The sequence below is a fragment of the Xiphophorus couchianus genome, chromosome 3 (genome assembly GCF_001444195.1).
Source record: "Xiphophorus couchianus chromosome 3, X_couchianus-1.0, whole genome shotgun sequence".
Classification (NCBI taxonomy): Eukaryota; Metazoa; Chordata; class Actinopteri; order Cyprinodontiformes; family Poeciliidae; genus Xiphophorus; species Xiphophorus couchianus.
In genome coordinates this window covers 6809038-6953216 of record NC_040230.1, presented here as the reverse complement: position 1 = coordinate 6953216, position 144179 = coordinate 6809038, and the positions used below count along the sequence as shown (strand labels likewise).

At 38.8% G+C, this 144179-nt stretch overlaps 1 protein-coding gene and 1 long non-coding RNA gene across 8 annotated transcripts; one reads left to right on the top strand and one right to left on the bottom strand.

Annotated features, from left to right (window-relative positions):
• Positions 1 to 37087: 37087 nt before the first annotated feature.
• On the bottom strand, positions 37088 to 120128 carry satb1b (SATB homeobox 1b). Of its 7 annotated transcripts, XM_028013044.1 has the most exons (14): positions 119770 to 120128; positions 118366 to 118399; positions 102454 to 102695; positions 97048 to 97224; positions 95338 to 95464; positions 90127 to 90250; positions 80583 to 80694; positions 78805 to 78882; positions 73672 to 74165; positions 72132 to 72344; positions 66815 to 66937; positions 65193 to 65348; positions 43939 to 44145; positions 38897 to 39517 (listed from the first exon to the last, which is right to left on the bottom strand). In XM_028013044.1, exons 3-14 carry the CDS (start codon positions 102668 to 102670, stop codon positions 38897 to 38899), a joined length of 2649 nt encoding a protein of 882 aa, XP_027868845.1. In that variant the 5' UTR covers positions 102671 to 102695; positions 118366 to 118399; positions 119770 to 120128. The 7 variants fall into 7 exon arrangements, with proteins under 7 accessions (XP_027868843.1, XP_027868848.1, XP_027868849.1 ...); XM_028013042.1 differs by lacking the exon at positions 118366 to 118399 and having other exon boundaries at positions 37088 to 39517; positions 119770 to 120127; XM_028013047.1 differs by lacking the exon at positions 118366 to 118399 and having other exon boundaries at positions 37088 to 39517; positions 66866 to 66937; positions 119770 to 120127.
• LOC114142031 (uncharacterized) lies at positions 85772 to 98367 on the top strand. The gene is made up of 3 exons (XR_003594942.1): positions 85772 to 85826; positions 88503 to 88506; positions 98352 to 98367. It is a non-coding gene; the product is annotated as an uncharacterized LOC114142031 (long non-coding RNA).
• Positions 120129 to 144179: the final 24051 nt, after the last annotated feature.

The window sequence follows — 144179 nt, the reverse complement described above, 5'->3', positions numbered from 1 at the left end:
AGACAGGTGAGTTTGAGTCGGACAGTTTGGTGTCTGCAGGGCCGGTTCACCAGGACCAGCGATGGCTCGAGTAGCAGAGGGCGAGCAGAGAGCATGAAGGATGAAAGATGGAGCCTAATCCTCCACATGTGGTGTCTTTCCACCCCCCACCCCTCTGTTTTTAAAGGCAAAGCCAACTGGAGACATTCTTTGGACTGCAGGCCAGGGGCTCCAGGAAAGCACTGCCTCTAGCCAAAGCACATAGTGTGAAATGAGAAGCTAAAGCTTGAATGTGCTTTTGTTTATCAGAAAACTGCACTCTAAGTGGGATTGGCAGTGGAGGGGCCCAAACTCCATAAGTCATATAGACTGGCTCAGGCCGAAGTGGGGATGGCAACGCCACGGCTTCAGGCTTGAAAAGGCAGCTCGTCCGTTAGCCACTTGGCAGCGCCTCTTCCTCCATAATCTCACTTCCAGCACAAAGGCCGGTATCAAAGAGGTCAATCTACAGTAGGGAAATTTGGTCACGGGCTGTGCAAATAAATTTGAGGAAGCATTTCTTATCCACAGGTCTGCTCTGAGCGTCGCAAAGAGAACTTAAGATATGAGACCTAAGCTGAGAGAATTGGGGACAGAGATTTCTGGGAGACAGGACAGGAGCAGGAAGCCAAAAACCGATCAGTTATAGAGATGGATTGTGAGAGGAGAGCCGTGACCATGAGGCTGATGGCTTCAGAGTGGCTCAAAGTAAGCAGAAAGTTATGAAGGAGCTTAACACACTTCTCAGGGAACTCTGACTTCTGCTAATTAACTCCTAAGTCCACACAAGCCTTTAATTCGTCTCTCCCTGTACAAATAATTACTAAAACCCCCCAAAAAAGTATCAAAAGAGAGAAAAATATGATTTAATTTCCTTAAATGCACCAACAGAGAGTATTCTGTCGCTGAATAAAGTCTTAATATACAATATCTTTACGCATTTCAGCTTGATAACAACCTCTAAACGTTCATTTTCACTTTTAAAACACCTGAGAGTATAAAAACAATTTATGTTTCCAAACCCAAACGTAAATGCGAACTTTTTAGCTTGCAGAAGACTTCTAGAAACCAAAATAACTTTCTCCCCTTTTAACCCTTTCCTATGGTAAATAAATCTGATCATGTTAATCGATAAACTCATTTTGATTCAATGTTGAGATCAATAGGTGTTGAGTTTGAACTGAATTCTTCCACAACTCAAAGTGCTTTAAAGGACAGTCACTCCATTTCAAACAAACAAATTCTGGTCATCCTACAAACCGAGGTTTCGGCTCGGTTGAAATGAAGGAAGCGGACTGTAGCGCATGGCATTCTGGGTAAAGACCATCAAATGTGCTTGTCTAGAGCTAATGGGAGAAACAAAAGAGACATTTTACAACTAAAAACGCCAGTCAAAGTTCGATAGTAACTAGTTACATTTACGTGGTTAAATGTAACTTTTTGGAAAAAATTTACTTTTAAAAGTATTTATGCTTCTCTGTGCTTCTTATTTTTATTTGAGTAATTTTATTATGAAGTATTTATAATAAAATTACTAGAGTACAATTTCTGGATTTTCAAGTCATGAATGAAAAACAAACATGTTTCAACCAAAAATTCACCAGACACAGACACACACCTGCAGATTTTTCAATAGTTTCATAAGTTTTCTATTGAAAGAAACTGATTTGGCAAAATTGGATTTTGCCTGATTTCGCCTTTTTTTTGTACTTTTGTGAAATAGTTAAATTTTTGGCTTTAAAATACCAACATTTCCACGTAACTTCATATTTTGATCCGTCTGATGATGTAATTTTTAAATATTAAATGATTGATAATGTGATCAGTTGCTCAGTACTTGATTGACTTTTTACCAAATACTTTTTCACTCTTATTTCAGGAATTTCTCAGAAGGATACTTTTTATTTTTACTTCAGTAAAAATATGTTGAAGTAGTGCTACTTTTACTTGAGTACAATTTTTGGGAACTCCTGTAATATCTGACATTCTCCATTTTTGCTTACATTTTGCCAGGAAGTTGCCCTCATGTTTTACTCTGAGGTTTTTGTGTTGTTTCCTTCAGTAGTTTTTGGTGCAGCGCCCCCACAGGCGACGAGGGGAACAGCTTTTTGAAAGAATTTGGTTTGTTTTACACAGAGCAGAGTAAAAGCGAACCGCGGCAGCTGAAAATGTGACAAACTGTCTGGTTTTCAAACTCCAGTCAATAGGCTGCTAAGCATCATTGCACTTAGGTATTTCAGTTTCCCATTTCTTTCATATTTTTGATATGCTTGACAGAGAAATTTATGAACATGTGGGTAAAACTCAGTTTTAATCTCATCCAATCAAAACAGGTGATTCAATTCAAAGTTGCAGCACAATTTAGCTTATTCTACAGATTTACGTTTGTTACGGAAAGACAGGAAAAGCTTTTTCCAAACATCCAGTGGTTGTTATGGAAACAACTCCTTGATGCAGTAAGTTAAACTTTGAGAATATAACCAGTCAATGGTCGTGGTTTTGGACGGGGGAAGTCAAAGTTCCTGGACAGAACCAGAACATGAATGGGGACTTTATGCAAACCAGGAAAGTTATGCAAACGAACACCTGTTACCCACGACACAACCGTGCCACCAGCATTTCATAGCTGTACCGAAACTTGAAAATTAATGTCTCGATTTAAACACCTTCATTCCAACAATTTATTTTGGTTTTCTTTTTTCTTTCTTTTATTCCAACAACTGATTTAGATCTTAGCATCCAAAATCAGAAAGCTCAGGGTGAATGTGAGGACATTATGATGGAAAAAAAAAAGAAAGCAGAAAGGAAAATGTGGAATAACCATGATCATGTCATTATTGCAATATCACTGCAAGGTTAAACCTTTTTTAAAAGTGTGGAGCCCCATGTAAAACGTATACTGCTTTAGGTTTTCACCAGAACACCAATTCTCACATCTGTAGCTGGAAAACTGCAAAAACAGAAAATATTACCAAGTATTTTTGCTCTCTATCTTCTCACACTTGAAATAAGACAAAGTTAACTTAGAGATAACATTTTAGCAAGATATACAAGCTTGTTTTAAGTCAATAATTCCTTAAAACTTCCTTAAAAATGAAAAAGTTGTACTTTCACCGGCAGATTATTTCACTTATAACATAGTAAAAACAACTTGTTATAAGTGAAATAACCTTTCAGTGGAACTTTTTCTCAAATATTGAGGAATTATTGACTTAAAATAAGCTCATATGTCTTGCTGAAAAGTTACTTCTTGGTTAGTTTTTTCTCAGTTTAAGTGTACTAAGCTAGAAACTAAACTAAAAATGCTTGATGAAAATTTGTGAAACTGTTCCCAGTGTTGTTCTAAATTAGTATTGAAGGGTTGCAAACAGAGCAGGGGGGTTTAAAAACATGCATGTTGCCATAAAAGCAACTCACTAGTTTAACCTGCTTCACTCAAATAAACAAAAACGATATTTAATGATGCATTTCAGCCTTTGTGCTTCTTTTATCCAGAAATGAGTCACCTTCAGGACTGGGTTAAATGTTTTAACACAATTTAAATACAACCACGCATTTAAAAAGGCCAACATTAATTCACAAGAAATCTGCACGCTCACTGATATCTGCCACACTTTGTGGCCGGTTGAACAACCATGCTGCACGCAGAAGCGGCGGATCATGGCAGAGCATTTACTTCAGTGCAGAAACCCTGCCGAACTCCCTCGCTGTGAAGGCTGAACCACTTTCAGTCACTCGAGGACAGACACAAAGAGCAGGCGCTTTTCAAAGGGCTCATTGTGGAGCCTGGTGAAATTATTCAATTAGTGAATTTAGCACCTGATCTGGTTAGTCAGGAGCCCTGAGGACGCTACAGCTGCATTAGAGAGAGGGAGAGAGTTGGAGACATAAAAGATGCCGGGCCAGACGGTGTAATATTCATTACTTTCCACTCCCCCCTGTTTTATGACTGCAAAATTACCCACTATACTGTAAAATATTGCTTCTAATAACAGACATAGCTCTTTACAGTCTGGGACATGAACTCAATTTTTTGGCAAAAATACATCTTCTAAAACTGATCTTAGACTTTATATTCGTTTTGATTTCTCCACACATCCAGCTTTCAGAAAGATGCTGATTCTGGTTGGTGGCTAAAACTAAAACAAAAAGCTCAAAAAAACTCTCAATTTGCACTTGTAGTTTTTCCAACTGAAACGTTCACTCCACCGCGGATCGACTCACGGCTTCAGGATCTTGATCTAATGTAAATGTGTCGTTGATGTAAGGGTTTATTAAGAAAAGTGTTGCACGCTGTGCACTATATCAAATTTATTGCTATGGCAAAATCAGTATTGATTCATTCATGTTCTGTGAGCCAGCAATATATATGGTGATATATATGTGGAAAATATTGCTTTGCTAAAGTCATTAAGAAACTGTACTGGACTCCATCCATCCATCCATATATTGTTTTCTGTTTGTCTGGGAAACCCAAACATGCAAAACCCTCCAGCTCACTGCTGATGATCAAATGTTTGACCAAAATCAGCAAATTGGCAAAGTTTATTGTTTTCTAACTAGAAATACAAAATAATTGCATTGTGAACTTTTTGCTAAACCAGCTGAAATCCAAGTGAACTTTATCATTAACAAAACTTGTCTGCAGGCTGTGAATATTGGGGGTTTTGGTATTGTTTTGTTTGTTTTCATAATTATTAAAATCACTTAATATATGGTACCAATGTATGGAAGTCTGTGTTTTACCATTGATCTTTCCGTATCACTGCATATATTTAATGTATACGCTGCTCAGAAATAGCTGAACATGCAATATTGTAGTGATACAAAGTAGAACAAGGGTCCAAGAAAAGTGTCTCAACCATTAAAAAGATAAAAAAAAAATTATATTTGAACAGTTTTCAAACAAAAACAGAAACTTCCTTCGTAAAACACTACTGGATTTTGCCAGGTTTAATAAAGGAGTTTGACCAAGTTTGGTTTAAATAAAAAGTGATAAAAAAATATGACTAACAAGTGAAATACTTTGTGCTGTACTCAACGTTTCTTCATTAAAAATCTAATCCTAAAAAAGCAATTACATTAAGTGTCCATCTGCATCAGCTCCATTCAATCGAGGGCCACTCTTTAATCATTTGGAGCCAAATAAAATTATTTCTAGGGCCACAGATGGCCCCCGGACCTCACTTTGGACACCTCTGCTCCAACTCATTCTCAGTTTGCCCTGGATATCATTTTATGCACATCAAAAGAATGCGATTTCACAAAACATTCAAGTTTTGCCCAACTTACTATGCAAAAGGAAGAGAAGTTGTGTTATTGTAGATTAAATTAATGATTTATTTTTTTATCTTATGCAGCCTTTCTTTTATACCAGATTTAAACAACTCGCCCAATGGCATTTTCAATGTGGGCATTTTGGGCTGTTGCCCAGGGTGTCATCAAAAAGGGGTTGGAACCAGATTATTACATCTCTGCTGTGCTGTAAATTAGTTAATGTTGCTGAGGAAGCAGTTCATCAGCAGTCCTGTGAACTTCTATTCAAAAGGTAAATAAGTAGATTTATTTGGAAGTAGCGCTTTAAAGATGTACTTGTTCCACAAATTTATGGTTGGGCCTTTCGGTTGTTAATGTTTACATACTGAACGAAATTAGCATTTCATTTCCTCACCAGGTGAAAAGTTTTTGTGCCAATTTCCACACCATAGATTTTTATCCTGCATGTAGATTTCTGTGTTTTCCTAATAAAATCACACAGAAAACATGGACAACAGAGTTGGGAACCAAACTGTTAAAGTATTGCAGGTAACCCATAGTACAGGTACAAAAATTATGTTAGCATACCTACAACTGTTTTGATTTTTCTGGGATTTAAGTTGTTTTAATTCTCAAAAACATTCGCTATAGAAGTCCTCCTTTAAACTGTTCAGCAAGCTTTATATTCACAACAAATCAGAAGTATCCTAACATCAGCAGCCATCTGGATCACCAAAACTCAAGTTTCAGCCTTCGGAGAAAAACTGCTTTGGGAAAAAAAAAACTCTAGAAATCTGAGCGACTATGGAAACAGATGGCTCACAAGGTCAGAGGTGTCCAACACGCAGAGATTCCCAAACAGATGAACATACATTACAGTAACATGCCATGTCGTCTGTTTGAGTCTTGCACCGCTGTGATCGTTTTCTCCAAATGAATCTAATAAGAGTTTTTTTCCTAATATGTATGGAAGATTTCTTGATCACTATAATTAGGACAACTCTAATGAGCCAATTATAGACAGCTGATGAAAGCAGTTGATGAGTTGTACGCACACACACACACACACACAAAAAGAGGGAATATCTGAAAAATTGCAGCGATAAATGTAAGTTTGAACTGACCCAAGTAATTAAAGGCCATGTAAGTACTTCCTTCCAAAGCTGCTACATTAAATATTAATCATGCAGGTGGTGGCCAAACACTCCCCAGAAGAAACTTTAGAAAAGAAAAAGAAGTGCTAAAACAGAAATTTGATTTCAAAGTTAGAAAAATAGCGCATTCAGCAGCCAATGGTTTCACTCCGAGTATTTTCTCCATGTCTGCCCACAAAGCTGTAATCCACTCAGAAATGTGAGCGTCGGTAAAGACAGGAGCGTCGGTAAAATTGTTTAGGCTTGGATACCTAATTTAGACTTACAGCAGTGCAGAAAACACAGTCACTGCTCAGAGCAAAGAGAGAACTGGGAGATTTACTATCAAAGATCTGTCCAAGAAACAAAACACGAGTTTGAAAGTTTAGATAGCAGGTTTTTGGTTTGTTTTTTAATGAAAACTGCATTTTAGATACATCAAAGATTCCCTAAACCAAGGGATTTACAGAATTGATAAAACTCCTGTACTAAAAGAAACATTTTAAACTTTTCCAAATTAAAAGCTCATACCAGAATGCTATGTAAAAACAGGACATTTGATCAATTAAAGATAAAATAAATGTTTTATTTTAAACAGAAAGATTAAAAAAATGTACATGACACAACCATGCCATATTTACTAATGAGAAAAATGGATACTAAAGCTATAAAGTAAAAGTTTCTCAGGAGCTCAGGAGAAGCACAACAGAAGATTTGAAATAGGAGTGACTGAACTAAGGATCGTTTATGTTGGTGAGTTTTATCACTTAAATGTTACAAAGGTAAATAAATAAGTAGATAAGAAACAGCTGTGAGAGAGAAGAAGGCCGAGGCACTGAGTGAAAGTACAGAGGAAGCCAAGAAAAAGTCCAAATACAGCTGCATTTCCATTATATTAATGTAGAAAAAACACAATTTTGCAATCCCGGTGTTTCCATTAAATAAGAAAGGCAGGTAAAATCACAAGTAAATAAGTTTGTTCTCGTTATAAGTTATTAAAAACAAGCTGCGCCATCATCCTACAACTACTTCCTGTCGTCTTCTTCTTCCTGGTTTCCGCCAGTGGCAACATCCGGTTGTTGATCTTGTGAAAAATATTATTTCATTTTCCCACAATGGGGAAATTTCTGTGCAATAGCAGTAAATAGAATCACACAAAGTAAGAATATAAAATATTTGTAAAAAACGGAATAAAGAATAAAATAATGTACAGTAAGGGTAAAAATAAATCACCTGATTTGAACTGATGGCTGATTAGCTATCAGCCATCAGTTGATATCAGAAACAAAGTTAATAACAAATGTGTATTTTTCCCATTTTGCTCAGTGGAAGCCCACACTTTTCCACCCTTACTTTTGAGAGTTCAACATTACTATTAAGAAAAGAGGCTTGTGATAGCGATGAGTCCCACATTGGGGTATTTTTTTGTTTTGTTTTGTTTTGTTTTTTGTTAATCTTTTGCAGTTTAGGTTGCACCAAACTGCAATCTTCTGAATCAACATTTTCTTAAAGACCAGACTTGGAAAATACTGATTTAAGGAGTAAAACAAAGTTCTGTTTGCAGTTTGTTTGTAAAAAATAAATAACTAAAATAAATTTACTCTTTTTTCAAAGAAAAAAGCAAGAATAAAAACCTATGTGAACATTTCTTGACAAAAAAAAAATTAAATTGGGTGTTTGTATTTTTTCTTCCTATTCTTGCCGACATAATCACTAAAAGTGACTTGAGGTCGATTTATTTCTTAACACTTGAATCCATGTAAAAATAAAAAAAATATTTTTAGATCAACAAACATCTGTGACTTGATACCAAATAGCAGCTTAAAGAATCATAGTTCTGATAATCTTTGATTATTGATTAATTCATGGGAGTTTTATAGTTCTAAAAGTATCCCCCTGTTGGCCTTTAATCATTTATAAAGTTCATTTATAAAGTGAATCATCAGAGGAATACAAATTAAAAACCTCTAAGAATCCACATTTAACCTCAGAAGGCAACACGGAAATAATCCAGTTGGGATTTGAAAGTTGGACCATCTTTCTGTGAGGTTTTTGTTTTAAGCACAGATACACCAGGCTGAAACGTCCAGATCTACAAGGTAAAAGAAAGAAAAAAAGCAGCTGCACTAAAACTATTTCAGGCGGATGATGGATTTGTAGCGAACACAGAAAAGTCTGAAGGAAAGACAACGTGCAGTGACTGGGTGGGAGCCACTGAAGTTGAGGATAATTGGACATAAAAACTGACTTCTTGTTCTTGTCTAATCTAAAGTGATGTATTGGGGATCAATCCCCCAGCAGTGATTTGAAGTAATGAACTCTTGTACTGACTGAGGACCTGTAAAACAGTACACTTACACAAACAGTCCCATTTGGAGTCCAGGATGGTTCCTAAACCAGCAATTTAAATCTGGAAAACTCCACTTTGCAATAATGAAACTGCCATTTGGAATAAGAGCAGAATGTTCAGTATTTAATATGCAATAATATCTCTAAGTAGCCAAATCTTAATGTTGCATAAGTATTATTAAGAGATAAAAAAATATTTTTTATAAGACCCTACTTTCATCATTTTGCACCCACTGTGGGTCTGTTTAGCTTCTTTATGAGGATGAAACCAAAATCAGTGGGATAAATCACAAAATTTGCTACCAATAATGGCTTCTGTCACATTTATTAGGAAACTGCAACATTTTTAAATATATATTCTTTAAAAGTAACACTCATACACTGCAAAAACATAAAATCTTACAAAGTATATTTGGTATAGTTTCTAGTGCAAATGAAACTGAAACAAAAATGACTTGCAAGTAACTTCTCAGGAAAACATAGGAGCTTGTTTTAAGTCAACAATTCTTAATACAAGATTTAAAAAGTGACAGACTGTTTCACTTACGTATAACAAGATATTTTTCATGTTATAAGTGAAGTAATCTGCCAGAGGAACAAATAGAAATAGTTTTTCATAAATATAAAGGAATTATTGGCTTAAAACAAACTCATATCTTGTTTAAAAGTTTAATAAGATATTTGTACTAGAAACTTGACAAAATACTTCATGAAATTGTGTATTTTTGCACTGCAACCTTTTTAGCAAACTTTAAATGTATCTAATTTTTGTTTAACTCCTTACAGAAATGTAAGAAATAATGCTGGAAGATAAAAAATTGGCTTCTAATATAAAGCGAAGATCAACGCACAGTGGATTCATTTAGACAGTGTTTGTAGTTGAAATGGCTACAAAAATAGAAACTATTGTTGCATCGGATTAATACCTTATGAACCACAGGAATTTATGTAATCTGGTGATTTGTTCATGAGTAAAAGTCTTGTTATAAGTCTTGATTACGGTGCAAATAAGTTTAAAGGTGAACAGGTTAGGATAGGTCTATGGCCTATACAAAACATGTTCACAGAAAAACATTCTAAGAAAATGAGATTTCATTCTGATCAGTTCTGTCTATTTTGAATTCCCTTCATAATGATCTGTTTTTGGGCATCTGTCACTTTAAATCCAAATTAGCTGCTGTTGGCCACGCCCCCCCAACTCAACATTTAAACTCGCAAAGTGGCTGCAAAAAGATGTGAAAATATACAACTGTACATCTTTGAAAAACAGAAGTAGATTCTCCTGTGCAGCTAAGAAGAATACAGCAGGATGGTAAGTCAACAATAAAACACTTGTCTTTTCCAGCAGTCATTGTGCAGCACAGCAGTAAAACTAGCTGTCCACATGTGCTGGAACTCTGCTTTGGCTGCTAGGTGAGGAGGCTGGGTGTGGCTGGGGTTGCTAGGTAACAGGGCAGTGCCTGTCAGTTGTGACTTCTTAATCATTTTTGGGCCTCTTGTCACTTTAAATTCACGTAATCTTCTGCTGGCCACGCCCCCCAAACTCAACATTTACACTTGCAAAATGGCTGCAAACAGATGTGAAAATATACAACCATACATCTTTGAAAAGCAGAAGTAGAGCCTCCAGCACAACTGATAAAAATTCAGCAAGTGGTTTCTGGATGATGAACGGTCAGCGGTAAAACCAGCTGACCAAACGTGCTGGAGCTCTGCTTGGGTTGCTAAGTAACTGCGCAGTGCCTGCCAATAGGGACTTAATAACATGAAAATTTTTTTAAATGGCTCGCTTTCCAGACACCAAAAACCATTAACTTATTTGTTAAAAACTGGCTAGGTGGTTTTTTTTACAGACTTAGTCTTTTTCTAGAAGCAGTTGAGTCCCAAATGGAAGTACAAAAACATCCAAAATATACATTTTTGCATAATTGTTTCCCTTTAAATATCCTAATAAAACATGAGACCGGTCCCAGAAGAACATGAGTTGATCTGATCTCCTTTTTGCTTTTTTTAATTCTGACCTGGGCGTGTCGGCAGCGCTGTCCGGACGCTTGGCCGGTTTCAGGGCCGTCTCCGCAGCAGGCTCGGCGTGCCAGCCACACGCAGCAGGAGCGTGGCCGAGGAGAAAGCAGGAGGCCCGGGGGCAGACTCTGTGTCAGCTGATAGTGCAGAGGGTGGGCAGGTCCGGGGGGAGGGCGGCGCGCCTGGGCTCGGAAAGGCTCGCCAAGACCCACACTCTCTTGGCATTTTGGCAAGGGCAAGCGGCGAAATAAAATGATCCAATTTAAGCGGGTTTAGGAGTGCCGAAGAATATTCAAATATTTATTTTTGCAGGGCATTCGGGGAGGCTGTGCTTGCTCCACAGATTAGCAAGAAAACCAAGTTTTCATCTAGAAAGCCTTAACGGCGGCAGCGGCTCCATCTTGATAGCCAGTTGGCCTGCAGTGGTGGAAAATAGATCCAACGGTGGAGTTGCCGATGCTCCGCTGTCTCCTAAATCCTCCTTCTACACTCACTGGCTTCGTTCTGACACAACCTTTCCTTTTTATGTGTCAGTCTTATGTGTGTCTCTCTTTATTATCTGATCTGGAGCGAATTTAAAAGCTAATTGACAACCTAATGACACAAAACTCAGTGTTGTTTCTACTCTGCTGAGTTTTTGTCATTTATCCACCAGTATTGTCCAGCATACTTCTGTATTTTCTGTTGGAGGCCGACATTGACAGCAGGACCATTCAAATGATTGCTTTTTAATGCCATTATTGTGATTATGGTTATTATTACTGCTAATGAGGGAAATACAGCCCTGGTTTTCCTCAGCATGAATTTCACCATGGAAATAAATGAGTAAAAAAGCCTTTATTGAATTACACTAAAAGCAATCTCAAATAAATGGGCCTTGAATCTGCCTCCATGAGACGACGCTCGCAACTGTATAATTTCATTGTGCCGGGAATGAGAACAGCGGGGCCAAAGACGCAAACAGACCCCTGATATGGAGGCTTCGGGATCGTCCTGGAAACGGTCGCCTGTGCACGCCTGCGTCTGTGCGCATGTGAGAGATTTAAGATCATATTATCCATCCCTGCCTGTGTGTTTTCCCCTCTGCTTTGAGAGACAATAAAGGGGCATCCTTGTTGTTGATGCAAATTTACTCTGAAATGGAACAAATATACAATGATGGTAACGCTGACGGTGTTTGGCTTCGTACTTTCTGAACTTTCTGCTGCCACATCATGAGAATGGCTTCATTATGGCAGCAGATTTTAACCCTGCAAGACCCAGGAAAAAGGTTCAACCTGGTAGGTGGATTCGTAGGAGTGAAAATATGAAGTTTTTAGATTTATTTTGCTTGTTTTTGTAAGGTTTATAAACATTTAATATTAAATTTAAACATATTTAGTACAAGTGTTGCTCAAAAGTTACATTTACACACATGTTCTAGAGCCTAGAACATGTGTGCAAGTAAAATCATCATTAAAATGTCTAGAATCAAGACATTTTAATGATAATTTTACTTCTTTTTTTGAATAATCTGGTCCGTGAATCACAAAGATTGCTTATAACAATGGGGTTCAATCTCTAAGTTTAGATTAAAAAAAAAAACAAAAACAAAAGAAAACTTAACATTTGTACTTTTTTGTTTGGCATAAGGACATTGTAATGTCACAACGCTGAGTTACAAGGTCAAGGGTTTTTGCTTCAAAGTTGACTCCTTTTTATTCACCAGTTCAGATAATGACTGTGGTCTGAAAACACTAATTTGTCTCCAAGAAATTGCTGTAATCATTTTACTATATTAATAAAAATGATTTATCTGTATTACAGTTACATCAATAAAAGGTGCAGGCTTCTAAACAGGACAGGCTCTGGTGATGTCTGGTTGTGTCTTTTCATATTTGTTATTAATCAAAATCATCTCCCAGAAATTTAAATCTGTAATCTGTATGACTGCAGCTCAGCATCTGAGTCATATAAGATTCTGCAAACTGGATAGTTTTGCAACAATAAACACATGAAAGTGGTTTTTAAAAAGGGTAAGGTCCAAATTTGATACAAAAACATATAAACTGATCGTTATTAAAGGCTGTTACTATAGACGATGTTCGTGCTGCTGAATGAATCTCTAAGAATCATTTCTACTATCAGACGTAAACATTTGATGGCCTGTGGATCAGATGTCTAGTGACATCTTTGTCAACATAAGCATTCTTCTGTGTGCACCAATGATGAACTTTACTTGGCTACTTTTATAAACTGCAGTATTTATTACTTTAGCACAACATTTATCTTTATACTTTTAATATCGGAGTTAGACCTGAACAAACTCCTGTTAGTTTACAAATCTAGAACAAACTTAGAAAGTACCATCTACTTACCAACCCGGAACAAGAATCAAACTTGGAGAACCAACATTTTACTTTATATTGTACAAATCTAGAACTCAACCCAGAACAACTGGAACCAACATTTAGTTTTATCAGAAGAAGAACCTAAAGGAAAACCTGCTAGTTTATAAATTATAGACTACTTATTCTTATTAAACACAGAGGACCAATATGTAGTTTGATACTTTTACCTTTTTGTCTTTCTTTTGGCTTGTTGTTTCGTTTGCATTTCCTTCTAATTCATGTAAAGCACTTTGAACTGCCTTGCTGCTGAAAATGAGCTGTATAAATAAAATTACCTTACTAAAAAATGCAAAGTTTCACTGAAACGTGCATTAAAAGTCCATTAACAATGTCAGCTTTGCATCAAAAATGTAATTATTTACTTGAATAATTTCAGGTAAATAATTAGGACGTTATTTGCAACTTTTAAAGTTGCATCTTTTCATTAAAAGTGCCATTATTTACTAAATGACACTTCATGACAACAGTCAGAAATATTCCTAAAGTCTTATTCATGTTTATTACAGGTGTTATGTCAGGTTTGTGTGTCATGTCAGTCTTATGCACAGCCAATATTCCAGGCCATGATTTTCCAACTACTTCCTTTTGTCTTCTTCTTCATGGTTTGAGCCAGTGGCAACATCTGATTGTTGATCATGTGACTAATTTTGACACGGAAAAAAACTTTTTATTGAGAAACGAGTTTTTCCAGAATTGCCATGTTTCCATTTAGCAAATTTATTTTCAAAACTGTGCATTTATATGCAGCTACAAACTTCTTGTTTCTTCCAGTGAAATTAAACTCTGTACATTTTATTTTCTGTCTGGGATAAATTTTTACGCAGTTAGCTTCGTAAGGTAAAAAGACATTTCTGAGAAAAGCTAAATCTGCATTATTTCTCTCCATTCACAGCAGTTTATCAACCAATTACATCAGCTGCCACTCTATGGTCTATGTGAGCGATGAAGTCTCATGGGATATTTATTGTGAGTGCATCAATAGACTTTGTTGTGGGTTTGGAGATCATGACCTCTGTCACATAAACCCTCCATTGTAAGGCTTAGCAGGCAGAGTCACTGGAGCTGAAGGCTGCAAAACACCACGATTGTGGCTGTGACATATCACACTGATAATCAAGCGTTATTTTCTGTTTTAGTCATGTTTGGGAAGCTGAAGGTTGGAGGAAGAAATGACTGCAGAGTCAGATAGAAAAAAAAAAACTGTTTAAAAGGACCTGCACATGCAAACACTCACAATAAATAATGGAAGTGATACAAAAAGAATCAGTTCGATTCAACAAACTTTATCTGTAACAAACAAATCAATGTTTAAACATCTTGTTTGATGGCATTAAAACTTGTAACATCCATCACAGCATATATATTTATACATGTTATCATAAATATATACATATAACATGTATGCCTCTCAGAGTATCCAACAATGTACTTATTTTTGTACATATATTTACTCAAATAAAAGTAAAAAGTCGCCATCCAAGAAATTATTCAAAAAGTATTTGGTAAACTCTTTTAATCATTTAATATTTATAAATGACATCATTAGATGGACTAAAATGTAAAACTTTGTTAAAGAGTTGGTCATTTTGTAATTGCAAAATAATAAAAACATGCCAAAAAAAATTCCAAATCATTTTCTTCCAATATAAACTTATGAAACTTTTACAAAAGTGCAGATGTGTTTTTATGTGCTTGGTGAAATTTTTGTTTAAACAATTTTGTTCTTCATTCAGCAGGTAGAAAATCCAGAAATCTTACACAAGCAATAATTCATAGCAAAATTACTCAAGTAAAAAGTACAGCTAAAAATAGTCTTAAAAGTAATTGTTTTCCAAATCATTTCTTAAATAAATGTAATTAGTTACTACCAAACTCTGTTCATCCGTCATTGTAAAGGGGTTATCCTGAGCCGTTTCTGTAGTTATGCTGCTACAGGCTCAGGCTGCCAGAGCTTTTCCACTTTTCCTCACCTTCTTCTTCTTTTACTCTCCAACTTGCATCATTTGCTCTTACTTCAACTGCTAACTTTTCTCTCAGTTTTTCCAGCCCTCTGCCTTTCTTCTTCTCTATTTTTTTGAAAAATAAAATGTTGATCATTATTTCTGGGAGAGTAAAGAGAAATAAAAGTTAATAATTTGTTCACAGCACTTCCCGATCTGTCTCATTTTCTTTCTGAGAGTTTCTGAACAATGAAACACCCAGAACTTATCGTTTGTTTTTCATCGTCTAGTGATCAGAATGATGTTGAGGTTCATATTTCACATATTTAACAGTTTAAACCAGATATTTATATACAACTTAACCAGAGAACGCACAAATTCATTCTTGCTGTAAGACCGTAACAGTAGCCTTAAATTATCATTTAAAACTGTAATGAGGTCATCTTTGATTTTAAACTGTGATTGATTATCTGAGACAAATATGAAGTGCATGTTCATATTTAAACTCGCATTTTGGAACAAAACAAGAATTAACATAAGGACATGTTTCTTTAACCAAAACTTTATCTTCATCTTTAATGCCATTACTCTCTTTCTTTGAAGAAAACAATTTAATTATTCGAAAGTTTAACAATTAACATGCTTATTTCCTTTGTCACTAAAAATAATGAGTGGCTTCTGTACTATTTATTCACACACATACAGAGATATATTCGTTACATTCAAGCACACATAAACACACCGAAACCCACTAATAGATTTCACCGTTGTCGTCAAAAACCTAATCAGCAGTCGAGGCGCTGCAGCAGAAGAGTCACATTCACCCACAACTTAAAGTCACTGTGATTAATTGAAATTATCTGACAGAAACAGAAAAGGAAAAACAGGTCACAGCAGCGGCAGCGTAAAAATAGTGGAGCGCCACTCAAACACTCGTAACAAGAGGATGAACGCTCCTGTTTGCAGCCGTTTAAGCACGTAGGAAAACCCACTTATTTACTCTCTGCTGACTTTTAAACCTCTGAGCGCGCATCAATCTACTTATTAATTGACCACGGATCCTCAATGTAAACACTGGTGAAATGAATATTTACATTAATGTCGAGATGTCTTACTTAATTGTGCATTTTCATCGTCAACGTGAAATTTAACTGTAAATCTGTTTTATGAGCGCTGCTCTTAGTGTCACTTCTGTGCAGATCTGCAGAGGAACACTGCTGTCTTTTCCCAGCATTCCTTGCTCTCATGTTGTTGTTTTTGTTCAATTTAAAGCGGAAAGGTGTTTTCATGTTGTGATCTGACTTTTGAACTTCTTGTTTCTTTCTTGGTTTGCATAAAAGTGAACTTGCATCAACCCGCCATTGGCACTCCTTTCTTTATGAGCTTGCCAACATTTGTTTAATCAAACAAAAATTTTATCTTTTAGAGGAAAAAAATTGTTACGTTTTTAGATCACAGACAACAGACTGAATCGTCTACTTTATGGAGAGCCAAAAGGGACACAATTAAACAAATAAACCACTAAATATGTGAAATGTGAGTTAAACAGATCAATGTTAACTTCGCCGCTCGACTTTGATGGAGTTTGACAGACAAAATGTGGCACTGCAGGAACAGGAAACATAAAATAATTAAATACGTATTTAATTAATTGTCTTCATCAGCTATTAAAAGTTTGCATTTTAATGATTTAATGGCATATTTAATAAATTATTTCTCTATTAAATAAATTATTTAAACATTTAATTAAACATTTATTTATGTCATGGTACATTTAATTAACGATTTAATGATGCATTAATTTATTTAGTGGCTCTCTATGTTATAACTCAAGCTATAAAACATTTTTTATTACTTATCTTTTCAGAAAAGAATGCAAAACGGTCAACAAAAGACGAAAATAAAACATGTTTTTCTCAATTTTGGCCCTAAAAAATAAGGGTATAAGTTACCTAACACTAAAAAAAACATAATAATAATTTGCCTTAAAAATACTTCTCCGTCCAGAAAAGAAAGTAGAATTTTTACCAAAAGTTTAAAATAAAAAAAAGAATAAGTTTGTTCACGCGATAAATCATTAAACAAAACATTCAACGCCATCATCCTTCTTTAACTTCCTGTTGTTTTCTTCCTTGTGGTTTACGCCACTGGCAACGTCCAGTTATTAATCATGTGACTCTTGTGATGCGAAAACAAGTGTTTCAGTTGCCGTTTTGGGGGAAAAAATTCTTTTGATGCAAACCAAAAAAAGAAAAGAAAAAAAACCTGAAAATAAGTACCTTATCCTATTGGCAATTTCTTTTTTTTAATCCAAAAACAAGTTTGTTTGTTTTATTTCCCCTGAAATTGACGTGTTTTCATTTAACAAATGTATTTTCAAAAAAAATTTATTATGCAATTATACGGTCAATGGAAATGCAGCTATTGTGTTGTGTTGACAGTATGGTGTAAGACGTCCTCTGTCTTTAACCAGTGCTATCTAAAAACAACCAATCAGAGCCAGGAGGTGTGTCTTAGCGTTGTCAATCACCCTATGTGTGGCTACCCTCCAGCTAGCAGAGCCTGCTGTGAATGCTAATGTGCTCGTTAAGCACAGAAAATGACAGATAATCAGTTTTCCTGTAAATGTAAGTTGTTTTTCTGCCATTAGCACATTCAGCAGCACGTACATGAGAGTGATTGACAGCAATAAGCCTCTCCTCCTAGCTCTGATTGGTTGTTTTGGTCAGAAGTGAAGCATTTCTTCGGACAGCAACAGTAGCTCAGGGAGAAAGTGGAAGAGATCTATGCTTTCACAGATTATCCGTCTCACATTATACTGTCACAACATGGTGACAGTTTTAATAAATACATTAAAAAAACAGATTTTTTTTTTTTTTTTTAGAAAAGTTACATTCTTCAGCTTTAAGGCCCGAGGGCAAAGCCATGAATGAAACATCAGATTTCTCTTTCAGGCTGTCTTTCATAAACACCAAGCGAAAAGTAAAAAAAAAAACATCCACAAATCTCCATTAATGGCGCTCTTAGCATCCATTTGCTACCTGCAAATGAGACACACTGAGACACCTGCGTGTTCTCCTGAAACAAGAGGCCTCCGCGCCCTCCTCCCATTTACACTGGCAAAGATAACAGCAAGTAGTGAGTTGCGGGCGAATAGGGGAGGTGAGACCGTTAACTATGAGGGATGATGTCGATTTATCATGATATTACAGCTCTGACAGGGAAACACACCTGTACTTTTTGATGTAATTTATTGACTGGTTTGTGGATGCTGAGCGAGAGGGGGGAAAAAATTAGTGCAGCTTTAATTACTGCTGCTGCTGGTTAAAATATTAATGGGGCACAGAGTGTTGCATGCTCATTTCTGTTGATTTTTAATTAGCAGTAATTCATTTCGCACAAAGCATGTTGATGCCTCTGCCGCAGACATTAGCGAAGAAGCTGAATAAAGATGTTTTTCAGCGAGGGAGAGAGGGAAGCGGCGTGCATACTGAGCGGGGCGATGGGCACGGCGTCTCAGACGCTCTCCAGGCCGGAGAAGAGGCAAGGACAGGCGTCTGTGGATAAAGGTGGAAGGAGTGGGGGGAGGAAGACCCTCCATCAATGCTGACAAACCCAAATCAGCATCTTCAACTGCTGCTTCAGGGATGAGAGCTCCGAGTCGCAGGCAGAGGAGAGGACGAACCGCGGCGTGAAGGGAAATGGATATAAGCTGACTGAGTGGGGATGAATGGTTTCCGTTTTATCACAACTCCAATCATTAGACAGCTTAATATGTGTTGTTTTCAGATGAAGAATATAAAAAAGAAAAAAAATCAAATTAAATCACAATGACCTCAGAGTCCGCATCCTCCCCCATCCCCACCCCTTCATCCGCCTTTGTGTAACCAATCTTTTTCAAGATTGGATGCATTCTGTGCACAGTTTTTTTTTTTTTGTCTTTAAATGAAGCAATTTGCTTGTAAGTGACAGATGCGCACAGGCCTATTAGTGCAGCGGCGATTAGGAATCTTCCGAAGGATGGAGAAAAAGAAAATAACAGGAAGAAAAAAAAACACCCTCATCAGGTATATTTGAGATTTGTGGTTGGCACGCGACCAAACCTTTTTCCTCAGACGTTTCTGTCGAAGCTGTGATTCACCCTGTGACCCTTTTACAAGGAAGAACGCAGCAGCCCCCTCCTCCTCTTCCTCCTCCTCCTCCCCTTAGAGTGTGCGTGCCATGCCAGAGTCCGGGCTGGCATCTGGGAGGTTGTGATTGAGAAGTGTAAATAAATAATAATCCCTGGAAAGGAGACCGGCACATCAGCATCTGTCGACTCCCCAGCTAATAGTTTTTATTGTGGTGCCATCAATTTAGCACTCTTTGTTTCCTCGATCCCCCCTCCACCCGCCGCCGCCACCAACACCGCCGCCCGCACCGGAGCAGACAGCTCCCTGTATTTTTAATTGATCTGAACAGATTTTTGTTTAAGGGTCTCTTCCTGCTCTCCATGGCGTCTTGGAGATGACAGCGTACGGTTGAAGACGAGATCAAGTGCCGCATGTTCACCACACGTGTCAGGCGGTACAAACCAAACTAATTGGTAATCTTGAGCTTTCATCGATCAAGGTGAAAGGTCATCTTCATTTATGTTACACAAAGCAAAACATCACAAAGGTGAATTTTTATATTTCATAATCATTGTTAAATTTCTAGAAGTAAAAATTTCTAAAAGTTAACGCACATCTTTATAGTAACTTACATATCATGTTTAGTTAGAATACAATAATTTGGTTTATAAATTCACATCTGTGAATCTCTATGATGTCACAGAGGAAAACTCTTTTGATTGGATAATTTCTGACACCCTTTTCCTCATTGGCTGGATTAAAAGAGTCTCACAATGCCACCAGTTTGAGAAAAGATAAAACAAAAATATTCAGTTAACAAGAACAAGACAAGAAAGGATTTTTGAAACCCTGCTTTTCTGTGTGTTTAGTTGCAAAAATAATTCTTACTTCTTGTCATTCCGCTCAGATCCTTAGCTAGTTCTAATGTTGGAAATGTAGCAATAATGCTTTTACCATTGATAAAACAGGCAGACTACATTTCTGAAACAGTGCAGAAAAACGACGTCATCTTTCACAACTTCTTCTGTTCGCCTGGTAGAAATTCTACAGGAAGAATCCAAGTGAATGGGAGAAAGCACCGATGGAGCAACAAAGGGAGATGAAATTGCACAGTTTACCTTCGTGGTAAACTACTGAAAAGGAATTTGACTTCCCATCATAGCTGTATTTGACACCTTGAAATTAACCTCTGTCTCTTTAAGAACCTCCCACCCTTTCTGACACTGTGCCTTCTGTACATCATCACAACAGTGCTCTACATATTGTCCATTGATGCCATTTGCAGTGGCTCTTAGGACTGAGAAGTGGTTTGTATGATGAGCTCAGCAGGCTTGCAGTTCCACCAGGTGTTTGCTAATTGCTGCTGCCGCTAGTCTGGAGGAGCTGTGAGACAAAAACCCAGCCTGCAGACTGAAGCTCCAAGGCATAGTGTAAGTGTGAAAATTGGAGTTGTGAAAATGTTAAGTGTTTTGGAAATGTTTTATTTTGAAAGGCTCTCCAGATGGGGAGAAGAGCGAACATTCGGGGACAGCTGAGCGCGGGACAGCTGATTGAGTAGCGGAAAAGAAATGAAATGTTCGACACTGAGAAAGAGCTCAATTGTTTCTGTGGATTATTCTACAAAGGAGAATCACAGTATCTGGACACCCACAAGTTTTACAATTTATTTGTTTAACTAGGCAGTTCATCGTATGAAGAGACATTAAGGCATTTTTAAACATACAAAATTGAGTCAAAGCAAAACACCGGGTTTGGTTTTGATACGTGAATTATGTTATAACTTGATAAACAGCTCAAAAAAGTCAATTTTTGCATAATCACCCCTAACCAACTCTTGAATATTTTACATTCTTGAACAAAAGCAAATCCTTCTTTAAAAACAGAAATAGTACTTCAGTGCAGAGAGAGGCGAGAAAGCTGTGAATCAAAACCGGCGATTGCGTCGCTACCAGGTAGCGGTTAGCTAGTTGTGCTATTCGCAGGACGCTTCTTATCTTGCCTGTCACTTTATTATCCCCAAAAACAACTGATTTTGAACACTTGGGGTTAGCAAACTCCACTGACACAATGATAGCAGGACTAACAAACTAAAGTCACTTCCCTTCACATCCACGGCTTCCAATATTCACTTAAACTTCCTCCACCAGCCAAAACAACATAATGGCAGCAGATGAAAGTGCTTAGAAAGACAAAGTTCACTTTAACAAGAAATATCGTGGCATGAGACATCGTCACATCCGTAAGAGCATTTAAATAGTTTTTGTCAAACCGTTTTAGCTTCATGTTTTCAACAACTTTATTAAGTTGTTCTTAAATTAGCTTCCAAATTAGAGGAAAATATTAAACGTAACAAGGTGGAAATCTTGATAATGTGCCTTTTTTTTAATAAAATGAAGTACATTAATACATGATGGTTTGTAGATGGAGAAGTTTAATTGTCATTTTCTTTTCTTTTCATGATCACAGAGGAGTTACACAGCACCAAACCTTTACTTTTGGTTTTGCTCCATTTGTTGCATTTGGGTACTCAGACGTTTGTATTTGTCTGAGTATTTAAGGTTGTGCATAAATGGGCCTTTACTGGCTAATTTGTTTAAGCTAACATGTTGTTCAAAAGTCCACTTCTATTTGTTTAGTCAAACTGATTGAAGTTGACCAGAAAGCAAGTTTATGCAACAACCTAATTATCTGAAAGCTTCAGTGAAAATCATTTCTGAATCGAATTGTGATTCTAAAAATCAGAATCGAATCACCAGACACATAAAAGATTAGCATCTCTAGTGGACACACAAAACACGGCCCTGCTGATTGTGTCCTACAGACATTAGGGTATCTTTAGTTGTTTTTTTTGTGGGTTTTCTTGTAAGATGCGATAAACACACACAAAACACAAACACACACTCCTGTTGGTACAACGTGTTTACACATCCATCATCTCGCGCAAACAGAAGAACTCCGTTTCCATCTCGTTAAACTTCAACTGCAGCCAAATCAGGAATGTTCGCAGATTGTCCCACAATTCCAGATGACAGACACACACTCTGCACATACAGTGAAAATCACCCACTCTTTCAGCTGTGGGTGTGTGTGTGTGTTTAAAAGGTAAAAATATGCTGGTGTTTTGTGGACATGGGAAGCAGGCTGATGGGTGCATAAATAAGGCATGTTGGAACATCTGGTCTTTGTTGTGCGTTCAGCTTTTTAATGTCTTCAAAGAGCAACTCTGACGCATCGCTGACTACCGCTCCTTGCTCCTGCTTCATTTTACCATGGAATAATAAACCATCTTTGGGGAATTGAGTCCCTAAGTCTCTCTCGCTCTCTTCATTTGGATATGCCGGTGCGACCCTCCTCTTCCCCCACACTCTTCCTTTCTTCCCTCGCTTCCAACTCCTAGCACCCCCATTTAAGGCAACTTTCCTTTTTACTTAGTTGATTTTAAATTTTTTATACCTCAGGGAACACTGGTGTGTGTCACTGCAGTCACCGGCTGTGTTGCTACGAGCACAATTAAAATTCACGCACACTTTCCTCGTCCCCCATTCCCCCGGCATGCTCAGACGCTTCCTCTCCGGACGACGGCAGACATGGAAAGTTGTACATTTCTGATTATATGCAGAGTAGATTTAGTCTGGAAGGCCCTGCACTCAACACGATTAGGCACCCAGAGCCATAAATTAAACACACGCAGGACTTCATAACTGAGTGATAATCCTGTTGACCACGAGAGCCGTGTTTAGCTTGTACTTTCATTACGAAGCACAAGTTTCGGGCCGTGTTCAACCAGTGCTGCTGCTGCTTGAAATCAACCAGTTACATGACACATTAGGAAATGTTTCCAGCGCGACACGGAAAAGCTCCAAAGACACAGCAACACGCTCTCACAGTGCGTCTCGCTGCTATTTTGAGAGAACTCATTCACTTTGCACATGGTAATTGAAAGATGACGGCAGACTGTATTCCCTGAGAAAAAGATCATTCACAAGTGGATTCAATGGGAGGAAGTGTCGAAGAACAAAGGGCATTTTCTGGGGGCTTCAGCGCGCTGGTGTTGTGGCATCTGAATGCTGTGAAAATTGGCGTGTGTGTTGAGGTCAGGCCGGTTTTATTTAGTCTCATGAGTGACACATGACTCACTGGTGATATAGATTTACCGAGTTCAGCTGAAGAATTAAAATATCCGAAGACTGAGCAGCTGGGGACCAGCAGATTCATGGCTCTTAATGTTTTTGACATGAAAATCTGCTAAAATAGTTTTAACTTTGGCAGAACTATTGACTTTAATGAAATCGAAAAGGGTTAAGACTTCTTTTCTTAAAAGTGCTTAAAGTTATACTGAATGTTTTCCTTCCTAATTTGTCTACTTTGAGTGTCTAACATTTAAATTGTATTGTAAATAAGTTTTTCATCACGTGATTGCAAAACTAACCACTTCTAAAACATTTCCAAACGTACATATTTTTTATGAATTATTAATGTATTTATTTTTTTTTTTAAACGTCCTTTATGGTTTAATGATTGCACCATTTGTGCATCAGTTTCTCTGCTTTCACTGCAAAAACAAAATTAAACCGAAGTATTTTGGTCTATTTTTTAGTGTAAACATATTTACACACTTGAATTAAGACAATACTAACTTACAAGTAACTTTTCTGCAAGATATGGGAGCTTAGTTTAAGTAAATAATTCCTTAACATTGACAAAAAGTACTTTTTCTGGCAGATTATTTCACATATAGCATGGAAAAAATGTCTTATTATATCAATATCAAGGAGTTATTGCCAAAACCAAGCTCCTAATTCTACATTTAAGTTTGATTTATTTTAATTCAAGTGTACTAAGATATTGTCACTAGAAACTGGATCAAAAATACTTGGCAGGATTTTGTGTTTTTGCAGTGTTCTTTCTCAAGGAAAAAGTTTAATTGATTTTAGTTTTTTTGGAAGAATGGTCCAGAATGGTGAGCAATGGGAGAAGTTCATGATCACAGTGAGTGCAGTTCTCATTACCAGCTTACAAATAATTAAAAAGGCCTTAAAATAAGTATCTATGAGTAGATTCTTTCTACCTTTTTTGTATCCAAACATAATTTCTCTGAAAAAAGGCAAATATTTGACATATTCTGGGTGAAGATGTCAAGAGAATTACAAAATCAACCATAAAAAACAAAACCAAAAAAAAAAAACATTCAACATTAAACATCATGGGCTGAAAAGCCGCTCAGAGAGGAAGAAGCCATTATCCAAAACCAGCAAAAATCACAACAAATAAACAGAAATAGACAAGAGAACACATGAAATATTTAGGCAACATGCCAAGATGTCAGCCAGGAGGTTAAAGATGCAACGGAAATGAAGCAACACTTTAGTTTCAAAGCGGGTTAAGGAAAACAAAGTCAGTGTTTTAGATTTGCCGTAAAAAAGCTGTGATTTTGGCACAATGGAAGTTTAAAGACAGAGCTGAAAAGATTTGTGAAAGTAAACAGGAAGCTTTAGAAATATAACCCAGTCTGTCAGGAGGAATGGGCCAAAACATCAGCAAACTACTGTGGAAAACAAATGGAAGGATAACCTAAAACACGTCAAACTAAAGGCCCAGGGACCAAGCACGGCCCGCCACAACTTTTTATGTGGCCCTCTAGACTCCAGAGCCACATAAAGAGAACTTCAAGATAACAGATGTATGCTTAAATATCATTTTATCTGTGAAATCAAAGCACTTTATTACATTATTGTGAAAGGATATTCAACATAATTTCATTTAAAGAAGTGATCATGGATTGCTGAGACAAAAATGTATATTCTGTTATATATAATGATTAAGATGGCTTTATATCAAACAATATATATATATGATATATTTAAATCCATCAGCCTTTCATACATAAATCCCAGGACCCATCTAAACAATCTTTCCTAATTTTTGAATCTGTTTGCAGTAAAATAAACTGATCCTCTCTCATAAAGTTGAGTTTTTCTGCTCTAGCAGATGTTGATGCTCATTTCTTTGTTTAAACCAAAATGAAGAAAAGAGGTATGACACCAGAAAATGTAACTTATTTTCCCAGGAAATCAGCCATTAATTAACAATAAACAATTTCTCCACACCATCTACTTGGCACCACATTTGCCAAGGATAGAGTTAAAGAGACTGCTTAATTAATTAAACATGAAATAGCACCTTTGCAGAGTGTTTGAGAATACAGATGTAAAAGTGAAATTTTTCTTTCTCTGCGCACCAACACCTCAACCCCAACCTCTAAGAAAAAAAAAAATCCAGCACCAGATTTGATAAGATTTGTTCTCTTTATCACTTTAATTAGCACCTCCCTCCTGTCCCCTTTGCAAATGAGGGTTAGGTGAGGGGGTTCGGGATTTGATGACTTAAAATGCACACAGCTAACGAGTTATTCATACCCTGCACAGCTGTTAAGGCAATTTAACGGCTTCTTCTCCATTCTCTTGATGCTTACTTGTCAAGGAGGGAAAGGTGGCGAGAGGCCTCAACAACTGCTCCATTATCCTGCCAGAGATACTCTTGGATTCAAAAATGGTCACAAATTTTTATCATTCACCTGAAGCGGGAACGATTTACGGCTATTCAAAACTCAGGCTCCCACCTTTCCTGGAACTTCTCTCCGTTTTTATGCAACTTTTTCCTAATTCTGAAGATGGAGGGGTTTTGTTGGGAAATCTTGCTGCTGCTTTAAAGCCGTTTCTGTTCACAACTAGAGTATGAGCACATTTCCATGCATGAAGTATGCTTGCACTCCACCGTCGCCCATCTGTCACCGTGCACTCTTGATCAGGGGAAAGAAACGCACTTCCATTTCCATGCAGATAGGAACAGTTAGCATCAAAGTGATTGGAGGTTCACTATGCATGTCTGCAAATGCTGAGAGATGCAAATACTTTATGTAAATTCATTAAGTTAAAAAAAAAAAAATTCTAATCGTCCAGGTTTTTTTGTTTTGAATTTTAGATATGCACCTCCAAATATATATAATTACAGTTAGAAACTTTTACTTCCAAAACTCTACTCTTGATCCATTTGTTGTTAAACTGGTTCATTTTAATAATTGTCAAAAAATTATTGCAAGCCTTTAATTGAAAGTAATTATGAAGAGTTTCAGCTGGTTTAAGAACTGAGCGCACAAAAACAAACTGGGAAAAGTTACTAAAATAATGTTCTCATTCATTTAGATAACTGGCCTCATGTGTGTTGGTGTAACTATCTGGCTAGTCACAAACTTTGGATGGCATTAGCTTGTTTTTATTTCACCAAGGCTTGCTTTAAATCCACTGCAACAAGTTTTCACAACTGCTTGTTTTTATTAATATAATTTGAAATGTCCTTTACAATATTGACAAAGGAAAGTAAAGATCTTGTTTTACTTTGACGCTGGAGTATTGCGATTCTTTCTTTACTATTGTGATATTTAAAGGGGGAGAAGTATTACAAAGCTTTTTGCTGATTCATAATTTTGACAAATTTGGTTGTCTTGCTAGGTAACGGGCTGGGCTTCACTGGGGTTGCTAGGTAACGGGCTGGCTTCTCTGGGGTTGCTAGGTGACTGGCAGTGCCTGCTGATTTGGTTACATTCTGGAGGTTTTTGAAACAGATAATTTTCCAGACACCAAAAAAACATTAATTTATTGCCAAAAATTGACTTTTTAAAAATTATTTTAATCGCTTGTGCTCTTTTTAGAAGCAGTAGAAACCCAAATGTAAGTACAAAAACAAGCAAAGCAGGTAGTTCACCAATCCCCTGATTAAAGATGCTTTTCCATGTCGCCTCTCAATGTGTTATTGCTCTGATTAAAACGTCTGTCTCATCAGGCTAACGGTTTTTAACAAGCTGTTGTGGCACTTCTTTTAATAAAAACCTCGACCAGACTGCAGTGTGGATTCCAGTTTGAACCAGGAAAGGTGCATTTTCCTGGCTCATACTGGGCCATTGCTGTTTGGTGCTGCTGGGGTTTATGTTTAGGAGGCACAGCATAGTTTTTCATTGTGTTGTCCATGTCGTTCAGGCCTGTTAGCTAGTTAAGCTAAGCGGCAGTAATACTCTGACACCTTTTATTGAACGACTCCACTAAGGAATTAGGGTGTTATTTCGGACAGTTCTTTTAAGTTGGTTAAACAGATAAGCGCAGTTATTAAGTCAAGCTGTTTCCAACTCGACTTATTGCTGAAATTAAGTTTTAGTTTTTTAAGGATCTCGAAAAGGTTCATCACCTCTCATCTCGATTACAGTGATTCTTTATTTTATCTCCTTCTAGATCAATCACCCTTATAACATTTATAAATAGTTCAAAAACATGACAGTAAACGTCATATTAGTCGTTGTTGCTGATATTGGCTTTATTTTGATGTGAAGGAACAATTACTAAACTATTTTTTTTTCTAAATTCAGTTGTTTATCTATTGACATGTTGTTAGCTCTTTAGTTTTGGGGGGAAAAAAACCAAGAATACATTAAACATAATTCAGACTCATAAGTGGTGGCGAGCCACTTGGACCTGCAAACGGCCTAAAAATCTGTGACGCAACTTTCGCTGTCGAGTCTGTTTTGGTCAATGCATAAGTGGAACCGCTGTGACAAGAGCCTCCAGACGAGTGGTGTTGTTCATTGATGAGTTATTGTTTTTAAAATAAAAGAGGTATGGCAGGTTTGGGGAATAAAACATGAGTTCAATTAGTACTTCATCCTGCAAGAGGACACTTGAGTTAAAATCAGACAAGAGGCTACAGAATTAGTAAATAAACATGAGTTGATTGTTCGTGAAATTTGAGGAAAAACTACTAACCAGACTTTAAAAAATTCATCACATTCATCCAAATTCTCACCTAAAATAATGATAGGGAAACCCGTTTTAGCTTCTTTAAACCTTCATCTGGCTGAACGGACTGCAGTCTTTGACACAAACTTCGAGGAAGCTGAAGTGTTAAGTAGATCCATCTGTCCGTTTCCACACATTTCTGCTTGAGATGCTCAGATTGTAAACAGAGGTGGAAGGTCTGAGCTCTGTGGAGCCACAGCTCTGCTTGTTGTGTCTGCCTCTAAACTTCAAACAAAAGCTGTTGTGTCTGAAGCCACAGAGATGAAGAAAAGGGCTGCTAGAGGTGTCGGCCTCAGACGTAAATAAAAATTTTGTAATGCCGATGCCAACGGCTGAAACGAAAAGATGAAGCACGTTTACAAATGTGCCGTCATGGTCATTATTTCACTTACAACATGGGGGAAAAGCTATGTCTTGTTAAAAGTGAAATAATCTGCCAGTGGAGCTAGTACTTTTTATTTATGCAAAACAAACTCCTATGCGGTTCTGAAAAGTTACTTGTAAGCAGAGGTGGGCAAAGTACCGAAGAAATTTTTACGCAAGTAAGAGTAGCACTACTTAAACATATTTTTACTCAAGTAAAAGTAAAAAGTAGTTGTCTAAAAATTACTCAAGTAGGAGTAAAAAAGTATTTGGTAGAAAGACTACGCAAGTATTGAATAACCGAACAAATTATCAATCATTTAATATTTTAAAAAGGACTCATTAGAGGAACCAAGACATAAAGTAAAATGGAAATGTTGGTATTTTAAAGAAAAAAATAACAAAATCGGGCGATTTTTTCTTCAAATCAGTTTCTTTCAATAAAAAAAAAAAACCTGATGAAACTTTAACAAAAATTTCAGGTGTGTGTCTGCGTCTGGTGATTTTTTCTTTAAAACACGTTTGTTTTTCATTCAGTGGGTAGAAAATCCAGAAATTTTACTCAAGAGCGAGCAGAAATACTTCATAATAAAATGACTCAAGTAGAAGTAAAAAGCACAGCGTTTTCAAAAAAGTAAATATAATTTAGTGTTGTCTTATTTTAAGTGTTCAACCATATACTAGATCAGTGGTTCTCAAACTTTTTTCAGTGATGTACCCCCTTAAAAATATATTTTTAGTCAAGTACCCCCTGACACGGGCAAAACATTTTTGGAATTAAAAAGAGGTACAGTGCTGTAAAATCACTGTCTGATTTATTAAAGCCAAACAACTTATATCAGTGAACCTGACAAATACATCCAAATTGCAAACATTGCATGGTTAAACAAAAAAGAAAAACAGAAGACGGTGACCACCAGGAAGGTATAAAACCAGCCAAACCGTTTTATTTTAAAGGATATTGAAACTAAATACTGAATATAAAATTCGGTGCATGAACACACATTTATATTTTATCGAACTTTTTACAAAATAATTTTTCCCAAGACTTATTATGAGGAGCCTACTGATTTTTTAAAGATATTTTGAAAAGCTTCACGTACCCCCTGCAGTACCTCCACGTACCCCCAGGGGTACACCTACCCCCATTTGAGAACCACTGTACTAGATACTAGAGAGGTTTTCTGTTTCTGCGGAGCACTTCCCAGACGCAGTGTAGAGAAAACGAATACCAAAGTGACAAAGGAACATTTTTGTCGAGCTGTTGTAATAGATTTAATACAGCTAGATAACAGTGATGTTTTTTAATAAAAACAGACCAGGTAAGGAATGTGGTTGGGCTTAATTTTCCATAAATCAGAACATGGATCCAAACTGGTGTCATGCCGCTGAACTAATGTGATCAGCAGGACAGTTTCAACCTGCCGCATTGGTTCGTGTTTAATCTAGCCTCCAAAGACCTGGAAGGCAAACAGTGAGAGAGGAGAGCAGAAAGCAACTCTGTGATTAAAGTTATTAATTCCCAAAGCTCTAACCTTCCACTTCGCTGCATTCAGGAAACCAAGTGCTGTTGACTCCTAATGTTCAGCAGCTCAATGTGACGGAAAGAGTCACAGTTATAGGCGAGATTCGAGTTTATGGCGTTGCCTCTGAGATTGCCATTAAAATAACTTTATTAGGCTTTCTGCTGCATTTCCTGTCTGATTTACTGCACAGTCCCAGGAGCTCGCCGGTAGGCGCAGAGGACTCACCGACACGAGGAGCCAGACCTGCCAATGTTCTGCCGCGGCAACCTGAGCATAACGTCCCTATTAATCTGTAGATAAACGTGGCAGAAAGGCAGCAGAGACGCTGCCCAGTAAAACGGGCTGCAGACCTGTTAATGCAGCATGTGTTCATGTTGGTGTGTCCATGTTGACAGAGATAACAACCAGATGATTCCAGGAAAACAACCTGTTTAGGGACACTAATCCGATGTGTTTGACTTGCTGTCAAATGTTCTGTAAGGTTACCAAAATGCAAGGATTACACAGAAGAAACAGTCAAGTTTTGCTGCTTTGTCATCTGGAGTTCTGTGCCAAAGGAATAAATAATCCTTTATTTCTTCTTACTTTCCTTTTCAATTCCATTGAAATGCATACATCTTACACACCACTCATGCAGGTGAAAAATGCTGCAAGTTTTCATATATTCATGAGTCCAAAAAGCCAATTTATTTTGAAAGAGAATAAGAGTCACTAAGGGCTGCACAGTGGCGCAGTTGGTAGCACTGTTGCCTTGCAGCAAGAAGGTCCTGGGTTCGATTCCCGGCCGGGGTCTTTCTGCATGGAGTTTGCATGTTCTCCCTGTGCATGCGTGGGTTCTCTCCGGGTACTCCGGCTTCCTCCCACAGTCCAAAAACATGACTGTCAGGTCAATTGGTTTCTCTAAATTCTCCCTAGGTGTGAGTGTGTGTGTGCATGGTTGTTTGTCCTGTATGTCTCTGTGTTGCCCTGCGACAGACTGGCGACCTGTCCAGGGTGTACCCCGCCTCCCGCCTGGAACGTAGCTGGAGATGGGCACCAGCAACCCTCCCGACCCCATTAGGGACAAGGGTGAACAGAAAATGGATGGATGGATGGATAAGAGTCACTGCAGTTACAAAAGGCCTTGGCAGAAATTTCTAATTATTCTACAGCAGCTGCATTTTCATTGACTTTATAATTGCACAAAATTGTAATAACAAAAATCAATGGATATACGACAATTTAAAAAAAAAAAAAAGTTTTTGCACAAAGAGATCGTTTTTCGGCTGTCTCAAAATTTGTGTATTTCACAAAAGTGCAATGGCAACAGTTTTTTATGCATCATGTGACCAACAACCAGATGTTACTAGTGGCGGAAAAGACAGAGATGGCGTGGCATGTTTTTTAATGACTTACCACGTCAACAAACGTTTTCACGTGATTTTATTTGTGTTTTTTATTTAATGGAAACATCGCAATTCCAAAATTGTGTTTTTTCAACATTAGCGGGATATTAAAAGTTTTGCACACATTTATAATAGAAAAACAGCTAGTGTGAAAGACCAGTCACAAGTGGAAAAAATGTAAAAGGGCTGATCGACAAGTTTTCCTTTATCTACAAACTTGTTGAATTTTATGATGGGACCAAAAATGAGCAAACACCACACCAATGGCACACAAAAGTGGTGGAGAGTTAATAATTTGGGCTTGTTTGGGAAGCCATACAGGCCCAAATTCAGAGTCAAAAACAGCCGTCAATGGAAACTGACAATGATCCCAAACTACAAAACAAAAACACTGACAAAAGATCAAAATGTTTCAATGGCCCGATCAAAGTCCACACCTCCACCTGATTTAAATTCACTGGAAAAAATTACCAGAATTCCTCCACAATATTTTTGAGTGACTGTTGAAGTCAGATGGAAAAGAAAAAAGGACAACTGCAAGTTATTGTTGCCAACAGTTCACCAAGCTGTTAAATCACAAGTTGTATTTAAGTTTTCACACTCAGCTTTTACATTTTAACTGCATCTTTATTTTAAAAATAACAATAGTGCAGAATCTTTTGTGCATTTTTTGCTGTTTAGTTTAGAAGTTTTAAGTTTAGAAGCTGTAAAAAGCTGGTGTTTTTCTCTGAAACCCCCAAATTAAAAGTCTGTATGGTTTCTTTTCACCATGACTGTAAATGCTGTAAATATGATCTGTTATCTCCAAACAAAATTGATTTTTTCTACAGTCACAAGAGCGTTTTAAAATAAAGATTTTTTTTGTTTGCAGAAAATGGCTTGCTGTAGTGGCCTGACTCCAAACTCAACTTTGGAGTCAGGCCATTTTAAAAAGCTTGAACTGCAAGAACTGTAAGGGTCAAACCTCTACAAGCTGGGCCAAGCAGGCTTAAATGAAACCTTCACAGGTGCTGTCAATTATGGCAATTAGGATGAGGTGCCATGCAGAGAGCTTTCACATATCTGTCCAGGGCAAGTTGAGATTCTGTAGAGCGTTGATTGACTAATGTGTTTACTTTCTTCCTGCTGCATAAGGAAATGCAGACACTGCAGGTCTTGGTGCTCAATTCCGATTTTTGGGGTAAAATTTATTTTGCTAATTTCTTTTTTTATTTCTTGGTCGGTTGTTTTTACTACTAAATAAATGTGACCTCTAAGACTTCTGTGTGAACGGTTCACGTCCCCAAAGCCGTCCACATGGATTGAGCAGTTTATGGGTCGATTTTAAAGTTTATTCAGCAACGGGAGCCGACAGCATGTCACAAGATCATAGCAAGACCAAGGAAGCTAAAAATAAAGAAAGAAAGTTTATCTAATAGCAATGGCCCTTTGTGAAGCACTGACTGCAATCTCTATTTGTTTACCTTGTCGGGCTTCTTCTGATGCAGAATTATGATGCATATCTCACATCAATGACATAAAACTCTGATCAAATGAGACATAACCGTTTAAAAACAGTAATATATCGTCCCATTAAAGAAATGTGACCGCGATCAGAGTTCTGCATGAACGGTTAACAAAGCCAGCCGCCTGCACAGAAGAAGAAGAAGAAGAACGTCGACGTCACTCGGCAGCGCCTGTTTACGGAAGTAATAACGGATAGAGCCGTTTATGGGTCGATTTTAAGTCTTTTCAGCAACGACAGCAGTATCGTCACAAGATCATAGCAAGACGAAGGAAAGAAAGCTAAAGAAAAAAGACTTCTTTCATAAGTTTATAATCACAATTTTCAACCATTGTTTGCCTAGCTTCTTCTGGCGCAGAATTATGACGCATGTCTGTGACATAAAAATCGAACAAATTAGACCAGAGTGAAGAAAGTTTGAAAACAATCCGAATTAGTACCACATAATGGAAATTATCGGAATTGGGAAGTTCAGAATGCCATGGAAAAGCCGACTTGGGTCGCATTTGCCTGCTGTGTGAACATAGCCTTACCTCGTGTTTCCTTGAATTCCTTTATTATTATTTTCTCTTTACCTTATGCTGTTGATGAGCATTGTAGCGAGCCATTCCCCTGCTTTGCTTAACATCGTGACACTTCCAGAAGTCTTTGTTATGATGAAGCCAAAACTCCCGTTTCCCTTCAGTTCGCCTGTGAAGTGTTAATGCTTGCATTTGATTGACGTCTCCATGAGGACTCTGGGGGATTGTGTTCAGTGGAGCGTGCGCGCTTTGCAGCATTTAAGTACATCCACGCTGCAGATGTGCATCCTTGCAATGCAAAATTCTAATTATTGAACAAACTCACAATTTCTGGATGTTTTTATTTTAATCAGTTTTGTCCACTTAATTTAAAGTTTTCTTTTAATTATTGGAAGTGTGAACTTTTGTAACAGTTAATGTTGAAATCCACACATGGAAACGCAGTGTTTTACCTTCAGCATTACAACTATTTAAAATTAGATTTATGAGTAGATTTGATTCAGTACTGGTGTCTGGACTTAAAGTTTACGGATGTATTTACGGTCCAAATTTATGGATGATGTTTAAAAAGGCTTGAATAAATAATTTTTTTTATTGCAGCTGCATAATTCTGCACTGAACATTTCTAAAAATGCCACTTTAACAAACTATTGCCTGTAATAAAATTTCTTAAGTAGTACTTGGGCAACATAGAACTATATTTTCCACAGATTGTACCTTCTAAAGCAGTGCTGTCTTCTGCCAAGAGCCTATAAACATTTGAACCGGTTCAAAAATTGGTGGATTTTTCTGTGAAAAATCTGCGGAAAATCTGCCAATTTACAGATTATTTTGCAGAGAATTTCTAAGGTAAAGAAAATTAAGTTAGGAAATATGAGACAAATCTACCTGACATGCCCCTGGTTTGCATATGCAAACTAGCCAATTCACAAGCGCCATTGAATTTCCTTGGTGCTGATTGGCTGTACCACCAAGAGCAGATATAGTTTCTGTGGTAGATGGTTTCCAAAGTGCATATTTGTGTATTTTAAGGTACACTTACCTTAAAATACATTGGTTGATGTATTAGAATAGAAAGTTGTATACATTTTTAGAGGAGTTTTTAAGAAATCATAGATTTGAGCTACATATTTGTGGCCATTTCTGAGTTGATTTTGCCATTTATTTTGAATCTTCATCTTGAACGAACCAGTAGAAACACATCTTTAGTTTACTTTATGTCAAATTTTTGTTCAAAATGCTGTATTTCACAGATTTTATGATGCTGTGCACTCTGTTTTCCTGTGCATTTGGAAGAGAAATAGGCTCAGAGCATCACCTTCACTTTAGAGCGTTTGTTGCCAGAAGGCTCTTTCTCATCCGACCAAATGACACAAATTAGAAAAATTTTGCAAACTCTTAATGTGTTTTTGACAGCATCTAGGTTTCATTTCTTTAAACTTCCTTAATGGCCAAACTTGGGTGTTTGACTCAATTTCAGCCTTTAACTTTTTACTATTTTTCTGAATGTGCATATGGCGAAGGTTATGAAGATCAACACTCTTCTGCTCTGGTTTAACACAATGTTCTCTTGTCTTTCTTATTTTGTAGAACAGTTGAGAAACATTATGCCACAACATGTAGGAATCAGGAGGTCATTCTAATAAAAAGTTTGAAGACACTTTCATCAACTTAAATAAGTCAGATAAGAATAAAATTTGTTTTTAAGGAATCATTCAGGCATTTTTAAAATACTTGATGTTTTTCCCTCTGAATAAATGGACTCAAATTACAGGTTATATTTTTACAGGATTTTCAGCATAAGATATGCTACTTTATTTAAAGATTAATTTACATTTAGGTTATTTACGGTGCTAATAAACAAAGAGTTTTGTGAACGACAAAGATGGAAAGCCATTTTTTACTCATAAATTAACTCATGTTATAACCTTAAACCTGAAAATGTAACAAATGTATAAAGCTAATCTGACAAATGATTTTCCTTATACTGCAAACATTATTTCATGTTATGCATCACCTATAAATATGTTTCCTCTCACCACCGTTCAGACTTTACTGTTATTATTTAACCAGTTAAAATTAAACTTTGCTTAGAGCTCCACCCAGCTCTCACCACACATGTGCGTCAGCTGGAAGCTTAATGTGGAAACTGTTTGCTGAGGATTTCTACAAATATCACAAGAAGATGCCTCTGTTTGCTTCTTTTTCACCAACTCAGAAAAGGTGGCCTGTTCCCCAGCATGACGTCTCTTTAGTTTAATAATTTAAAAGCATATAAGCTTCCCCATGACGTGCCTGAGGTAACAGCATTGGTGACTCATCAGTCACCTTTATTGCCATGAATGTGATTTCTATTTTAACGTGTGGTGAAGTCTTTGAAGTGGAGAGCCAGAAAACAGCCTTACCTGTCGGAGAGTCGAACACAAACCAGAGCTTTCTGCTGCTGCTTGGGGGAGAGTATTTACTGAAGAATCAAATTTAACATCTACATGAAGAAAGTTACACTGAGGTTGACAGAACATGTTTATTTTTGACTTTATTTTGACCCTAATCTATGATTTACTAAAAGGAAATATTCTTTCTTTCTGTGTTAATCTTGTCCCTGTTATTTAACATCACATTATAAAAGCTTGTTTGTGTTATTAAATATTAAAAAGAAAAGCAACCTCGCAGTTTAAGCAATTTAGTTTCCTAGGTATTTACAATTACTTCCATAACGTATAGTTTTACAATTATTTACTGAGAATGTAATTTTGAACTTAATGAGTTTTTACTTTTAAATATGTTTTATTTATTTTTAGTATAAATACTGACTATTTTGGCATTGTTCTTAATATTTTTGTTCAAATTTTAAACAATGATTATGTCATATTAGCCATTTTTAATGTTAGATTTTTTAAATGTATTTAGATAATTTTAGCAACTTTTAAATTTATTTTTGTAAGATTTAGACCATTTTGGACTTTAAATATTTTACACAAAATTTTCTCTTTATGCTTTAGTTATATTTTCTTTTATTTATCATAAAATAACCCTCAGAAAATCCAGATTTTACAGCAAACACAAAGAGGAACAGTGGAGGAAAATATTTCAGGACAGATTTGTCAGTTTTTGGACTTAATTGGACAGAAATTATGTAAATTTTTTAAAACTTCTCCTTGTTGTTTGCACTTGTAGGTGTTTTTTTATGCGCAGTACTGACCCGGTATTTAGAGATGTTCTTCTCCACTGTGTCCATGTGCTTGCACAGGAAGAACAAGTACATTAAAGTAATTAGACATGCTGGTTTAGCAACTCCATTAAATATAACCTTAAATGTACTGGACGCATTCTGTAAAATGACTTCTGCTGTAAAAGAAAAGCTATTTTCTAAAGGAGACAGTCTGGTTGTCATGAAAACAGTGATAATGACTTAACGCTGGTGTTGCTGATAGTTGTTGGCACCTCTGTCAGCGAGCGAGTGAAAAATCAGGAAAAATCAACGCCGCTTTCTTTTTTCAATCTCGTTTTCACCTCTTAACATGCTTTGTGTCCCCTCAGATCATCACCTCTGACAGCTCAGACATTTTTTTGTTTGTATTTCTTCTCCCCGGAACACAAACCGCATTATGTTTTGCAGGATAAGACAGAAAGCCGGCTGCTGGAGGACAGGCTGGCACGTTTCCCTGGGTGTGAACAGGTGAGGGGGGATTCCCTCTCAGTGAGGTCAGGACACCTGCGCCGCGTTAGATGTTAACTCCCAGGTGTTCACACCTCACGCTTTTATTTATTTCAGATTTCACAGGTGCTTCAGATACACTCAGCAGTTCGGAGGAGCCCAGGTACAGTCGCTCTGAGAGGAAGAGGCACAACAGAAAATTCAGTTCTTGTACGATGAGCTCTTACACAAACTTCAAATATATTTACAATAATAAACAATCAATGATCCATACCATGTGATATTTACAGTTATTACAAACAGCAGGTGTTCCCAGCTGAGCGGGGCGTTTAAAAACAATTCACATTGTCTCGTGTTTTGATTCTGGAGAAGAAGACAAAATAAAAACCCCTCCCTCCGAGGGCGAAAGAGTCTGGTCAAGTTAATGCCAAGAAATCTGTGTAACAATACAAACACTTTTAATCGTGTAATTAACAATCAATAACCACTTCTAGTTAGAACATCTCTGCAGAGACGAACTGAGAAACACTTACAAAAACAGTCGGTTTGTAACAAAATAACCGGTGTTCTCGTTGAAATGAAGGCTTTTTAAAAAAAAGGAAACACTTTTTGTACAGGATCTTTACACAGCCGGAGCTTTCCCAATCGGATCGTTGACCATAGGAAGACGTGTCGCAGACATCGGACCTCACACAGATTGCATATGTTTTTTTCTTTTTAACTCTCTCTCTAAGCTCGCTTCAGGTTAGTCGTTCCACCTAAGCTTATTTGCATGATAGTAAAAATTGCATACAACAATAATAGTGAAGCTTGTAGCATGATTAGCTTGACGGACAGCACTTTATAGGCAACCTTTAAAGCACGCTTCTCCGTTTAAGACGTTTAAGACACTTTTTGTTTTCACTGCCCGGTGAAGTTACACTTATAAATAGGAATAAAAAGACTGGTGGAGATTATTATTTAAAAAAAAAAAAAAAAAAAAGAAAAGAGGGGGGGAAAGTGACAAAGTTTCAAAATGAAAACTGTAATAATTACATCAGAAACACTGCATGAACCGCAAATAAATAACGTCAGACAACAGAACATTTTCATCCATTCACATTTCTAACCGTGTGGCATTTCACAAATTACAGTGACGAAGGTTTTGCAAAATAATCTAACATCGGCAGTGCCGTATAGTACAAGGCATTTGTTGGCATAGTTTCTTTAAGACTGTACTTTTTTTTTTATTTTTACAGTTACAATATAATGTCTATATATATTTATATTTATAATTCTTCCCTAACAGATAATAAGTACAGATTGAGATCTTCTCAGAGATGCACCTGGGCTCTGGGTGATTGCAGTGATCCAGAATCACATTACGCTCTTTTGTAAAAGAATAACTTATCCGCCAGCAGGCTCCAGACTTGATACCTCATAATTAAGGCCTTGACAACCACTTGGTCCTTGATTTCAATTTCTTTAAAAAAACTACATACATAAACACCTATCGAACTCCTGGGAAACGTTTTTTTTGTTTGTTTCTTTTTTTGTTTCCTTTCGGAATATAATCAGTAGCTCAAAAAGAGAAGTCAGTGTAAAACGACGTACATCGAGTGCAGCCAGCAAATATCCACGTCAACATAATTACAATAACTTTTTTTTCTTTTTGTGCAGGTTATTAAAATGATGCTTCAGTCTTTACAGTGATTATTACAAGTTTTACAAAATCCAAAAAGTAGTTCTGGGTTTTTTTGGAGTCTGAAATGGGCTTTCCAGTGTGTGTGATCACATATTTCCACATAAACACGCCTCGCTGGTCCGGACGCCGTACAGACTGAGGTCACGGCTCCGCCTCACGTTCAGCGCGCTGCCATCATCACGGTCGTCGGTCCTACTTGACCTCGTGCTCAGACTCGGACTGCACCTCGGCGCCGCGGCCCAGGTGCTCCTCCATCTTGATGGAGAAGATGGTGGCGGTGGTCTGCGTGCTCTCGTCCAGCTCCTTCAGCAGCTCCCCGCTCTCCCTGAAGTCCGTCAGCTCCTCCTCGAAGGCGGGGCTGCTGCGGCTGCTGCTGCTGCTGCTGGTGTTCGCCGCCGTGCTGCCGCAGTTGTTGTTGTTAGCGGCGGTGTTGCTGTCCTTCGGTGCCTTGGCCGGGTGATTGACGTAAAAGCGTTGGTTCTGGAAGAACTTGATGATGGTGAGCTTGGGCAGATCCAGCTGGGCGGAGAGCGTGTGGATGGCCTCTTCGTCGGGGTAAAGGCCCACGTCCTGGATGAAGCTCTGCAGGATGCCCAGAGCCTCCAGGGAGATCTTCCCCCCGCCGCCGCGGGACTTGATGCCGCGGCCGCCCTCGTCCTCCGTCTCGGCCGGGGAGGCGGTGGACGGCTGTCGAGGCGGCAGTCGGGGGCCGGCGTTGTTCTGCTGCTGCAAGGGCTGCTGGGAGAGAAGAGGCTGGGAGGGGTGGAGCGACAGCGAGGGCTGGTGCTGCTGCTGAGACTGAGGCAGCTGAGCCTGGAGAGAGAAAAACCAGAGGAGAGTAGAAACTAGTTACAGTTACTTGAAAAAATATACTTTTAGGAGTATTTTTACTCCTTGTTTTTCCTTGAGTAATTTTATTATGAAGTATTTCTACTACAACTTGAGTAAAATTTCTGGGATGGAAACCAAACATGTTTTAACTAAACATTCACCAAACACACACCTGCAGTTTTTGTTAATGTTTCATAAGTATTTTATGGAAAGAAACTTTTCTTTTGCCTGATTTATTTATTTTTTTGTTATATGAATTATTGTCATTTTTGTCCCTAAAATACCAAAATTTCCACTTAACTTTATATTTTGGTCCAACTGATTAAGTCAATTTTAAATATTAGATGATTGATAATTGACCAGTTACTCTGTACTTGAGTAGACTTTCTACCAAATACCTTTTTACTCCACTAGGCCTGTAGCAATAAATTAATTAATCCCATGATAAATTAAAACAAATACAATAATTTCCAGTTACAGGGTTTATCTTTTTCTATCTTTTTCTACCAAAACCTGGATGACAAGTGTTTAGTCTGGTGTTTTGGGCTCAACTAGCCCTTCAAATGAATGACAATTTTGTTTACAGACACTTCATAATTCATCTTATTTGTTGTTTCTGTTGTTTTATTTATTTTTAGACATTTAAAATATCTTCCGGTTCCAGAGTTTAATGTTCATTAGAATTTAAAGTTTATTGATCTTTGAGAATTTGTTCTTGTATTATTATGCCATTATTACCATCATGTTACCTAAAATGGTGTCAAAACAACAATATTATTGTTTATGGCAATAACTTCAGCAAAATTTGTTATCCTGACAGGCCTTATGTATGCACTGGTTGGCTGTTGGCTTTATTGGGAGCTGATAAGCAACAACATCACCCTCAGGTACTTAAATAACTCAAGCAGCATAACAGAGAGGAAACCAGTGTTTCAATTCTGTCCTCAGCAGCTTATCAGGCTCCAGTGGCAGCCGGCAATAATCATTCTTGCGCTCAATTCACGTAGCGACGGTGCGGCTGACTCGCCGCTGTTGATGGCTTTCACTCTGGCTTCGGTTTGGAGTCCCGTCAGTACAAACACATGACACATTACTCGTAAAATGTCTCATTGTGTGGCTGGAGAGGGAGCGAGTGGGCAACTCGTGGTCCCTGTTGACCCGGCGAAATGGCTGCTGTTGTGTTTTCATTTCTGACTCAGACGCTGTCGATAGGTGTTTCATAATCAAGTTTGCAAAACAGCACTTTGCGGGGACTCGGCTCGCCAGCTGCATAAATGCACCCAGAGATGTGATTTTACTGTACCAATATACCGAGCTCCGGTAACTCTTGTTGAGCAAATGGGAGTTAATTTGGCCGACGTGTCGCGTTAGTGAAAGACCGGCGGAAAATATTTAAACCCTGTTTTTTTTATGGACAGTAAGGAGCTGCACCATTAAGTCAGAAATAATCTAATTTTATCCATCTACAAGCATTTCTGTTGCATGCAAAGTCTGCATAAAAACTCCCTCATTCCATATCTGCTGCTAAAAGAAATCCTATTACCTTATTTATATCCAGTAAATGAGAGCCTTTGTGAAACAACTGGCCGTGTATCTAAGGAACCAAAAAAACAAATCAAGCAGTCAGCTGTGGCGCGGACTTTTAATAGGAGTATTATTGTGCTTCATTAAGATGTTTCTACCGTTAACTGAGCCTTTGTGTTATTTGTTATTCATACGCCAGATGTCTCGTATAAAGCAGCTCTGTTAACTAAGTTCAGCCTAATGATATCTTTGAAAACAGCTTTCTGTGAAAAGTAGGAACTTTGAAGTGTTGCCGTGGTTCTAATTTACAAGTGTTCATTATGACTCTTAAACGTTGTTTATTTATTTTCCTGGAATATTAGCTGAAAATACATTAAATGAGAAAAATTGTGTTTTTCACTTGTTTTTGACTCTTTCAGGATCTCATAAGCAGATTGTTGTCAAGAGAGTCTAGTTCTGCGTCTCACAAGTAGTGTTTACAAATTTATTCAGGCTGCAAAAATGATTCAGATCCAAAGGCAGTTTAATAACTGATTATTCTCTCCTATCAGATGACTCATTTAGCAACTAAATTGTCCAATAAAAGACATAACTTCTATGAAACTAACCGTCTGGCTTAAATTGTAAGAAAAATAAGCACAAGAAAGAAAAGTGTGGAACAGCTATTTATAAATGTTTGGTTTAATTTCTACTATAGTTATGTTAAAAAAAGTACAGCTTGATAAAAAAAAAACATGGTCTCTACAGGGTTTTAAATTATTTCCATCTAAACTGAAGTGTTAAAAAAACAACAGATTTTGCATTTACACCCCTACTGCCTTTTGCATTTCTGAGGTAGCAGGGAAAATATGCTCATCAGACACTGAACAGTATCAGTAGCTGCGTATTAGAAATTGGAATTATTAAAATAAATTTGCTTAATGGAGACACGCCAATTTAAAAAAAACAAACATTTGCTTTCTTTAGGATGAGGTGGTTTGATGGCTAAAATTAGTTTTGCAAAATTCGTGCATTTTGCGCATCACGCAAATCACATGATTAGGGCCGTTGTAAAAGAATATTTTAGTAATCGAGTACTCTATAGACTATTTTTACGATTATCCGAGGAATCGGATCTATCGCTCTCTCTCTCTCAGCGCCATCCCTACCGTTGGCTCCAAAACCGTGACAACGTAAGTTCAACGCCACAAAAGCTCTCGTAGTCCAACCACCTCACTGCACAATTCAACACCATGCTGCCAGCACTTCACAAAAGCTCATAGGCGGAAGTAAGAGCGCTGCCCACCACAAATAATGATCCAGGCGGAACACGGTGTGCTACATAATAAAACATAAATTAAGCTTCGAGGCAGATAAATTTTTCTCGAGGAATTTTAATAATCGAGGTACTCGAATCATTTGAGGAATCGTTTCAGTCCTACACATGATCAGTAATTGGATGTTACTTCTAGCAGGAAAAGACAAAGAAGACAACAGGAAGTAGTAGGAGGATGACGGTGTTGCATGTTTCTTCACATCTTATTGCACGAACAAACTTTGTTTCAAAATTGTGTTTTTTGTTTTGACATTATTAGAATATATTCAAAGTTTTGCTCACATTTTTAATGAAAACATAACTACTGCATGTTCCACAAATCCAGAAAATTGTAAAACAGCCGAAACACTGAGATCCTTTAAACGTAGACTAATAATCAATCTGTTTAGAGTTGCTTTTAAACCATAACTAATGAAACACTAACCAACATTTTGATTTGTAAATGACGGCAGTTGGAAAAATTTAATGTTTCAGTTGTTGATTTTTGTGTTTTTATGATGTAAAGCAGTCGTCCCCTACCCCCGGGCCGCGGACCGGTACCGGTCCATGGACCAAGCGGTACCGGGCCGCGCAAGAAATAATTAAATACTTCCGTTTTATGTGTTGAGTCTGGATGATCTTTTATTTTGAAAATCCTTTAACCGGATTCTGTCGGTTACATCTTGAGCGCCAACATTGAGCCCACAAGCAGCAGAATGAGTTAGAAACAGCAGCAACAGCATCGGTGCCGGTCGTCTCGACGCGCCCACGTGATTTGGGCAAGTGTTGCTACCACTTGTGGTACTGTGTTTATTACTATCAAGAAACATCTCTACTTTTGTCTGATCTGTACAAATTACATTGCTTAACAAGTTTTGATGCTTATTTTAGTGCATCGATTTTGTTTTTAAAGGGAGAAGAGGCTTTTTGATGGCAACCTTTTTATGTTTGTTCAGTCTCTTCTACTGTCCTGAGTTTAAACACTTAAAGGGGCTATAATATGTACATAAAACCCTTTTATAGCATAATCGAGTCATTATGTTTCCTTTAGTTGTTAGAAAAATGCTGCATATATAAAAAAATTACTTAAAAGAACTTTGACACCTTGAAATTGGGTCTCCGTCTCTTTAAGAAGCTTCTATTCTTTCTAACACTTTGCATTTATCAATCATCAAAACAATCCTCCATATTATGCTGTTAACCGTTTCAGGAGCGTTGAACTGAGACTGAAAATTAGTTTATAACTCTTCCCAGATTGATGTTCAGGCTCACTAGTTGCTTCTTTAAAGTCATTGCTCATTTCTTTCCATCTTGGTGTTGTGTTGACATGCACCTGACTGTGTGGAGGTGAAAACTTCAGCTTTTAAACAGGCGGTCACTCCATGTTATATTCTATTATTGTGTGAAATCTGTTGCGTATTTAAAGAGATTCCACACAATAAGTTAAACTGGGACAATTTTTTAACCTAATAAAAAAGATAAATCGTATCACATGACATTGTAGGATACAAAAAGTGTATCTTCTGATAAGCTGACACTATAAGCCTGGTTTTCCTCAGTTTGTTTGATTGAACGTCTTGCTCACCTGAAGCTGGTCGGTGGAAACGTGGATCAGGTGTGGCGGCCTCTCGTTGTGGTGCTGCTGCCCGGCGCTGCTCTCCTGCTCGTAGATGGCGTCGCGTTCGGCCTGCGAGAGGCTCAGGAACCGACGGATCATGGACAGGTTCTCCCAGAGCGTCCGGTTCTCTGGAGACGGATCCTCTTTCCAGCGCAGCAGCTCACAAAGCCAACCCTTGAAGAAATGAATGAGAGGAAAGTTCAGCAAGTTACAGACTCCCAAACACAGGAGAATCGAGCAAAGTGAAGATTTATTTTAAATAAGAAGGTCTAGTTTACAGTGCAAACATATTAACACACTTGAAGTAAGACAAACCTAACTTACAAGTAACTTTTCAGCACAATATAAGAGCTTGTTTTACGTGAATAAGTCCTTAATATTGATGAAAAAGTTCTAGTTCCACTGGCAGATTATTTCACTGTAACATGGGAAAAATGTTTTGTTACAAGTGAAAACTTGTGAAATAGCTGCAAACAGATGCACAATTATACAACCGTACACTTTGTACAACAAACAAGAAAGCAACAAGTGGTTTCTGGATGGTAGGTCAACAACAAAACACTTGTCTTTTCTAGCAGCCATTGCACCGCGCATACAGCGGTAAAACCAACTGAATTATTGACTTTAAAACTTTTATATCTTGCTGAAAAGTTACTTATAAGTTAGTTTTGTCTTATTTCAGTTGTACCAAGATATTTGCACTAAACGTAGACCAATAATACTTGGAAAGAATAATTGTATTTGCTGTGCAGACTAAAAAAACTTGTTGTTATACAAGTTGAAAAACCAACATTTACGATTAATTTATTAAGAAAAACAAGTCAGAATAGGTATTTAACAGAAATGTTTTCCAGCACTAACCCCCCCCCCCCAAAAAAACACCCAAACACACACAAACTGAAGCTGCGGTGTGTCTGCTCCTCCTCTGCAGCTGAAGATGAAGACGAGAGTGACTGGAGGTCAAGTGGCACAGCAGCAAGGAACAATTTAATGTGACAAGAAGCACACACTCTCACACTGAGCTGCACCCTCAGGAGGAAACAAGCGACTCACGTGTTTGAGACGCTCCAGCAGAGGGCCACGAAACACAGAGCTCAAAGACGGCGATCACAGAGAAAACCGATTTAACTGATCAAACAAAAAACCATGGATTGGTTGATTTATGACTCTAGATGTTTCTTTAAAGCTTAAAGTAAATAAGAGGTTCAGTTATGCTACGAGTAAATGGTTCTGCATGTAAGGAAAAGAATTAAATGACTTTAAAGTAAAGAATTATAAAAGCACCTAACGAAATAACCCCGAAAAATGAGTTTACTCTTAGATTAGAAGGAAAGGGGCAGGAAAGCACATAATCCAGAAACAAAACTCCATTTTTTTTGCAGACCAGCTTCTTTTTGCTAAAAGGTCGGGTGATTCATTTCAATTAAATACGTCTAAATACATGGATTCAGTCGGAGAAGTTTGAACTAAAATAGTTGCTGAGATAACTAAAACAAATTTGGTCAAAATTGATATCTTAAGCAGAGTTGTAATTACTTTTACATAAAAGTATCAGATGTGACGTAAAACTTAACAAGTTTCAGAAAACTTTTGAGCCAATGCTGAATAAAAACAAAAACGTGAGGCCTGTTCAGGTTAAAAAAAGGAATATCGTCCAACACCCTGTGAGTAAATAAAATGAAAAGATATTTACCAGCAATAATACACACACACCAAACACACCAGCCCTATTTCAGCAGGATACACAAAGAAACTCAGCATACAGAAATGAGTGAGATTTATTTTAATTGCCCAAAGCTGCACAGGATCGGGTTGGAGTGACCCACTGCTGTCATGAATCTGAGTTGGAAAGTAGGTGTGAAGTAGGGACAGCATTAAAACTAACATTATAGCTGGAAATCGCTGATTTCATGATGCTGGTTTCACTTCCATCAACACACATCGTCACAGGATGTGCTGCGGCTGCTGGAGACTTTAAGGTGGTTTAAAGAAAAACTAGAGCTGGTGATTGTTTCAATCAAACTGACTGGTTTCACTCTACATTTTCTAGAAAAAATGAACCAGGATAAAACAAAAACAAGTAAAAGTTGATTTCTGCTGCTACTCTGAGCTGCGTCATTGAGCTTATATGTGGGGAAGAATATTTTTGAATCTGTCAGAATTTGGCACAAAAATGAGGTTTTCCAAATGTTCCTGTACATCATTTATTTAACAATAATTGAAGAAATTAACTTACTCTTATCACTAAGAGTTAAATGTTAGTCAGGACTTGACGCTTAAGTAAAGTGTCAAGTCCTCTTGACTTAAATATTAACATTAGCTGGGGATTTTTCTGACAATCATAGAAACAATATTCATAATGATAATTATAATTGTTAACAATCAATGTTATTGTTGTTCTTTAAATATTGATTTGACCTTTATGAATGCAAATCCAGATCTATGTGCACCCGACACACTGCAACGAATAAAAACGTTCATGTCTGAGCAAAGATGGAGTCGGCAATATCTGTAAACCTTTAAGCTCTTCTTCTATTTTCAGGTACTGATGCATGTAGAAGCATATTTGAGAAACTTTACTCAGTTAAAAATTGGTTTGTGAATAAATGTGAGAAGTGAAAGAAGTGAAGATGCAGATTCGCAGCGGTAGAGACAGAAGGACTCTTCAGAGGCTCGGTGACGTGGTCGGACATGATGACCTCAACTAGAACAGCATGAGTGTGTGAGTAAGAGCGAAATGGAAACACCGGACCTCTGCCCAAGCTGCGGGAGAGGTGTAAAAGAACGAGGGCGGAAGACAGCGGAGGGCGGGCGCGCCTCCGGGTGTGTGAGAGCGTGTTTGTGGGCTTCTCTCTCGGCCCGGCGGTGTGTCCTGGCAGCGCGACAGAGCGGCGCTGTAATCTCCCGGCCAGTGCGCGGCAGCACCTTTCATTTCCGCGGGATTACACCGGGGCTGCTGGTCCGCGCACAAACACGGCGAGACACACGGAGACACGCACGGAGGGCAGAGACACGCACGGAGGGCAGAGCCACGCCGCCACACTGCATGCAGGAGATAACTCAGCAGTTTGGTCGTCCCCCGTTCCAACTCCTCCCATAAGCCACATCAAACCCAGGAGGGCTTCTGGAGGAAGGCGAGACCAGGAGAGACATAAAGAGCAGAGGAGGATGGAAGAGAGAGAGAAAGGGAGAGATGGGTGGTGGGGAGGAGGAGGAGGACGGGAGCAGAGGGGGCCATAAAGCCTGCGTGCCCACCTTGTTCCTTTGCCACGTTTATTGTTGCGTTTTTAATTTGCATGCAGAGGGATTTGGACGGCGCTCCGGTTGGGCTGTCTGTGGTTTCAGCTGATTCGGTATTGAAGAACACACACACACACACGCACACACACACACACACACCCACATCCCCACACACACACCACCACACAGCATCTTGTCAAAGCCAGAGAAACAGTACCCAAGCCCAACGATGGAGTAATCCAACTCAAACACTCCCCAAACCAGCAGGATTAAACCCAAAGCAGCAGAGCCAATCAAACAAAGGCGCGACGTGAACTCCATTTCAATGCCAGGAAGTCCATTTGATTAAATAAACTACCGAGAGTTTATTAGTTCACAAGTATGAATTTTTTTTGTTTGTTTTCTTTTTGTATGTGTGTTTGGCTCTTTTCTCTCACTTCTCTGCCAGTTCTGGGGCGGCGTTGAGCTTTTAAAGAAAAAAAAAATCATGTACCACAAAAAGAGAATTTACCAAACATTTCTTTTTATGCTAAATGGATGCCAAGCAGCGGTTAACTCTGCTCCCAGCCAGCACTGAGGACAGTGGACAGTCAGCATTTTCCATGGCAGTTTCAAGAGCTTTGTTTGTGTTTGTCTAATTGCATTGCTTCCACAGGCCAGGCAGAGGCAGCGAGACGGGAACAAAGATGCACATGGAGAGCCAGAAGAGTTAGCACGTCCTCCGCTTGTCTGTAAACTAAACAAGCAACTGGAGGAGTTCCTTTAAAATACGCAATACAGTTAAATTAATAAGGAATAAACTAAAATACTGTTGTGCTCAGAAGTTTCCATGGACTCAAGTTTTTTTTTTATCAAACTGTTGCTGAAGTTTGTTGAATGTTTTTTTGACAGCTTCTGGTTGATGATGATGATGATGATGATGATCGAATTTGGTAGTTTCTCCTTTTGAAATAGAAAAAGTCTAAAGAACTCCCTAAAATCTGAAAAGTTTGTTTCCACAAGATGAAAAAGTCTTTTGGAGTCATTCTTAAAAAACTCTGCATCTAAAGATTATTTTGGTTATCAATTAATCTCTCCATTATTCTGACGACTAATCATTTAATCAGATAAGAAAAAAAATGGCATATTTTGCCTTTTTTGTACAATGAAAGATGCAAATAAACACGAAATAATTAAATTCCTTTAAACAATAAAATGAACATTTGATTAAGCTTATTTAGTGAACACTTGATGATGTGCAGCAAAAGATGCATCTGCATTGGAAAAACTACTTCTAACATGTGAAAAGCTCAGCCTTTTCTGCTTGACTTAACATTAATGCAATGTGGAGCGATTTTGTTGATTATGTTTTGGATTAACAGATTAATAACTGGACAGCAAAAGGGGCGTAAATAAAAGATATTTTTACAGAATTTGAACCAGATGAAGCTAAAACTAAGCCACTTTAGGAGTTCTGGGTGGAACATTTTTTAAAAAAGGGTTTGTTTTTTTATATGTTAAATGCAAACTGTTTAAATTCTTTGTACGGTTTTGGCTTCATTACTGAAATTGTCGTTTTTTGAGTCAATATACTCCATGATTAATCCATTACTAAATTGATTTGTCTTTTTAGCCTTAGCCAACACCTTTCCAAGGTCAGAAAAAAAAGTCACCCAAACTGCCTCCTTCATATGAAAGAAAACTGGTCAGGAGCAAATCATGACTCAAGTCTGCATGAACTGGAACCCATCAAAGACGGTCCTGACCAAGAAAGAAGGCCCTGTTTGCATAAATTGGGTGGAATAATAAAAAAAAGAAAATCTTCAAATTCTTCAACTTTACCTCAAGTCGACAGCTAGACGGTTAAAACCTGGATACAAACGGGGCAGGATGTTCCCAAAGACGCAATGAAATTGGATTTAAAGAGGAAAAAGCAGCAGACCCACGCTGAGAATTATCCAAAGCCTCATTATCAAACTTAATGAAAATATGTGGATAATGCCTAAAGACCCAACAAATTCCAGGAAATCAACTAATTAAATTAACTCTACAAATTCTGGCGAAAAGAGAGAGGACAAGCATCCAGCCAGAATTATTCATCTGCATATCAGCGCTATCCACAACAGAAGAGCACCAAGATGTTCCTTATTGATATCATTGTTTGAGTTTTATCGTTTTTAATCAGCCCATCATAAAAAACGCCGGGGTCATGCTCATGGTAAGTGTATGGAAACCATTTGAATATATGTATATTTTAATAAACTTCAAAGCATCAACATGATTCTATGTTTGACATTCCTGCACTCTTGTGATATTACCGCCCTGTTGCAAATCTGTTTTCCCCCTTATTGTTTAATGTAATTTGCCGAGCCTCTCCACTGCAGCTGACAAGCACCGACTGCTCTTGATTGGATCACAGAACTTGCTGCCCCTGCCGCTAAAGTGTCGCAATATGTTCCAGAAAACAAAAATCTAGGGCTCTTCAATGCAGTGTACTCTGGGTTTTGTTGTAGATCATTAAGGGCTCTCTATAAATAAATAGAACAAGTAGTTCAGAACAGGCTCGGTTGTCGACTAACAGGGACATTTATGCATCACTCAGATTTTCCCATGTTACAGTTTAACCATTCTGGTTGAAAGAACAGCACAGAGACAGGAACTAGAAGACTTAGGGAACTTGCAGTGACTGATGAGAAGAAATACTTTCACTTACGGATGACCTGCATTCGTATGAGAAACAGAAGTAAGATGGTTACTTTTAGTAAGCAGGCTGTGAAGCCTCAAACCTCACATGAAGCCACGTTATAATAAACCACATACTAGTGTGGCTGAATTCAGAGAACAATGTCTGAGAGGAAACAAAAACCAAGAACTAAACTATTAGTGAGGTCAAGATGTCAAAGGTTTCTAACATCCAGTTTTTGTTTAATATGTATTAGGTTCATTTCAGCCACAGTTTGCAGATGTTTGTGTAAAATGCGACGCGGTATTGTACTGGGATCAGTTGGAGGTGTTCGTCTTAGAGCTCCAGGAATGTGCTGCGTTATCAGATGTTTAGTGAATTACTCTGTAGGTGAGCACAGCTACGCCACACCCAGCCGGGCATTCACACGGAGGAAAGGGCGTGGCCGGCAAACCTCCCATCAAACTCTGATGACCTCGTCACTGGGAGCGCAGCTACTGGCAGGTGGCTCCACTTCTTCTGAGCAAGTCATGTAATCAAGTCAAAATTTAAAAGTGGCCTGTATTTGAAACTAATTTGGTGCTCATGCAAACCTCTGATAAGTACGGCAATGATTTGATTGACGAGAAGTTGGCGTGTTACGTAAAGAGCAATGCGTCGGGTTTATTGGGGGCTGTATTTTAGGTCTGGATAAGGTTGAGAGGTGACTCAAGAAATCACCTTGCCACAACATGACCAGACATTGGAGCCATTGAGTACATGTTACCTTAAAACTACGCCTCGTCCTCTTGGCCTTGCCCATGCCAGAGAAATGAAATATGCAAACCCACAATACAACTCCTACCAAACTCTGCTAAGCAATGCCAACACCATCCAAAGCATCAGTTAAACATCCTTTGAGTATCCAGATCTTCAATTATCGTTTAGACTGTTGGTTGCTATGGTAACGACACGTAAACACCTTTGAGACCGTCACGATTGCCCCAATACTGCCTTGAGGTGCCTGTTGTAGGTGTGTCAGCTCCTTAGTTATTTACTTATTTATACTCATCACTGATCTATACTTAGACCAAATTATGTTGGTCATGTCGGACTTCTTACTGCTCAACACTTTCAAAGGGTAATTAAAAATATCAATAGCACTTAAGTCCAGTCTAAATCTTCTAGGAAAATTTGAGATCTTACTTCAAAGATAAAGAAACAATATTTAAACCAATGTCATGCTCCAATTCCTCAAGTTTCAAAAAGTAGGCCTGTAGTATTGATAGGTTTGTTTAGGTCTTAGTCATACAGGTGGTGGTGGTGACGTTGAAGACAAAGAAAAAATTGGTGTTATTGTTTTATGAGGCCTTTCAGACAGTATTTGTGCCAGTTTTGTGTCCAAATCATTGATTATCCATTTGTGGACAACAAGAGCTACATTTTCTGCCAAAGTTTTGCTTCCTTTTGTCATAGTTTACCTTGTGACCTTTGAGGTCTATTGCAATTCAATCATTAATTACTTTTAAGACCTCTTGAGAAAAATGTGATACTCTGAACCATGACGATGCACTATCATGATCCAGTACTCTTCCTTTTTCTCCCATACCAGATGGATAAGCCGGTAACCAACATTCTCCAAGACAGTTTTCTTATTTAAAAAACACCAATTGGGTTTTCCTGGCCAATCCCAGGTATAGGTTTTCTTGGATGTCTTACTTATTGATTCTGTTTCGAATAATTCTGCTTCTGTTTTGTTTTTTTAAGCACTCTTACATACACAGAGAGGAAAGTTCTGAATATTATTAGCTAATAGAAGATTTTAATTCAATTGAAAACTAAAGCATTAGAAAACTGTACAGCTATTTGTATTAAAGTACATGTCTCTAAACAAGGTACATGCTTTTATAGACCACGAATTAAGGGATTTAATAGTTTTGATGATTTTAATGAGTAGTGAAAAATACCCCACATTTTTAGTACTTGACTTACCTCACAGATTCGATTAGATAAAGGGAAAATCTCTTTACTTTTTGAAAAACTGACTGATTTTAAATTATTCAAATGCACTAACCAAGCAGTGTGATGTAAACTTAGAAGCTGCAAGATTTGAAGATCCAATGAACTAGAGAAGAAAATCTTTTAGTCCAAGTAGAGATAGCAACCGTCGTGTTCGGGTGAAAACCTTTTTCTAGGTACACAATAGCTGAATTCATCCGCAAGATTTCCCCCAACGATGCAATGAAGTGCATCGTGTAAGTGAGTGCAGGAGTCACAAGCTGCCAATGAGAGCTCTGTCAGAAAAACCCACCCACTGAGCCATTCACCACAAAACCTCTGCTGCAAAAATCCCTAACATAAAAAAAACCCTCTAAAAAAAGCAGGCTTTGCTGTCAAAAAACAGGGACGCTACAGAGAAGGACAGACAGAGTGGTCTGTCACACTGCCTGCACCAACACCTTCCCCTTAATCTCATTTGCTCCTTATCAGCCCCATCAAGCTGACCTCGGCCACCGTGAAAATAAATAAAATAAGCCAACAGATGTCCATCAATTTGCCATTGGAGGCTTATCCCCCTCCCTGTCATCGTATTGCTGCGCGACAACAACTGAGGCCTCATTTTTAGCCTCGGTAAGGGCAGTAAGGGCTGAATTTGGAAGCAAAAAAGGCCAAGATGATGCATCAGAAATTAAAACAGAGGCGAAAAAGAAGAGAAGTAATGATTGTGGCCATTGTTGTCACTGGCTGGTTGGAGGAGAGGATGGTTACCGGGGCAGCCAGACAAATCTCTCCTGTGTCTCAAGCTGGGGGTGAGTTAAAGTAGGGGGGGAAGACAATGCATTACTGTCTTTATTCCTCCTCCTTGAACTTGGCAAAAGTCCAGCGCTGGCAGACAACACAGTGCAGATAAATGCAGTCGATAACACGGTGTGTTCAAACCTGTTTGTCCTCTCTGAGCGTGCCAAACCAGTAACTGCACATGCACATTCGACCTACAAAGCTGGGGTGTGCTGTGCTGTAAATGCATTACGCCACGGTGCACGCCCATCTGCTGACGACAGCAGACTACTGAGATATTCCTGATGCTCAGGCATATGTGAATCTAACGCAACAATAAGCAGTAACCGGGAGCTCGTCTCAAGACCAGAGCAAGGCTTTCTGTGCAAACAGAAAGCGATGGTTTGAAACGTGTTCAGTTTACTGTAGGGCAGGAAGGGAAAGAAAAATAGGAGAACTAGTGTTTTTACTGTGCTGTGTAAGAAAAAGGAAAGTCACTTCAAGTATAGGTGAATAATCAATGAATATTCAACATATGGAAAGAGCAAAAGAAGTCTCAAAGTGTTAAAAATAAAAATGGGTTTTAGGACATTTTAAAAGTGGCACTTCTAATGTGCAACGACAAATTGTTGCATCATTTCTAGTGGTTCATTCACATTAAGCAGATTTACACCTGACAACATATTTTTAACTAGTTTAGAGTGACAATTGCAATGGGTTTGTTGCCCAAACATGGAAACGAAGATGTATGTCAAATATGGATAACAAATGAAGTCCTGATTAGTTTCTGGTTTGGTTATATTCAGGTCTGAATTGATTTACTGTTTGAACCCCAAACAATATTTGGGGTTCAATGCTCAGTTTAGTTTTTTTTCTGTGGATTTGAATATTTTCCTTGTGGAAATGTTTTTTTTCTTCTAGGTACTCTGGTTTCCTCCCTTAATCTAACAGCATGAATGCGAGAATAATGGGAGATTTTAATCTGTGTGTTTGGCTGTCTGGTTTTGCTTTATTACTACAAGATAGTGAGTAAAAGACAAAAATAGGATTGAAAAATTATATAATAATAATTAGAATTATTAATACCAATAATTGATTACATAAAATACTCAAATAATAAAGCTAATAATGCTTGCAGCATTTACGAATTTTTTAAAAGCTGCAACTCATTTAAATGAACATTGTTTTTGCTAAAGTGACAAACCTGTTAACAATACTGGCCCCTCTTTTAACCTGCTACTTAAGCTTCAACAGATGCCACTAGTTTATTTTTTTTATTTTTTGAAGAGGCTTTTGTGACTGCGAGGAAGTCTTAGCTAAAGGTCACCGCAGGAGCTGCAACTTTTGCTCAGAGGAAGAGATACTGAATATGTTTCGTTGTCATGGAGGCAAAGAAAAAAAAGTTGAAATGGAGGTACTTGGAAAAAATATGCCATTTTCTAAAGCAGACTGAGTGATCAAAGAGTTTTATTATTCTCTGCAGCATAATTTCTCATAACCACCATCTGATTACAGTTCTGTTCAGCAAACTTGAAAACAAACTAATAAAGCTGACAAATGGTAATCTTGTGAAATGATGGCTAGGCCTCCAGGAGGGATGTATTTACAGCCATCCGACTCACTTCAAATTTTCCCCTTTAAAAATATTTCCCATCATAAAATGACCTAAACATAACTCTGATGTCTGTTTTCAGTGCCGGCGTTCCAGATTGTGCCACCATCCTTTTCTGTTCTTTCTGTGAGCGTCGGTCTGAATTCTTCATGCCAAACACTAAATCTCTGTTGGAGCTGCGACACGGAGAGGTCTTAGCCAGACAGTGAGCGTTTTCTGAAAGAGGTCGCAACCTCTGAGCATACAATAAGGCGACTTGTCAGCGTTAACAGATTGACGGCTAACGCGACGCGCATTGTGCGGAGGGGAGCGAGACGTGACCGCGCAGGAAACCGGGCCCCCTCTGTGTCAGAGCTAGCACCAGAAACAATGTAGACCGGCTCTGTGTGGCCGTTTACGTCATGGCTGCCGACTCAGTTTGGCGTTTAGGGAATTTTCGAGCAGGCAAATAGAGGCAGATGGAGCAAAGAAAGAATAACCAAAGGCAAATGACCATTCCATCTAAAACGGAGCGCATTAAACATCTGTGTGGTTTGCTAACAGATTTATTTATTTATTTCTTCCTCCACAGCTGCACATCATGCTGTAACAACCAAAATGTGGGAGTTCCCCAGAGTGTATTTGTGTTACAGGACTAATTTCTGCTAACCACTAAACACTAGTGGTTAGCAGAAAAAATACATCCACTGGAGGATTTTTTTCCAAAGTTCAAATATGGGAAGGAACATTTTTAGTAAGTTGCACCTTTAATGTCAGTCAGTATAAAATCCGTGAAGGTTTTTCTGTCCCAACACAGCACTCCAGATGGTTCATGTACACAAAATGGCTGAAAAATGAGTCACCAATGGAGCTTCAGCACACGTGCCTCTTTGTTTCAGATACTAATATTGTTGAAATTGCACCATAATCCAGTTTAGCCTGGTGGTGGGTTGATATTTGGGTACGAGCACTGCCTGCGCAGCCAGTGTTTGAGTGTTCAAACACGGCTCTCCCACCGCAAATTTACCTCTTGTTTATCATCTCTTCTATTCAATACTGATGAGGCAGATGGAGGCTGAACGCGCACGCACGAGATAACAAACAAGGCGAGGATGAACAGCAGACAAACAGAAACCACAGCTCCCATCCCAAACACACAGACACACGCGCGCGCACCATCACGTAGAGCACCTACGTAGAGTCTGATTCCATCAATTATAAGAGCTTGATTGAGATTTAATTCAAAGCTGGGGTTTAATTGCTAATATCAAAGGATAATTAAGCTGATAAATCATGACTGATCTTATTGAATTAGAGATTGAAATAGCAGAGAACTTGCAAATTGTCTCTGTTAGTTGAATAAGTCATTTAATTGGTCTACAAGTTTGCCTCTGATACTAATCGAACTAAATATTCACCCTAAAAAATAAAGAATTAAAATAAGTTTGTCAGTTCGATACAATTACTAACCATCATTAAAGTAATTTACCTTGAGTTTAGGATTTGTTTTTTTCACTCTGCTTCAATAATATTCAGATTTTGCAGAATATTTCACACTCCATAAACCTGTTTTCATTTTACAAACTACAAACATCAATGTGTTTATTAGGATTCTTTTGCTACAAAATTGTAATTTGGAAAGAAAAACATATTAGTCAATGGAGTCCACCTGTGTGTATTTTAATCTCAGTTCTGTGAATGAAAACCAAGGAACAGAACAGAAATGTCTGAGATAAAGATGTGGAGAAGTTTAAAGCAGGATTAGTTTCTAAAACAACATGCTAAGCTTTGGACGTCTCACAGAAATCTGATTCATCCATAAACATAAAATACAAAGAAACAAACGCTCAGGGTAACTCTGGAGGAGCTGCAGAGATCAACAGCTCAGGAGGGAGAATCTTTTCACTCCACAAATCAGGCTTTTTATGGAGAGACAAGAAATATAATGTTGAAAGAAATGAATGCAAGATACAATGAGTGGCAGAAAATGAACCCTGGTAATGAAATCTCCATGGTATAACATGGTGGTGGAAGCATCATGCTGCGCTCAGCAGAAACAGGGGAAAGATTGAGAAAAAAAATACTGAAAAAACACAAAACTGTTGGAGGCTGCAAATGTTTTACACTGCAAAAAACACAAAATAATAAGAATTATTTTTTGACCAGTTTCCAGTGCAGATATCTTAGTACATTTGTAATCAAACAAAACTAACTTAAGTAACTTTTCAGCAAGATATAGGAGATTGTTTTAACTCAATAATTCCTTTATATTGATAAAAAAAGTACTTCTTATACTGGCAAATAATTTCACTTATAACAATATTGTTATAATTTCTTGATGGAAAGTTACTCATAAGTTAGTTTTGCCTTATTTCAAGAGAACTAAGATATTTGAACTGGAAACTAGATTAGAAAGGCTTTGTGTTTTTGCAGTGTAGAGAGAATCCTAGTGAGTGTTGGATTATGATGTAAAATCCCGACACAATACAGGTAAAGTAGAGATGAGTACAAGGCAGAAACAGTGATGTGGAGATCATGAAATACATCAGGAGGAAAAATAATGTGAGTGAAACCAAGTGCACATAAGCAGGATGAGGACTTGGATAGATCCTAATATCTCCCCATGCGATTTCACTCCACTCTATCACACACACCCCTACACACGCACACACACCCCACCCCCACACACACTCTCTCTCTCTCTCAGACTGCATCTGCCGGAGCTGGTGGCTGTAGTTAAATTGAAATATTTCCCGGCGTGTGTCAGAAGCATGCAGAATGGTAATTATGACAGATCTGATTAGGCGGGCCGAGTCGGGCGGCTCCGGGCTGCAGGTGCGACCTTGTGCATTCCTGCGTGTGTAAATAAAATTAATTACAGGCGTAGGGGGCGCGCGGCGCGTGACATCGGCGCGCACAGGGGGGACTCCCACGGGGGGCACCCTAATGGAATATTTTCCCCGAGTCTAATAATACAGTTGGTATTGACTTGAGGTAATTAGGGGGATCATTAAAGCGCTTTTCCCGGCGTATTTGCCTGCCTGATCAGATTAGTGAGAATGGGCCTCAGAACAAGCCCTGTGTGGTCTGTCAGGAGAAAGAAGTGGAGACAGTGGGAGTGGGTTAGATAGCTCGCATTTGCAGGGAAGACGAAACGAGGAAAACGCCACACCTGGCACAGGAGCGGGAGCAGATTCGGTCAGAGCCAGAGACGGCTCGAGGAATTCGTCCTGAACTAAAGCGGCTAAAAGCTGGAGAACGTTCATTAAAGACGTAAAAGGTGATGACGAAGCGTCCCGACAGATTCCCTGCTTAGACTGGAGGGTAGGAGGTAAGCGAGGAACCGTGAGGGAGCTGTAGCGGTTGGGAGACAGATGGGGTGAGAGGTGGCATGTAAGGCGTAAGTGAGAGAGATGGAAAGAGAGATGCAAAGTGCTCTGAGCATGCTCAGTGCGGCCCAGTGCTAAACAGTCAGATAAAGGCTGCTGGGAATTCCTCTGTCCATTAAACAATAAGAGAAAGACTCATTTCAGGGGGGCGACTCACCGTTTGTGAGATAACTCATGAGCTAAATTAATTATTCAGACAGCTGGGTCTCCAGATCAAGAAATTTGTGTCCTTAATAATAGAGGCGATCTGGCCCTGCCTGTTTCCCATGGCAACCTAATAACCAAGCAGGCACGGGAGATAAATAAATAAATCAATTAATAAACAGTCACGGGCCTTTTCGCCGGCTCTGATCTGCCTAATTTGAGAGACGTGCGATGTGCGGAGGAGCCACACAGGCGGGGAAGCTAAGCGCATCTTTACAGGCAACTTTAAAGTTTGTTTGGTGTCGTTTTACACAGAAATCTTCAAACAAGACTAAAATTTATAGTAGGGCTGCACAAAATTTGAACAAAATGCATCTGAGATGTTATTGTTCAATATGGCAATGAAGATATTTATTGTAATCGACCCACATTTCTCCAGCAGTTTTTCTTTTCCATTTCTCCCTAAACGTTTGCATCCTGGTCACTAGATTGGCAGGGAAAATCCTTGCAACTGGACAAATATACTATACTAACATTTAGAGATGTGATAAAATTAAAACTATAAGTATAAACACATCTTCTTAAGATGTTCCGGATAAGAACTCATGAAAAATTAAGATTTTTCTCCAAAAACGAATGTAAAAGATGGCCGACAGATGCACAATACACCGGCACTAACATCGGAATCAGACATTTTTTAACATATCGGTATCGGTCTGGTAAATAAAACAACAACCAAATATTGGTTGTTCATAGCAGTCTATGAACAACCATAGCAATATTTGCTATGGTTGTTCATAGCATAGCAACCGGACTTGTTGTCTGTCCGGTTGCTATGCGGACCGGACAGACAACAAGACATCTTGTTGTCTGTTTCTGAACATGTTTAATGTTATTCAAAACTGTTGAAACAAGAAATATATATAATATCACTGATATCCAAATTTTGACAATATTTGATATCAGATTAATATCGGATTTCGATTTTGACCCAAATTTTATATCAGTGAATCTCTACTCCACATACATCAGAGAAGACTTGGGTTGCAAGGTAAATCACAAACGTTTCCTCGCAACATCCTTGTGTAGAATATTTATTTTCTAAAGAACTGCCTGTGTTGCCTTAGATAATTATATAAACACCATGCTACTCACTAACCGGGGTCTGTAATCGTGAAAAAAACAAACACAAACAGACATTAACTGCAGACTTAAGCATTTCTTTATTTATTGCGAACCATCGCAAACAATAGCGCATGTTTTTCGGATTTTGTGCAGCTCTAAAGCCGATGGTGGTAGCAAGAAAAACCAGACAAACCTGCTTCACGCACACAACTTCTGCACAATTGAAACATTATGGCAGATTTCCTAGACCACTGATTGTACGGGATGCCAGCGGCGCTAAAATTTTTGTTGTGCAACAAAATGCCCTTGAATGTAGAGCACCTCAGGAAGTCTTCCCTTAAGTCATCAAGAAAGTGGCTTCACCTTCAAGAAAAACTGACAAGCTCTTCTCAAACCCCAGCTCTGCATCTTGAAAGCATGGTCACTGTCTTCATCATTTACTTTTTCATTAATATTTGGATAAATTACTATATTAAGCTGTAAATCACTGTGACATGCCGTGAGTGTTTAGGGTTAAGGCTGATGAATTGTTTTAATCTCATTCATCTTCAATAAAGTTTTCAGCTTCCTCTTTAAATGAAATAAATGTAAATTCAGACTTTCTACTTCCCCGTATATTTTGATTTTGGATTGATGATTGCATTTCAGTGCATTTTTCCGGCTCCAGTCATGATTTAAAGTGGCTTCTCAGTAACAGACTAACATCTGAGCAGCCACAGTCTAGAAACAGACACTGAGAAAGGTCAGCCATCTGCCTCGCTTGTTAAGCCGCCACTAGATGCAGCGGAGTGATGCATGCACTGTGTGCATGTGTGTGTCCATGCATGGGTTGTGCTGTGGTAAAAAAAAAAATTAAAATAAGGAAAACCGTTTAGGGAAAAATTCCAAAACGACAACGACAACGCCGCAGACTCTTCCCGTAACTTCTGACAAGCTTTCACAGTTTTTCCGTCCAGTTCCCTTCCTCCTCTTATCAGTGTCACCACCTGCCCCCCCTCACCGCCCGCCACCTACCCACCTCCGCATCTCAAGACCAACATGGCACTCACTCACCCCCTCTGCCATCACCCAAACCCCCCTCCGTCGTCCACGACTCCAGGGAGCGCCGTGCCAGGCGGGTGCAGGGTGACAGATGGCACACACCAACCTCCCTCCCCTCCTCGCACTCTTCTCTCTCTCTCTCTCCCACCACCGCGCCCCCCCACTGCATCAGCCCCCCTGCTCGGCCTACCTCTCTCCTCCGGTGGCGCAGCGGCGGACCAGATCAGTGCCATTCTGTCTCATTAGAGCCTGGCTAATTAGCGTAGCCTCTTCCAGGGGAGAGTGAGTGAGTGAGGGAGAGAGACGGCGAGAGGATGATGATGATGGGAAAAGGAGGGCGTTGGTGGCGTTGACGACGATCTGCGCTCTTCTGGTCATTGAGTCATCGGAGGGCTTTGAGCCCCGCGGTGCGCCGGGCTCCCAGGGTGCTTGTTTCGCGACAGCGGGGGTTCTGATTCCACCCACCGCATGATTCCTCTCAGGAAGTGTCGGGAATGTTTTGACACGAAAGTCAAGTCAAAGGAATGCCACCCCCTCTCCTACTGCCCACCCCCATCCGCTCCACACCAACCTGCAGCTAACCTCCCATCGCTTAGCTAAACATTAGCTGCCAGGCTAACCCGTCCCCTGTTAGCATACTGAAAAACTCTTTCAGCTTTCCTGCATCAGGTAATAATTTGAATTGATGAATGTATTTCAGACATTTCACCAAGAAAATAAACAAAAACAGTTCAGAGATCAAATTATAGCTAGCATCCTTACAAACTTACTATGCTTCCCTGAACAGGTTAAAATCCTTTAAATCCAAATAAGTCGCTGCTGGCCACACCCACCAACTCAATGTTTACACTAGCCTGTGAAAATGGCTGAAAACAGATGCTCAAATATGCAACTGCACATCTTTGAAAAGCAGAAGTAGGGCCTCCTGCACAACCAACAAGAATGCATTAAATGGTTTCTGGATAGTAAGTTGACCATAAAACACTTGTCTTTTCCAACAGCCATTGAACAACGACTAAACTTGCTATAGCTTAGCTGGCGTTGCTAGGTAATGGTCAGAGCTTCGCTGGGGTTGCTAGGAAACAGGCACGGCATTTCTAGGCGATGTTACATTCCGAAGGTTTTTGAAACGGCTCATTTTCCAGACACCAAAAACCATTAGCTTATTACCAAAAAATGACTGGGTGTTCTTTTAAGCGCTTGGGTTGTTTTTAAAAGCAGGAGAAACCAAAATGGAAGTACAAATACATGGAAAACATGAATTTTGCATAACAACGTCCTTTTTTAAATGAAATGTGCCGTTGTGGGATTTCTGTTTGTGCCATCACTGGATCATTTTCTCCAATTCAGACGATTCACAGAGCTCAACGAAAATGGATTAATACAGATTCTGATTTCCTATCAACGAGACGTCTCTCCTCGTTTTCCCAGATTGACTGGGTGCGAGTCGCAACCTTTAATCAGATAAAGTAACACGGCTCAGGTTAGAATCACAGCTCTGTAGTTGCATCTGAATATGTGGCAGTAAAAGAGTGATTGAAATGCAACACTGAATACGTGAGAGAGGAGGAGGAGGGGGCTGTTAGGGTCTGGCAGAGGCCTGCTGTGGTTACGAGCCCTAAGAGAGAACAGAATGGCTGTGTTCCAGATACCTCCCAAACACACTCATACAACACACACACATTCAATCTGCCTGCACAGAAACCTATATCTGATGCAGGAGAAGCACGCACACAGATCTATACACACACTCAGTGGAGCAGAGCGTGCACCAATCAGGTAAATGTTTACTACTCCTCCATCTTCAGAGCCACAGGATGAAAAAACGGACCGTGTTTCCTTCTGGTTTCTATCAAATACTTGTCTGTGAATAAACCAAGCGCTTCTTCTAAACATACCGCTGCTGGGAAACGCCCACCCAGCACACATGGGACTGACGTGCTGGTCAGCTGATTTTCTGTTCTGAAACACCCCCACCCTCCCAAAGCTGAGCCTGAACTGACAGGACGGTGCCAGGTTCGGTGATGAGGCCTCTCCGTCACCCTCCCCCAACGATTATTTCCCTGGACCCCATATGGGCACCCTGCCAGTCGAGCCCATCCTCCATCTTCATCACCAACCCCGATGCTCGCTGTTAGCAGGAGCCTTTCATTCGGGTTATATTTTCCCTGCAAACATCTCTTGACCTCTTCAGCTAAATGTGAATGAAGACAACTTGCTTCATACGAACCAAAAAAAGGCAATAAAGATGGCGTCGTTGATATCGCACATAATGGGGGGGAGAGAAACAAAATCCTCCAATCAGAAGGAGCGATGATTTCACCACTAACACCTCTTTTCAAGTGAGCAAGGAGAGATGAGTTGGCAGCAGTGTGTAGCAGGGTTAAACAGACACAGAGTCGGTGCTAATTACTTACTTGTTTTGCCTTCCCTGATATGAGTTCTTGAGAAAATCATGTTTTTTGTGCATGAATGGAAGGTGGAGTCTGTTCTACCTCTTTTGTATAAGGAAATATTTTTATTTCAGACACCATTAACTCTGCAGCACAGTGTAAAAACCAAGCAAGCATTTTTAGATCTAGTTTCTAGTGGAGTTATCTTAGTAGACTTGAAATAAGACAAAACTAACTTACAGGTAACTTTTCAGAACAGTGTAAGAGCTTATTTTAAGCCAATAATTCTTTAAAATGAATGAAAATGATTTAACTTACAACAAGCCATTTTTCCTATAAGTGAAATAATCAAATTTGTTAATCAATATGTAGTAATTATTTACTTGAAACAAGCTCCTTTATCTTACAGAAATTTTACTTGTAAGTTTCATCTTACTTCAAGTAGGTAAGAGATTGTCACTAAAAAATTTGATTAAAAATCCTTAGTTAAATGTTATAATAATAATTTCACCAAGAACTGAAAATTTCAAAAAACCTCTAGCATAAACATTTTTTGTAAGTGTTTAAATATTAAAAATCAGAATCGACAAGTCAGACTCTTAAAAAACAAATTGAAAATCTGAATCGGCCAGGAAAAGCTTGATACGTACGTCCTAATGGTGTTAAGACCATTATTATTATTATATATGTATATTTTATGTGTTGTTGTTGTTTCTAGGTTTTGCTTTTTCTCTTTCTACAGGTTTAGAGGCAGACTTGTGTTCTCTCTCTGATTCTTTCTTTCCTCTACTCCCATCTCATTTCCTTTAAAATGTTTTCCCAACCTTTTCCCAACTCTCTGTTCACCTTTTTTTCCCATCTGTGTCCATTATATTTTAAATAAATCCAAAGAAAGTCCTAATAAAGTTTTAAATACATCTGAAGTGGAGCGTCGTGGTGAAAGCAGTAATCCTCTGTTTGTGAAAGTAAATCTGTTGGGCCTCACTTTGACACTCAGACAACAATTCTCAGTGCCACACTGCCAGACAGGAAACGTTTAAAAAAAGAGAGAAAAAAAAGAGTTGAAAATTAAAACAACATTCGAAATAAAAATTTATGGAAATAAATTAACCAATTGTAAATAAAACTTCCAGCATAAATATTTTCCTTGAGTGTTTTATTTAACATTTAAAATCTGAATCTACAAGTCAGGACTTTAAAAAATTGGAAATCTGGATCAACAAGGAAAATCCTGATCAGTGCATCTCCAACATAACAAGACGTGACTTGAACCCATCTATGAAGTGGATTAAAATGACTAGAAAATGTGGGATCTATTAGGAATTTGCACTGGAAGCTCTGCGTAAGCTTTGGGAGCAGGTTTGTGGTTGGAGCAGCGACTGGTCTGAAGGTTGCTGGGAGCTGTGGCGGCTGCTGAGGTAAGGGGGGAGACCAGCTGCCCGGGAAGCGCCCATTACGAGATGGAGCCAGAGATAAGTGCTCTCACAGGCCCCTTTTCAGAGGCATAATTAGCACACTTCTTATCTGCAGCTCAATTCACATTCACACCCGCCTGCCATGAATGGAACGTGAAAAAGAGGCAGAAATCGGAGGGAACGGCGGAGGCAGAGGGGCAAGACGGAGAGACGGGAGGGGAGGCGGGGAGGGCACGGTGGAAATCGGTTCCCAGACAAGCCGTCAATTTGGGGAGAAGGAGACAGGAGCGAGTTAATACTGCGACTGCCTTTTCTCTTTCTCCATCCTTCCAAGGAGTCTTTGAACTCTTTAACAAAAACAGTGGTTTGTGCATCAAACTGCAATTTGGTAAAACAAAGCTATCTGGGGCTATAATCATCCTAATCAGCAAGAAAAAAAACATAAAGCCTTTGCAGATATTCCGAGATTATTCCGCCCTTGGTGATCTATTTCCCCACCCGTCCTCCTCATCAGGCACAATTGTGGAAATCTCTCCAGCTCTGCCTGCGACACACACATTACCGCTAAGTCCTGGGTGCCGCAGCTTTAATTGCTTTTAATAAAGAGTTAAACTGCTGGTGTGTTTTCTCCTCGCCTGTTTCTCTGTTTCCAGCACACACAGGCTCGTATTGTTCGAGCTTTGTGAGAAGCTGACAGGGGCCCCTCATCATCATCTTACTGCGCCGAGCTAATATAAACAGGTTTGTTTGGTGTTGAAACAACGTCAACCGCTGAACTCCAAACCCACAATAAAGAAGACATGATGATGATGATGATGATATCTCACTGCTGCTGTGTTCTGGAGTCAAACACATTTCACCTAAAACTTCTAGGCAACTTCACGTGACACATTTCAATACCTGAACGAGTTTTTATCATGGATGTTTTATAAAGAAATGTTTGCAAGGAGCTAAATTGCTGCTTGTTCTGATACATAAAGATTATTTAGTTTGAAACACATCTGCTGTATGCCAGGTTGCAAACTTGTTGACACACTTTGGCGAAAAAGTAAAATAAGTATCGGCGTTTCCATTGACCATATATAACTGAGCAAATTGGAATTATGAAAATAAATTCACTTAATGTAAACACGCCCATTCTTTAGGGTTTTTCAGCTGTATCAAAATTTGTGCATTTTGAAAAACTGCAATGAAAACACTTTTTTCATGTGAAACTAATGCTACTTCTGGTGAAAATGACAAAGCAAATGCCAGGAAGTAGTAGGTGGATGACTTATCACATGAACTGCAAAGTTTTGGATTTTTTCAGCATTAGTGGAATATCAACAAAGTTCTGCACACATCTGTAATGGAATGGCCGCTACTGAAACATAACATAACAAGACGTTATGCTGCAATTGCTTTGAACATGATTAACACCGATAATGAAACAGCGAACACGACAGTTCCCGTGTGTTTGGGTACCTGGCTCTTGGACGCAGCCACCTTGGCAAACAGGGCCTGGGACACTTTGGCCCGCTTCATCTCCTGCTGGATCTCGTCATAGATGGTGGAGGTGATGTTCAAGATGCAGTTCTCGGTCTTGCCGTTCCACTCGCTCGGCAGAGGCGATGGTTTTACCTGAACAAGAAATGTAAAACACACCTGATGCAGAAGCCTAAAAATGTTTAAAGGGAAACTTTATTTTGTTGTGATAAATATAAACATATGGAGCTAAAAGCCCTATTGACTAGAATGATGGCACTTTCCAATCCAATGAGATTTAGTCAACATGCTGACCAATAATATCTTACAAGTAACGCCTCTTGAACTTAGATTTTATGTTATAAATCAACACAAAGTAGTGCAGTGGTGATGTTGCTTATTTTCCTCCAGCAATATTACTTTGCATATGTGACAAAAAGTTACATTTTTATCAGATCTTCTTCTACTGCATGTATGCTGCGTTCATGATTAGGAATTGCGGCAAACCTTATACTTTATTTTTCATGGTTTTATCTTAATGCATCTCATCGTACCACTGCTCCATAAATATAATGATCTTTTCAGTACTTCAGGAGTGTCATAATCGTTTTCATGTTGGGCTGCATCAAGATCATAAATTTCCTCAAAGGTTGTAAGCAGAATGCATCAACAGAAGTAACTAATAACTAAGATATTCTAACTTTTTTCAATTAATACTTCTAAATATTAACATGAAGGTAATTTGGTCCTATACACTTTGATAAAATAATACATAAACAGTGTTGTCATAAAGTTCATTGAGTCTAGAGGGCCACAGAAATGACTATAGTGGGCTGCATTTGGCCTGCGAGCCTCGAGCTTGACCTGTGCACTACTTCATGTTACTCTATCACATAAAATCCCAATAAAATAGATAAACGTTTATGTTTGTAGCGTGAAAAAATGCACAAAAACGTTTAAGGGACGGGAAACTATATTCAGTTTGATTTGCAGCGCATGAAGTCCAGCAGATGTTCTCTAGTGAAGGATGCACTGCAAAAACCAAAACTTAAAAGTGTCTTTAGTCCAGTTTCTGATGCAAATCACCTTGGTACACTTGAATGAGAAAAAACTAACTTACAGGTAACTTTTCAGCAAGAAATAGGAGCTGGGTTTAAGTCACTAATTCCTTGATATTGATGAAAAACTACTTTTTCTGTTGGACGATTATTTCACATATAACATGGATAAAATGTCTTGTTATAAATTAAACAATTTGTCAGTAGAAATAGTACTTTTATATAAAAACAAAGGACTTAAAGTCAGCTCAAATATCTTGTTGAAAAGTTACTTGTAAGTTAGTTTTATTTCAAGTGTGCTAATATATTTGCACAAGAAATTAGACATAAAATACTTGGTAAGGTTTTTGCCATATGGAGTATGATATGGTGTCGTGTTGTGAGTTTGCATGAGGCTCTGCATGCGCTGATATGTTGGAACTATTAACATTGTGACAACTGAGCGTGACCCCTATCAAACTCTGACATATTCACATAATATTTGCTGATGTTTCTAAATGCTTTTGCCCAGAAACTGTTGTGTGAGTGTGTGTGCTTTGACCGTGGGTGTAATTGTGTGTTCACATTTTGCAGTGTTGCAGTTGTCGGGGTGAGTGGGTGACGCTGTGTGCTCACAGGTGAAATTCCCACTGGGATCCGGGGATTCCAGTCCTCCGGCCTCGCGCTGTTGCAGTCTTCCCTCCGAGGCTGAAAACGTCGAGAGCAGAAAAAAGACACGGCCATGTTTGTTCAGGCTCACATGTGGAATAATAAAAAGAAATCTCTCTGCACCAACACACACACACACGCGCGCACATTGGAGTGTAGATTACACCCACACTGAGAGCTGGATTGTTGCTTTGCTTAAAACCACTCTGATGTGTTGTATGAAATGTTAGTATTCTTATGTGGAGCTGGTGATTAAAAAGCAAATGCAAGTCAAGTGAAATCAAATCATTTTTAATCAGCGGCTTGTTGCATCTTGACAAAAATCCTTTGACAAGGTAACAAGCATCCTAATAAAAGCATTACCCAAGAATCATTAGCATATGAATCATTCCATACGAGGCTTTTGAAAGGAGACATGCACAGGGCTGGGTATGAGTGCAAGTGAATGGCATTCAAATAAATTATAATAACACCAACAGCGAAGAACTCCTACCAAATAAGAGGCTGTGATCAAAAACATATATATTCAAGTATTTATCTAGCTGCCTAATATGAGCTTGATGTGTTAACAACAATACCAGAATCCTGAAATTTGTGGTTGAGATGGAATGTCTGGGCATCTCTGTCTCTTTTATCTTCTTTTACGACAGCGCGACGCGGAGCTCGTCAGTCTGAGCGGGACGATACCGTGTCAAACAAATTGTCGAGGCCTGGACGTGCAGCGACTGGTTGTGGGGGAGCCGAGCCGAGGCGTCAGCACACATGAGAGAAACATACCTCTGCATCTGTTTTTATGAGGCCAATAAAAAGCCTCCTCTGTCTCTGGCTCAATTGCCACCTTGGCTGATTTATGTGCGTGAATTCACACCGCATTGCTCCACCGGAGAGAGGCTGGCAGATGGCCAGGGTGCGCGGAGCGAGCGAACCTGCGTCTGCGGCCGTGCGTGAGAACTGCCTCGCGCAGGAGCGGCTCTGTATGATGAATGTCTGCGCGCCGAAGTCACGTGGGGGAAGTATACAACCCCTGGAGCGATCGGGCTGATGTGTCAACAGTATTCTGAGAGCTGTTTGAATAAGAATCACAAACCAGATGCTTTGAACTTTTTCTTTTCATTGTCCTGACTGTTAACACTGCAGATTTACAGCCAAGTAGCTGTTTGAGAGTTAAATGTTGCACTGGTCGTGTTTTCGTTGAGTTTCTGGTTGGATGCGAATTGGTTTTCTTTAAACTCTGAACTTGTTTTGGTCTTTGTCTTTACTCTTACTGCAAATCTACCTCTGTTTTTGCAAGCTAGGCCTGGGAGATATGACTTAAAAATAAAATCTCCATTTTCTTTCACACCAGATTCAATTTTCTTCTTTTTTTTCTCACTTTCTTTTCACTTTTTGAAAATATTATCAAACAGTGGCTTTTATCATCCCTGCTTTGAACAGGACTTCTTCCCATTGTTTAATTACCAAAAAATAGTCACAATATTAGCAGAATAAAAACACAATTTTACCTAAAACCCATCTTAAAATGACAAAAAAAGTCACTTTAATGAGGCAAAAAGCTTTTATAGAGTTATCAAAATCTGAGTGGTTCTATCTTTGAAATGCATTCAGTTGTTTACAGGATAATTTCAAAGTCCTGCTGCTGATAATAATTTGATGCAGTTGTGTTTAAATATGAAGTATTTCCTTATTTATAGGTTATATATCATTTATAAACTTAAACCAAAGTATAGCTTTGTATAGCTCAACATTCCTCATTTGAATTTTTGTGTTATTTTTTGTGTTGAAGTTACTGTTTCATTTTCCTAACATTACCACTTTATTGTTGTAATTTTGTTACTTTTTTCTCATACTTTAAAAAATAAAAAAAATGCCCTGTTCGTAAACGTAACCTGAATTCAGTGTGTATTGGTGAACAAAGAAATCTGGATTTTTCAAAACCCCAAAATTTGATTAATCAATGAAATCGATTTATCGCCCAACCTGTTACAAACTGAACTGATATGTGCAGAAAAGGCTTTTAAGCTAGTCACGCTATCAGGAAATTTGAATTTGAAGTTATGAATGATCAGACCTAAATGTTGCTTCGCCTGAGTCATTCACATACTTTTTTTTGTAGGATATGAGTTGATTTCCTCCTAATTAGCTGGACCAAATTAGTTCAAAGTTTCAAAGTGTCTTTGTCTCGACTGATAACTCTGCAGAGCTACTTCTGGTTTTTAGAAACTGGTTTCAAGTGCGTAGAAAAGGCTTTGTTAGATTAGATACATAAGCAAACGATTTCCTGTATCAGATGTGAATAGTAGCAGTTTCAAATCTCAACCTTAGCTTCAGGTTAATCATAAGAACACTTTACAGCACACTTTGTTTTTTTTACATTTTCACTTCAATAAATTGTTGTGCAAAGATTCATTATTTGGCTCTGATGCACTGCTCTGAATTCAGACAGCTGCTCAGTGTATTAATGTGAACTGCTTGAGTGCTTTTGCTCTAAAGTCCTACTCTTTTTACTAGCAAGCAGAGCACTTAAAAGGAGAGGGGGCCTGATTTTGGAGATGGAAGGTCCTTTGTCCTTCTTACTTTCCCCCTTTTCACCTGAATAAAAGCCAAATATTCTTTGCAGACAGGACAGAGGACGCCTTTGTCTGCCCCCGCCACCTCCCAGATGCAGCTGACCGCGCATCAAATGCTCTTAAGTGGTAGAAAGTTGCCACATACGTCTCTCATAAAGGACACTGACTCTAAGAGAGGGTACAGAGTTGTGCTGTGGTATGCAGGGATTTGGAGAGAGGCACCGACTAAACGATGTTTGATCTTTCACGGAGCTTGTCATCACTGAGGGAAACCAAATTTTTTTCTTAGCGAGCGCTGTCTAATGCACGGTAAAAGGTCAAAATTAGCACAGATGTTTTTTACTTCCTCCGTCATTTGTGCATGATCTTCACCTGAGTGGTGAGGGTGGGGATGGTGCGGAGCTGATTTGCATGCAGAAAGAAGGTAAAGGAAAGTGAATCATCTGAAGTTTCAGTCAAGTGTTCGATGTTAGGGGTTTAAAAAAAACATCTCTGGGTGGAAACTGGATACATACTTGCAAGAAAAACTGAGTGTGCTAATAAGCACAAGAGTAGTCAGTGTTTGTACAATAAAAATGTGCAGCCTAATGGATAACCACTTAATGCACCAGTATTTATGGGAGAACGTTCATCGTACGTGTCTGGATTTGGTTTATGATAATAAAGCAAACGGCCCCCCCACAACTCTGCATACCTTTCCTCATCACTGACTGCAAGAAGACGCCTACATTAAACAGTAATAATATATCAGAACAGACAGCTTAAAGGTTTAAATAATGCGATCCTTGGTGGAGCGTGGAGGGGGGGCGGTGGCAGCCGTGGTAGACCATCTACTCTGAACCTGGACTAAAAGGTCTGCACAGTTTTACAGCCAGGTTGGCTCAATTTAAACTAACACTATCATTAACTATCAGTTAAAGTTAGATTTAAAAAGACAGGACAGATAATAGATGCTTAAATGTATTAAGTGCCTCACAAAACAAAAAAACAAGAAAACATTCTACGAGTTGGAAGAAATACAAAAATTCTCAACTTAATATTACTACTATACTTGTTGCTCCACAACTTTATCAATCACAGTAATTTTCTTATATTCTGATATAAAATAACTCCTCCCTGACTTGGATTTGACTGAAAGAGGTTTTACTGTTCATCCGAGCGTTGATAGTTGACGTGATAGTTACTGCTGGAGCTTCCCTCCAGGCCAACATCTGGCCTTTGTTTTACATGCTGGCCTTTTTCTGGCAGCTTCCTCTGCTCACATCTCCACAGCTAAAAACATTAGCTGACAAAGCCGCTGAAGCATTGATAAAAAAGGATTCCCAAGGATTTTTCATGTCAATTCTTTTCTTTTTCGACCACCTTTTGCTGCGTAAATTTAAAAAAATTCACTGTGAATTTATGGCTGGACATTATGGGTGGCCATTGATCGTATCGTTTATTGTGTATCATTTACTGTGATAAATTTATGATCATGATTTATTGTTGTCACAATAAATAATGTTTAAAAATACTTAAAACTGCTCATATTGTTGAAATTGTACGTAGTCACTATTTCTTCTCCACTGTTTTTTCAATTATTAAATGCGGTTACTGTGTAGATATTAACATTAAAAATCAAACTTATTTAAGCTACTTGTGTCCTAAAGAAGCTTGTTACATATGGGTTTGTTTCTCAAGAGGAATATTTATGTCTTTGGGTCTGAAATTGCCATAAAGTTACCTAAAAAGGAGTAGTAAATAGTTCTTATCATCACTTTTCTCATTGCCACAATAGTACCACAAAATATTGTGATAAAATTTTAAACCGTATCGCCCAATCCTCTTGGGCAGACATAAAATCAACTCTGGAAACATTTTTTTTCTTCCAATAACCAATAAAATTCCCAGCTTTACTGACTTTTCCAGACTCTGAAGGAATCCTATCTTTACAATTTCCTGTCTAGACACAACAGAGTCACCGGCAAATTTTCTGTATTTGGTAAAAAGTCGACTCAAGTACTGAGTAAGTGATGAAATAATCAATCATTAATATTTAAAAATTACATCATCTGGTGTGCTGTGGTGGCGTAGGGGTTAAGCACAACCCACATATAGAGGCCTTAGTCCTTGACACGGCTGTCGCAGGTTCGATTCCCGGCCTGGCGACCTTTGCCGCATGTCTTCCCCCTTCTCTCATTACCCTCTTTCCTGTCAATTCACTGTCAAATAAAGGTCACTAGAGCCAATAAAATCTTTAAAAAATAAAAAAAATATACCATTAGACAGATTAAAATATAAATTTCAGTGAAAATTTTGGCATTTTAAGGACGAAAATGAAAATAAATCATTTAAGTAACAAAAAAATAACAAAATCAAGCAAAAGAAAATTTTTCCAAATCAGTTTCTTTCAATAAAAAAACGTATGAAACTTTAACAAAAACTGCAGGTGTGTGTCTGTGTCTGGTGAATTTAACTCGAGTAGAGATACTTTATAATATCATTCAACTCAACTAAAAGTAAAAAGTACAGCACAGTAAAAGTATTTCTTTCAAAAAAGTTACTCAAATTAATGTAACTGAGTAAACTATCCAACTCTGGTGGTGATTTTTATTAGAAAACACATGTGTGATGATTCAAGAAGCACTGAGTGACAGTGGGGAAGCCAGCAGGAAAGAGTTCGGTACCTGAATGGGCCGACTGGTCGGCGTGCTGATGAGGGGAGTGGAGCCCATCGCGGACGCTGCCGTGAGGCTCCGCTCCCTCTCCTCCTGATAGATGCGGTCGCGCTCAGCCTCCGGAAGCTGCAGGAAGTTCTGCATGGCGCGCAGGTTGACCAGCAGCGACTGGGACGCCGTCTTGGGGTCTTCTTCCTTACGCAGGATCTCAGACAGCAAGCCCTGAAAAAAGAAACCAAAGATGGTTAAAAATTGATGTTTTTATTCTTAAGAGAAACAGCAATGTAGATTTTTTTTCTGCAGACACCAATTTTTATCCATATCAAAGAAAACCTCAATTCCTTTTCAGCTTCGTCTGTCCATTTACACACGACAAAAACACTTCACTGGAACTCGTGTGCATAATACGTGTAATTTTGCACGTTTTCTTTTTTTTTTCCAGGTTGCCTTTGATAAGAGCTCAGCTATTCGCCTTATTCAGCGGGCAATCAGTGTATCCTCTGTTTACTTTTCAATAGTGCTCAATTCCATCATTATGAGACAGCGATGACTCCATTATCGGTGATGTATGATTGGGCCTTTTCATCAGCTCCTGGCCACACACTGTGCAAACCGACGCTGTGCTTCTCTCACCATCAATAGGTGTGATTTGGTAATAAAACAAGGTGATGGGGAAACATACTCGTGTTTTTTTTTTTTAGCATTTAAGTCCTTTTTAATTAACCAGAGATGTCTAACAGCTAAATTTTAAAAAAAATCAGACGAGACACGCCTCATGTTTTCAATATTTCAGTGTGAATGCATTGATCCAGACTAGCCAATCGGTTTCCTTTCTATTACAAAACCCACTCTAGTCTGATGAAACACAACGTACAACTTCCCCCTTTTTTTCTGCATTTTTTTGGAAAACCACAAACCTAATAAATTATCCTCTACAGGCGCACAATCTGGCTAATTCCTCACATCAGAGACAGATAAGACTGAGACGAAGCTTCCTGAACTGTACAAAAACACCACTGTCTTACTCTCCCATGTGACTTTTTAAAGTGAGCGCTGTACGTTCAGCTTGATCTTTATCAGTCGACTTAATGCTCCCTATTATATGCAACACCTTCAAAGCAAAGACAAATTGAAGGAACAGTTTGGATGATGTATTATCAACACCAGGTTATTGCCAAGAGGAGAAACTAAGCACAAGTCAAGGCAAGATGGATGATCATTTTCTAAAGTTATTTTTAAATTAAGTCACTAATGTCAGGAGACTGAAGTTGTTGAACTGTGTTTATGATGTTGAAATCATTTGATGGTTCTGCTTCTGTATTTTACAGGTTTTACTCCAGATAACAATTAATTGATTACTAAATTAGTTGACGATTATTTCAAGAACTGATCAAACACAATTAATGGTATTAATCATTTCAGCCCTAATGAAAACAAAAGAAAAACTGTAAAAGTTTAACCTAAATTCCTCCCAAAAGTAACCTACAGGATGCATAGAAAACAGACTAACTGACGTGATAATCAAATAAATTCTGTGTTTTGTCCTCACCTGGGTTCTGTTGAAGGCCACCCGGGCAAAGACAGCCTGCGAGATGCCGGCCCGCTTCAACTCGTCCCTCACCCACTGGTAGATCTCAGAGGAAACCTCCGTGTTGGATCCCACCTGAGGCTCCATCGGCTTGGTGTGGGAGTTGCGGTTTACAGGTGGGTGGTTGAGGTACTGCTGCGACAAGGACTGTTGCGCCAGCAGCCGGTTCACCGCGTACTGCTGGTTGAGGATCTGCGCCATCACGAGCTGCTGGTTCACCAGCTGGGGGCTGATGGGCGTGGACACCAACCCCGGATGGTGTAGGCCGGGGAGCTGCGGCTGCCGGCCGCCCGTTTGGCCGCCGTGCGGTGGAGCGTGCGGCAGTGGCGGCACTGGTGAAGATGGAGTCTGCTCTGCGGTGCTGCCAGGGATGGGCTGCTGCTGGGAGAAACCCAGGTGGTTGTGGTTGTGGTTGGAGCCAGGAGGGGAGAGATCCGACAGGCTGTCCATCTCCGCTGGAGGAAGAAGGGAAATAGAAAACACAAGCCAAACTCATCATTACGGCTGCAACTAAGGACTGTTTTAGTAATCGATTATTCTGATGATTAATCGATCATTCTCACGACTGAGTAATCGGATAAAAACCCAAAACAGCACTCCTGAAATATAAATATGAACAGTGTTCAGATTTATAAATATGAACAGTGTTCATATTTATATGAACACTGTTGATAAAAATACTTTGTATTTCAAGCTTACAAAGTAACACATAGTGATTAATCATGATCAATCACCGCGCCAGTATGTGATTAATTTGATTAAATCTCTTGATCAATTAACAGCACTACTTATAGCTAGCACAACTTTGTCATGTTTTCATCAATATTAAGAAATTACTGACTTAAAACAAGCTCCTATATTTTGCTGAAAAGTTAACTTGTCAGTTTTGTCTTATTCTATGCAGGGTTGCAACTAACTATTATATCAGTACATGATTATTCTATCAAACTGGCACATTCTGTTGATTTTGCATTTAACCATTAAGTCTTTTTATATATTAGAAATACATTGAAATATGCAAATAAACAATTTAATTCCTTTTTCAAGTAAGAAAATAAACATTTTATTGCCTAAACTACAGCAACATTTCATTCCTTTAGTGAAAGTTTCATCATTTGATGCAAAAGAGCTAAAATAATATTTCTAATATCAACATGTAAGAAGCTCAGTGCAGTGTAGATATAGTTTGTTGATTATTCTTCAGATTAACCAATTAATAACTGGATATGGAAAGGTGCTTAATAGGAGATTTTCTATCTTTACAGAATTTGAACCAGGCAACTTGAGGAGTTTTGGGTAGAACATATTTACAAAAGTTTTTCTTTTTATAATTGCAAAACATATAAATTTATGCTTTGAACTAGATGTTCTTCCAGCAAAAGGCCTTTTTTAGAGTTCATATCCCATTTAACAATTAATCGATTACTAAATTAGCTGATGATTATTTCAATAATAAATTCCAAACGATTCATCTAATTATTTGATTCAGGCGGTTTGATTGGTCCATTTGTGTTTATTTGTAGGCATGACAGAAAAAAAAGCTTAAACAAACTAGTTTTATTATGTTTTTTTAAGAGAATCAGCAGGTCCAACCTTTAAAAAAAAGGGCAAAAATCTGTATCAGTCTGTAAAACCCGGATTATTACATCTCTAACCATGACCACAGATTCTAATCCAGGGAAACAAACCAGACTTGGTCTGCACCGGATCAAATTATTGCCTGGGGTCGAAGCTTGCCTGATCGTTAACATTCTTGTTTTTGCTCTTTATGGGGAGGCAATACAATCAGGAGCTTTGAAAAGGAAATTGTTAAAACCAAAATACCAACAAAAAGATACTGTAATCTGTGTTTTTTCGGGGTTTGTTTTCTTCAAAGGGCTCTTCATCGATGAGTGGATATGCCACAGCTGGTTATCCGGCTTAAAAAGAAAAAGATGTAACCGCTGATAAAAGAGCCTCATTGTGTTTGACCTGTGTGTCTCATGCCTTCAGAATTAAGTTCAGAATGTGTTTGGCCTCGTGGAAAAAGAAAAGAGAGAGAAAGAGATCGACAGTGGTGCATGTGTGTGTCTGGCTGGGATTTATGTTGGTGTGTAAATGCATCCTTAATTCTAAAATAAGGAACACACGGTGGCCAATGTGACAATTTTAGGGATGGATGGTGTAAATATAAATGTGAAAAACACAGACAGAATAAACATCAGTGCATGTAGAAACCACCTCGTTTTAATGTTTTTCACCTTCCAGAGTTTAAGTGAACCAAAATTAAATGTTTTCGTTGTCATTTGAAGGCATTTTCTGAGATTTCTGTGGTGTCTCTTCTTTCGGGAATCTTTAAGTCCATAATGGCTGCTGGGGAATATTTTAAGACTTGTTTAAATGATGTGCTAAGAGGATGAAAACAATGATTTAACATTCAAAGTGCTACCCACAGAGAAGTGAATAAGCAGCTGGAAATTTTTTAGGTTGCAGAGGATTTTTTTTTCTCATCTTCTGTGCTGAATGAGTGAGGGGGAAGCATTCAAGGATTCATCCGCGTGGCGATGCTAACTCCTCGGAAGTGAGCTGCGGCCTCCACATCGTATGGGATTAATGTTAAAGATTTGGATTCCCCCCTCCCATTTGATAAAACAAAATGTTTCAGCAGATGGAAGATTAACTGCATGGATGTTTTCCAAAAAAATATTGATAATTGTGTCTATGAGGTGCTTGCTCTATAGCAGAAAACCACCGTCCAAGGCAGGTCTATTGAGTTTTTTTTTAACAAATGATGTGGAGTGGAGGGGTGACGAGGATAAAACAAGAACAAAACAACAAAAAAATGTTGGTAATAATCACATCTTTTCTCATAATCCCTGGCATTCCTTGGCTCTGATGGTATGACATGCCTATTCACTCCTATATGAATGTGTGTGTGTGCATATGCTTGCACATGCAGACTGCTGGGGGGCATGCTCACAACACACAAACACAGAGGCACATGGAGGTATTTCCATGCAAACTGAAAAGAGAAGGGGTGACAGAAAAGCATGGCAGGCCCTGGGAGGAAAAAAAAAACGGCTGCCACAGAAGCAGGAGTCCTCATGTGGAATCCTGCCACAAAAGAGCCCCGGATTAAACACACAATGGGAATGGGATGTGAGCTGAGGGAGAGAGCGCGTGTGTGTGTCTGTGTGTGTTTGTGTTTGACGGTGTGAATGAAAAAGGGATTGACCCAACTCTCACTTTTACGTTGGCTTTCCTAAGGGTCGGGAACTTTATTCAATAACCAGGAACTTTAACCAAAGCACAGATAAATAACTTTATTTCTCAGTTTAGCTGCGTTTTTCCAGCAGATTCCTCTCCACATGTTGCCATATATCAACCCAATTAAATGGACTCTGCCACAAGCCTGTGGTGGACAGCTGGCATATATGTGCTGGATTTTTTATCTGAAGTTTGGTTAACATGATATGTTAGTGCTAAAGTTTGTGTTTGACTGCACGTCTTGAGATGTTATCACCGCAAATGTGAACCAGTGTGGTTGGTTTTCTTATCACAACGTAAAGTTCCAGACTGAAGGGTTTTATACATGACCGTTTTTATGAGTTGTCACGATTACACAGAGTTTAGGTGATCATTTGAGTGGAAAAGTGACTTTATGTTAAGGGTTTGTCCTAAAAATCATGCAACTTGTGCGATTTTATGAGAAGATTTGAGTTTTCTTCTTTCCTGCTTCAAAGGTTTGTGCTTAGTAAGAAACAATAAATTCATATAGAAACAAAAACACTCCATTAATAACTGGAACAGCTGATTCTTTTAGGCTTTTTCTTTCCTTGTGGCAAATCTACATGACATCTTTGAGATCGAAGCTTTAGCAAACAAACCTTGAGTCCTGATTATTACCAAAAGTAAAACTTTTCTTCCAAATTAATAAGAAATGTATAAAATATAAATTTGATTCTTGAGCACAACTCGAAAACTGAGTCTGAATTTAAACTTTTAGGGTAAATAAACCCATTAAAGAAACAACCACCATTTCTAATTCTTCATCTGACCAATCAGAGAGGGAATTTGTTCTTAAAGTGACATAATCCAAGTCATTCTGTGACGAGAATGTGCTTCAAGCAACACAGACTTGTTTGTGAACTCGCTATGTGTAATGTGTTTGGCTGATATTACTTTGCAGTCATAAATTGTGAGAATTAGTAAATTAAATGGATCATTTTTCATCGTTCCGCCACAAATTTCAACATATTTCAAAGGATTTTTAAGTGATTGACCAACAAAAATGAAAGCATAGTGGTGAAGTGGGAAGGAAATGCGGAGTGACGGAAAGCTTTTATCTTTTCTTTTCAAAGTTTCAGTCAGACTTTTTTACAACTTAACTTCTTGTATTTTATCTCTGTTGTGTTTCTAAAACAAGCAGCACACTGTACTTTTTAGTTTCCTTGAAAACAATTTAAAACGATTCCTTTTTCTTTCACAACACAAATTATTTGTCGTTTTTACCAGACAAACTGTCAAATGATTCCAGAGGCGCAAATACTTTTGCGTGTCGACAATAATATTTGTTGAGCTGTGATCTATGATGGCCTCCAGATCAAATTCCCAAAAATATTAGTGTCTCTCTGAAATCTACTCAAAATAAAATCAAGCATTTGAAATAGTACATTGTGAGATTTTCTAAGTTGAGGTAGAATGTTTAAGTCTCTGCTTTCAGGGAGAAGATGAGCTCTTAAAGTGAATCATTTTTCATTTCTACATGACTTTAAATTAGCATGAATTGCTTTTTAGAACCGGAAATAAGATTTTAATTAAAATTCTAGTTGGGAAAGTCAGAAGGTAACTGTTTTAGTTTATGCATTTAGGAATAAAATGCTGCTTCTCAAATATTGAGTGGGTGACTGCATCTTCTATTAAAGTTTGAAAGGGAGATTTACAGTTAACAGGAGCTAACCTTGCAGGTATTGTGGTTGGGTTAAAGTAAAGCTGCAGGTCAATGTGTGTGTTTTAAGAGGGCGTGTGCGTGTGTGTGTGTGTGTGTGTGTGTGTGTGTGTGTGTGTGTGTGTGTGTGTGTGTGTGTGTGTGTGTGTGCCCATGCTGTAACCTACCTAGCGCATTGGCACGCGGGCTCTCACGGAGGACACACGTCCCCAGGTAGCCCTCCAGCTGGGAGGGTTGGCGCATGCCTGCCCGGGCGAATACACACACACACACACACACACACACACACACCGCCGTGCAGGCGTGAGGAGAGAAACACAGGGGTTAAGGCTTTCTACAGATTGTCTCTCCCACTTCCAGCTACGCAGGAATAAAAAGCATCAGCATTACTACAAAAAGGCCAGACTGGCAGCTGCAGCAGCTCCCCGTCTGAGGAACATAAAACCGGATAGAAAACAAGTGTGACAGAAAACGTGTGGGAGTGAAGCAAGAAAATACACAAGAACAGTGGCTCTGAAGTAAATAATGTACCCAGTGTACGTTGTCACTTTAAAAGGATCAGATAAAATATGATCGCAGCACACCGTTTGCATGCAGGATGTGAAAACATTTTTGATAAAGAATCTCGTCTGTCATCAGTGTGAGGAATAGCATCCTGGCAGAAAAAAAAATAAAAATTCAGCTCAACAGATTACTAAAACTAATATCTCACCACTGCCTGCTGCCCTACAGGTTCCCCAGCACAGAGCTGCTCCGCTTAATAAAACTACAGAAACGAATATCTGATAACTATCTCCAGCTTTGGTGGAACTGGCTTTATATGACCCCCATTTCCTGGGAGGTCAAAGGGTATTTTTTTAGATTACATAAAGTAATGCATTGGTAGAGAAGTAGATAAGAAATCTAATTTAATTCTGGATGAGGTAGTGGACAGTTAAAGTCATTGCTGCCTTTTATTCATAGAGTTAGAGAAAACATAAAAAGAAAATATTCAGAAATGTTTGTTGGTTGTGGTAATAATAGCTCATTTTGAGATGCAGTAATTGAGAAAAAGAAAGCACACCCTACCCACCTTCCGTATTTTCTGGACAATAAATTGATCCAGAGTAATAGTTACAATCATGTTGCAACTTTGGTACTCAATCGAACCAAGTCTACCGGACCATCAGGTCTGAAAACAGAATCCGAAACACTTTATGAATGCAGATGTGTTGTTGTTTTTACAAACTGTCCTGACATGAACATTAACATTCACCATGCTAACTGAGGCCTGAAGAGTCTGGGATGAAGCTGTTGGTATTTTTTTTTAGCATTTTTCAGAAGGTGAGGTTGAGTTTTTCTGGGAAAAACTTTCCCATGAAGATTAGCAAACGTCTTAAACGTTTTGCACTAATGGATGTAGAATCATAGACTTTAAATTGTTTATGAATAGTTTCATAAGCCTTCCAGGATCGATGGGAAGCTTCTCTAAAGCTATTGATGATTCTTTCTAACTTGGCGTTGTGGTAACACACATCCAGAGCAGCAAACAGTAAACACTCCTGCTTTTATAGAGGTCACGATCCAAAAGAGTCCACTTAGATTCTCCACAAACATATTTTCAATTTCTTGCTTAATAATGCCAACAACAAAGGTTATATTTACATGTTTTTTGACCTTGTCGAGACCCGATCATTTTTACTGTTCTAATAAACAAAACCGTGGAGCTGAGAAAGGGTGTACTTTCTTATTCCAATGGTTGAAAGTCGTTTTGACCTTGAAATATTAGATAACAAGATAAAAATGTATCTGTGCAGCGTTCAACAGCAGGAAGACAAAGAGCCGTTTGGATAGGGGACATATTGTGATGATGACTGGTGCGAGTGTGTGTTAAAGAGCGCGTGTGCGCGTGTGCAAAGAGACAAAAGTGTGAGCGCCATACTTTGCGCCCCTCCGTTTTGCTTACCCATCATATCTTTTGTCTTCTTGAAATGTTTATACCAGCGCCCAAATTCCTGACACTTTGCCGCCGACACATTTGCATAGTAAGTGCTGTTCACAATGGAGGAAATCATACTCTGAAAGAGAGAGATTGATTGAGAGAGAGCGGGAGAGACTTTTAGATTCTCACTGTGGAAAATACAGACATAATATTAGAGCTGGTGGAACATGCAGCAACACTGTCGCTTGTCAAAGCAAATAAAATACAAGGGAGGATAAAAGTGTAAGACATGCAGATGTGTAAGATTCTTTCCTTCCAAACGAACAAGAAATTACATCAAACAAGGTTAAATCTGTTGTTTTTAATTTTTTTTTATCAAATGCCACAGAGTTTGTCTTTTGCAGTGTGGGTATTATTCATCAAGAACAAGAAAAATATTTACCTTCAAAAGGAACATAGCAATGTATTAAGCATCAACAGCTGTGGAGGTGTTTCATGTAAGCGAATACGAATCTTTTTATTTTTATTTGTGCAATCTGTTGGAGACAAAAAACTTCAAGCGTGTCGGGGTCCGTAGCGAGCATGTCGCTCTGTGACGCTGACTCTCCCTATACAGTTGACTCTCAACATTTACCTCCAACCTGAGACAAACAAAAAACCCCATTTATTAAATCCCCATGCAGTTTCATTAAAACGAGCGTTTTAACACCTCGCCAGCCTCCGGGTGAATGCAGACAAAAAATGTTTTTGATTGTTATAAATATTCAAAAGAACCGAACCATCTGTTTTCAAATTATAGGTATGCCATCTTTATCGTTTTCTATAATATATGCGCTCGGAGGTTTTGTGCGGGGGACCTTCTGGCAGAACGAGCACAAACGAACTGTTTCAGCATAATTCTGCTTTTCTGGCTTCAGCTTCTCCGAGCAGAATGGGGAGGAAAAAGCCAACAGCTGTGCCATCAAAAAGGTCAGAGCAACTCTGAACTCCTGACCTTTTGTATTAAAGGGATACTTCAGATTTATTTCATGTAAGGTTCTGCTAAGAGGTTTTGACTGGTAGGTCTCTGCAGAAGTAGTTAGAACAAAGTGAAGACAAAAGATTTCTATCATGTTAAAAGACCTTCAGATATAATTATATTTTATAAACTATCTGAACACGTAATAATGACTTTTTTATATACAACCGGCAAAACAAACTGGATTTTCCTGCTACAAATGTAAATAAAACACAATATGCTTAATTTGTCAGACACATTTCACATGGGAAAGGCCCACAGCAGGACAGATCCACCACCGTACTTAACAGTGTGGATGAGGTTGAGGTTTTGTTTCAAGTCAGACTCAGCTGGACTGTTTGTTGCTTAGAGGCAAAATATAAAGTCTGACCAAAACACATGGTTCAGCTGAGGTTTTCTGCTGCATTTTAACTCAAACTTCTGACAGACTGTGGTTCATGCCTTCAAAACAACTTGCTTATAGTGTGTGAATAAAAAGCAACTAAGATAAGAACCAGTTCTTGTAACCACTTTCTGCACCTTATTTAACCAGCAGGTTCTCCATTCTTTCCCCTTTTGAAGGCTTGTTTGGAAGGTCAATGTTAATTAGGGAGCAACACCAAATTTGGCGAAAGTCACCATGAACGTCTACATAAATCCTCAGGACTATTTAAAGGTACAAACCTTATTTTGCAGTTGATATTTGCAAGACTGGAGTTTTTGACATGACAGAAATCAGCTTTCATTTTGGCCCATCTACTGCAGGTAAAATATTAATCAGCCTACATCTCATCAGAACCCGACTTTAAAAGGATCTGAGCTGTCCCCTTAAGTTATAGATAAAACAGCAACGGTTTCTTAAATGATATAAACTTTGCCCCTTTCTTCAAATCAATACAAACAGTCTGCCAAAGATCTTTAATGACATGCTTTAGTTTTATCTTGCCCATGGATAATCTAGTTTGGCAGGAAATTGTTGTTGAACTACGTTAGACAACTTTGTAAGATGGTATCAAAAACGCAGCCTGAAACTTAAAATCGTCTATAGGAAAACATTAGACATCAGAAAAGCTGTCTCTTTTCTGACAGTTGTTCTCTCCATCATCTCCTTCACTGTAAAGACACTGCTAGCTTCTTGGCAATCTCCCAAAAGGTTTTTCTGTTACATTTTTCACATTGCAGAGACATTCTTTGAAACTTCCCACAACATATCACAAGAATCTAACCATGAATACTGAGAACTGCATCACTTAATTTCCTTTTAATTCAATTCAGGTTATGTACAAGGAACCAATACACCACAAATGTTAACTCAAGTCGCTTTACAGGACAAAGAGTTCGAATTTATATCCAGAAATATATATTTAAACCAGTGTAAAACGGATTCCAGTTTGATCTTACTTATAATACAATGCAATTAAAGTGCCACTACTAATTAATACTATCTGACTGCTGAATTTTATGCTGCATTCCAGATTTACTTATAACTGGGAAATTCTGACTTCCCGGTCCTAAAAATCAATTAGAAAAATATCCGAAGTCGGATTTCCCTTCAGAAACTGTGAAAAACTCCAACTACCATCAGTTACCCTCTGTAAGGCCAACGTCGCGTTTCAATATGGCCTCTTCTCGCATCAACAGTAGTAAGCCGAGGTGGAAACATGCTTACTTTACAAGGAAACATGTAAAAGTGCAACTAAATATTACAAGTTTATCCTGAACAAATTAAAAGTGGTTTCAGCTTCTGAAAAGTAAAGCTTAAAACAATAATTGTAAACAATGGCTATGGGTGTTGCCATGTTGAAATTCAGATGTTTGACATCAAATCCACATTAATCCTGGGTGAAGGGGCTCTACAAAACATTCTAATATAAACATAATTTCAATAATATATATATATTTTGCTGAACTGGTAAAGCTATTTCGTCAGATTGGAGTTAACATGTTACAAAACCCCTTTTCTGTTCAAACTGTAAGAACATGTAAGATCTAAAACTTATTCTAATGATCGAATTACAGTGGATAAGACTGTTATCTGTTGCAGGTAGGATATTGATTGCTCATGGTGTCTTAATAGAAGCCCACTTGAAAGTTAATAAATTTTATAAAGCTGGAACGACACAACAAAAACTTCAGAAGAAGCTCAGAAAGAAACCAAAGGAAAGAACCATGAGAGGAGTCAGCAGAAGATCTTGATTGTGGTAGAAAACATTTAAATGTTGAGAAAATGGTTCACAATACAGTGAAAATAAAACATAACTAATCTGTAGTTCAAAATGCCTGTGTACAGCGGATGGTGGCACACTTTCAGAAACTGATTTTATCTTAATATTTTCTGGGAAAAATGAAGACAGCTGAGCAGAGTCACATTGGCGACTGCAGCTGGGTGTGAATCTGTGCCAAGCATGTTGTGGTGCATCATCCCGCCATGATGAAAAACAAGAGGGGAGGAGGCGGGGGGGGCAAAGAGGTCTGCAGTCGGACTTCAACAGTATAACAAAGCGGTCCTTTATAGATTTATTGAAAAGGCTTCATTCAATAAAAAAACCCTGATGGAGTTCAGGTTGGGGTTAGGAAGTCAGAATTAGCTTTTTAATGGGTCATACATTTATGTATGAAGCACTTCCTTCTTTAGAGTTTATGCAATATTGTTATTAGCAAAGAATAAATAGTAGTTCAACCTTTTGTGGTCGATTCCTTCGGATGCGGCGAAGCCGGCCTGGTTTCCTGCCGTGTGTTTTAGCTCGGGGGGGTAGAGATGGGAATATTCTGGATGATAAATGGCGTACTTGGCAGTGAACCATGCAATCCAGTTTAACCTGGTTCCAGCAGCCCAAAGATCCACCTGAAAAGGCTAAATTTAAAGTGAATACAGTTCTCCTTTTAGTTCGGGGGGGTTGGGATAATGAACTCCTCTCCTCTAGACTGCCATATTTTATTTACAGTATATCTGGGCTAAGGCAGCTCCAGGCAACAAACAAGAGGCCTGCAGATCTCTCTCTCTCTTTCTCTCGCTCCCTTTTCCTCCGCCATCTTTGACACAGATGTTCTAATAAACGCTCCTCATTAATCAGCCCTCTCCCTCAATACATCACTCTACCTCTCACAGGGGGCCCAGCCTGTATGTGTGAGGAGAAACAACACACACACACACACACACCTATTCTGCGTCCCCCACTGCTCTGTCACACACACATGCAGACGCACTAAGTGAAATCAAGCAGATAACCAGCGTCTCTGCTTCCACTGTGGAGCCAGCGGGAGGGCTGAGCTTCGGTGTGTCAACAGGTAGTAACTCTGCCTCTGTGCCTGCATGTGTGTGTGTGTGGACCCTTTAAATGATAGCCATCTGCAGCACAGAGCGCTTATCGGCAAGACCAGGAAGTGGCACTGGGCTACTATCGGTCCCCAACATCTACTCCACTCCGCGACATAGGAGACAGGAAGAGAGAGAGAAGTGTGTGTGTGTGTGTGTGTGTCTGCATGTGTGTGTGTAAGTGGATCGCAGTGCAGCAACCAGGTACTGTACACTCACACAAACACACACACGACTGCGCCGGTTGCCTGAATCGGTTGGGAAAAAGCGAATCCTATTTGCGACACTGCGCCTCGCCGCTCGCCAACATCTAACAGAGCTCAATTATGGCACATGTTCATCTCAACTGGGATGACCCCTCCCCTCAACCACCGCCATCGCCACAGACACACAGAGACGCCACGCACTGGCAGCCAGGTTGCGCCTGTGGCAGCCGAGGTGGCGAAGGCCTCGCAAAGATGGCATTTTGATGACTTCGCTGCTACACGACGCAGCAGCTGGTGCATCAGGGGCAGCTCAGTGAGAGGGTGGAAGGGGGGAAATTCTCGTTTGTTGCCATAGTTTCTGCAAACCAAACGAGGGTATGAGGTTTCTAAGCTTGGTAGCATCTAGGGCTGAAACGATTAGTAGGATTAATGATGATTTTTGAAATAATTGTCAACCAATTTAGTAATCAATTAATTGTTAACTGTAGTATACAGTCTCAAAAACATGTAATTTGCTGAAAAAACAACATACTGAGAGCAGTAATTAAGCCATAAACTGTACATATATATTCTGATCAGATCAGAATGGATGGCAGTTCTTGAAGACCAGATTTTGCCAAACCTGCTTTAAAACATCAGTTTGTCATTAATGAAGAGTACGGCTGAAACGATTAATCGTTTTGAATCAAATATTGAAATAATCATCAACTAATTTAGTTATCGATCCATTATTAACTGGACTATACAAGGTCAAAAAATAAGACACTCAGCAGTAATTAAGCCAAAAATGTAGTAAAAAAAACAAAACAATTGTCTTCCTGTTCTACCCAAAGCCTCTCAAGTGGTATAGTTTAATCATCACCTGATTCAAATTCTGTTAAAAAATCACTTATTAAACAATTTTTACAACCCAATTATTAATCAGTTAATCCAAATAATAACCAATAGATCAATCCTATACTGTATTGGTATTAAGTCAAGCAGAAAGGGTTGCGTTTTTCACATTTTATTTTTATTTTAGCTGCAGATGCGTCCTTTGCTACAAATGATCACTAAAGAGATTGAATGTTTGAAATGTTTAATTTAATATTTAAAAAATTAATTGAATTATTTGTTTTTAACATGTTTCTAATAGTTCACAAAAAAGGCTTCAGTTAAAAAATCTGTAGAGTGCTAATTATTTTTTATCCGATTAATCGATTAATCGTCTGAATTAACTGAAATAATAATTAGTTGCAGACCAGCTGACTGGTCGATGAGAAGTTTAGTTTTGCAGAAGTTTAATTTTGGCTTCTTCGAGTTAAAGTTTAAGAGCCGCTGTGGGTCGGAGCCAATTGCTTGAGCAGTGAGAATAGAGTCCAAACACACAAAGAGTGAAATTAAAGATTTGACATCGCAGAGCACAAAAGAAGAATTTCACGCAACAACAACAATAATAAAGCGTTTTCTTCTCCTCCGTCTCCTCTGAGAGCCGTTCAGAGGTGGGCTTGCTTGCTCACTCACTATCCTGTCATCTGTTAACCTCGCCTTTTGCTTTGGGATTACACAGCAGAATATCAGGGAAACACTAATCCCAAAAAAGGTCCCAGTCTTCCGTTCCCTCCCACTACGCCCATTTCTCCTCCCACAGCCCTCGCTCGCTTTGGTTGAAACCTTGCAGGGAGGGGCCAGGGAGCTGAGGAGAGTGTTTATCGGGGAGCAAACGGCTGGGTGGGGGTAGCCGGACACATGCGGCCCCCACAGAGTAACAGATGTCAAACGCCGTCATAGCAGCCGTCTCTTAGATACAATTGGATCATCAGGACATGTTCTAACAAACCGAAGCCAGAAATTTCAAATTGATAGAGTGGTTTGCAAAATAAATTTCCAGAAAGTATTGCTGCCTCAGTAAAATCAACCGACTTCCATCAAACGCCACCGAATTAGAAAACAGAATCCAATCGTATTATAAATACAGCCGATCGAAGGTCTAAGGGGTTTCTGGACACCATTAGTCGATGTCTTTTGAGGTGGTTTTTTACTCTGCTGTGGCATCAGCCATCTTCTGTGGTCTGGTATGTTGGCGCTGCAGCTTATCTACAGCTTAGAGGAAGCAGTTAGATAAGCTCAACATTAAACGGAGGGTATAATGTATTTTCCATTTTATTGCACAACTGAGCAACTTGTTGTTATAAAAACACTGTATGTCTCAAAAACAACTTAATAGATATTTTACTGTGCATATAGCCCAATCTGATGCCTTGAAATTAACCTCTGTCTCTTTAAGAAGCTCCTACCTTTTCTCACACTCCCCCTTCAGCAAATACGTAGTAACAACAATGCTTCTCCTTTATGCTGTTCTTAGCAGCATTGGACTGAAAAGTAGTTCCTATAATGAGCTAGGAAGACGTGCAGTTCCAACAGGTGTTTGCTAATTGCTGCTGCTGCCGCTAGTCTGAAGGAGCAGAGGGGGAGAGGAGAAGGGTAGAGGTGCTCCAAGGTGGAGGTTTGAGCAAATGTTAAGGCACCCAAATGGCTACAAAGAGAGAGGACTTCTCAAACATGCATGAAATTCGGAGGAGGGAATGGCATCATAACAGGATATAAAGCTCCAAAAGGTCCATGTTGCATCATAACACCACCTATGTTGTAGGATGACCACTCAACCCAGTGCATGTGGACAATGTCTCCCACCCCATGCATGAAGTTGCTGCTGAACCGGAAACTCCTACAGTGAGAAATTGCTGCATCCTCGATGCACAAATGTGCATAACAAAAAATCCTTAACCATCACTGCTCCCAAAAAACTGAATATGTGTTTCGATCCTTGCTGGTATTTGCACAGTTTTCTATTTGTTGTAAATACTTTGTTATTTTTTGTGCACAAACATGCATAAATGTTTTGCGCATTTTTAAAAAAAAGTTCCTCCTCAGTTGTACATTTCTTTTAATCTGAATATGCTTCCATCTGCCTGTCACTTTGCTGCTGGTAAACCTGAATTTACCTTCTATTCTATTCTATTCTAACGGCATCATTAAGACTGACGAACACAGGGTATGTTATTAAACAATAATCTAAACTTTGAACATCTCCCATGGCTTTGCTCAACACATCATCTGAAAATGGAAAGAGCTTAGCCTCCAACCTACCCAAACCTTTGCTGTCTAAGTGAAAAACAGGATAAGGAAGGCAATTAATAAAACAAGAGGTTAAGAAACCCATGGCAAGAAACTGGAGAGCCACAAATCTGAATCTGTCGACAAGATAACTATTTGTCAAACCTACAGAGGAAAGACGTCCTGTTTGAAGTTTGTGAAAAGTCATGAGCCAGAGGAACCGAAAACAAGAAGAAAGTAGAGGAAAATGTAAATTATTGGCCTCCTTACAAGATGCTATGTTTGGTAAAGTCGGAGTATAAGTATAAACACATATTTCCACACTAAAGCTCAGTATCATGTGGTAAAGATGCTTTCTTTCAGTTGGGAAAGGTCAAATTTGAAGGGAAATTAGAGCAAAAGAGGAGGCAATGCAGGCTCACCTTCCAATGGACAGCTTGAGCAGAGCTATGTCTGAGTTAAAAAGAGGCCAGTCAAAATCCAAACCTAAATCTAATCGACATTGACTGTGTCAAGATTTGTAAATTGCTGTTTACAGACGCTCGAGGTATCTGGCGAAGAAGAACGGATGTAAATGTAAGCTTCTAGATGGACAGAGCTGGCAGAGAAATGGAGGAAAAGACCTGCATCTCAAGAGAGTCCAGAAATAAATCATGTTCCTTCACTAGGATGCTCTTCTATCACATTCAAATCCCAATAAAACTTCTAGAATTGTGTTGCTGTGGCAAAATGTAGAAAAATCCACAGGGTAAGCTTGTGTAAGCTCATTGCTGTTGTGTATATATATCTGAGATAGCTTCGGTTTTACATAACAGAGCATTTAGGACTGATTTATAGCATTTAAACTGGTAAGTGGGAAAGAAAGACATTGGCTTGAAAGAAAAAAAAAAAACAAAAGCAATCTGATAATTTAATCTGAAACTTGTGTGTGTGTCAGTCTTGCGAATTTGTGTCTGAGACAGACTGAATGTGCTTTGTGTGTTAAATCCTCTGAGCTAGTGTGCGCTCTCCTCTGAGCCGTCTTCACATATGGACCGTAAACAGGGTGATTACCAGACCGGGCTGGGCTCCGCCTGAACGCCACCCAGGGACTCTTTACATCATCATGCCCAGCTAAACACACACACCCACCCCCACGCACACATGCACCCAAAGCAGCTTCTTACGCATACGCACGGCACAAACCCGGGTCTCCAGGTGACCATCCGGTGGACAGGGAGGAGAGCTGGCTGCTCGCTAAAAACCTCAAAGAGCGCAGATATAGTCTGAATATTTCACCAACAAATCCAGAAAAACACACACAAGCCGGGGTGAACAGTAGCTAACACACACACACACACACACTCTGAGATATGCAGCCTTTTCTTTCCATTCACTGCCTCCATGATATACCGACTGCATTGCCTTTTAATACAATATCAGTGCAAGCGCACTGTATTGAACCTCTCGGCACGCAGCGTAACACCTAACATGTGAATGTGTAATTCTCCAGCCCAATGCAGCGATACGAAATGAACTAAAAAGACAAAATTAAAAAAAGAGAGCAAAAAAGAAAAAGAAAAACAATCCGGATCATTCTGGGATTGGTCCAGTGTTTATCTAACAATAACCATATGTTCAATAACACCTCTGGTTTTTTGGCTGCCGCTGCACGCACGTCTCTTGGTGTGTGTGTTTAGTAGGCGGCAAAAAAAGGGAAAGAAATATTCAGACGACAATGGCCATTGATTTGGATTTTCTATGCCAATTCTCTTTCCCAGTGGATCAAACTCAGGGCATTTGATAAGTGAAAGATAAGAGACGGAGGTGATGGAGATAGGGGTGTTTGTTTTGTTGTGTGGTATGGTAGCGGAAGGAGGGGAGGTGGGTGAGGTTGAGATATTTTTCTGCTTTCTTTTGCTCTTTTTTGGGGGAGTGGGGGGAATTTTGAATAAGCGGATTGGGCTTCAGCACCTGTGATAAAGGGCATTCTTTAGCCAGAGAGCTCTGATTCATGTCTTTGAGTAACTCCTTGAGGGCGTTTCTTACTGTAGAGTGGCTCCATTGCTCGGGCGGCAGGTCCTCCAGCTTAGGACAACTGTTAAGAAACAAAAAAACACACGGGAGACGGAGGGTGTAAGGAGAGGAGAGGGGAGGAGAAAGGGATGGAGAAGGACAAGGGGTAGAGAGAGGATCATGAGAAAAAGCTTTTAAAAAATTTCTGACAAATATTAATTTATTTGCAGATTTACTCCCTGAGGAGCTCAAATCAGTTTAAAAAAGCTGAATTTACTTGGTTTGCACTTTAAATCACTTAACTTTTCCAACATTTTGATTATTAGGGAAACAAAAACTGTAGTACAAGTTTAAAATGTCAAATGAATAATAATTTTGACTTGGTTTTACAATAGTAAATGCTTTAAGGTGACTGCTCATTCATACACAGTATGACGACACCTCTCTTCCGAATATTAATAACTATTGGTGCTTAGGACAGGAAAAGTAGAAAAATATATGTTGAATTTTGATTACTAATACTGACTACTAGGAAAAAACTATTGTAGACTTTGAGCAGAGCACCAACGTGAGCGATATCATCAGCAAAAGAGCCCCTGACGAAAAAATTATAAAACTTAAACTGCGATTTCATAAAAATGGTTAAAAAAAAAAACATTTTTTAGATCATTGTGACCCATTTAGTTTTTGAACGGACTTTGTAGCAGAAGGTAAGAGGAAGCGGTTTGCGTTTTAAGATCAAAGTTTTTAAAGATTTTTCCATGTAATAAAAAAATACAACTTTATTTTTTAGTTGTATTCTGGCTTTTATATATAAATAATTGCTTTAGGATTGCAGGTCAAAAATCTGACAAATTAATTTGTTGAGAGTGCATTCTTTTCAGCAGCAAAATACGGGATTATTATGAACCTGAAAGATGTTCCAAAATGTTAAAATCCAATATTATTCAGATCAGTAAATACATCTTAAAGCACAGAATAACAACCCTCTTTAGTGTGGACGCTGTTACTGACTGAAGAAGAGTGAATTAACTACTTTCAGTACAAACAGACAGCTGTTCTGGTAACACTAGCCTCAGTATGGCTAAACAGTTTAAAATGTTAAACCAATAATAATTTGGAATTGGTTTTTAAATAGTAATACTCTATGTTAAAGCTGCTGCTCATTCATACACACTGTGTGACATCACCTCTGCTCCTAATATGAATGAATAATGGTGCTTAGGACAGGAAGACGAGAAAAATATTCATTTAATTCTTATAACTGGGTAACAAGAAATTGGATTTGGTATCTGTAGCACAAATTCTAGGACTGAAAAGTCCAGCCACAAACATTAGATAATTTCCCCAGAAAACAAATATGTGAAATCTGTTTCAGTTAGTCCAATCCCGTTTGAAGTCCATGTGCTGTTGAACTGAAGACACATCAGAAAGGCAGAGCAGAGAGGAAACCAGAGAGAAGAGAGAGCCGAACACACGGGCCTCTGCTCGTTTTTCCTGCTGCAAGCGTCCCTCCAAGACAGACAGATTTCATTTGGCGCATCAAGCAGATGCATCTGGAGATTACTCTGTCTCTTTCTCTCTCTCCTTCTCTCTGCCTTCCTCCTCTCTCTTTCAGATTCTCCCTCTCTCCCTCTTTCTCTCTCTCCTGATTGTTCTGATTAGTTAATTACTTTATACAACACATCTGCTGGATTGATGCATGAATTATACATCAGCTGCATGTGGCGACTATTATTCTGTGTTACTCGTACCTTCCTGGCTTGTTGTATTCGCCGAGACAATTTAAGTCCTAACTGGGTAGATTTCTGCAGTCTGAACGCAACATTACTGAAAATATTCAGCACAACAATACGGTTATAGGAGTAACAGACTGACGTTGAATTTAGTTGGGAGAGTCATCAGCTGCAGACATTCATCTCTACCTGGAAAAACACTCCTGGGTTTTGAAAATGAGAAACATATTTAGATGGAGGGTGTGGGCAGCTGAACTGGGCTCCAGTGGTTTCACCAAGTCTGGATGTGCAAGACGTACGTTTTATGCTTTGCTGTACACTAAAATTAGCAAAAAAAAAATAAGATGTGATAAATCCACAAAAATAGGAGAGAATATTTGGAGAAAACTCAGTCATTTAGCTTGTTGGAAATGTTCTGGAGAATGGAAAAGACAAGGATGCGTGCAGCGGTCGAGGCCAACATCTGCTAGCGAGAAAACACACAGCCTTGCACGTGCACGCACTCCATCAAGCCGACAATGGATTTTCCAGAACACCTTAAACTGCTCCAGCAGCTAGAGAGCCTCTGGGGAGATGGAAGTGAACAAGAGGAGGGAAAGAGCGAGCAAGGCGGGAGGAGGGAGCAGGGAAAGACAGCTATCCGCGCATTCAGAGACTGGCAGGCCGGAAATAAACACAACCTTCTGTATTCTGGCTGGTGGACGTGCTCGCATCAGTCAGTGCATGTGTGAGTGCTCGGCTGGAGAAGGTGGGAGGCGGCGGAGGGTGGGGGAGGTGGGTGAGACAGAAGGGGAAGAGGCAGAGCAGGAACAGCTCTCCAGAGAGTTGCAGAACACTAGGTTAGCGTGCAGCTGGCACGAGCCTCCACATCAGCGCCAGCTGACTGTTTGCGCGCGCACGCCTTTGTGTCCACGAGCACATGCGAGCCCGTTTAGGTCCAAAAATATAAACGTGTGTGTGCTTGCTGTGTAATAACACAACAAAGACTCTCACACCTACAGAGGAGAATTTAGCATCCAATGTGATGAGAAGACAGTTAACAGCGTTCAAGCTAAGGCTTGAGCTGGTTGGTTTTTCTTCCCTGCAGCATCGTTTAGGTTTCAGGTTTTATGTTCTGGTTCTAACTGGTCACTCAGGTTAGCTGGAATACAACCTCAGATGTGTAAAACTTAATTTTGTTCAACCAACATTTCAAAAAGTTTGTAGAATAACCAAACGGTGCAAAAATGTTCAGTAATTGTCTTCTGGATGTTTGTATCTGTGCTTTACATTACTGTTTATGAAATTTGCAACATCTTCCCATGACCTTATTTTAGGGTGCATTCATACCAGCTCTGTTAATCCACTTTAATCAAACGTTAGTTTATTTGCCCAGAAAGTCCAGTTTGTTTGTGGAAGTGTGAATTTGCAATCAAACTCTGATGAAGACCAAAAAGGTGAACTATAATCCCCCTGATGACCTAAGTCTAGGTTCGATTGAAGTGAATTCTGGCATGGTTAGAATGCACAATGTGAATGCAAATGGATCAGGACTCACTCCAAAGGTAGGAAGTGAACTATAATGCACAATTCTGGGTAAATACAATCTAAACAAATCCGAGAGCCTAACGCTAGTGGAGGAAATGGCTCATAATCTTTTGCCAAAGACAAAACATAAATCCTACAACTGCTAAAATCTGACGCCAATTCATTTTTGTTTATATTTTGAGAAGGAAGTTGCGCTCAGTGTCATTTTCTGAGGTTTTTGTATTGTGCCCTTTTGTAGTTCTTGGTGCAGCGCCACCACGGGCGAGGAGGGGAACAGGTTTTTCAAAAGTTCTGGCTCGTTTGACAGTGCACCGTGAAAGTAAACCATACCAACCGAAAATGCAAATAAATGCTGTAATTTTGGTCCCTAATTGAATTAAGTCTACTGGACTATCTGGTGTGAAAACACCCTCAATTTATTCATTTAATTGGTTCTGGCAAACCACAGAATTTCAATCATGATGTCTAAACTTTGACTGGGTCAATACAACTGGGTCAATATCCTGTTGACGTCCTAGTTTGGACCGTCTGACAGAAAGATGGCTTCAGATTTGACGGCAGAATAATTTGGTACACCAAGGAGTTCACGGTCAACTTAAAGAGTGCAAAGTGACCAGATATAAATTTTTAGGCTTTACAGTTTTCCAGATGAGTTTTGTTTAGTTTTCTCCAGAAATTGTGCTGCACATTAAGAGGAAACATCTCTACATTGTTGCCAATTTTTTGCAATTTTTCTTGAAGATTTCAGGATCTGACCTTGGGATGCTTTTCTTTCCAGGAAAGGTTTTCCACTCTCCCCAACATTTTCCTTTTTTTATTTCTATAAAATGACCCAGTAAAACTTCTCGGATTGATGAGCAAGAGGAATTGGTTCTGTGAGGTTGTTACTGTTGGTTTTCTTTCTTGGCACTGTTTCACACACGCTGTATGTAAACTGCCAAAATTCCTGATTACTGATAAACAATGCATTTGATTGGCAGAATCTGGACGCCACTATTATTAAAGCAGCATGAATTAACTTATTCTATGAATATTTTCTTATTTTTGATAAATACTTCCTTATCTTAAGTATGTTTTTGGATGCATACTTATATAGGTGTGTGAATGGGTGAGCATTTGAGAGTGTGAATGGATGATTGTAACCAAAAGCAACAATAGGGAGTTAAAAGTGTTGTATTGCCCATCTGGGGTTGAAATTTCAATCTTAAAAGTACAGAACAGATGATTTATTCATAAAACCGTAAAATCAAATTAATGTTTATGGTCTGGATTCAAAAGAAACATTTAACATCTGGGGATTTTTGTAGCTATTTCTGGTTCAAAAATGAAACAAAAAACATAAAAACATTTGGATTAATCTGCTGGAATCTCCTTTTATTTGCAGCGCTTGATTCAATATTTGCAGCTTTATCATTATATTATATTTCATCTTCCTTCACCCATTTACAAAACAAAACGCTAATCAGTTAACAGCACTTACCAGTTAAATTTAGATCAGCCAGTGGCACTAAATCCACTCGATCGCTTTAAACTAAACTGTGAATAGTCTTGGATGATGCATTCGCTCTCTGTGTTTCCATCTCTTAACAGATAAAGTGACTAACTATAAAACAAGTGTGTGTTTTTGGCACCCAGTAGGTGTAGAGGTTTTCCTCTGATATCTGTTCCTGTTTCCTGGGAGAGGTCAGGCGGCTGTTCCTGTGACTAATAAAGCTATTCTGGGTCTGAAACCAGCAGATTGGCACCTGCCAAGGAGAAAATGCTACGTGCTCATTGTGTTAATGCTGCAATCAGGGATTAATGCGACTCTGCGGTAAACCCTCACATGAGATTAATGTATTCCGCATGTGTTGGCGAGGATGTGTGAAGATAATAATAAGAAGAAGAAGCGGTGCCAGGTTCTTACCTGTGCAGCTGGATCTTAAGCGTGACCACGTGGTAGACGTCCTGCAGCATGTCGGCCACTGTGGCGTCCGGCGCGTCTGTCACGTACGACAGCGGGACGGGGTTCCACTTCCCCACCTGAATCATACCTGAGTGGATCACAGACAAGCCGACGTGGGTGAACAACAGATGTGGACAAGAGAGCGAGCGCTTCTAAGCATCTGAGCTAATTTAAAAAACAGTAACACGTGTGAAAAGTGCGAATAGCACCATGTGTAGGCACCCAAGAAGCATCTTGGTGCTATAATCACTCTCCGCTCCTCTTTATTTATTAGTGAAATCACAACAAGCATGTGCGAATTTCTCTTGACGCCGTCTTCAAACCTGCAGCAGCCCACACAGCAGGACGCGAAGAGGAGGAAGGCTCGCGGGAGAGCTGGATAAGGATGTGTGTGTGTGTGAGATGGACAGGTTACAATAAAAGAGCATGCAAAGAGGCACCTTGAAACAGCCAGCCTCGGCCTGCATGTGCTCCAGTGCAATTAGTGGACCCTTTCCTCCGCCTGCCTTCACCACTTACACTCGCTGTTTGTGTGTATAAATATACGCACTGGAAGTGTGTGCAGAGCATGCATGTATGCAAAAACAGGTAGTGCGCCTGACCCATTGGAGACTTTAGCATCTCCTCTCTGGGATCAAGATGAGCTACACTGCGAAAACACAAAATCTTCCCAAGTACTTTTGTCTAGTTTCTAGTGCAAATATATTAATACACTTGAAACAGGGCAAAATTAACTTACAAGTAACTTAGGAGCTTGTTTTAAGTCATTAATTCCTAAATATTAAGGAAAAAGTATTACTTCCACTGGTGGATTATTTTACTTATAAGTAATATTTTCATCAATATTAAAAGAAATTCCTATATCTTGATTAAAAGTCACTTGTAAGTTAGTTTTGTCTTATTACAAGTAGGGCTGCTACTAACAGTTACATTAGTAATTGATTGTTCTATTGATTATTTGATGATTAATAGATCAATCAGATAAAAATGGCAGATTTTTCAAATTTTTTATTTAACCACTTAAGCCTTTTGTTACACAATATTTGAAAAAACATTAAAAGCAAATAATTCAATTACTTTTGTCAATAAGAGAACAAACATTTTATTATCTAAAATGCAGTAAAATAGCATTAAATTAACGAATTGATTATTTGTAGCCAAGGATGCATCTACAGCAAAATAAATATTTCTAATATCAACATGTGAACAGCTCAGCCCTTTCTGCTTTACTTTACATCAATACAGATAATCTGTTGTTTATTTTTCAGATTAATAAATGGACAGCAAAAGGTGCTTAAGAGATTTCTTACAGAATTTGAAGCAGGTGAAGCTAAAACTGCCACTTAAGTTCTGGGTAGAACATATTTACAGATAAAGACAATTTTTAATCTTAGATGAAAAATATGTGTATTTGTACAGTTTTGTTTAAATTACTGCCCTCAATAGGTTGTTCTTTCAGCAAATGGCCATTTTTAATAATTACTAAATTAGTTGACAATTATTTCATTAATCGATTAATCACGATTAATTGGTTGCACTAGAAACCCGATTTTGTGAGATTTCAGTGTACTGTAGCTTCACGTTTGCTGTAGCTAGGTTATCGTGGTCACACAGTGTGTGTGAGCGTACAGTAAGAGCATGGCAGGGTGACGGAGCGACCTCGGCGGTTACCTTTGGCCTGAGCTGCGGAGCTGTGGGAGTAGCCCAGCGACAGCAGGGCCATCTCGATGAGCTGGTTGAAGAGCATGTCCTTGCGCAACAGGACGAACTCGGCATGTTCCTCCTTGCTGTCGAAGTCCATGGGGTTCTCGTAGTGCTCGACCACGCAGAACACGGGCAGCATGTTGCCTGACGACACACAGGCACAGGCGAGAAACTGAGTGGGTTCCACATTTCTCCACATGCAAACGCTGACCTTCAGCGTTCCGTCGGCAGGCTGAAATTCAGCGCCGATGATTAAGTTACAGTAAGTGTCGAGGGACTCGGCGGGAATGACTCGACTGCCGCAGAACAGAAATGAACCTAAAGATGAAGACATCGCTCATGTTTGCCTTCTAATCAGAGGCACACACCTTTACCCTTTATTTCCTTCTGGTGACATAGATATTGTTAACCTTTACAAGTACATGAGATGTAAATGTAAATCTGAAAGCGTATCAAGTAGCTGCTCATAACTGTGTTGAGAAGTCATCATCTGTTCATCTGCAGCCTCTCCTGTTATTTTAAGATCTCCCCTCTAGGGTGGGGTGTTGTTTTTGTGCGTTTCTGTGGTTTTCACAAACAGTTGCTCTCAAAAGTGTACACACCCCTATAAAATACCAGGGACTGTGTTTTAAAAAGGCCTGACCAAGATAAATCTCTTAGTTTTCCCACACATTAATGTGTATGCTACATAATTCAACCAAAAATACTTATATTAGTTAGAAAGAATTAAACAAAAAACATCCATAAACTAATACTTTAGATTTATTTGGTCCACAGTTAACATCACTTATAGTGAATCTGATTATGCTTTAGTTAAAGCTATATATTACTCATATGTCGCAAAGGTATCAATCAGGAGAAGGTTACAGAGAAATTTCACAGCTTTATAAGGACACCATGGCGGAGTGAAGGCCGTTATCAACAATTATGGAACAAGACAGAAGTCACAAAAGGGAAATGTTTCTTCAAAATAAAGAAATTATGCCAAAAACTAAAAATATTTCAGTTCAAGGCAACAATGACTTCACCTTAAGAAAATTTAAGATTAGTTTGTTTTTCAATTGAAATTCTCAGAAAAATGTAAAATTTTATAAAATGGTCCATGCTATTTTATTGCTTTCTTCTACTATTCCATATCAAACCAAAATAACTCTGAAAATAACTTTCTGACGGTACATATTATTTAGAGAAGTCATACTGGTCGTCAAAGAGAGAACAAAATGAGCATGAATTCATCCACAGAAAGTTTAAAAATGGATGAAACTGAACAGAAAAAGGCACTTTATTTGTTAATGCATTTAGAAACGAAAAACAGTTTGATCTTTTGAGTTTCATCAAGTTGATCACTTGGCGACCTACTGGAGAATCACCAGTTCTAAGTATTTTATTTTTTTCTGGATTAAATCTATCAAATAACTTGCAACATTCTTTTTAAGAGAGGCACAACAGAAATCCTCTTTTAAACAGAATTAGCTGATTTACTGTTTAGCTAGCTAAAAAATTCAGAGCCGTTTCTGAGGGAGCACAGCTCAAAACTTAGCTATTTTCTGTAACATTGAGATAAACAAAAAATAAGTGGTAGGAAGCACAAAATGTGTAAAAATTTAGTAAGAAATTTTGAAGATATGTTGGTATTCAAAAAGTATCTTGAATGCCAGCAACTTTTGCTCTTAAAATTGGCATAAACTCTAAGATCAGTGCCTCTCTTTTTTGTTTATTAAAGGCCAAAGTTTATATATTAACAGCTGAATTTATATACATGATTGTCTGTAGAAATGAAATCAGAACCAGCAGGTTGGACCTCAAAGTAAACCAGAACCCTGGATTGGCCATTAAAGCCCAAACGGTGCATCGCTACATAAAACATCCGTTAAAAATTGTCCTTTCCTTTCTCTCCTTTTGGGCACAATATCCTCCTTATTCACTGTCAAGGTACTGTGATTACATTTGCCTTTCTACTCTTTTGCTTGCCAACCCAAAATCATCTTCCCATGATGCAGCGCTTCAAATCCCGAGCCACCTCCGCGCCCCGAGGTTCACTCTTCTGTGTCAACAGTGGCTCTGCTGCTTTAAGAAATGAGCAATTCTTGTCCAAAGACTGAATTTTCAAATGTGCAAATATCACCTGCTTCTGTTAAAATAACATCCCTGTAAATTTAAGAGTTAGAAAAGGGCAAATTTGGCCTTTTAAAATTGAAGAAGAGGAGGAAAAACAGAACACGTCGAAGCCTTCTTAAAGCAGAGCGTGTTTACGAGCCGCTCCATTGCTCCACTCGGCTGTCGTGCGGAAACATTTCTGTATGTTTATTGTCACTGCAGACAAAAATGATTCACTTTCTAATATTTTCCAATCCCAGGCATTCCAGAAGATGTGCACAGCTCTGGCAAAACAATCAATAAGCCGACAAAATGCAACGGAATGTGCTGAAAGAGCTGCTTTTCTCCTCCCCTGATTTTAATAGATAAAGATCTAACAATAAAGACTGCTGTGTAGGTTCATTTGGGGGATCAATACTGGCTTTGTTTCCAGGGAGCCCAGTGAGGGCTGCGGTAAATATTGTTTCGGGCTCGGACACAATGCCCACTGTGGGCTCTCTGCGAAGCCTCGGAGAATCATCCGCCTCCACTGGCCGCTTCACCCAACCAAAAAGGAAAAGAGGAAGAACTGATGAGTGGGAAGAGGCGGAGGAGCGGAGAGGAGGCTCGGAGGAGCAAACGCGGTGGGAGGCCACGAGGAGCGGCGATGATGAAGGTGACAAATTAAACTCTCTCTCAGCCGGAGCGCAAACACGTACATAAAAAGCAGCGAATGAGAGCAAACGGCCCATATGAGGACGCTCGCACGGCCGCTTTCCAAGACTTTCTGCATCTCCGTTGGCCAGGGAAAAACTAAAGCAGCCAAACAAACAAACAGTTTGGGAGCCAAGAGCAATCACTGCCGAGACACTGCAAGTTTTTTAAATAAAAAAAAGAAGAAAAAATCAAAAACGATGTAAATTACGACACTGCTTTGCAAAAGTATCCCTAAAATTCTGCCATAAACATATTGTAGTGAGGGTTTTGCAATAACAGAAGAAATACCAATGGATAATAACGAAAGAGATGGATGGTTATGCATATTTTTTCTTTTTGTTTCACAAATAAAAATGTGAAAAGTTGTCCTTAACTCTTTTACCCTCAAATAAAGCGCAATAACCAATTGAAAATAGCAGATAGAGTCATTTAACCTCAGTATAAATCTGTCAGAAAATGCAAGAAAACACATCGCCCCCCTAAGAAACATAGTAGAGGCACCATGATGCTGTGGAGATGCTTTTCTTCAAGATGGTAAGAGATGATGGAAAGACGGATGGCTCTAAAAACAGAGCAACCAAAAAACGTGAGACTTACCCTAAACATACCAGCTCCAACAGAATGACATGGATTAAATTAATCTATCAGAATATTCCAGTAAAATCCAGACCTAAATCTGAAGATTTGAAATCTGACGCTCACAGGCACAACTCATCCATCCACGCCGTCCTTCGGCTGTTCTATAAAGATTGAGCCAAAATTTCAGTCTGCAGGGCTGCAAGGCTGGCAGAGATGCCCCACAAGGTTTACAGTCTTAAAATCCATGCCACTGTTTCCCATTATTATTATTATTTCTCAAACTTTTAAAAATCATTAATTATTTCATGTCCTTGCTACTTTGTGTTGGTGTATTGCATAAGAAATACCAATAAAATTTGACAAAATGTGAAAGACGTTCTCACTACTTTTCAAAGTCGGATAGCTTTTTCAGTTATTTTCTTCTTAAAACATGAAACCAGTTATTTAAAAATACATGTTAAAATATTAAAAACTAGATTTAAGAATCTCAATTTTCAAACTGAAACTTCTCAGTACATAAATATAAGAGTCACAGTTGTAGTGCTGTGCAGGAATATTTCTCACACTGCTCCTCTATTAGCTTTTGTTTGAGCAAATAGTTGCTGTGTGATATATGAATGAGTGAGTGTGGAGTCTAAACAGAAGCGTGTTTTGTTTTCTTTTCTCTAAAATAAAGTTTAGGACAAGTGAGTGGAAGAGCATGTCCACTCAAGTGAGTACTAAGGTTGAGTTAATCAGTGTTTAACTTACTTTCCTTCATTAATATGAATTTTAATTTTTATAATTCCTAAAAAATCTAATTTTGACTGTATCTCTAAGTCTAGGCATTTATTGTTTCATTTATCGTGATAAATGTCTTATCAAGCTAAGCCTTTGACTTTTTGTTGTTGCAATAAATTTTAATGAATGTTGTTTAAAACACCCAAAACTTTTATTTTTACTATTTTTAAACACTGTTTCTTCAACAGAGGTGTAAAAATTTCATTTTGATTGCATTGCTTTTAGCGGTGGGCATTTATCGCATCGTTTATCATTTATCATGATAAATTTCTTATCCCGATAAGATTTTTATTTATCGTTGTGATGATAAATTCTGATTGATGATGTTTAAAAATCCCTAAAACAGTCCCTATTGTAGTTTTTACTATTTGTAACCACTGTTTGTTCAATAAAGGTGTGTCAATAAATATCAACAGATGTGAAAATAGCACTAAATGCAGTTAGTGTTTGTGTTTTAGTGCTACAAATCACACGTTTTTATGTGATTGTTGTCCAAAACAAATTGTTTTTTAAGAGAAATACATGTGCCTGTTGGAGCATATTTACAAAAAAACTTAATAAATTGTTCTTATTGTCTCTTTTATTGCTATCAAAATAATACCACAAAGTAATGTGATAAAACTCTACATTTATATCACCCCTATTTCTTTCATTCACATATTTTTTCATAATTTAGTTATTCTAAAGAAGTTTTTAATAATGTCCTGGGTAGGACAGTCTCGATATCAAATAAATTGTCCCAGAAATTATTACGATAAATAATAACATTGTCATTTTGAGACCATTTTAGACTGATATAATAATAATAATGACATAATAATGCAAGCAGATCATCTCAAATATATAAAAAACCTTTCATTTCTAAACATAAATGAACAAAACAACAATTATTCAACTGGATTATAAGTCTCTGTAAACAAAATTACGATAAAAAAAATCCATCATTCAGCTTTGACAGGGAAAACAGGCAAAAGTGGCAGGCAGCGCAAAATAACTACTTTGTATTGGGTGTCAAATGTTTGCATTATTTTTCAAAATGTCAACTTTTCCACAATATTAACAATTATTATTCATCTCATTTCAACTTATCATGGGATTGATTGTTGCATTGCTTATTGCGACAGGCTTAGTCACAACAATTTGTTGACTGATTGTAAAAAATGACTGAGGAAAAGTTGAATAAAAAGTTGACCATTTGGCTGCAGCTGCGTGCTCTCCTACCTCTCTTGTGGCAGGCTTTCAGCAGGTGGCCAGCGGGTTTGTACGGGATCCCGGCGAGCTTGGCCCCGGCGCTGCCCAGCCTGGCCCGGCCCAGGGGGCTGCCGTTCTGCTCCAGCCGGGGCAGCTTGGCCGGCGGGGCCTTGGCTTCGGCCAGGCCGCCTACCAGTAGCTCCGAGTTCTCCTTGCCCAGACACGACTCGCTGAGATGGTCCATCATCCTCAGCACCTCAGCTCACTATCACCTGGGAAGGGATAAACAGAAAAGAAAGAAAAGACATCAGCGGCTAATTTTTTGGATCATTTATGAAGGTAATCTAATAAAGCTGCTGGAATGTTCATATTTTTTAATGGTGTAACGTTTACGGCTGTCCCGCCAGATACTCTTGAGGGAAAAAAAGGGGTAACGAAGGTAGAATTTGTTGTGCAAACACCTGACATTGTTCTTGGTTGCATGCAGTGAAAACACACAAGGTTCTGCAGAGCGTTGCAGGAAACTAACTCAATTCGGTGTGTGAGTCACTGCTTCGTGTGGCTTCATGCTGCAGCTTGGAGGGCAAAGGGAGGCGAGAGGCCGCGCCGTCGCTCTGGTGCGGCAGACATGTCGGCTGCTCAACAAGTGTAAACTTTATTTATAGGTTTTTTAAATGAAAGCGTTAATTTTAAAAACACAACAGTAACGTTTACGAGCCTGGGACGGCGGGGGGAAAACAAACAGAAAACAAACAAAAAACGTGGCTCGAGGAAAGTTCAGAACAGGCGACTGCTGACTCATAATCAGTCATCAAAATTTTGAACGTGGGGACGCTGCATCACCCACAGGTGCTCCAAGAGCTCGGATACAACTCAGCAGAATCGTGGTGAAAATTCAATGTGCCGTTTGTTGAGGTGGAAACGTAATGGTGCGTGCAGGTTAACGGGAGCTGATGGACGTGAGCTGGAATGCTCAAAGAGTGAAAAGGGCAAAATCATCCACCCCCATGCAAAAAAGATCATGAACTCCCCCATTCATAGCATGCAATGAGGCAAACTAATATGAGGAGGGAGGGGAGGAGGACAGAGAGGAATCCAAACCCGGATGCCGTCCAGATCCAGGTCAGGATTTTTAAATGACCTTAAAACACAAAACAGGAGCAAAAGTTCAAATCACATTCTAAGAAAGTGGATTAATGCAGAAATGGAGCGGAGTGCACTGAAAACTGCATGCAGAGTTTAAAAGAAAAAAACAACAAATTAAATAGTGCAATAATTCAACCCTGACTTATGAATCTCAGGTTTTCAGGGAGTTGGTTGAAACTAAACGCCGCCTTTTTTCACCTGACAAGTGGCTAATAAGCTTTATAACAGGTTAAAACATTTTTCCACCGTGCGATTCACTTTTCTGGTCTACAAGCAGCAGCATTTTTGGAGAAGCTGCGACTGCCTCATTGACTTTTATTGACACCTGTAAAGACAGGAAAATAAAAAGTATACAACAGCTGATTTCCTTCTCTCTTTTTTGGCAATGTTTGGACACAAATCTGTTTTATTTTGTTGGGGCTTTTTAAAACATAAATAAAGAGATAATTCCCCTCTATTAGTGTGAGTCTATCAGTGCATGCCCTATGCTCGGTCATGTTGAGATAACACACCAACCTGAATCTGAGAACTTCAGCACTGGAGAGCATAAAAAACCGCCTGGAAAACGCGTCTCCTTCAAGTTTAGCCAGTGTAGAAAAATATTTCTTTTTTAAAACAAAAAAAAAATTAAAAACAAAAAACAACACAACAACTCCCGGGTCCTCTCCTCAGTTGGACTCGCTCTCCGTGTGCATGACAGCGGGGAGGTTGTGCTAGAATCAGTGTTGAACCAGACGCTTTCTCCGGCTCTTCTTGGCAGCGCAGCGGACGAACAACAACAACAACCCGGCGTCTGTGTGCCACTGCGAGAGACGACGAGGTCGAGATGGACCGCGACGGGCGAACATTGGCGAGCGGTGCTGTCTCTCTGCGCGCGTGCCGGAGCCCCTGAACGTTAGCTAATTCCGTCCAGCCGCAGGAAGCAAACGGCAGAAAAAAAGGAAAGCGGTAAAACCGGCGACATTTAGCGTCACAAAGTGGAGCGGGTTTAGCCGCCTCCGACCGCCGCTGCAACGGTTACAAGTCGAGAGGCGACTTCGGCTCTAGTTCCGCTCCGCGACATCCAACACCGCCGCCGAGCAGTCCGGATAGCAGCCGATAATAAACCCTCGATGTGGACGGATACGAGAGCAGCTCCGGCGGTAGGGATAGTAGGAGGCGTCCTGTCTGTTGGATGGGGGATTGGCGTCCGGACGGAGCTCCTCTTCTGTTTCTCTTTCTTTCTTTCTTTCTGTCTCTGCCCCTCTCACTCCGTCTCTCCCTCTCTGTCCCCATTAAATTATTAGTTGTATTGACTCATCACTCCCCCCCTCACCGCTCTGCTCTCCTCGCTGCTGCCTGCGCTTTCCCCCTTTTTCTCCTCCTCATTTCCAACAGCGTGGCGGAGGAGGGGTACATTTATTTCTATATCGTTATTTGGGGGGGTGAGAAACATTATAAAGCATGAAGCAGAGCCAGGGTAAGGTATTAGCGAACTACGCGGCCGCTTAGTGAACCTCAGAGGCCAGAGGGGGGCACCCAAGAGCACTTGAATTCTTCCAAAAACATATTGTATTACATATTTGTCGAAACTGTCACTCTGTTGCGACCATATGGCATGAGACTGTGAAAAAATGTAGCTCCTCTGCCTTCAGTGTTATTGATAAATAACCAATCAGAGCCAGGAGGAGGGTCTTGGTACTGTCAATCACTCTTCATGTAGCGCTGCAGCTAGCACAGCCTCAGGCTAATTAGCATGGCTAGCAATGATAGTGGTTTGCTTGTAACTGTATGTTGTTTCTCTGCCATTAGCACATTGAGCAGCGAGTACAGGAGATTGATTGACAGCACTAAGTCCCGCCTCCTGGCTCTGATTGGTCGTTTTTGGTCGGAAGTGAAGCATTTCTTCACCCAACAATAGTAGCTCAAAGAGAGGATGGTTAAGATCGATCTTTTCACAGATTATCTGTCTCATATTTTGCCGTCAAAACATGGTGACCGTTTTACAAATATGGAAAAAAACATATTTCTACAAGTTACATATTGAAGCTTAAAGGAATAACTCACATTTTTTAAAGAGGGCTTTTCTTAAAAAGGTTTTGCAGGCCTGGGGCAGGGCCGGCCCAAGCCTTTTTGGGGCTCTAAGAGGATTTTCATCTAGGGCTCCACAAACCAACATGTCAACACCAGATGCTTCATCATTGCTAAACTATTCAATGTGTGTAGCATGCCTGCTGTCATGAGCATCATTAATATTTACTCTACATCACCAGTGTTATTATGGCTGTTGATTTTAACCTTACATGAGTAGCAAACAAAAAAATATTTGGACTTTGAAATGGAGTGTGGTGTTTAAGTGTGTCAAATTATTTTAACTATTAAACAGTAACGTCACCTGATACAAGCTAAATCTACAGTAAACGAGTTAATCTAAGTCATTCATAAGTCTTGTTACAACAGCAAGATTATGAAACCAAAAAAGAAAGTCCACTGCCTGAGAAGTAAGCTAGCAATATTAAAGAAAATAAAAAAAGCAGAATGACAGACGTTAATTTAGTCCAATCAGGTGCCGTCATTGAGAAACTCCTTATTTTGGAAACACCTACTTTGTCTGCAGACATGCTTCTTTAGGTCTGAGTTAATTCAATTTAAAAAGTGAAACTTCATTATCATATCTCAACACTTTTTTTGTTCATTATATTGTATTATAATTTTGAACAAAACTTTAAAAACTTTATATTATTGCAATGCATTGTCAATCCAGAATCTGTCCGGGAAGCACGATCCGTACCATCAGCTAATTAGCGCGTGTGCTAAAAGAAATACTTCTGGTAGTGTATTTTTATTTGTTCTGGTATTTTACTGTAATAATAAAAATAGTGTATAATTTTTAAAAATAACAAAACATTGAAATAAAAACTGTTTAGTTGTATTTCAGTATAGTGCTTTGACTATTTTCTGAAAAATAAATCAGGTAAACACATTTGCCCGTGCACAATATTGAAACATTAGGAAAGATGGAATAATAAATTAGTGTTTCTTATGAAAACATGGGATATAATCTTGTACAATAAAACATTTAGTTAATCTAATAAAAGATCTGTTATAAAAATAAACGTCTTTTTTTGTTCATGATCAGTCCACTAGGGGGCGCATGGACGCAAATCCATAAATCCTTTCTACTGAATTATAATCTTCAAACTAAATTCAACAACTATTATTCGGTAAGAGAATTATAACATTCTCTTATCGTGTTTTAAATAACATAGATAAATATGGTACACTTTGTTGATGTGAATTTTAAGAATGATCCATAAATATTTCTTTTAGCGCTTTCTGGACAGATCATGCACTCAATATTTGTTTGAGCCATTTTTGCATGAATTCATAAATGCAGCATGGCGTGGAAGCGACTAGCACGTAGCAATGCTAAGGTCTTAAAGAAACCTGCCCAGGTTGAATTAATGGCGGCCTTCACCTCTTCTGCATTGTAAGTCTGCAATCTTTCATTTTTCTCTTTATGGTACCTCATAGTTTCTCTGTGAGGTTTATGAGGTCAGTGAGCTGGCCAGTTAATGCAACAGCCATTAAAGCAGCTACTGGTACTTTTGGCAGTCCTGCTGGAAAATAAAATCAGCATCTCAATACAGTCAGAGGAGGGAAAGTTTGAAGTGCACAGAAGTGGTTCCAGAGACTCCTCTGAACTGAGGATACAATGAAAACACAGTGGAGCAACACCATTGGGTTACACTGCTCCGCAAATCCCCACTGAAACTGGAAAATTTCACACTGGATCTCAAGCAACTTGGGTCCGGTGCCTCGCCACTCTTTCTCCAGACTCTGGGAACTCAAAAGGAAATGCAGAGTTTTACTTCCAGTTCGGTTCAGTCCTTTTTCCTAGATACATCAGAGTGGTATGGCGCATGAAGCTGCAGTCCACAATTTGTGAATCTCAATCAAATTCTTTAATGGGCAGTGCTTCATAATCCTCTACCACAGTTTTTCCTTCCAGTAAACTTTCCACCAATATGCTTGAATGACTTTTTGTGGCATACCATCATGCCAGGTAATGGTTTTTCTGTAAGCCACAATGTAACAGAGTTCAGTTTTTTATTGGTACTCTGCAATATTTAATTTCTGAATTTAGGGTTGTCATTAGCTCTAAGCTATAATCTTTAAAATTAATCAAAATAAATACCTAAAATCACACTGTATGAGTTTACATAATTTACTTTATGAATTCAGACTGACATAAATTAACGTTTTTTTTCCTGATAGTCTAATTTACACACCTTTACGTCTTAAAGTAATTTTCTTACAAGGTTCTGTTAAATGTTTATGAGCTGTTATTATCTTCCCTGCAGTACATAATTCTTTTATATATATATATATATATATATATATATATATATATATATATATATATATATATATAGATAGATAGATAGATAGATAGATAGATATATATATATATGGTCTATATTTAGATTAATCTACCTGACCAAAAGACAAAGTGTGCATTCTACAATCTAGAAACAACTAAAATCACAAAAATGTCCTTCTTTATTAATCTTTCTACTGTTGTCACATTGGCATCAAAGCAGCTGATGATAATTTACACATGAATTTGAGTTAGGAGGCAGCGTGAATGGAATAATCTTCCTATTTGAAACAAATACTCAGAATGTAAGACTACTGGATTTCCAGTTAAAGTATGGTATGAAAGTAAAGCAGAGAAAATTAATTATTAATTTTTAAACTGCCTTACTTTTCTTTAGGGATGTTTTTCTGATTGGTGATTATTTGTTCCGTTCTCAGTTCATGTTTCACACAGGAGGAATATTGGCGGCACACCACCTCCAACCTCCATTTCCTGTCTACATAGTTACTGGTTTCGCACACTTGACACAGTTTAATGGTTCTTGAAGTAGTTTTCCAATAAACTACTAACACGTTTTTGAGATTAAAAGTTGTTTTTCACACAGTAAACATAACCTTTGGTTTTACCCACTTTCCAGATTAGCTCTTTATTTATCTAAATAATTAGGCGTAGGAAGCTACACACTGCAGATAACATATTAACTGCTTTCGTGAGAAAGCCAGAACTTTATCTGGATTTTCTAATTTAATAAGAATAAGCCTGACTTTTAATTAGCTCATAATTTTGAGTTAAATATATTTAACATTTTAAACAGTTTTAAAGTGTTAACTATTTTTTTAAAGCATGATGACCTAAAATTACTAAGGTTTTATATTTGCTCAAGTATTGAAACTGAAATGTCGTCTATAATCTAATTGATTTTATTTAAATCAAGCAATATTTTGCTAAAATAATGAAACATCGATTAATGCATCTTTAAGAATGTTATCATTCACATTTTTACACAGTATTATGGAAAAATATAGAACAAACACCCACTAAATTTAGTAGACAATTTTAAGTTTTTAATGTGGAAACTTAAAGTTTCTGACAAGCTAGTATTCTCTGTTTAATTAGTCAGGCTCTCTGCTCAGGTAGCCAGGCCAGTGCCTATCTGGCATGTTGCTACTAAAAGGAGTAACGTGTGTTTATATTTTCTGACGGGACAAAATTACACAAATTTGTTTTTCCTGTAAGTGTGGGGAAAAAACAAACTGTCTTTTTCTAAATTGCTGAGATGCAGTGTTTAGCTAGTAGAGGCAGGCAATATGACAAAAACATTTTTGCAACATTTTTACAGTATAATTTATGTCTTTCTAAGTATTTTTTTTTTCAGAAAAGGAATCCGACAGTGATAATTCAAATATATTTGCATTGCACCAAAAGGCTAGTTTTCATCCAAAACAGAAAACTGTATTAATTTAGTTTAATGTGATATATAGACTACAATCGTCTTTGCTTTGGAAGATCGTTAACTCTTTCAAAAGCAACACAATCAGATATCAACTGCCAGTGGTAAATATTAAATAAAGGATTGTCTTAATTGTAAATAAGCACGTCAAAATAGATTTTTTCAAGAAGGTTTAGCTGTGATTAAACCAGTTTTGCACACGTGATTATAAATAATATAAATATGTGAGCATAAACTCACTATGCTCTGAAATTTCACAACATGTGAATCATCGCTGAAGGAATTTTAATTATGGCGGCTACTTATAACTTACAATAACACAACATCCTGATCACAATTACATCACACATTCTCCACAATTATTATCTGACTTTTATGCGACGTTAGTGCCAGAGGAAAACAATCAAAATAACGCTGAAAACATAGACCGCCTTCTTTCAAATGCCACTCTGCTAAGGTTAGCTAGCCTGCATTGCTAATGGTATTGCATGGACATAAGCTGGACGGACAATTTTAGTCGTGTTAATTTTGTTCCCTATTTTCACAATAAAGCTTTTAATAATATTTTATGAAGATCTTCACTTCTGAACAAATACAATGTATTAAATTCCTTATTTTGCTTTATGTAAAATTTCAGTTGCGTTAAGCTGCCTTAGCAATCAGCTATCACAAGGTGGATTCATACACAAATTATGCAATAAACACTCCGTAGTTTTGAAATTATGTTTACATAATAGTACTAATCTAATAATTTCTTTAAAAAATGTTAATTAGTAATTTATTTGTTACTTGTAGCTTAAGAGTTAAAGCCGGAATTCACTACTAGCTTACAAATTAACTATAAAACAATTAGTATGAAAAGAATGCATGACATAAAAGTTGCATGACTTTGTGTTTTTATGATGTAAAGCACTTTGAAATACCTTGTTGCTAAAATGTGCTATACAAATAAAATTTCAGATTGATTGATTTGATTGAAAAGAACAATTGACAACCAATTAAGCTTGGTGGCACTGTGGTGGCCAATTCAATGGTTCCCTCACCCCCCATATAACCTTTGTCCGCCCCTGGAAGAGAGTGAATGTGTATGTGAGAAAAAGAGACCAACAAACCCCCATTTGTTTGGACATATTTCTCAAAATGTCGAGTTAGAAAGAAAACACATTTCACTCACACATACATAAACAACTATAAAACCCTACACACACGCACACACACCCCCGGTGTGATTTCAGACTCTGCACACAGGAATTTTTAATCAGCTTGATTAGAGTGAGGCGGTCCTGCATTTATTAGTGGGCAGCAGCACACAGATGCTCTCACACACACACAGACTCCAAATACCTCAATCTATTAAGGCTGTGTGTTATTTTCATGCTTATGTTTCATTCAAGGATTTTTCTACTTTTATTTCACCTGCATTTATTGTGCAAAAATGGCAATAAAACAGATTTATACGAGCCAAATATTGAGGAAAATGAGCCACCTTAAAGCTACAATACATATTTTATATTTTGCACAAATCCAACCTTATGCTTACGTGTTATTGCATTAAAAGTAAGTAAGTTAAACTTCCTTTCATGCAAACATAACACCTTATAAACTTTAACCTGCGCTCTCCATTATGTCAAAGTAGATTATCCCAAAATATAAGGCAGGATAATCTCTGTTGATGTTGTCAACAAAAGTCTGAACTGTCAAACATTCAGAAGGACAAAATGTTCAGAGACCAGCTGGACGTTGATGTTGTTACTTGTACAATTATTTCAGAAGCCTCAAAAAAGTTAATCTGTTGAAACAGACAACAGAAGCACTGATATACTGTTTGTATGTAATTAAAAGGTGGGTTTATAATAACGGTTTACTGTGGGATTATTAATGCTGAAGATGTGCATGCACAGGTGAGAAAAAGCATCTAAAATGTTGCTTGTTATGTGTTCTTATGATGTCATCCAAATCTGTAACCCATGTAAGACGAGTGCGCTTTCCTCCCTTAATTGCTGCAACAAATGAGAGGTGAGAAGCCGCTTCTGTCCAGGTCGCGTAAGAACAAAAACAGGAAACCAACACAACACAGGAAGCCTGCGCACCTATTGCAGCGTCAGAACCAGAGGCTCTGAGGCGACCTCGCAGGTCAGGCGGGTACGAGCCGCTTCGCACATGTCAATAAATCTTTGCAGGGCCTAAAACGAGACCTGGGTGCAGGGGGCGTATAAATCAACTCAGAACGAGGAGGAAGCGCTTGAGTCAGTGAAGAAAGGAACGCGACATGATGACTTTTAAGAAAGGCGGTCAGTTCTGGAGTCGAAACTTAGACTTAATTTGAAAGAGGAACAGGTACGGCAACAAGATGCAGATAAATGTGAAACCAAATCATTGTTCCACTCACCTCTACTGTGAGGTCAAAAGTTTGTTCATCTGCAAATATGTATGTAAAAGGCAGAAAGAGGCAGGCAATTTTAAACGGAAAAACTACAATGTGAAACTCACCTTTCGGACCCGCGATGGAACAATGGAGTGGTTGACACCTGGTTCAGTGTGAAGTTTTGAGGGGGCGTCTGAATTTAAAACGGAGACCTACGATTGTGGCTTCCTTTGAAAGGAAATGGAAGGAAGACTTTTTTAGACCCCCTCCTGACCAAAATGTCTACAGTGACGAACCGAGGCCGCCACACAGATTCACCGATCAATTCTTATCTCGACCATGCTCAGGGTTTTAGAAAACTGCCAACACTGTAAGCTAAACAAAGCTGTGGTGTGCAGTGTGGTTACACAGCTCTGCTGTGTGCCGTCGCAGACCAGAATCAGCTCGTTTTCAGCATCGGGCGAGACATTTCGATCAGAAAAATGAGCAATTTCAAATCTAAAATGTAAACAAGGTTGAAGCTCTTTCAGGAAAAAACATCTACATATAGCTCTGAAAAAATACAGAACAGCAACAAATGTTTAGTTTCTCTGATTTTTGCATTTTTAGGCATTTAAGTAATAAAAACAGGCAACAATTCTTCCAAATTTCACATAAAGTATTGATATTTTTTTACAGATTGTGACAAATAGACTGAAATAAGTGGTGGGCAGTATGGACTTAAAGTTTTATCACGATATTTTGTGGTAACAATAACAACAATTTATTACTTCTTTTTTGAGTCTGACTGCATCTCAGCATTCAAAACCCCACAAACACAAATTCTGCTCTTGAGAAAAATTGTAATGCTCTTCTTTGTTCCTAAACTCCTCACAATTATTGATATTTAATAAATAAATAGTGGATAAAATAGTAAAACCAACACCACAGATACTTTTGGGGGTTCTTGAATATTAGCTGGAATGTATTGTAACAATGATAACTCAAAATTCTCATCATGATAAGAAATTTATCACAAGAAATGACAAACAATATGATAAATTCCCACTCCTACCTCAAACAAAAAGCAAATATCACAACAATAATTACTTAACTTTGCTTTCATGCAGCTTTTTTTTTTTTTTTTTGCATATCTGCTCCAGTTAACCTTGACATGCAGCGCCGTCACGCTCTCTGCATCTCCTGCTTTGCGGCACCTCGACTTTCACAGCACTGCTGCAAAAGACATCATGCATCTTCACATGTTTTCCCACGTTTGACGTCTTCTGCAGGTTTTTCTCCCCCCACCCGTCTCACGCCCCCTTTCCTCCCGGCCACTCTCGGTAACCGAGCGACGGTGAAAAGCGAGCCATTGTCGACAAATGCTCTTTTTCTCTCTGGCATGACGCAAACCGCCGCAGTCATTTTCCACAGCGATTGTCGGGCGCCATCAGAGAGAGAGCGCCGATAACCCCTGCCAGGCCTTGGCACCAGCCAACAGGTGCCGCCACTGCCAGGCGAGGCTTTGGCACCGAGCACGGCTCGCGGAAACCCTCTGACATCCAGAAGGGCACAGATTTGCACTGAATGCACCACTGAATCAACACTGCTGATTATCAATTAACATATAGCGGGTTTTGTGTCTCACAGAAAAGAGGAGCAAAAAAAAATGGGCTTTGAAGCAGAGAAAGCTGGTTTTAAAACATACTAGTCTTGTGCTGTCATAATCATGTTCTGAATGCAGATTTAGCTCTGCTCATGGTGGCTTTCTGCAGGCCTCTGGACTGCGCAGGCAGGATCTTTTTTCTTCTTTTTTTCACGCCTGATGGCCACATTTGTAAAGATGTCATGAGAAATCACAGAATATCTGCACCACCTGCAGAGTGTGCCCTATCAAAGGTAACGCTTATCTGTGTATCACATTTGGCCTGCTGGGTTAAAGCCTCACGTTTACGTCTCATTAAGCCCATTTCTTTAAAGAAGACACCAACAATCAGCACACAAAGGGGGGAGAACGTGACTAAGAAAACACATCACAGTTGGCTCGGCGTCGAGGAGCGTCTTTATTTAGAGCGTCACGCGAACCCGAGCCGCCGCCGCTCGCAGCACGTAGGTGTCTGTGATGTCTTCATGCTCGCCACTTGTGATGCCTCTAATGGGCATTAATACGATTATTTGCCTCCTAATACAAATTAGTCTGAGTGGCAAACACAAACAGCATGGGGGCTAAGCTCCGCCACCGGTTTCGACTCTGAAGCGTATCCCACAATAACGCAAACATAATGGTGTTATTTATTAGAGGCTGCGGAGGATTTTAATAAATCTGTCGAGGAATGTGTCAAAAAGATGCCTCTGTGAGTGGGTGCGCAGACGAGCCTCAGTCAGACACTGAAAGTGGAAATAAAGTCAAATAAAACTGAACAAATTGGGGTTTTTCTCTCTTTTTGAGGAAATTTGATCTAGAAAAGTAAAAAGAAATCCCATAAAATTCAGAATTATGAAAATAGTAATCCAATTTGTTCTTATTGAAATACTGGCATTCACTGCACTGCAAAATCACAAAGTCTTACAAAGTATTTTGCCTACTTTCTACTGCAAATATATTGTACACTTGAAGTAAGACATGACTGACTTAAAAGTAACTTTTCAGTAAGATATATGAGTTTGGTTTAAGCAAATAATTCCTTCAAATTGATTTTAAAAAATACAAGTTCCACTGGCAGATTATTTCACATAAAACCTGGGAAGAATATTGTGAGAGGTCTTCTCAGAGAGGTCTATAAAACACATTTATCACAACTTCCTTTATATGACTTTACATGCAGATAAGCAACTAGAACCATCTGAAAAGAAAGTGATTTTGATCATTTATGTCTATGCTGCTGTGTTGGAGGAGGCAGAAAAGAGGAGCAGGGGGGCATGATGAACCGAGAGTCGGCTCCTGAGTCTTTAATTGTTTTATAATCACATGAAGAAGACATAAATAGCAAGTGGTCTCCTCCTCAGGTCAGCTGACATTAAGGCCTGACGCCGCTCGGCCTCCGCCTGCACCAAACACCAAAACCGTTTGCGCTGGAAGACGAAAAGACAACAACACCGTTCTCACACCGCAAACACTCTGCTTCTCAACAGTCACCCCCCTTTAAAGTGCGCGGCGTGCACTGTACACGCTGCAACTCCCACGCATGTACACGAACATCCGCTCGGCTCCGGCGTGCAGGCTGCGCTGCGCTTCGCTTCGCCTCGCCTCTCCGAACGCCTCAAAACTCCCCACGACTCCTCTGAGATCAACCTGTGTCCGAACCGGCTCTCGCTTTATTAGATTACAGAACCAATTAGCCGCCAGACAATCAACAGGCATCAGAGGCGGAGCAGCTTCTTTAACAGAAAATTACTTTTCTGCCACTGCAGCCCGGACAGGCCGGCCTTTCACATGACCGAATAATCAAACTCTAATTTTTGCCTCGTGGATCGCAACAAATAAACAATTAATAGAGCCAGACAGGCAGTGAAGGGAGGGGAGTGTTTGTGTGCATGAGACAGAGGATGAGGAGCTGGCTTTGCGAGCGAGGGGTCAGGAAGGTCAACATGTCCTGCTGGGGTTTTTTTTAAACAGAGCAATCCCAAGGGAAAGAGTTGCAGGTGAACCAGGAAGTGACGCCTGATAGAAACGGAGGCAAGCTGCTCCTAATAAGAGTCTCTTTCTGAAAGATGCGCCTCTTTATCTGTGTTTTTTCTGTGCAGATTTAATCCCTCGTCACAGGATAAATCATCCATCCCCTGACGAACAAAACAGTTGTTAAGGCAAAGTGTGTGTGTCAGGCGGAGAGAATACAGTGTGTTGAAATTGTTTCATTGGGGTACGTGGGTGGGTATTAACAACCTGATCTTAGCGGGATGCGCTTTCCTCCAAATCGCTCCTTTTTTTTTCCTCCCCCAAACAAAGGATTCTGGAAAAACCTACACAGATTGGATAAAGACAAGCAGCACAACAAAGGACAATGTGGTTTAAAAAAAAAAAAGAAGGGAAAATATATACGGTGGGACATGTAATGTGATTTGAATCGTGAAAAACTTGCATGCACGCATCTTTTAATTGCAGGAAATAAGAAGCAGAGAGAAAAGAAGGCGAGCAGGAGAAATGTCACTTTGGAAGAGCGTGACGAAACCGAGATGACGGACTCGGAGCGCGACTCGCCGAGCCCATTCTGAGGACGCCGAGACAATGTGAGGCTTTTATCAGCAGGCCAAGGAATCTGGATCAACAGTATGCAAAACATACACCAAAATAAATGCAACCAAACATGTTGCAACAGCATAACCTCGCTCGTTTTTTATACTTCCTACAAAAGAAAAGTTTCACGTAATGACAAAATGAGCTGCAGCTCCTGATGCAGTCAGGGTGGCATGTCTGTATCTGACAGCAGAGCTGCTGCTGGTGTTGGGGGGGCTGTTGGTATCTTTCTTTATTTTCAGCCCAGGAATGCAGCAATCACTATTAACTCGCCAAGCGCCAAGCTTTTTTTTCTTCTTTCCCTTCTCCACAAACTAGCTGCACCATGCCGCAGATGAGGTTTGTGTGAAGAAAATCATTGTTATCTTTCTCCTCTATTAGCAGTCTGACAGAGTTGTTTTACACTGAGAAGCGTGCACGCACCGAATCCCCAAAGAGACACACATTTAACACAAAAAAAAGAAAAAAAGAAGCGAGACAGGCCTCTTATTTACTGGCGACAGTCTAATAAATACACTTGCTGGCGGCTAAAACAGGTATTTACTTCACTCCCTACCGCAGGTATAATTTCACTGTTTGCTGAGCTGTTATTTTGCCACAGCGATAATTATCGAGGTGGCAGAGAAGGACAATTAATGGTTTTAGACGAGATATCAGCCTCAGCTCTAAAATCTCTGCAAACACCAGAGAGATGAAGGGGAACATGGAAGAATTTCAGGAGAAGTTTCAACTCAGAGAGGAAGATGGAGGCGGAAATTTAGCATTTTTTGTTTAAGCTTTTTCTTCTCTCTCTTTTTTTTTGGCTTGTTTGAGATGCACCAACCATTTGAAGTGGGATCAGAATCGGCTTTTAAAATACTGAACAATCAGTTTTTGAAAAAGGAACAAATCACAACCAGCAGCATGTATGCTGATGCAGGTTTTTAGTTAAAGGAGAATCAAATAAAGCTTAGAAACATGTGATTTGATGCATAAATCTAGATTATGTATTATCTTCATTACTTCTAATAAACAGCATGTAGCTCATTTCTTTTCTCTTTAACGCGTCAAAATCCTTAGAGGAGAAAAAAATCCTGATCCACAGGTCAAATACATATTTTTAAAAATCTAATTTTCCTTTTTTATATCCATTAATTGCATAAGAAATGTAAGTTTTCTGTCTGTAAGCGCAACAACTGACAGCATGCACTTTAAGTTTGACTAAAACCACGTGAAACTGGGGAATATAAGACAAGTTTTAATGATTTAATTAAGAAATTGTTTCATTTTTACTGATGGATTCTAAACTATTCTAAACTAATTTTAAGTCTACTTTTTAGGAACTGCAACACATCAAGCATAAAAGGAAAAAATATACTGCAGGTTTTTTTATTTTTTTAAATAAAAGGATTACACTCATGATAGATTGATTACAGTTTCCCTCATTCAAAACCAGAATAGCAAATAAAAACAGGAATCAGTTTTGGCCTGGAAAACCCAGATTGGTGCAGCTCTACTTCGAGGTGAGAGTTTGGGAACAAACAAAAACAAACAAAATAAAACAGAAAACAGAACCAAATGCTGGGTTTTTACATTTTTTGTTTGGTTTTGCGTTCACTAATTGGTCCCTCGTGATCACGGGGACAGAATTCACCGTCTCCTCTGGAGCTCAGCAACCATCAGATGATCCCCAAAGAACGCGGTCCGAACCGATCCCAAACGCTGGCTGGGATTACGGCTGCACAAACACCTTGGTTCACATCACAAGCCAGACTTCCTGCTCGTACACTACTACGCTACAGTAAATGCAACGTGCTCTGGTTTCGATTAGTCGTAATGAAAACAAAACCAAGCCGGTGAAGAACAAAGGTTGTACCTGCGAGTTAAAAGAAAGAAAGAAAGAAAGAAAGAAAGAAAGAAAGAAAGGTGGAAACCCCGCAATTGTTTTCCGAAATCAGTCTGCTGACTGTAAATCACAGAGGGGTTATTGTAAGAAGAGAAACGGGATTTCATCACACGGTTAATAAGCTGTGACAGATGTTTTACTCCCCACCGCTGCATCATTGTGACCTGGCAGTCATTTTCAGCCATCCTCATGTTCTGATTCTTATCATTCCTGCCAAGCAAGTTTACAGATTTCGCCAAGCATGTTGACGTGTCCGCCTGGGGACACGTCTATCTGTGTGTGCGTGTGTGAGAAAGAGATGTATCTTTGTGCCACTTTCCCGACCACAAACTGATAAAAAAGTGGTTGAAGAGGAGCTCTCTCTCTCAAAGCCGAGGAGTAATACTGAGAAGTTGTTCTTCTCGAGGTTTTTCGCCTTTGTCAGAAGACTATGTTACAAGAAGTGACACTTGGCAAGCCTGAGACAGGAAAAGGGCTGTTTATGTTGGTGTGTGTGTGAATCGCTGTTCTCAACGGTACTGACCAGATAAGCCGCAGCACCTTGAGCTGCCAGAGATCTGCAAAGATAAAAGGAGAAAAATCACCGGTTCTTTGCCATGATCCATTTTCTCACATGCAAAAGAAAGTGCCACGCTTTATCTCACCGGTGCACGTTCACTCGCACGATTGTTCATAAAAATCCCCGACTAATAACCCAATCTGACACATCTGCTCGGGCCTCTGAGTCATCGGGTCAAACCTGCATTTCTGCTGACGTCTATTTATGAGCGATCTTGATTAAGCCAGTGGCCGAGCCGCTGCCTGTGTGAAATGTCAGCTTTTTTTTTTTCCTTTTCTCTAAAGGAGCAGAGTGAAACCTTTAAAAGGCTGCAGACCACAGAGCAGCGGTGCCCACGCACAACATAAGACGGCAACACACACTCCTATCTGACTGTCAAAAAAAACACACACAACCTGCACAGCGTTCTGGTTGTTAATTCATCCACACAGCCACAGAGGAAGAAGCAGCTTCTCTGCATCTAACTGGACTCGCTGACACCAAGTCAGACTGAAAAACTTTTACTGCTGTGACATTAAATTAACAAAAGTTTGACTCAAGCAGCAAAGAGGAAAAAGTGAGCAGAGGAGAAACGATGAGGTGAGTCCAGGATGCATAAAATTTAAGTTGTAAATGCAAACATTTACTATCTTTCCACATAAATACTGTTATTAATTTTCTCTTTGCACATGCATGTCAGTATGCCTAAAGACAAAAATATCAAAATATCCGTCACTTGTTTGATCTTTTCCCCCAAAAAACTCCATATTAGTTTTACAACCGACTTGATTCAATAAAATCTCTTTTGAAAATGTAAACATCAGAATCCTTCCTCTCTTTTTTATGAACAGCAGCATCACTTCTTCATCTTAAAATTCAAAATTTGACTCGTTTTGTCGCAGAACAGACGATTGAGATCAAACAGCATCTGAAAGATTTCACGGTTTTTCAGTGGGAAGGAAATCAAAATATGGAGAAAAATTATTTTAGGATCGTTTTTAAAGCGAGGCGGAAACATGAGGTGACAGGTGTGCAACATTCACCTGACTTTAGTCAACTTTTACCAAGTTTTATGGCTTTTACAACTTTTTGAAACAGAAATGTTATCCTCTTATAATTTTTATTTTATTCTTTATATTGAATATAATTTGATGAATGTGCAGATATGTCGTTTCAAAACATTCACCTGCCTAAATAAGTGAATTTCAGTGAATACATTTTAGATTTTGTAAGAAAATATGCGCAAAAGTTGATCATCCTCATTTAAAGGAGACGCACCTTACATGTTTTTCTGGTTGTTTGTTTATTGTTGTTTTTTTCCTGATGATGAGACTTTAAATGACCCCCAATCAGCTGAGGGCGGCCATGTGCGGCTGTGTGGCTCCATACCTGTAAAGTCAGCAGCCGCTCGACCTCCTGTTTTCCATCAAAAGTTGAACAGCCTCCCCGTTTCAGCGCTCCACCGCGGCGAGAGATCCAAAAATAGGCGACAGCTCTGTGGGAAGAAAAGCTGCTCTGAAAAGTCAAAAGTCCGACGGATGAGGAGGAGAAAGAGGAGAAGGAGGAGGAGGAGGAGGAGGAAGAGGAGGATGTGGAGGAGGGGGGTGGTCTTGTGGAGACCGCACAGGCGGGGAGAGGTTGAAGTTGAAGGAGCGCACACGGAGCGCAGAAAACGCGAGCAACCGTGCGCTGCGGGCAGCGTGGGTGAAGTGGAGGAGAGGAGAGAAGAGTGGCGGCATGTGAGGAAGGAGGGCTGCTTTGAGATGAAGGGGTGGCAGGTAAACGCAGCGCCCCTCCCCGTTCGCATGATGCTCAAATCGATGATTTGCCAGCTGCGGCGCGGCTCGTCTCATTGCCCCACTTTGGTATCCGGGGACGCGAGGGGAGAGAGCGGCGCACTCACTCACTCACTCACTCACTCACTCACTCACTCACTCACGTCCATTCTCACATTTACACACCACATGTCTGCATGTCAAGGAGAGGAGGAAGGTTGAATCAACAACAACAACAAAAAGAGAATAAAAATAAATCCTGATAAGCAGCGGATTACGCGCAGATTTTGCGCACACCTGAGCGGAACCTTCAGCCATCTCCGGTGCAGGAAAGAGCGCAAAAGTGCGTGCAAATAACTTTTTAGTTACAAGTAGTAATAATAATAATATTAATAATAAAAAAAGCATAAATGTTTGCGGTTGCCTGTTTTAATCTCATTAATTTCGCCAGTTTGAACAAAGCTTTTAGTGGGGAAAATATCCCGATTAATATTCTGTTTATTCTGCAGGAAACATTTCAGATGCGTCGTTACTGAATTCATCAGCTGTTGCCTTTTTTCCCTCAAACCTGCGGGGCCGAGCAGCAAAAAGTAAACCCTCTAAAAGGTCATTACAGACAGGCGCGGGATTACTAGGTTTTTAATGTATATATTTGTATATTTATTATTTTTAAGAACTGTTTTTAACAAAAAGGTTCAGAGAACAGGTGAGATAAATATGTTTATTATTATTATTATTATTATTATTTGAACAGATTTCTAGAGCTATAAATGGACCGATTTCTGAAAATAAAAGAAATTCCAAGAACTGAGCCTCTGTAATTAGTAGGGAGATTCTGAACTTTCGGGGTTGTAAATTAAATTATCTCCATTTTAACTTCATTAAGATGAATCTAATTTTTCTTTTCCTAATTTTCATTCGTATTTCTTTCCACAATAATCCTCTTTATATAAGACTCTTTTTTTTTTTGTTTAGGTAAAATCTTGAATGAATTTCTTCTGCGTTGTCTGGGCTTCTATTACATATTATTTAGTTTTATTTGCTTTAAATTTGTGCCACGCTTTGGAACTTTTGCGCGCATTCCCGTGCGTGTCTGTGTGTGCGCGTGGATGCTTTTTCTTTTGTTTTCTTTTTTTTTTTTTTTGCGTGGAAATGATTGACAGTTTGCATCTGTGCGCAGGCCAACTGCTCCGCAGTAGCAGGTGTGCAGGAACCCACAGGTAACGCAGCTGTTTACCTCCAGTACGAGCGCGTTTGTTTTTTTGTTTTTTTTTTTAGAACAAACAACACACTGATCCGTTTCTGCATTCACACTTAATTTACACTTGGTGTTAAATATAGAATTAGTGAAGCGGAGAGGGTTTTGGTTTGGACAATATTTAGATTTATTTTTTGGATTCTTGTGCTGAGATTATTTATCAGAGGAGACGCGGAGACTCTGGAGTCCTTATCGTAACTGATGTGTACAAATAGTTCTCAGAAAAGTTCATTTGTTGTGGTTTTGGGACTCCACAAAAGTTTCACTATGAAGTATGTGAGATTTGCATTAAAAGAGACGAAAAAAAAAAGAGAGAGAGTCTTATCTCCCTCACACACACCGAATCTCTGTGAATGATTCACACCAGCTTCTCTCTCCTGGGAGAGTCGAAATGGGAATTGAAAAGTTCCAGTAAAGAGATTCAGATTTGCTTTCTGCGTAATTATAAATTCATGGTAAGTTGGGGATGTTTTCATCGCGGATGACAACAGCTGGTGATTTTCAATGCAGCCTCTGATTAATGCAACAATTCAATGTGGGTGTGAGACCAAATGTCACCACCAGGGGGCCCAGTGAGCCTCATTTCAGCAGAGTGAAAAGCGGAGGGCAGCTAATGGTGACCCCTCCTCTCTATCCTGTCTCTTTAAGACTCTTTAGAGACTCCAGTTTTGCGTTCAGGTTTACTGCGTCAACACTTTTCATCTAAACCCAACAAACCCTGAGCTTTGCCCTCCAAACATAGCCGGCTTTATTAGACGTGCCAGAGCTTTCCGAATTCAGATTGTTAATGCACATTTATGTTTCTGAAGCATAAAGACGGCTCGATAAAGCACTAAAACAAACACGTGTGAAGTGTAAACAAATCAAAGCAGACCTTGAGCTGAGACTTTTAATCATCTGCATTTTTTTTTTGTTCCCACTGTGAAAACAATAAACAGCACTTGGAAAATTGCAAGGGTTATACACCCCAGAATTAATTTTTCCAACCCATAACTAAACAGAAAGACACGGCTCTCTCTCCATCAAGTGGGTATATTTTAATTACAGGCTATTGACTACAGAAAGTAATTTGTCTCAGAAAGATGCCCAAGAGCTACAAGACAGACGTCTCGTCTAAATGTGGAATGCTCCGTCGCTGTTTAGTTGATCTGGTTTTGTGGTTTGCCTCTGCAACTTTCTTCTGCAGCTCTTTTGTAATTATTCTGCCTTTAAAGCTCAGCGAGGATTCCCGGGAAGACTGGGACTTGTCTGCAGGTTTTAGTCTGGATCAGCACCAGATTTTCACCTTTCGCCTTCCTCAGATCACCTGAATTATTCCTCTTCCAGAACTTGTTGAAATTTTGGGGTTTGTCAATTACAGGAGAATCTCTGCAAATTGGAATATCATAGAGAAATATGTTTAATTTGAAAAGCACAATTCAAAAAGTGGAAATCAGATGTTGTACAGATTCATTACACGTTCATCTGCAGCTAACAAAAGCCCAAAATTTCACTTCTTAGAATTTTCAGGTGGGAAAAGATGAATAAAAATGTTTTTAAATATAGAAATTCACACCCAATGAAGAGTATTTTCACTTATTGTTACAATTTAGTGATACAAATCCTACTTCTTTATGCGACTGGTGTCCAAGTAGAAACGTTTGTCCGCAGCAGTATTTGTGTTTGTGGGTCATTAGTTGCCATTAACGATGCAGTCAAACCACATAGTTTTATGCAAAAGAAGAAATAAATAGTTTTTATTGTGACTTTTATTGTTAATTTTAAGCCTGATGTTTCTGGTTCAGAACTGGATAAACACTGAGATTTCGAAAAATGTAGCTGAAACGATTTGTCAGCAACGCAGATCAAGAATCGCAAACTGTATTTTTAATACCAACATTAGCTTCAATTTCAGTTCCTTCAACTTTTCCAAAGCAAATATAAATAAAAACGGATAAATCAAAAGCAAAAGAGTTTATTCTAAGGCTCGGCAAATTTAGTTTCCTGCTAAAGTTACTTTCCACTGTCGCCACATGCTTGCTCAGCATGACTCATTATAAAGCAAAGTTAACAACTTACACTGAAAAATTAGATTGGCAGTCCAACTTAAAAAAATATCGAGTTCATTTGTTACATGTAATCAAATTAAGTTTGTTCAACTTAATTTAGTTACAACTTAATAAACTTAATATATTTATTTGGGTAAACTTAATTTGATTGCATGTAAATCAGTTTTTTAAGTTGGATCAACTGGTTTCTTTTTTCGGTACAAATTGATTTTAAAATCTTAGTTTTGCTGTAGTATTGAGTTATATCTAGGAATGAAAGGGAAATTATGCAATTTAATTTGAATCTGTCTGTCACAGGTGTCAAACTCAAGGCCCATGGGCCGAATCTGGCCCACCATAACTAGTTATGTGGCCCGTCACGACTATCCAAGGTCCGCATGAATTCAACTTTAAGATAAATTATTATTTTATCAATTAAATCACATTGGTTTTCATTTGTATAGAAAAAAATTACCAAAACGTGAAAAGATGTTTAAAAAAACAAATTGATCGAAATGTTAAAAGTTTTATCAAAACATTCTGCCACAAAAATACATCTGATCTATATGATTGGAGTGATTAGAGTTTATGTTTTGAACCAGTCCTGGATAAATAAAGTGAACTGAACCCGAATTAAAACGTTTGAGTGTTCAATGTTACCTTAGCAGGTCTGCACTAAGGCTCATCTGGTGTCTGCAGGCTTCACGCCCTGCATGCAATGCCACTACTGTCGCCACATCCAGCCAAGCGCTGTGATTTGCTGCCACCGCTTTATTAAAGCACCAAGACCTGGCTGTGGAAATCCTCAAAAAGCCTCATATAATGTTGAGCCGCCGGGAAAACGTTGCCAGCATGCTGCTCGGACCTTCCTGTTCTGGCTGATAATCTACACCTTAGTGGAATCTTAATCCTGTTTTGATTTATCATAAGACTACATAATGGGAAAAGGTATTAGCTATTATAATAAACCACAACTTACACAACCTGAATATGTTCCCGCGTTTCACAGGCTGCGTCTTCTAATTTTACAACATTTCATACATCCTGAGCATATTAGATGAGTTTAATCTGCCTGTCAGGGGAGCAACTAGACAGCAGGTGTAAAAACTTCTGCGAAAGGTTCGTTAAGCTTAATGAACCTAAATGTGGATGTATATGTGTGTTAATATCACCACACTGCAAAACTGCAAACTCTTACCGAGTATTTTTAGTTTATTTCTAGTGCAATTATTTTATAACACTTGAAATAAGACTAAACTGACTTACAAGTAACTTTTTAGCAAGAAATATGAGCTTGTTTAGTCAATAACTCTTTAATATGGTGAAAAATTACAAGTTCCACTGTCAAATTATTTCATTCATAATCAGGAAAAGTTTTAAATAATCTTCCGGGGAAGCCAGTACTTCTTAATCAATTTTAAGGAATTACATACTTACAACACATTAATTTTGGGTTTTTGTACTTTACCAAATACTTTGGTCTATTTTCAGTCCAAATATCTCAGTGCTTGACATAAAACTAAACTAGATTACAAGTAACTTTTCAGTGCGATATAAAAGCTTGTTTTGAGTCAATAATTCCTTAATATTGATGAGAAATTACTAGTTCCACTGGTGGATTATTTCACTCATAATAAGACAAATTCTCCATGTTATAAATTAAATAATCTGGCAGGGGAACTGGATATGGATGTTGGATTAATTTGGAGTTAATTATAATTTATTTGTAATGTCTGTTTTTCAGGGTGAAATGATTACGCTTCAAACGACTACAGCGCATTTGAAAAACAAAAACTGGGGGAAAAAACTATGAGCCATAATCAAACATTGGGAATAACAGAAAATATCTGACCACTGTTCTCTGAAGAATCAGTAAAAGTTAATTTAATTGAATAATTTCCTGAAACATACCTGATCTTTAAGCACACTCCAGAAATCGGTTGGACTCCATATTTGTTTTTTCCAATAATAAAACTTTTCTCCAGAAGGTTTTTGCCACGTGCACAGCTGCAAGTTTCAGTCCAGCTTGAACGTTTTGGAGCAGATCACCCTCTCGGTCCATACTGATGAAAAACTGGGTTCACTCTGGATTAGGGCTTAAACGATTAATTGTGATTATTTGTGATTAATCGTTTACATAAATCTAATCAACTAATTTAAAATGTCATCTGCGTTGCTCAGACTGTCATGAAAAGGTCAGATACAGGTCGAATAAAGGGCAAAAAACATTTAAATCTGATTTTGGTCACTTCAGGCTGCAGTGTGAACGTAGGTTTGTGTTTTTGCATCTGTTTTCTGTCAGGAGAAAAGTTAAATCCACTCCACTGACGTCCTTCCCTTCAGGATGTCGCCTGTAGCTTGTCAACATGGCCGCGCGTTCAGGTTCGTCCTGCAGCGCGGCACAACGGGAGACTCTGTGTTTGACATGCAATGCAACGCAGCGGCGCCGTCGCAGCAAGACGCTCCGACTCCTGGAGAGTCTATTAGCTGTGCTTAATTAAACAAACGTGATTAGACTGATCCAAACTCACACAACTGAGTCCTCAGTACGGAGAAGCAGGGAGGAACTGCAGTCACGCATGGCTCAGCTTCATTAATAGCTCTTGTTACGCGTAACACCACTGCAAGCTGCGGAGTAATGCAAACGTTTCAAGTCCACTTCTGAAATTTGCCAATCACAGTTTAGCGCCGACTGCTGAGAAGAGACAGAACTCGGAGAGTCGGGATAACTAATAACAGATTGATTGCTGGTAATTTGGTGCAAGCATGTGGGTGGGATTTAGCAACGGCTGTCTGCTGCAACCAGGTGGAAGGCAACAGGGAAATTTTCACTCACTTGTAAAACATGAATCACTGACAGACATGAAGAGATGAGAGAGAAACCAAAGCGTCTGCATGTGCTGATATTTCAGGGGGATTTTAACTCTGAGTCATTTCAATTCACCGTCAAGTGTAAATTGTTTCTGTCAGGACATATTATTCAACTTATAGCAGCAGTTCTATAAGTTGGGAAAGAGAGACGCAGACTTTGAAAAACTCAGTTAAAGTTTGAACTCTCCCTGCCCTCTGCGTCTCCTGAGTTGGATTGTGAGCTCATTATTCAGTCACACACAACCCAGACATCCAGAGCGGTTCTGTCTGAGACGTGGTTCTGTTTGTCCCCGTCTCACTGATGGGTTCTGACGAGCGGCTTCAGGTAATACGTTATTAGTTCAATGCATATTCAGACTAACAGGGTCGCCATTATTATCCCAACTTTGGTAACTTTGATTCACTCAAACCAAAGAAAACAGCCTGGCCTGATTCTGCTTAAAGGGACGATAGTCCGTATTTTTCCAGGCACATACACAATCAAGTCACTGTGTTACCTCCAGTTGTTATAAACATGCAGAATGTACCAAACATGACTTAAAAGAAACTTGGTTTTGCAGTTTGACGCCTTCAAATTGGGCCTTTGTCTCTTTAAGAAGCTCCAGCTCTTTCCAACGCTCCGCCTTCAGCACGTCATCGCAACATTTCTCCGTTAAGTCGTTTATGTTTCGCTAAATAGTAGTTTGTATGATGGATGTTCAGTTCCACCAGGTGCTTGCTAATTGCTGCTGCCACTAGTCTGAAGGAGCTGCGTGCTTGGAGATTCAAGGATTTCTCAAACATGCATGAAAGAATCAAAGCAACACTCCAGGTACGTTTTTGATGAGGGAATAACATCATAATACCCAAAAAAGTAAATTTTACACAATATAACCCCTTTAAGTCCTTCAAAACTAGATTTTTTGTGCATTAATTAAAGTTAGTGTGCCATGAAAAAGGACAGATAAAAATGGAATGGATTTTTAAAAGTGAATATTATGCTTCCTTGAACAGGTTAGGATAGATTTATGAACTACGCAAAACATGCTTACCAGATTTTTTTTGCAAAAAAATCATTCTTGGATGATGAGATTTTAGTTTGGTCAGTTTTGATTACTTTGAGCTTCTTTCAGAATGATCTGTTTTAGGTCCTCTTGTCACTTTAAATTAAAAAAGCTGCTGCTGGCCACGTTGTTAACTCAACGTTTACCCTTGCACGTGAAAATTGCTGCAAACGGATGCATAATTATACAACCATACATCTTTGAAAAGCAGCAGAGGAGCCTCCTGCACAACCAACAAGAATGCAAAAAGTGGGAACTGCATGGTGAGTCAACAACAAAACACTTTTCTTTTCCAGCAGCTATTGTACAGCACATACAGTGGTAAAACCAGCTGACAAAAGTGCTGGAGCTCCATTTGGGTTGCTAAGTGATGGGCTGGGGTTGCTAGGTAACAAAGCAGTGCCCGTCGAATGTGACTTAACAATTGGGATGTTTTTGAAACAACTCATTTTCCAGACACCAAATAATATTAACTTGTTGCCAAAAAAAGTCTGGGTGGGTTTTTTTTAGAAGCAGCTGAGACCCACAAGAAAGTACAGAAACATGCAAATTGTGAATTTTCATAATAGGTCCCCTTTAAAGGTCCTGGTTCCCCTAACTCATCGTCATAGTGAGACCACTGCTTATACGCTTTGCTGCGGTTCTAGTTGCAACGACTCGTTAGAAATCCAGTCCTTCACGTTCTTTAACAGTTTGGTTAAACTCCACCACCAAGCCGTCTTTCATTCTCGTTGCAAAACCCCCTGCAGGGAGTCTTTGACGTAACTGGTGTCAAGTTTTAATGGACCGGGTTCCTACCACAGAACAACATCACACATATTAGGTCAACTGGGGATTTCAGATTAACTCGGGGTTAATCTGAAAGTCCAATAAATGAGTGACGAATGAGCAGAAAGAAAAGGTCAGCTGGGAGATTCTGAATTGATCAAATAAAACTGTTTTCCATCCAACAAATGCTAAGGTACTGATATTTTAACTTGGTGTGAAAAGCTATTAGTTGCTCCTACACCTTACATTTCTTTATTAAGGAGGAAATAAATCATTAACATGGCAAAAAAAAACTTGAATATTGCGGCATGTTTGGTTAAAAAAAACAGTCACTTATTTGAAAGTTGTTGCTCTGCTGCTGAAAATGTCATTTCCCAGTAAAGTAGATCAGAAAGCGAAGCAGGAAGGAGACAAAAGTGGTGTTTACAATAGTCTTTGTGCAAAAACCACGTCATGGAATCTCATAATTATATAGGGCAGGTAGGCATGATGTAGCTATGGTAACATGCGTGTTGATGTTAAACGGAGATATAAATATGAGTGTGTCTGTCTGCGTGTGCTTGCAGGAGTGTGAGGCCTCAACCACTCTGCAGGCACAGCTGAAGTTTAAGCATTAATGGAGACAATTAATTAACCTTTTGTCCTTGTTATTCTAACGCGTTGATCTGCACGGTGAAGGATCTCTTATGGTTTATGGTTATTTATAAGCACTTGCTTAAATCAAAAACAAATTCATTGTAAGGCAGAATGAATAGACAATTATGAAGACAACTTAGCTTTAGCTGCATAACAATATTTATAAAGAAAGTGACTGGTTTCAGAAAATGTTTAATGTACTTATATGGGGTTTTTTTCCGTCTGATTTTATATGCATCTATTGGGTTATTTTCAAACTTTTCTGGACAATTCCTTGATTTTCTCTGAACACAGAGGCAGATTTTATTTTCTGCACAGGTTCATTAATCCAAATTAGGCGAACATTCGTCACAACATCACAACCAAACTCTTCGTAATACAGTACAAACAACAACAAGAAATCATGGATCCACTACCTCGATTGAATGGTTCGGGCCAAATGTTGCAGCTTCGTGCTTCTTACCTACAACCAACACATTCTCCGCATCCAGAAGTATCTAAACAGCTGCAGAATTTGTTTTAAGGAAACTCTTTAATCGTTGAGAAGTTCCTGTAGATAGCTGCAGGAGTGGGAAACCCGTTTTAACACATTGTTATGAAACTGTTCAATTTCAGTTTCATCAGGCAGAGAGAAAGAAACTTGATGACACCGAGTTTCACTGAATGTTATCGGAAAATATGAGACAAATTCTAAAAGTAAGCGTAGCACCAGTTTCTACTGCAGGGAGATGAACTTTGAGCACTCAACACATATTTCTGCATCCCTGGTAAAGGGTTTTAGTTTGAGTAAATTCACTCAGATTGGATAATAAATAGAAAGAATGTGTTTGTTTTAATATATAAAACCACCAGTTCAACAGTTACTGCACATCCAAAATTTCCCGATTTGAGTAGGACATGTTACAGGGTATAACTTTAACATGACAGAGTCCAGCTTGCGAAATAGAAAAGTAAGTAGAACTGAAGTTTATCTTCTTGCCAGATGCTTCAGTCTGAAAAAGTTTATTGCATAATCCAAACGTTCGGTCCACTCAGATTTCTACTTATTAAGCGCTTTGCAATGGTTGAACAGAGTGGCAATTTGACTTTCTCTCCTCTCTAACCAGGTTGCTGTTTCTTCTCTGATCTCACATCAAACCGGCATTTTCGTCCACGCACCTGCCGCACAACGTCTATCTTCTCCTTTTGGACCATTTTGTAAACCTGAGAGATTCCACAAGAGCAGCAGTTTCTTAAATATTCAGAAACTGCTGAAATGGTTGTTTAATGGCACAACAACCATTAAAAATCCCCCTTTTTTACTCGTTGTGACACATCATGATGCATCGTTTGAATATCAGCAAATCTCACTACGCCTTGCAGCCTAAATGCACCGAATAGCCGCCATTTGAGCAGCTTATTTGCTATTTGCGTTAACAAGCAACTGAAAACCTGTAAATTAACTGGTTTTCACGTTTGACCAAACACGACGCATACATTTTTTATTTGTCTCTTAACATGCTACTGAAGGATGTATTAGTACATATAAAAATCCTAGATAATTGTGACAAATTGCACCATTTATAATTATTTTTTCTAATTTCAGTTAACACAACCGCTGCCTCATTATCAGGTGTAAATTTGCACACCAGTTATACCAGTTTCTAGCTTCACTGGCTGCGTTTCCATTACAGATGTGCACAATTGTTGTCTATGTTCCGCTAACGTTGAAAAAACTGAATTTTTCAATTACCGTGTTTCCATTACATAAGAAATGAAATTAAAATTACATGTGAATAAATCAGCGACAGATGTAAACAGCTACATGAGATTATATTCATAATTCAGCTGACATCAGAGGAGACGTCGACGTTTTATTCAGGCGTTAGGTAGTCGCTCGTAACCAAGTGGAGTGGCTACGTATGCAGCGTTTTGATTAAGTCTGTAATTTTTACAGAAGAGATTCAACACTTTTGAATGACACAACATTTAATGGTGGAGCCAGTTGTACCTTGTTAAAAAAATAATTAACTATTATCCTCAACTGCTTCCTGTCTTCTTCTTCGCCTGTAGCACAGCTGGCTGCTGGTCACATGACTCGTGTGATGTGAAAAAAGTGTTTTTATAAGGCCGAAAAACAACCTCATTCTAGCACAAAAACGTTTTGGCAAGTTTTTCCAAAATTGACATGTTTCCATTAAGCACATTTATTTTTGTAATTTCAATTTGCGCAATTTTACAGTTAATGTAAAAGCAGCTATTGCAGACGCTGTGAAAGAAAGAAAAGTGGTGTGTTTTTTTGTAACATATTTAAAATCTTTTATTCATTTTAGTTTAATTTCGACGGTAAAGTGCAGCAAGTTGATGGTTTCGCTGTTTTAAAACAAGCAGCTTTGGTCAAATTTCACACGAGAAAAATATTAAAAAGTTTCTCCGGATTCCTGAAATTTTTTTCTTTCTTAAATTTGGGGTAAAATTTAAAATAAAAAAAATTACTAAAGCAGTGGGGGGTAATTTTTTCTGACTGCACATGGAAGCGATACTCCATTTTTAAGTGAATGCGGAAGTGTCACCGGATCATCCATCAATCCACAGACGTCTCCATACGCCGCAATGCTTCACTTCACTTCTAACAATCACTCACATAGTAAACCTCTAATCCAGCTCGCACTCTCCAGTTGACTTTGACAGCAGCTTAGCCACCCCGCCATCCAGCATAACGCAGCGGGAGCACAGAAACCCTCAGGGGTGAGATATCCTACGCCACCCCCTCCGCCTCCGCGGTTGCCCCCGGTGACAGTGACAGAAGTCTGTAATTGCCACCTCGTCAGACGGCTTCATTAAGCTTTGTCTGCGCAGCTGAATGGCAGCGGATGGGGAAGAGAAGAGCTGGAGCCGAGGAGAGGGGAGAGCCCACAATGCAATTACTGCGTGGCTGTGACAGGTGGGGCGTCCAATCCTCGGCATCAATGGGGCCCTGATGCATGTTGGGGAGCCACTGCATCATTTTTCACCCCCCTCTGTCATTAGTTGGTAATGATTGGATTATTTTGCAGATGAATCGCTGTATATGTCTTGCTCACAAACATTTCCTGGCCATATTAATCATAACCATCAAAGGCTGGGGAGTCAGAGCGAATTAAAAAAACAACATGTCTGCATTAAAAATTACTGCAATCCTTCATCAGGGTGCTTTTACCCCATTGATTAGAGGATGTGTCGTCTTTAATGAATGTCTTTGACATGGTGACATAAAAAAAATACTAATCATGTTTAATATTCTAATAACACAGTAGGTGTAGAAGTATTAATATAACAAAAAGGCTAAAACAGCATTTTGTTTAAGCTCTGTATTGTTTTAACATTATTAATATTGACTGCTCTATCTATTACCCCGATCTACCAGAGAAGAATGTTTCAGTGTTGTCACATTTTCAAGTACAGTACCTTGAAAAGGATTAACAAGCACTGAACATTTCCATAGTTTGTCACGAAAAACCACTCATTTGAAAGGATTTTATTTGTATTTTACATGATAAACCAGCACAAAATGGTGCATTTTGATGGAGCATATGGGAAAAAAAATCACTAGTTTTTTTATTTAACCCCTAAATAAAGTGAAGTGAAACTACCTGCCTACAGAAGTCACTTAATAAATGACCCAAGATAAAGATCGATAGATAAACTGAACTAGTTAGCCTCATTGTGTCTGTACAAGAAACATGATCACAGGTTGCACTAGACAGTTTTCATTCCAAAAAAGAGGAAAATCCAGTCACAAACTATTTTAACATGTCAATTTTTAAAATGATAATAATTAACAAGATTTGCCCAAACCCTGGTGTTACGGGCGCTAGGGCTGTCTTGCAGAAAAGGTTCACCTGCACCGACATTTATGAGAGCGACTGTCATTCAACACTGTTGACCATGACATATTGAAACGTCTGGAAAACTGGGTCAGACTGTGGTCCAGCACTTGACTGGTTTGAGTCTTACCTGACCCACAGGGACTTCTTCATGTTAATAGGCAACTTCACATCGGAGTTGACAAAGATCACATGTGGGGGTTTCCCAAGGTTCCATTTTCGTTCTTCTCTTATTTAATATTTACATCCTCCTGCTAGCTCAGATTATAATCAGTAGCAACAGAAGCCGCCATAATTATGTAGAACAGTGGTTCTCAAATGGGGGTACGCGTACCCCTGGGGGTACGTGGAGGTACTGCAGGGGGTACGTGAAGCTTTTCAAAATATCTTTAAAAAATCAGTAGGCTCCTCATAATAAGTCTTGGGAAAAATTATTTTGTAAAAAGTTCGATAAAATATAAATGTGTGTTCATACACTGAATTTTATATTCAGTATTTACAGCACTGTACCTCTTTTTTATTCCAAAAATGTTTTGCCCGTGTCAGGGGGTACTTGACTAAAATTATATTTTTAAGGGGGTACATCACTGAAAAAAGTTTGAGAACCACTGATGTAGAAGATACACACCAGGTGACAACAAACCCATTCAACCCCAGTGGGGAAAAAAAACAATGTGTGGAGATGTGCCGTAACTTCCTCCAGTTGAATAAAAACAAAACTAATGTAATTATTCTCTGACATAAAGAGAAATAATCAAGTGTCAACACACAGATTCAGTTATTAGAGCAAGAAACGAGCAATCAGGTCAGAAATCTGAGTGTAGTGATGGACTGAGACCTGAACATTCAGAGACACATAAAGACAATTACAAAGTCAGCCTTCTATCACCTGGAAAACATTTATTAGTATTAAAGGACATTGAAAAAGTCCTTACACTGGAACCCCATGTCTCAGAGAATATACTTTAAAATAATTGGTTAGTTTATAAATCACTGAACAGCTTAGCACCAAAAATCATTAAAGTCTACTCTGCATTGCCAAAATCAGAACCAGACATGGAAAAGCATGATTCACTTTTAATCGCCAATCTAATATGGAACAAACATCCAGAAAACTAAAATGCTTAAACACTTTGTTGCCTTTCACTGTTCTACTTATAATATTATCTGAAACATCATTTTAGTCCAACTTTTTTCCTTCATTATGTAATGCAATGTGTCGTTTCATCATCTTGTTGATGAAATATTCTATACCAGTAAACCTACATTGCCTGTTCTGTATCAAAACATCTGTTTTGATAAGATACGCTTACATTATACAACAATGGTAAAGATTTCGTCTTTGATTTTATTTAAAGTTGAGTTATTATCTATACTCTGACGTCGTGGTAAAACATGAAAACAGCAGCAGGATTTACTCCCATTCAACCCACCTCCAGAAAAGCACATTCCTTTCATCCATCGAAATTTCACATGACTGGGATTGCCCTTGTTGGAAACATATCTTAGCCATCCACAACTCTTGGAAAGCTCCCGTTGGGTGGTTCCACCCATGCCAAGCGCCTGGGTTGGCCGAGAGCCTCCAGGGAGGCCGGGGCCTGCGTCTCCATGGCCCAGTAAGCCTAGGGGCCTCTTAGCCCAGGGAAATGTAGCGAATCAGAGAGACGGTGCCCCACCTCCCCTTAGCCTTAGGACAGTCGAAGCTAAAAGAAGGCTAATGGTGGCCAACTGTGCAGCGAGTGGGTCTGGGGTGTTGAGAAACCGTGTCTGTAGGTTTCATCTGCATTAGCGTCGATAAGGATGTGTACAGTTCGTCCTTTGCCTATCACTACTCTGCACAGGGTGGGAGCTGAGTGTGATGCGTTTAAATGTGTGTGTGTGTGTGTGTGTGTGTGTGTGTGTGTGTGTGTGTGTGTGTGTGTAGCTGTGGCACAATGATGAGGGACTGGCAGGCCATCTCCAGAATGCCAGCAGTGACTGATGCCACACCAGACATTCCTTTCAGAGACGGTGGCAGCGTGGTCAGCTCCCTGCCAGCTTTCACGGACCCCCAGGACTCCAAGCCTCTCCCCAACATCCTCAAAGCAAAGACCATGGCCGAGATGGCACGACTTTCCAGCAAATTAAAGACAAACAAACCGAGAAAAAGATGTGCCCGTTTTCAACTTTTTGTTTTCCTTTTGTTTATCATGTCGTCGGGGCTGGATTTAGGAAGATGTGAGCCTCTGGGCTAGACCCAGTTTTGGTGCTGTACCCACATGTTTCTTTTAAGCATACAAATGAAATGCATTGATAGTTAAGAGAGCATCAACTTCAAAGTCTGTCTACATAAAAACAGTATTTAAGAACCAACTGTGTATTTGTCTTTTGTCCGTCATCTTTGCAAATATTCTCATTCCTGCAAAAAATATCCAAAATATGAATGTAAATATTCCTTGTGCGCACTAAAGCCATGAGTTGGACTCAAGTCATTAATATTATGACTTAAGACTTGATTTGTACAAATGTTCAAAGTCCCATCCGACTTGACTTGGACATTTACACCAGTGACATGGGATTTGAATTGGACTAGAACCTGTTTAATTAGTGAAAACTTTGGATTTTACCCTAAATCAAAAGCTGAAAACATATATTACTTAAAAAGGGTGCACCATTAATTCATTTCACTCATTAGGTCTTAACAAACGTAGAGAGTCTCTCTGTCTTTCCACATTCTGTATATATTTGTATATCAGATTAATCCATTTATTTTAAGCTTAAGACAAATATTCTTTAAGAGTAATTTCTTTTGGGTACATAAGCTACATAGTACTCAGAAAAACAAAGTGCAACAGGCAACAACTTCCAACCTTACTTCGACTGATCAGTAAGTTTTGTTTTGCTACGACGAGATAAATGATAAAATATCAACTCTAGTTGACGGTAGTCTGTCTTTGCTTAAGACCCGAGGTTAAAAACATTGACTTGGTCCCACTTCTAGCATGTGGTGATGTAGCTTTCATTACAATACACCAAACTCCTGATGTTTTGACCAGTGTAGTTGGAAAGTAGAGTTCAGTTGATGGCAATATCGTAGTTTGAAAAAAGAAGCCTGAACTGATTCACCAGTTCACCAATCTATCCAATAATCCAGTCATTCTTTGACCCTGACATTCATAATTTAATCTGTCCACTGATGCACCTGTCTGTCCTTTATCAGCTCATCTATGAATCAATCCATCCAACCATCCACCAGTTTATCCATCCATCCAACTATCCACCAGTTTATCCATCCATCCAACCGTACACCAGTTTATCCATCCATCCAACTATCCACCATTTATCCATCCATCCAACAATACACCAGTTTATCCATCCATCCAACCATTCACCAGTTCATCCAACCAACTGCACACCAGTTTATCCATCATTCCATCCAACCGTACACCAGTTCATCCATTCATCCAACCATTCACCAGTTCATCCAACCAACTGCACACCAGTTTATCCATCATTCCATCCAACCGCACACCAGTTCATCCACCCACCTCTCAGTCCATGCACGTCTTATTCATTCTTCTGTCCACCCCTTAAGCGATCGATCCTCCCAACTGATCCACCTATTCAACTCTGCATTCATTAGTTCGTCCAACCTTCCATCAGTCAATACGTCCATCTGCTCATCCTCAACACAGTAATGCCAATCAATAGAAAATTTATCTTAATTTTTTTTGTAAATGTGGAAATGGGAGTCTGAAAAAGTCTTATATTTAAAAACAAAAAAATATATAGGAACTGTGATATTGGGGTCACCTTTTAAAAAGTGATATTTATTACACAAATGCAAAAAAAAAAAAAAAAGAACATTTATTCAGGTTTGTTTTACTGCACGACTAATTTTAGATCCCTCCAGCGTGGAAAATTTGTCTTCTAAATTTTTTTCCTCCCTCCAGAAACTAAGAAGATCCCAACTAAAACCCACAGAGCAGAAGCCATTCAAAGCCACCTTGCTCTCTTTCTGTCAGACAAGCCTCTCCATCTCGTCTCAGAAATTACTGCAGAGGTTAGAGGGGTATTCAATAGCCGTAGCCCCTCATGCTCCTCCAGGGCTTAAGTGATGACACAGAATGATTATAGCACCGTTAAATACCCGGTTTAATGAGCCAATTAGCCCTATTGACATCCATAGCCGTCTCGGAGGTGGGGAAAGTATCAGGTACATGCTCCTTAATCAGAACCAATAACACCATTTAGCCTTCAAACACTAATCCTGACTCGCAGGCTCTCTCTGGAATCCACTGTGATTTGTCTGTACTCACGCTGAGTAACTTCACGCCTGATTCATTTTCAGTTCCACTCCTCCTGCACAGTTGTAAGTTCACTGTGGTTTTGCTACCATTATGACGGATGAGTTTTGGTATGATTTTAATGCTCGCACAGGATGTTTTCTTATTCAATATATATTTTTAAGCAGTTACAGCAGAACTCAAACCATGCCTAACACATAATTAAACAATTTTTTTACTATTAGAAATTAAGAAAGATGTGCAAGCAGATAGTGGAAAACCCTTCTTCTTTCCTCTTTGAGGATTTCCATTTGATGGTCTAGAAAAAACGAAACCGAGAAAGTGTTACAAATGCTTCAGGTAAATTTGGGGCATTTCATTAAAATACTTGCCACAACAAAGACAGTGAGACTCGTAGCCTTAGCCCAGGGCACTTGTTGAGTCATAATAGAGTGAATGTTTTGCTATTATTCGAGTTACTGTAAATTTTATCCATCCTCAGCCTCACCAAACCGTGAGAATATCTCAGGATGCGCATATGAAACTGTTTTCTTCTCTCAGTGTCGCAATCGCAATGTTGCCCAAAAGGAAAGGAAAAAAGTGTGAAATGAAAATCCGTTTGACCAGAGACTAAAAGACAAAAATCCTGCACCGCCTTCCAGGTACTCAGATGTTACCTACACAGATTTAAATGTCATATTCGAGGAAACTGCTTCGACATTGAGCACATACAGGATGCAAAACTGTAGTTTGATATGGAATAAAGAGCAGTTTCTACTGCGTCTTCTTGTGGTTAAGCTGAAGTATGAACAGAGCTGAAAGTGTGCCGTGTCTGTTGTTTTTTTTTTTTGTTTTGTTGTTTTTTTTTTTCATTTCTGAGTAACAAACATCAAGGTCAGCAACTCAAACAAAAGCAATGTACCAACATGCACACAAATATACAGTCCACAGCTGAAACTGGTGCACTTCCTTTGCTACATGTGGTGCATACTTGCACTACAACACCAAGTCCACAACTGGTACCGCAACATTGTCGCACAAACCTACAAGCTCTTCACACCTTCGTGGGCATCTGCCAGGTTCACAACAACACAAGCAACCTTTAAATCATCCCACTCGTTTCTCTTTTACAGTCATACTTTTACGGTCCACCGAACCTCAATGCATGTAAGCATCAGTACATTAGAATATCATCTAAAAATGTATTTCAGCAATTCAATTTACGATGCAAGACCACGAAAGACATATTAGAAAGCTATGTACTGTAGTTGGTTGGGGCTCCTTTTGCATTAATTACTACCTCAATGCAGCGCGGCGTGAAAGGCTTCAATCAATGTAATATTATTTATATTTAAGTCGACATTATTTAGATGAAAGGCGCACAATTATGTGGTCAAGTTTTCTTTCTGATAATTATGATTTTCCATTAACAGCTAATGAAACTATGACATTTGGCTGGAATATAGCATCAAATTAATAAAGTAAACACATGTTTCATATAGAAATGCGGGTCATAAGCAGGTTTACACTGCAAAATAAAATCTTAGGGTTAGTGTTGGGGTACCCTAATCTCACAAAGTATTTTTGGTGGAGTTTATATGGCAAATATCTCAGTACACTTGAAATAAGACAAAACTAACTTACAAGTTTTCAGCAAAATATAGAAGCTTGTTTTAAGTAAATAATTCCTTAATTTTATGAAAAAGTATTAGTTCCACTGGCAGATTATTTCACTTATAAAATGGGAAAAATGTTTTGTTTTAAGTGAAATAATCTGCCAGTGGAACAAGTACTTTTAACTAAGAAATCTGTGTCCTCTGTAAGCTGCAGTTATCCTTGCACACTTTTTTGTGTTTTTTCCTTCCACTCAACTTTCTATTTGCATTGTTGTATACAGAACAAGGAACAACCAGCTTCTTTAGCAAAGTTTCTGTGGTTTCCATCCTTGTCAAATTTGATTGTGGTTGCGTAGCCCATACAATAGTCCTATTGTAACATTTTTTACTTTAATGATTCATAGTTATGCTGCAAGTTTTACTTTAGAAAATAAAACTCTCCTTTCTTTTCTAATAATTAAAGATTCCTGCATAAATATTTTCAATATGGGAAAATGTTGCTTTAAGTTCAATAATCTCCCAGTGGAAGTATCACTTTTCATTAGGGATGCACCGATATCGAAATCCGATGTTAATATTACCGATATTTACTGATATTATATATATTTCACCATCGTTTCGACACGTTTGGAGAAAAAAAAAACACAAACAGATGGAAATAAGATAAAAATAAATATTGGCCTGGTTTTATTCATTGGACCAATACCAATATGTTAGAAAATGACAAATATCAGCTGATACTGATGTTAGTGGCGATATATCATGCATCTCTACTTTTCATCAATATTAAGGAATTATTCTAAATTTATCATGTGATTAATTAATTGCTTTTTCTGACAGCTTAGTTATGATTGAATGTAATCAGATTTTAGTTAAATCTGCATAATTTCACCCAAAAAGGACTTGCAGATGATCTGAATAGTGAACAGATTAACAGGTTAACCTTTATCTTTTTGTTGCAAAAGATTTTAACTGAAATTCAAATTAAACATCTGTGCTTTTTTATAATATTTTGAAATTCTCAAGCAGCCAAAACTCCAATGCATAACTGGATCCTTACAACTACAGGGGGATAAAAATCACTTTCTAGAAATCGTGTTGTTAGCGTCTCCTTGGTCTTGATCTGTTTTTGGGTAAATCTGGACTCCAGATGGCGAAGCAGGGAAACATAAGACTGACGTCCCTGAAGAAGCGATCCAGAGCCGCGCAGTAGTGGTGAATCTCTTATCTGGTGTTGTCCCTGTGGACCAGCAAACGTGTCTACCGTGCCACGTCTGTCTGCTTTTCCAAGTGGCCACAGGGGAGGCCCAATTAGCTGTTCCCATGGAGAGGCACTGAGGCCCTAATAAGAGACGGAAGGAGAAGGAGAATCAATTAAACCTGCGCTGACCCCTGGAAACAACATGGAGGGATTTATCTTTGAATAACCTTAAAAATGAGACGGCAAGATAATGGTGGGAATCTCTGCTTCTCGATTTTCATTTCACTGCAAAGGCCTGAACCCAGCATGAATATGTGAAACCAGGACTGAAATGGGTCAAAAAGAGACCTTTTTAATACTTTATTTATTTAAAAGAGTCATGCTTATTTTTTTTTATGTTTCTAATACAACTTCCTAATATAACACTATAGCACTTTGAAATGCCTTGCTGCTGAAATGTGCTATACAAATAAAATTTGATTGATTGATTGAAGTGTTATAATTATGCATTTATGAATTAATATGCTTTTTTTCTAATATTATGTTAAGTGTGTGTAAACGTTTTTGTAATAAATATTTTGTGCTATGATGTGGACCCCAGGAAGAGTGAGATCCACATAACAAACTAAAATTTTTAATTGTGTAGGAAACTCTTGTATGAGTCCCTTGCAAAGTGACGGAGGGAGCGCAAGATCCCGCCCCCATCTCCCTCATGGAGGCCAAAAAGCTGCTTGCTAACAACAACTAGCATTGGTTTTAGCTGTCAAGTTATCAATATATCGCTCTAAGTCTTAAATGTACGCCTGATATATGAAAGAAAAAGGGAGGCAGTGCTTTAACTATGACAACTAGATAAAGTCAGGAAACTTTTAATTAAGAAAAAAATAGGAAGGGAGAGGGAAGTAGTTCAGTTATGCTAGCTTGACTTTGACAAATTTAACATGTAGATGTGCTGTAGAATTTGGTGTGTTTTGATTCAGCTAAAAAATAAAAAAAGGCAACCCACACAACAACTCTGACAGATCATCAGTAGAGCAGGTGTTTAAATTAGCTAATTAGCCTTGGTAGGTTAGCTAATAGCAGCGGTAGCTAATCTGCCACAGCTAAACATCAAGACTAAAGACATAAAGATGTAACAGACTGAATGGTCTGTTCTTTGTGTGGGAAATATTTGAGTGTATTTTGGTGTTGAATCCTGGAACATAAAGTGGCGTTGTTGTCAGTTGCTACGGCAACGGGTCTGCATGTAGCGCAGCCAACACCGAGGGTGAGAAAAAAAGTGGTTTTGAGTTGTTCGTCAACAGCTTTTCTGCGTTGTTTTTCCCTTTGCTGTGGCGCACTGCACAGATTTAATAATACCTACATCTCCAGATTTCATTTAGTTAACATAGTAGTTCCATATTAGCAGTGATCAATGTGTTTTTCCATCAGTACAAAGCATTCAGGGTGATTTCTATGTAGAAGAAACTGACAACTTTATCAGCATTAACAACAAGTTGTAATTTTTCTTACAGAATGGCTGCTAAAATATTATTTTCTTTTACCATTTTTCCCTCTCTGCATAATTTAGATCTCTAAAATATCCTCTAAACTTTGTAAAAGAAGACAAATTGTGCGACTAAAAATAATTATGGCGTCTGTGTCTAAATGAGTTGATTTAGATGTTGCCTCTAGCTGTTGGCTTGATTCACCTGATGATTTAATTTGACTTCACATTGACTGTAGATGAGGGACTGACTATTCATAGTAACACGACTCTCATTTGACCTTTTAGTAGTCAGCAGTTTTTGTCTTTTCAAGTCTAACATTTTGGAAAGCTACCACTTTTTGATTCAAAGTAATTTCTCTACTAATTTAGTCTACTGTAAGAAAATATAATAATTGTCATCTCCTGCAATATTTTTATGGAAATGAGACACAAGAAAGTCAAACTCAAAGCCTGACTTCAGTGTTTTAGAGTTTGACTATTAAAGAATCTGTTGCTTTAATAAAATCATAAAAACTTACGTTCTCTCTGTCTTTATATCCTTTTCTATGCTTTCCCTGAATAAATCCAAATATTGAATATTAATATGCTTTATTTAAGAGATCATCAGGTTACCAAGGTCACAGATTGTTCCCAAGAAGATGGATTATTTCCACTTTTTAAGAGATATTATAGCTACTTACCTCTACAAGTAGAATCAAACTTGTTCAGGACCCAGCTGACAGATTAAATATATTTTATTTTTTGGTTCTTGGGTGTCCCTCCCATTTACTGATACCATCCCAGGCAGCTGCCCACATCAAAAATCGCCTCTGTGTGGACGATTTCGTAAAATGTTTAAGAAAATGTTTTATTGTCTCAAATCGAACATGCCTGAGAAGTCTGGTGTTTTTATATTTAGGAATATTCAAAGGAAGTAACGTTAATTGAGAAAATGTCTCTCTCCATTAATTTCCTGTGGCACTTGTGCGCCGAGGGACCAACGTTGTTTGTGCATGTAAAACTTTGAGCTCGTACAGGCAGATGTGCAGCCGCCGGCTAGAAACATAACAAAAGACAGCTGAAAACTTTCTCAGATGTTAGGTCAAAATAAGTAGTTAAATTAATCTGCAATTAGTAATATTAACACGTTAAAACTTTCAGATTAATCGCATGCATTGACAACACTATTTTAAACTTATTTTATCACTTCAATCCAATAAATACATGCTGAACTGGACCCATTATTTAGTCTAAAACCCAGTCAACTGAGGCAAATTGAAACGAGTAAAAATGAAAAATAACTGTGCCGTAAATTATAAGTATTGTTGGTAATTTGTGTTACCAGAAAATGGTGTGTAACAAAATCATGGCGAGACCTCAGGAGGCAGAACACCATAATGAAAAGTTTGATTATGCAAGTTGCACTCTGTTTTCAACAGAAGTTAAATTCTGCATACAGTTCTCCTAATTTGACTTTAATTAAACAATACTCTATCAATGGTACTTTCAATGACCAAATGTTCCCTCGTAGCCCAGCGAAGGTTCCCAGCCGTCAAGCCTGATATGAAGTTGGTCTCAGGGGAGCTCAAGCAGAGTCTGACGTGCAGAAATGACAGCTGATGCCTTCAAAAAGTTAATTAACTTTTCAATTAGGACGAGTCTGATGCTCTTGTGTCTGCTTTGAAACAACAACACCGCTGTTCGGAGAGAAAAACACACTTGTGGAGAAAGTGAAGCACTTCAGAGGCTTCAAACACTTGAGTTAAGGTTTGTAACGTGGGCCTGTGCAACTGAAGCACTGCGAGTTGTTTTTATTGTTACACATTTTGTATTATTATACTTTTTTAGATCACATTTTTCTCTGCCGAAATCTGAAAATGGATCTAAAATGATGTGGCGATTATGGGAGACAATAATTTGGGAAACTCCTGCCGCTTTAGACAGAAAAACAGCAGGTAAATGCGACCTAAAAACCAGATTTTATTTTAATCTGAACTGTCCCTATTTCCCCCCCCCCCCCCAAAAAATCCAATGTGTGCCATTTCGGTAATAATACGGATCCGATTGTTTTGAGTCTGAACAATCTCATTTTATCTGACTTTTACATCATTAACGCTAGATAGTCATCATTTTTGCACCAGAAGAAACCATACCTGGTAAATCAGAACGTAAACAATAACTTACAATTATTATTATGAACTTATGAAAGAAATCTGTCACTGAAGCGCATCACACTCTGACTACACGTTCAAACAGACTTACCTGCAGAAGTTGTAGCCGATGCTCCGCTAAAAGACACTGCTACTAGCTAAGCCTTCTTTCTTTTCTTCTCTCCTTCTTTTTTTAAGCTTTGTTCGTTATGTTATGATCTTGTGACGATACTGTCGGCTTTTAAAGTTGCTGAACAAACTTTAAAATCGATCCGTGAGCAGCTCCCTCCATTATTACTTCCGTAAACAGTGCGCTGCTGTGTGACGTCAACGTTCTTTTCTTCTGCGCATGCGGGTCGCTTTGGGGACGTGAACCGTTCACACCAAAGCGTTATACTGGTATGAACAACCACGTAAAATAAAAAAATAAAAAATAAAAATATTTTTCATCTAAGAATTAAAATTTAGCTGTATTTACTTATACCAAAAAAAGGACAAACTTACAAAAAAAACAGCATAAATATACAACAGCTACCAACTGTGCAGCTAAATATACTTAGATTTTTAAAAAAAATCAGTTCACAAATAATCATAACTTCCTATATTTGTTAAAGGTGAAAGGATGTCTTGATGTATTCTGTGATGTATAGCGAAACCTTCTGAGATTTGTTTGCATGGTTTGCAGATTTTAAATATCAACAGACAAATTCATTAACTACATATGAGAATCAAAGTATGAAATATGTCAACATACGTCTGTTGTCACCCAAAAAATACATTTCAAAAGAACCATTTTAGTCATCTTGTTTCATGTCTGTCATCCATGTGAAACTTTCACACATCATTTTAATCAAGAACCTTTCTGTAAGGGCCTTT

Bases quoted from the DNA above. Each gene is read 5' to 3' on its own strand.
- satb1b (XM_028013044.1), bottom strand. From the start codon at position 102,670: ATGATGGACCATCTCAGCGAGTCGTGTCTGGGCAAGGAGAACTCGGAG. The intron at 97,225-102,453 runs GTAGGAGAGCAC...GTGTGTCGTCAG, and splicing joins GAAAGCCTGCCACAAGAGAG to GCAACATGCTGCCCGTGTTC. The intron at 39,518-43,938 runs GTGAGCAAGACG...TTCTCTCTCCAG, and splicing joins TTTCCACCGACCAGCTTCAG to GCTCAGCTGCCTCAGTCTCA.